Consider the following 144,179-nt stretch of genomic DNA (forward strand, 5'->3'; position numbering starts at 1 on the left):
AACAGCAGTCATCCCGGCCCGATCACCGCTACCGGTGACGCGGCGCTCCCGATACCCCGCGACGTACATGTACGTCGCCGCGCGCCAAGTGACACTTCGCGGCGCCGTACATGTACGTTGCTCGTCGTGAAGAGGTTAAGGACCCAGCGTTTTTCCGTTTTTGCATGTTCATTTTTCCTCATCACGTTCTAAAAATCAGAGCACTTTCAATTTTGCACATAAAATTCCATATTATGGTTTATTTTTTGCGCCACCAATTCTACTTTGCTATGATATCAGTAATTTTACAAAAAAATCCATGGCGAAACGGAAAAAAAATTTACTGTGTGACAAAATTGAAGAAAAAATTTCATTTTGTAACTTTAGGGGGCTTCTGTTTCTACGCAGTGCATTTTTCTGCATAAATGACACCTTATCTTTATTTTGTAGGTCCATACGGTTAAAATGATACCCTACTTATATAGGTTTGATTTTGTTGTACTTCTGAACAAAATCATAACTACATGCAGGAAAATGTATACTTTAAAAATTCTCATCTTCTGATCCCTATAACTTTTTTTTTCCGCGTACGGGCCGGTATGAGGACTCATTTTTCGCCATTGACCATGCGGTTTAATTAATGATATATTTTTATAGTTCGGACATTTACGCATGCGGCGATACCACATATGTTTATTTTTATTTACACTGTTTTTTTTTATGGGAAATGGGGGTGATTCAAACTTTTATTAGGGAAGGGGTTAAATTACCTTTATTAACTTTTCTTTTTTCACTTTTTTTTTGCATTGTTATAGCTCCCATAGGGGGCTATAACACTGCACACACTGATCTTTTACCCTGATCCCTGCAAAGCCATAGCTTTGCATGGATCAGCATAATAGGGGGTTGATTGCTCAAGCCTGTAGCTAAGGCTTGGAGCAATCAAACGCCGATCGGACGCGACGGAGCAAGGTAAGGGGGTCTGTTCTCGCGTTCTAGCTAATCGGGACATCGCGATTTTATCGCGATAGTCCCGATCAGCTCGACTGAGCTGCCGGGAAGATTTTACTTTCGTTTTAGACGCGGCAATCAACTTTGATTGCCACGTCTGAAGGGTTAATAGCACGTGGCACCACAATGATCTGTGCCGTGCGCTATTAGCCCAGGGTCCCGGCTATCATTAGCCGCCGGGACCGACCCGGTATGACGCGGGGTCATGGCGTGACCCCGTTTTAAATACCGGGAGCAGGGCGTACAGAGATCTCCCCCATGATCTATTTATACTCAGGACTGTAGATGTAGAGGATGCCCCCTTGTTATAGATAGAGGAAAGAAGGTTTCTACACCAGCACAGATATGGGTTCTTTACTGTAAGAGCAGTGATACTGTTGAATTATCTGCCTGAGGAGGTGGTCATGATTAACTTGGTAAAATAATTTAAAAGGGATCTGGATGCATTTTTGGAGAATAATAACATTACAGGTTATGGATTCTAGATCTATAAGGACAGAAGGTCGATCCAGGGATCTATTCTGCAATATTTGGAGTGGGGAAGGAATTTTTACCTCGAGTATAAGTTTTTTTTGCCTTTCTCTGGATCAACTTGTCACACACTACGCTCCGGCCGCAAGCACTGGCCGTGAGCGCATGTTCCCTGAATCCCCAACTGCCGGCGGGGCTGGGATTTGCATCATGGGACGCGCCCGAATTCGAATCCCAGCCCGTCACTCACCATACTCCGCTGCCACCTCCTCCTCTGTGTCTCAGCCCCAGCGTGCGCGTCCCCATCTCCTAGGGCGCGCGCGCGCCAGAGCTCTGAAATTTAAAGGCCTAGTAAGCCCACAATTAGTTGTTGCACCTGACACTACATTATAAAGTCCCTGTACCTCCTACACTTCCCTGCCAGATCTTAAGTGCCCCTAGCCTGAGAGTAAGCGACCCTTATAGCCTGTTAGCCTTACCCGTGTTTCCAGACCTTCTGCTGCGTTATTAGACTCCGCATCTTTGCCACCTGCCTTGACATTCTGCTACGTTTGACTACGCTACTGGCTTATCCTTTGGTACCTCACTTTGCCCAGCTACCTGTGGTCGAGCCATGTCGGGGGTAGCGACCTGGGTGTCGCCTGCCGCACCAAGCTCATCCGGCCTTGCGGCTGGCTCTGGTGAAGACCAGTGGCACTTTAGACTCCACTCCCCGATACGGTCCAAGTCATCAGCCACACAGGTTAGAGGATCCACATTCAGCTCCATTACAGCAAGATCGGCCATGGATTCCACTGGGGTCTCTCTGCCTGTCTGGATCTCGCTTCCATCGTGGCGCTTCAGTTATAGCAGTTGGCCAGGCAGGCACAGCAGTTGAGCCAGTTATCCGCTATGATGCAGCAGTTGCTAACTGCTCAGCAACAACCACCACAGCCACAGCCTCCTCCTGCTTCGGTGTCGCCTCCCGCTACTGCAGATGTCTCCGGATCAAAACTCTGCCTGTCTCTTCCCAGAAATAACAGGGGGATCCCAAGTCCTGTCGTGGTTTCATGACTCAGTGCTCCATGCACATTGAACTCATGGTGGATCAGTTCCCTACGGAATGAGCAAAGGTGGCCTTCATCCTCAGTCTTTTAACTGGAAGGGCTTTGGCCTGGGCAACTCCGCTTTGGGATCGCAGTGATGCTCTCACAACCAATCTCCAGGCTTTTCTCCCGGAATTTCGGGGTGTCTTCGAAGAACCAGCTCGAGCTTCCTCCGCTGAGATGGCATTGCTGAGTCTTTCTCAGGGTAACTCCTCTGTGGGCCAGTATGCCATTCGTTTCCGTACCCTGGCGTCGGAGTTATCATGGAATGAGGAAACTCTTTGCGCTACCTTCAAGAGAAGATTATCAAGTCAAATCAAGGATGTCCTCGCTGCCCGGGAATTGCCATCTAATCTGAATGAGCTTGTATAGTTGGCATCCTGGATTGATATCCGTTTCTCAGTGCGACGTGAGGAACTACGCCAAGAAAGGGAGTCTGCACGACCTCTGCGCTTTCCTCGTCAGGCACCTGTCTTCCAGAAACCCCCGCAACCTTCTCCCTTGCCTTCCGCAGTGGAGGCTATGCAGGTGGATCGGTCACGCCTGACCCTGTTAAAGGCTTTGTACATCTCTACGGTCAATGGTGAAAGACTGGACTGTACTGTGCTATATCGCACAGAACCGTTGTCTATGAAGGTCGGAGTTCTGCATAAGGAGAACTTGTCCTTCTATGTTCTCCCTCAATGTACTTCTCCTCTCTTGCTTGGCCTATCTTGGTTGCAACTCCATGCTCCGCAGCTGGATTGGAAGACTTGAGAAGTTCTTCGCTGGGGTCCGCATTGCAACAACCTCTGTATTCACATACGTATGCTTAAATTGGAACCATTATCTTGTCCACTGCCTGGTTTGCCTTTGTTTCTTCAGGACTATGCTGATGTCTTCAGTGAAAAGCAAGCCGAAGTCTTATCACCACATCGTCCCTACGATTGTCCCATTGACTTGCTACCTAGCACCACACCTCCCAGGGGCATAATCTACCCTTTGTTTGTTCCTGAAACTATGGCCATGTCTAATTATGTCCAGGAGAACCTTCAGAAGGGATTTATCAGGAAGTCCTCTTCCCCTGCCGGAGCCGGCTGCTTCTTCGTGGAAAAAAAGACGGGTCTTTGCGACCATGCATCGATTTCCAGGCGACAATTCGTAGTCACATGTTATTTGTTCCCAGAATGATGAAGCAGAGAATAGGTTGAATATTGCAATTTTCAAAAGCTACGCTTCATCCATTCCTGGAAAATAAATTTAGGAAACATCCGTGTGTTCAAAATGTCCTCTTTACCCTTATACCCATTCCTCATGGGGGGGTACTTTCTTTAATGGTGTCACATGTGGGTGTTTCATTTTTGTATTTTCCTCTGAATGTAACCATTGTAACACCCACGTTTCAGAAGACAGGAACAACGGTGGATGTGGATCCGCTAGACCTGTATGGCAGATGACTCGGACCGTACCAGGGAGCGGAGTCTAAGGTGCCGCTGGTTTTCACCAGAGCCCACCACAAAGCGGGATGGACTTGCTGCGGCAGGCGGCACCCAGGTCGCTACCCCTGGCATGGCTCGACCCCACACCGGCGGCTGAGGAGATGCAAGGCACAGGAGGGATAAGGCAGCTCGTAGACAGGATAGCAAGGCACAGGAGGGATAAGGCAGCTCGTAGTCAGGATAGCAGAAGGTCAGGGCAGGCGGCACAGTAGTGTAGTCAGGACGTAGCAGGAAGTCAGTAGGCAGGCGGCAGAAGGAGAAAGGTCAGTTCACAGAGCAAAAGATCAGATACACGGCAAGGCAACTCTCAGGTATGCTTTCTCTCAGGCTCAAGGCAACAAAGATCCGGCAGGGACCTGTGGAAGGAGGAATTTATCAATGAGCCACAGGTGTATTACACTAATGGGCACAATGGCTCTTTAAATCCCAGCCCCACCGGCAGCAGTAGGTAACAGGACCATGCGCTCACAGCCAGCATGTGCGGCTGGAGCGCATAACATAAAAACCGTCAGCTACTGATATGCCATATGCCTCAAATGCAAACAGACCTCTATGACTTCTGAGCCTTGTTGTGCACCCACCCAGCACATTACCCCATATGTGGATGTATTTCCATAGTCAGGAGAAAAAGCCCTCCAAAATTTGTAACCCAATTTCTCCCATTATCCCTTGTGAAAATGTAAAAAATTGGGTAAACCCAGCATTTTAGTGTAAAAGAGAATCAAATTTTTCAATTTATGGCCCACTATTCAAAAAAACAAACAAAAAAAAACTGTGGCATGTAAGTACTCACTGTACCCCTTTTTAATTTCTTTGAGGGGGGTAGTTTAAAAATTGTGGTCACTAGCCGGGTTCTTATTTTAATTTTTTTTTTTATTTCAGAACCTCAACCATTGCAGTGCTAATCACCACTAGGCCTCAAATCTCATCGGTGCTGTCTCACTCCTAAGCCCTGTTTTGCACCCGCATAGTGCTTTACCGCCATATATGGGGTATTTCCTTATTCTGGAGAAATTGGGCTACAAATTTTGTGGAGCTTTTTTTCTCTTACTACTTATGAAACTGAAAATGTTTTGGTTAATACCAGCATTTCAGTGTTTAAAATATTTTTTTTTTACTTTTATGGCCCACTTTTACGGCCCACTGTTCAAAAAACATGTGAAGTGTAAGTACTCTCAGGCGAAATTGCACTACAAATTTTGGGGGCCTTTTCCCCTATTACCCCATGTGAAAATGAAACATTTGGGGTAACACTATCAATATAGTGCGAAAAATCTAATGTTTAACTTTTACAGACCACTGTTCAAAAAACCTGTGAGGTGTAAGTACTCCCTGTAACCCTTGTTACGTTCCTGGAGGGGTGTAGTTTCCAAAATAGTGTCACATGTGGGGGGTTTCTGCCATTGTGGCTCAAGGGGAGGTTTGTAAATGCACATGGCCTTGACTTCAATTCCAGCAAAATTCTCTTTCCAAAAGTCAAATGGCACTTCTTCTGTTCTGAGACCTGTAGTGCGCCAGCAGAGCACTTAACATCCACATATGGGGCGTTTTCTTAATCGGGAGAAATTGGGCTTCAAATTTTGATGTCGATTTTCTCATATTACATCATGTGAAAAGAAAAAATTTTGAGTAACACCATCATTTTAGTGTTAAATTTTTTTTTTTCATTTTCTCGTCGAAGTTTAACGCAAACCCGTCAAACACCTGTGAGGTGTTAAAGCTTACTGTACCCCTTGTTATGTTCCTTGAGGGGTGTAGTTTCCCAAATAGTGTGCTATGTGGGTTTTTTGCTGTTCTGGCACCCTGGGGACTTGCTAAATGCAACATGCCCCCCAAAAACCATTTCAGCAAAATTGTCTTTCAAAAAGCCAAATTTAGCGCCTTCCCTTCTGAGCATTGTAGTGCGCCAGCAGAGTACTTAACATTTACATATGGGGTAATTCCATACTCAGAAGAAATGGGATTTTAATTTTTGGGGGGCATTTTCTCCTATTACCCCATGTGAAAAAGAAAAATTTGGGGTGACACCATAATTTTAGTGTTAAAAATCTAATTTTCCATTTTCACGTATAAGTTCAATGCAAAGTCGTCAAACATCTGTGAGGTGTTAAGGCTCACTGTACCCCTTGTTACGTTCCTTGAGGGGTGTAGTTTTCCAAATTCAGTGATCCCTCAACATACAATGGTTATTCGTTCTAAACGAACCACCGTTACTTGAATTTACCGTATGTTGAGGGATCTGTGCCATAATAATAGATAAAGTTATACTTACGTGTCCCCGCCACTCCCGACCGTCACCGCTGCCCTGGATCGTCGCTCTCCATCGCCGTCATCATGTCACCATGCACACCGCACCTACTGGATGATGGGACGGCGTGCGTGGCGGCGTGATGACGACGGAGAGCGACGGCCATGCAGCGGAGCATGAAGAGGATGATCCAGAGCGGCGGGGACAGATGAGTGACACTCACAGGGGCAAACGGGGGACATTAAACGGCTATCTGGCGGCAGCTGAAGCAGCCTACGCTGCTGGATAGCCGTTTATGTGATGGCCCCGGCATAAAAAAGCATTGTATATTGATGCTGCCTTCAACATGCGATGGCCTCTCAGAGGTCATCGTATGTTGAAATGATCGTATGTCGGGGCCATCGTAAGTTGGGGGGGGTCACTGTAGTGTGCCACCTTTTTTTTTTTTTTTTTGCTGTTCTGGCACCATGGAGGCTTCCTAAATGTAACATAGCCCCCAAAAACCATGACAGCAAAATTTGCTCTCCAAAATCCCACAGTTGCTCTTTCCCTCTTGTGCCATGTTGTGAGCCCGCAGAGTACTTTATGTCAACATATGAGGTATTTCCATACTCAAGAGAAATTGGGCTACAAGTTTTCGGGGGCTTTTTCTCCTTATACCACTTTTAAAAATTAAAACAATGGAGCTACAAGAACATGTTAGTGTACAAAATGCAGACTTTGTTTTTTCTCCTCCACTTTGCTGGTATTCTTGTGAAACACCTAAAGCAGGCATAGGCAACCTTCGGCACTGCAGATGTTTTGGACAACATCTCCCATGATGCTCTTACAACCAAAATACTACCAAAGCATCATGGGAGATGTAGTCCAAAACATCTGCAGTGCCAAAGGTTGCCTATGCCTGACCTAAAGGGTTAATAAACTTTCTGAATGTCATTTTGAATACCTTGAGGGGGTTTAGTTTCTATAATGGGGTCATTTATGGAGTATTTCTCACAGAATAAATCAGAACGACAGCTCACCTCCTCCTCCCTGCACCTGTGCGCAGGCCTGATCAGCAGCGTCCCTGACCAGATGTATGCACAGAGTAAAGAAAACGGTCCAGCACAGGTTTGCAGGTAAAAAACAGCTTCTTCTTTTATTGGGTCAGTTCCGACAAGACAAATAAGCCGACGCGTTTCGGACCTACACTCGGTCCTTAGTCATGGCATACATATTCAGTAAAAAGGAGATACATATATATAAAATGTTATGGTCACATGACCATTCATCAATTAGATGTAGGACAAACTGGAAAACATGGCATGGATCTCAGAAAGCATCTGTGTAATGCAGAAAACATGGACAAAAAACGGCAAACAAGGAAATCATAATTGCAAGAGATAGATACAATAAAACCAAAATCCTATAGTGGAGACCAAAGGTAATAATATTAATAGTAATAAACATCACTACTAGAGTTCATACTCTCCTATTACACATGCTGTCCTGATCTACACGGGCTTATGGCTCAAATATAGAAAAAATTATGAAACATTGTTCTGGTTTTCAAAGCCAAATATTTCAGCCCGTACGGGGACATGTTTTATTGTATCTATCTCTTGCAATTATGATTTCCTTGTTTGCCGTTTTTTGTCCATGTTTTCTGCATTACACAGATGCTTTCTGAGATCCATGCCATGTTTTCCAGTTTGTCCTACATCTAATTGATGAATGGTCATGTGACCATACCATTTTATATATATGTATCTCCTTTTTACTGAATATGTAAGCCATGACTAAGGACCGAGTGTAGGTCCGAAACGCGTCGGCTTATTTGTCTTGTCGGAACTGACCCAATAAAAGAAGAAGCTGTTTTTTACCTGCAAACCTGTGCTGGACCGTTTTCTTTACTCTGTGCATTTCTCACAGAAAGGCCCCTCAAATCCACTTCAAATTTCACTGGTCCCTGAAAAATTCAGATTTTGAAATTTTTGTGAAAATTTTTAAAAATGCTGCTTTAATTTGAAGCCCTCTAATGTCTTCAAAAAGTAAAAACATGTCAACTTTCTGATGCCATCATAAAGTAGACATATTGTACTTGTTAATCAATATATAATTTATTTGGAATGTCCATTTTCCTTACAAGCAGAGAGTGGGTTTACCACTATGTTAAACTAGAATATGTCATGAAAAAACATTCTCGGAATCAGAATAAAAGGTAAAAGCATCTCAGAGTTATTCATGCATAAAGTGACAGTGGTCAGAATTGCAAAAAATGGGCTAAGTCCATAAATGGGAACTGTCAGATACAAAAACTTTTGATATGTTGTAAAGCATGAAAAACCAATAGGTTTTGCAATTGATTTCATTAGAATATGTTCAGTATTTCATTCTGAAAAAGCCAGTCAAACAACTGCCTCCCCCTGCCTGCTTGGACACATACTAGTCCTGCTGTGTCCATGCGTCATCACCTATGTCATGGACACACTTCCTTGATTGACAGCTGTGAGCGCAGGGCTTATAGCTAGAGGAAAATTCCTCTTACTGTCAGCTTGTGTCCCGCTACTGTCAGTGAGGACAAGCTGGGAGTTGTAGTTTTGCTAATGCTAGGGGAGATGTGAGCAGACCGCATTCTGAGGGAGGGGGCGGAGACCTGCTCAGTGAGGCCACGCCCTATCCCTTTGAGAGGAATTCAGACTAGTGAGCTAAATTAAAAGTGTAATAAAAAAATAAATAAAGGCGCTAGACATAAAAATTAGATGTACATGGTCAGGTTTAGGTACTGAGTGATATATTAAAAAAAAAAAAAACATTTTGTTGAATCTGACAGATACGCTTTAAGGTGAAAATAGGCTGAGTCCCTAAGGCTAAGTTTCCACTTGTTTTTTTTTTTTTCTGGCAGTTTTTGGGAAACTGCCACTGCAATTTTTAAGCCAAAGTCAGAAGTGGATCCATAAGAGAGGAGAGTATAAGTCCTTCCTATATATGTCCTATTCCTTTTGAATCCACTTACTTCTGGCTTTGGCTCAAAAACTGCAGTGGCAGTTTCCCCAAAACTGCCGGAAAAAAAAACTACTGGAAACAGCCTAATGGGCTAAAGTGAAAATGGGCTGAGTCCTTAAGGGGTTAAAGTTAATTTTAGTTGTCTTTTTATATACATAGAAAAGAATGGTGTCAGAAGTGATATATATATATTTTTTAGCAGTACATGGCGGAGAAGCAGTGACAATGGCCTCAGCCAGGTGAGCACTCTCCTCACAGGTGGCCACGCCCCCTGTCTCACACACACACCGTACACTTCCGGGATGCTGGCAGGAGGTGAGGCACTTCCGGTTGTGAGCTCCGTGGCCGGATGACGTGGCTGAGCGGCCGCTGAGGAGGCGGCGGGTGTCTGTACAGGGGCAGTATCTGTAGCGGCGGAAGGAGAAGGCGGAAGGCTTTACCGAGGGAACCTCCGAGACATTGACCGCTGCGTGTCCCCAGCCGCCAGGACAAGATGAGATCGCTGAGGCTGCTGGTGCTCTGCTTGTCGGCGCTGTACGCCCGGGCGGATGAACACGAGCACACGGTGAGCGCCTCCGGTTCCTGGGTGTAAGATGGTGGGAGGGGTGGGGCCTGCAGTGCGTTGCGTTGCCCGGCGCTATGCGGGGGGACAGCCCCGGCTTCTTCCTTGAGGAGGCCTCAGCCCGTCTTGCTACAGCCGGGCCTGTGCGGCGTAATCACATAGTGCGGCTCTGCTGACGGAAACTGCGCCCAGCCTACCTGCTGTATCCACTACCCGCAATCTATTGTTACCTGGTGTCAGCCAGTGCTGGCCTGGTGTTCAATGTAATGACTGTCCAGCACAATGTCTGCCCCCACGATTTACCTAATGTGTCCATAGCTGCTATTGTAATGTGTCCTGTCTATGGGCTCTGCTGGGTGGTGTAGTGCTCCGGATCAGTATGTGATCTGGTTACTAAAAACATCCTGAGGTGGATCAACTGATCCATTATGGAAGATACATGTAAAGGCAATGTTGATGTAACAGGATCACATTGGTTGTCACTTGCAGGAGTTGATCACTGTGTCTACCTGGCCTTCATCCTGTAGAGCAGTGGACCCTAACCTGTGGCTCTGCAACTGTTGCAAAACTATAGTTTGCCTATCCGGCTATGCTGGGAGTTGTAGTCTTGCAATACCTGTAGGGCCATGGGTCAGAGAACACTACTGTATCTGTAGATCATGAGAATAGTGTTAGTAGTAATGTCATTTCTTATGTACAGTCAAATCTGCATAGCAGGAAAACTATACAGGGCTATTGTGCGGCAGGTGGGATACTCATTAATGAAGGACCCCCATATAGTGCAGGGGGGGGGGGTATACACTATACTAGATCAGGGCTGAAGCTAGGTTGTGTAAGATTAGAATCCTAGATCACAAATGACTTTTAGAAGCTTAATGGCTCATGTGGAATTTAGTACTGAAGTTTGACCATGGAGATGAGAACTACTAACATAATGCTGGTGTATTTTTGCCCCTGTATTATGGATGGGTGTACTGGCCCAAACCAGTGTCTAAAGACATAAATTGACTGCTTTATGGTTCTTGAGATCAGTTTGATGGCATGTGTGCGTTTTTAGATGACGGTCAGTATATCCGTATGTTTTGTCTTGTTTAAAATGCGTTGGAATTTTTATATGTAAAAGTAGTAAAGGAATCTGGGGCTAGATTTTGCTAAACCTGTTCTAAGGAAAAGTGGAGCAGTTGCCCCTAGCAACCAACCATATTGCTTCTTGCCATCAGAAAAATAAAAGAAGCAATTTGGTTGCTTTAGGCAACTGGTTAACTTTTCCTCTGCAAACAGATAAAAACAGATAAATCTCCTTATCTGTTTTTGCTGGGTCCAGTCCTTTTTCCTTTTCCCCAATGCAGTTGTTGCTTTGGGTTGTTGGATCCACAGTTGGGCTTGGATTTGTCTATAATTTGAGCACAAAAAAAATACATCTCTATTCTGCTGGTGTGAATCGGCTTACCAGCTATCTGCACTATAAACTTTTTAACAGTTCTGTTCTACGGTGATAAGGGTCTGCCATACACCTTTGTTGCTAGACTGCTTCAGTGCTGTGCCCATTTCATTGCCAGGTACAGCCGTGAATCGCAAAGTTTCCACTAAAACCAAAAAAAACAAAAAAACACCCAAATCAATGTGTTTGCCAATAACCAAAAAACATCATCACAATGTTGGTACCAATAGGCCCAACATAATGTGAATGATACATATATGGAAATGATCAATCTAAGGCTGGGTTCACCTCATGTTTTCTCCCATACGGGAGCACATACGGCAGGGGGGAGCTTAAACCTCGCGCTCCCGTATGCCTTTCTATGCGCTTCCGTATGTAATTCATTTCAATGAGCTGGCCGGAGTGAAACGTTCGGTCGGCTCATTTTTGCCCAGTATGCGCTTTTTCCCCCGACCTAAAACTGTGGTCAACCACTGTTTTAGGTCTGGTTACATACAGCGCAAAAATGAGCCGACCGAACGTTTCACTCCGGCCAGCTCATTGAAATGAATTACATACGGAAGCGCATAGAAAGGCATACAGGAGCGCAAGGTTTAAGCTCCCCCTGGCCGTATGCGCTCCCGTATGGGAGAAAATGTGATGTGAACCCAGCCTAAAACAGCAACTTGTGCATGTTCCAATTGCTCCAACCAATCTGGAGACTTACCAAGTCAATAGGTACAAGGTAGGTAGCTAGAGGGTAAGGATGGGGTACAGCCGTGCCGTCTTTACTGCAGGGTTTCCCAACCAGGGTGCCTCCAGCTGTTGCAAAACTGCAACCCCCAGCATGCCCGGACAGCCTTTGGCTATCCGGGCATGCTGGGAGTTGTAGTTTTGCAACAGCTGGAGGCACTCTGGTTGGGAAACCCTGCTTTACTGTCTTGGTGCAACACATTTGGGGGAACACTTTCCTAAGGATAAGCCATCAATGTAAAAGTCCCTTTAATTATTATTAACTTACATAGCTTGGTTGGTCATGTATAAGAAGGCCGGTAGCCAGCACACCTCTGTATCTATGTGTTTTTAGGATACAAAGAAAGAGAACGGTGCGCACCTCGTGCAGGTAAACCAAGGTATAATAGTGTATAAAAATAGATATGTGGGCCAGCAGGATGGTCCCTTACCTTGGGGTGTTATGCTTAGAGCATAGCACCTACAGTAGCTTTGGGATTTAGAGAAGGGTCGCAGCATCCAGGTTCCTCTGGGCTCTGAGTAGCGGAGTCCAGTACATCAATGGAAGGGCAGAGCGGATAATCCGATCACGGAAAAGTTTGAACATCTGAAGGAGCGCAGACCTCTAGTAGTTGAGTAAAAGGTTCTTTATTGTAAATTGCAACGCAACATAAAGACAGTGTTTCCAGCCCGTACCGGGCTCTTCTTCAGGCAGTAATGGCTGGAAACTCTGTCTTTATGTTGCGTTGCAATTTACAATCAAGAACCTTTTACTCAACTACTAGAGGTCTGCGCTCCTTCAGATGTTCAAACTTTTCCGTGATCGGATTGACCGCTCTGCCCTTCCATATGTGTTTTTAGTGATCTATTCAGCTTGACCAACTTTTCCAGAGTGAATCGGTGGTCTGTAACCTAGGCAATAAGCTGTCAACAAGGGGAAGAAATGAGCAGGAATATTAGTAGACACATTTTCTAAATGAATGTATTTTCAGAAGCGTATAGCCTGATGTGCTCTTCAAGTTTAGCTATTGTAGATAAGATCGGTATACCCCTTCACCTCCCTCATAGAACCCTCAGTAGGAGTTATATAACCCGCCAACAATGGGACGCTCTGAAAAATAATGTATACATTATCTAAGCATATCCTACAAGTCATAGAACCCGTTTTATGATCTGTTCAGTGGTGACACCTCCTCATCAACCTGTGTCCATGTTCCTGCCTCTCTTTACACACCTGAGCTGCTGGGTGGACACTTCCTGGAGTGCTGCAAGGATCTGCCACATGCACAAGTCTCGGTCATTACTAGTTTGTTGGCAAGATTGTAGGAAGCTTATATAGATCTCCAGGAACCTGTCCTTTCATTTGATGAAATTGGTAGCATTTCTTGTTAGGATATTGATCTGTATGTTTAAGGTTTTACCTATTTGTAACTGATGTGTATTGGTATGGCTTAGATGACTTTGCCACTTTCTAAGTTGTAGACAGTATACGTTTTGGCTGATATGTGCACACAGTTCTTTGCTAGAATCATTTTTACAATAAAAAAATGATGGTTTCTGTAAACAGTAATGGGAACTGTTGGGGTATGCTCACATACAGAGGATCTGCTGCATGTATTTCTGAGACTGTCCAAATTTTTGGTGTGTATTTGCACTGAAAACGTGACAATTTTGCCATGTACAAACTGGACCGCATAGGTCATAAATGTAATACATAGTTGTCCTGCAAAAATGAGTCACATATCTGCTGTGGTGACTTCGTATAGCATTAAAGGAGTACTCTGCTGGAATGTTTTCTCATTCCATTATGCCCGGGCTGCAGAAAGTAAAGTAACAAACTTTAACTCTCCTTCCGCCGCTCCCCCCGATGCGGCAATATTGCTTTTCTGTGTTCTGGGCCCTGTCTTCTTCCGCATTTTGGAGCCCGACGTGTCATACTGAGATTAGCTTATCGCCGGTCGCAGCCATTTCCAGCCCGGCTGAGCGCAGTGTCATGTAATGGGCCCTGGCAGCAGGGAGAAAGTTGCACCCATGCTTCTTACAATGGCACTGCTCAGTGCATCACCAGCTGAGGCAGAACACTTCAAACCCATGGGTCCTGATTGCTATCAGCAGCCATGACCTAGGGTTTACGCCGGGCGCCGCCGCCGATCTGACCGATGCCCATATATTAAAACCCTTTAGACGCCACGATCAAAGTTGATTGCAGCGTCTAAAGTGAAACTATCCCAGTAGCTCAGCGGAGCTGTTTGGGACTATCGCGACAGAATCGCGATGTCCAGATCAGCTTACTGGATGATGGGAGGGTCCTCAGCTGCCTCCTCTAATAAAATGGAGGCCTTTTTAAATAAAATAATCTGTCATGTGGTACCGCCGCATGCGTAAATGCCCCAAATATAAGGTTAGCTAAACCGCATGGTCGATGGCGTACACGTAAAAAAAAAAAAGCCCAATCAGAACAAAAATGGTACTGATAAAAACTACAGACCACGGCGCAAAAATGAGCCCTCCTATAGCCCTGTGTGCGGAAAAATAAGTTTTATATCCTTGTAACTGTATGAACCTACAGAATAAAGATAAGGTGCAATTTTTACCAAAAAGTGCACTGCGTAGAAACGGAAGCCCTAAAAAGTAAATCATTTCACCCATAAAATGTTTGTTTTGCCGCAGACTGTTATAAAATCATGTCATTACAAAGTACTATTGGTTACACAAAAATAAGCCCTTATATGGGTCTGTAGTGGCAAAATTTAACGTGTTAGAATTTTTAGGAGAGCAGTAAAAAATAAAAGTGCGAAAACAAGTTTTGAGTCCTCAAGGGGTTAAGTTAACTAAGTTTTTGCTAATATTTTCATTTAACAAATTGGCTTAATTCTCCTGATATTCCTGCTCCTTTCCTCCCCTTGTTGACAGCTCGTTGCCTAGGTTACAGACCACCACACTCCTAGAATAGTTGGTTGTGCTGATATTACGGTAGTTAGGCCGGCTTTACACTACGGAATGTACACAGCGCACTGAATCAGTCGGCTCTAGGACCACGCAGACATTGCCGTGCCCATAGATTGCAATGTCTGTGGATTGGAGATCACAGACCACCAGAACGTTGATTCAATGTTTTGGTAGAAAGTCTGCCTCAAACTCTGCAGTGTGCACTGTGCGGCAGAATACCATTGCCACCAATGGGACTCTGCTGCACCAGAATTTCTGAGCGGAATTTCAAAACGGAATTCAATTGGAAATATGTAGTGTGAAGCTGGCCTTAGATCTGGCTATCCTCCAGCCAGATCACCTGATGGTCCCCTTAGGATAGATTCACATATAACTAATCTGCTGTAGTTTGCCCACAGTGGACTTTGATACCACTGACTTAAATAATTCAGTGGAAAATCCGCAATCATGTAAAATTTGTGGGTTTGAAGTCAGTAGTATGAAAATCCGCTCTAGGCAATGTGCAGTGAGTTAGTTATGTGTGAACATACACGTAAACTGGATTAACAGGTAAATCTTGTTGACTTAAATGGTAAAAGGGAGAGAGAAAAAAACCAGATGGAATGTGTTAATGGGAAAGTCAGAAGACCTCAGTATTGTTGGTATGGCCAGAATATATTTTCTTTATGACCAAGCGCCTGCTGTAATGAAAATCTCTGAAACATTTCTTAGGCCTTGTTCACATCTCTGTAATGCTCCATCATAAGGCTGCTTTCACACTATCAAAATACCTCAGTTATAAACGCCTGTTATAAAAACCCTGGAAATTGGCCATTAGAAAATTCCATTATGGTCTATGGGATTTTTTTAATAGCCGTTTTAACCCGTTATCGCCTGATGCATGCACTATTTCTCCCGTTACTATCGCCCGTCACAAAATAATGGCCGTTATTAATAACGGGTTAAAACAGCTATTAGAAAAATACCAAGGACTATAATGGGATTTTCTAACGGCCAATTTTCAAGATTTTTATGACGGACGTTCATTATGGATGAATTTTTATAGTGTGAAAGGGGCCTAAGAGCAAAACAAAGAAAAAGATACCATGCCAGACAGCAAAGGCAATCTGTAATGGGGTCTGAAAATATGCAGCATGTTGACAGAACCTGACAGACCCCATTATAAGTCAATCCTGTGTACACCCGGTAGCGGCCTCAGCGCAGTGAAGTCCTGTACAGAGCGGAGAGGGAGGGCATGAATATTTATAAGCCGGGTGGTGATGTGGACAAGCAGCGGTGACGTCACAGTGCCAGATGGAGTCTTGTAACCCTGCCCGTGCCAGTTAGATCATTTGCATATCAAGAATAATAAAGATAACGGGCGAACGGCAGGGTCAGATCCGGGCATGGTAGGCATTGTATTGATCTGCGTCCCCCCGCATTACCAGCCAGGACCTGGTTAGTGTGGGGAGAGTTTAGTGACAGTTTTCCTTTTAAGCCACCAAACAAACTGCATCGGCTTGTAATGGGGTCTGTTATGGTGTTTGTTGTCCTGACAGTAAAAATAGAGCTGCTTACATGGCTATTGTATCCTTCAAATCTCATGGGACTGGTGATGAAGGCTCTGAACAGAGTCTCTGACAGCAGTATGAACAGAGCCCAAGGCAGCATTTTTGACCTGACAGGTCCATTTCTGTGAGCACCGGCAGTCTTCCTTCTGTGGAATGAAGTTAGCTTAATAATAAAACATTTCTACACTGAATAGCTTGTTCCAGCTGGAAATAGTTACGTATTTTCCCCCTGTATTTTCTTTTCTCGCATTTACAGTCCGCAGTCAAGCCTCTAAGCTTAGACTGGCATGGTCTAAATCGGTTTGGCTGTCTGGGTATGCTGGAAGTTGTAGTTTTGCATAGGGATCGACCGATATAGTTTTTTTTAGGGCCGATAATCGGTGGAGGTTAGGGCCGATAGCCGATAACTTATACCGATATTCCGATATAAGTTATCGGCTATTTATCCCCCCGCGACACCGCTGCAGATCATTGATTTAAAGCGGGCGCTTTAAATCAATGAACTGCAATGGCTTTTGCGGTGCCATAGACCGCTGCCGCCACCCGCTTCTCTCCCCCTGCCTGTCCGGGGGTCCTCCTGGGTCCTATCAACGCGATCGCCGCACCGCTCTGCGCCCCTTACCACGCCGCGTCGCACCCCCCACCGCACCACCCCGGCCCCATTGCCTCCCCCATCCCCGGTTTTATAATTACCTGGGCCCGGGGTCCACTCTACATATGGCTCCGGTGGCGTCCTCCTGAGCTGTCACTGTGCGCACTGACGGTGACGTCACGTCACTCGTCAATGCACATCGTAACGCAGGACGCAGCAGGAGCCAGAAGTAGCGTGGATCCCGGGAACAGGTAATTATAAAACTGGGGATGGGGCGGGGCATTATCGGCAAGGTAATTGCTGATACCGATAATGCCCAAAATCGTGATTGTCAGCAGATATCGGCCAAACTGATAATCGGTCGATCCCTAGTTTTGCAACAGCTGGAGTCACACTTTTTGGAAAACACTGGTCTGAATTGTGAAAAACCATAGTGGAATTAGTGCTATAGAGATATGTTGTACAGGGGCACATTCGTCATTTCAGAGTATAGATGTTTGCTTTCCCTGTGTCATTAATCAGGATTTATTGTTAAGGTGGTTGGGGAGCAAACTGCACGCTGCTTATAATAAAGGCTTGTCTTGGCATTTTAGCAATACAAAGATAAGAAAAATATTTGTACAAGGAGGGCATCTTTGGTTACCATATTTTTTTCAGACTCTAAGATGCACCTCACTGTAGGGCGCGCCCAGGTTAAGGCAACAGGAGTTAGAAAAAAAAGTCCTACAACCCAAAACTTATTTTGCGTAAGGAACTTTGATGGTCTTAGGGTAGACATTGAGGCCCATATAAAAACTGTCAAAACAGGCAACACTCTTGTACAAGTGATAATCTGTGTCCATAATGAGATTCCCCATAAGGCTTGGTTCACGGCTGAAAATGGGTGGAATGTTTGCCCAGAAAACAGGCGGACAGCATACGCTGCTGCACAGCTGGTCTCAATACATTTGCTGCAATGTAGTTTAAATAGAACATGTGAGGTCACTAAACAGGATACAGGGCACATGGCCTGTGTGCCCAGACCTAATGATGTATCTGCTGTGGCTGGATAGGTGGTTTGCTTAAAGGGAAGTCATCAAAGACCTATTTTGTAGAGTAAATATCACAAAAAAAAAATCTTAAAAAATGTAACGGAAAAACATGATTTAATTTTCCATTTTGCTATGTTATTAAAAATAAAAAAAAGGAAATCTTGCAGTTTTCAGTTTGGCCGTTAGGACTTATAAGCTGCAAATTCCTGATCTGTACAGATCACTTTCCAGCAATGTCCTACTTGTAATGTCATACTAGCAATGTCATACTACAGACAGGATGACATTGAAAGGGGACACCAGTAGATAAGACATGTATTCACAATAGGTGATATTCACTGCTCAGCCTCCCCCTTTCTGTAAAATTACATGTTAAAAGGTCACAGAGCTTGCCCAGTAATATTTCCCATTCATGCCAACGGGACAAACCCTGTGTATTGTTGCCTATCTTCATGAGGCTAAAAAAATAAATAAATCTAGGCTATACATTCCCTTTAACCCCTTAAGAACGCAGGACTGGTGCAGTGGTACTTAACGCACCAGGACGTACATTTACGTCCTGTACATAACCGCGGGCATCGGAGCGATGCCCATGTCATGCGCGGCTAATCCCGGCTGCTGATCGCTGCCAGGGACCCGCCGGCAATGGCCGACGCCCGCGATCTCGCGGGCGTCCGCCATTAACCCCTCAGATGCCGGGATCAATACAGATCCCGGCATCTGCGGCAGTACGCGATTTCATTGAATGATCTGATGGCCCGCAGCTTCTGCGGAGATCCCATCATTCAGAACGCCGCACGTAGGTCCCCTCACCTGCCTCTGTCCAGCTCCCGGCGTCTTCTGCTCTGGTCTGAGATCGAGCAGACCAGAGCAGAAGATGACCGATAACACTGATCTGTTCTATGTCCTATACATAGAACAGATCAGTATTAGCAATCATGGTATTGCTATGAGAAGTCCCCCTATGGGGACTATTCAAGTGTAAAAAAAATTTTTACATTTAAAGTAAAAAAAAAAGTTAAAAAGCCCCTCCCCTCCTATTTTACCCCCAAACATTTCTCCTCCTCTGTTTTGGTGATCAGCATGATTCCCAGAGGTTGGATGCCCACTGCAGCCCTCCCTGACAGCGTACAGTAAAATACAAGGACACTTGCGCAAGATTAATTTGTTTGCTAAAAAGTGCATCCTTGGCTTTATTCACCCTACTATTGGAAGCTCTTGAGCTATATTTATTATCCTTGCATTCATCCACATATATGTCTACAATGGGCAGACACATGAAACCTAAAACAAACATAAAAAGTAGTTTCCACTTAGGACATGACATCCGCTGGCATCGCATTATAAGTTTCAAACCTCTTACACCTAATTTGTTTTTTGGCATTAGTTTGTTTTGTAGGAATATTCAGGTATAACTGTGCAAACAAAGTTTTGCTATGGTTCTTTGCTATGGAACTGTCATGGCTTTGAAAACAGTGCAATGAGTTACTTCATGCTATTTGTTCTATTTGCAGTAGGGCTGCACAATATATCGCCATAGAATCACGTTTTTTGCAAATTGCGCTATAGCCCCCCAGGGCAATTTGCAATTAGCTGTGGAGGCGACCCGACACCATATCGCGCGCACACACACACACACACACACACACGCAGGGGCTGGCCCCCCCCCCGTAGGTCTGCCACAGATCCCCATTCTCCTCCATACAGTCTGGCCTAACAGCATTTGGCTGTCTGGGCATGCTGGGGGTTGTAGTTTTGCAACAGCTGGAGGCACCCTGTTTTGAAAACACTGTCCTAAGTAATAAGGGCACAGTGGAAACATAAGAAACCCTGATGCTCACGTAGCCCCAGTCCCCGTAGGTCTGCCGCAGATCCTGTTTTCTGTGTGATCTCAGGATCTTCTCTGTGCTCCCAGGTAACTGGTGTCAGGACCTTTCCCGCTCAGCTAAATGTTTGTTGCAGCGGTGTCACGTGTCAGGCCAGTGATTGGCTGAGCAGGAAGGTCCTGTAAGTCCATTAAGACACCAGACTGTATGGAGGAGAACGGGATCTGTGGCAGACCTACGGGAGGACCATGGCTAGGGAAGCATCAGATTTTTAGTTTTCCTCACCAATTGGCGCAACATTATTGGGGGATATGTGACATGGGGGAAGAGAACATGGGGGAAAAAAGGGGCATGGTAATGAAATGGCGGAGATGTGAAATTGGGGGATAAAAAATAAATGGGGGAGATTGGACAATGAAATTGGGAGATTTCACCATTTGTTATAGCACAATACCATATCAAATCACAATACAGTGGTCCCTCAACATATGATATTAATTGGTTCCAGGAGAACCATCATATGTCGAGTACATATGTCTATGTAAAAATGGTAATTTTTTTTTATCATGGAATCTATCATAATGAAGAAAAGTTAAAGTTAAAAAACGTGATTTCTACAGGTCCTTAAAAATTTTTTTTCAAGACTGCTCATTGCTTGTTTTAAACTGATTTTTAAGTATGCCATGTAATAGCGCTGACAGATTTTTATTTTTTTATAAATGTATGGTCAGACAGGGCCAGATACGCAATAATATCTAAAGCAGAAAATATGCACCGAAAAATATGTATTTTAAATCACTAGTTGCTGTAAAGCTTTTCCACAGTAAAATCCACAGCCTCAGGTTAGAAACATAGAATACATCAGCAGATCAGAACCATTTGGCCCATTTAGTCTTCCCGATATGCTGAATACCATGAATAGTCCCATCTTATAGAAAGGTTAGGTATATAGGGATTTTGCAGATTTTGATTTCCCTGTTGAAGGCAGTGGGGAAATCCATTGCTAACTCTACAGCATTTTAGGCTAGGTTAACAAATGGAGGCTCTGTTTGGAGATGGGCCAGTGCACATGAATGGAGCCTGACAAATCTTATTGCCATTACTGGAACACAACTGACAAAAAACACTATGTAGCTTATTTTGTATTGCGTTTTTTTTTTTTTTTTTTTTGTTATTTGAACAGGGCCTCTGAGGCCGGTGTGAGCCTGGCCTTAACAATCTCAATAAACATGCTCCAGATTCAAGATGTACACCACAGATTAGTTTACCCACGTACTGTACTGCTTCTACTGTAATGAGGATGATTCTCCAGAATTGTAGGATTTTGCATATGAAAATTGGGCTGGTTGCCAGTCTTTATTGATGCATGAAGTAAAGTTCTTAGAACAAGTCACTTCCTCCTTGTTGTATAGTGATGACGTGGGGGATTTGATACCTTTTTAGTAAAGGTGACAATAGCCAAGATATTTGCTTACTTTTAAGTTTCTTTCTATTGGCATATTAAATTACTGCTGCTCTGTTAAAAACATCTTATATAAATTGTCCCTGTAAATATAGGCTGTAGCACTAGACTCAAACCCAAATGAAGTGCTCTAAAAGCAAAACTCATCAGTGTCACCGCACTAACCTGTTACTACAAGCAGGTTGTGCGGGTGACACTCATGATAAACATACTTACCTCTCTGCGATCCCGTGGTCCTCTTCTCCCTGTATCTTCCTCCCTTCGATGGCAGTGGGGGTCCAGCCGAAAATCAGCAGCATTGACGTCAGAAAGCTCTGTCGGTGCCCCAAGCCTGCCTGCCAAACTGAAGGAATGGAGGAAGATACTGAGACAACCCGACGTTCTGAACATGGTCATCCCACGCCCCCTCAATTCATGTCTGTGTTATGGTCTGCAACTTATCTCATGGAAATGCAGAATGCATTAGTACTGCTAAAAACCTACTATAGGTTTGTTCACATGTAAATAGTTTGCTGTGGATTTTCTAGAGTGGAAAATTGCACTGACTGACCTACTGACTTCAGTGTGTCTACAGAAATTTCACTGTTCATCTTCAGCAGCAGATTATGTAGAGATTTGAAGATGTGTTCAGTCATTTAGTTTACATTGAACACTGCAGCATAAACCCTGCAGCTTAAAATCCTGCGCATCAAATATGCTGTATGTAAGAATACACCCTAAGGGTAGGGTCATATACAGTGCATAACAGGGTCATATACAATGCGTCGCCAACAGTCACAGAGTGATGGCAGAGCGAGAGCTCATAGCGGCAGATTTCCCGGCGGCAGTCACGAGTTAACACACAGAGCTACCCATCCGCAGCAGGGAGCTTGCTCTGCAGTTGCTCTGTGACTGCCGGCAGCGCATCCGCAGCGTCAAATACGCTGCGAAGCGCGGTTGTGACCCTACCCTTATGATATATTCACACGTACAGTATCCTGTGCATATTTGCTATGCACCGCTGCATACTGTACCACTGGCAGAGGTAACTAGTGATGACATGCGGCAGTTGTGGTTGGACCTTTTTGTCCCTGGAAAAAGTTGAAAATGGGCCTAAGGCTGGGTTCACACCACGTTATTGCAATACAGTTCCTGTATTAGGTTTTTGAATAAAAAAAAATAAATAAACGGATTCCTCAAAACCTGACTAAACTGTATCAAAACGTGTGTACAAATTTTAATCCGTATATGGTGTGAAAAATGATGTCTGGTTGCATCCGTTTTTTAACAAAAAAAAATATACGTTTTTAACTTTCACAAAATTATGAATAAAGTTTCACTTGTTTGATTGAAATTCCAAGAAAAAAAACAGTGCAAAGTCAAAAACCGTATGGAACCGTACGAACATACTGTTCTGTACGATTCCCATTGACTCTCATGTTAAAAAATAAATAAATAACTTATAAGTTTCAATACGGTTTTTCTGGCAAAACAGACACAACCTGATGCATCTTTTGGCATATGGTTTTCAATGGAGAGTCAATGCTTGCGGTTTTCAATACGCTTCCGTGCGGTTTTCAAATTGAAAACGTATACAGGAACTGTATCGCAAAAACGTGGTGTGAACCCAGCCTAATACTGTTTTGTTTACTCTAGGTAACAGCATGTGGTTAAAAGTAATAATTTCCTATTTGTGTATGGTATTAACTTTTTATCTTTTTTTCCCCACAGTATAATGACAAAGAGGAGGTGGTTTTATGGATGAACACAGTAGGACCATACCACAATAGGCAAGAGACATACAAATATTTCTCACTGCCATTCTGTGTTGGAAAAAAGAAAAGTATTAGTCACTATCACGAAACCTTAGGAGAAGCTCTTCAAGGAGTTGAATTAGAGTTTAGTGGCTTAGATATAACATTTAAAGGTGTGTATTTCAGTGTTTTTTTTTGTTTTTAACCTTACTGACTGTAACCATGCACACACTGGCCCTGATTTTTCAATCAGCCTGAAACCCTTATTGGCTGGTTTTTCCCACAGCAACAAATCACAACTCAACTTTTCACTTTACAAGATCTTAAGATATGAAAGTTGAGCTGTGATTGGTTGCTGTGGGGAAAAAAACGACAATTAGGATTTCAGGCTGATTGATAAATATGGGCCACTGTATTGAGTAAACACAGATGAATCCCCTCAGTGTATTCTATTGGAATCATGGAGTTGCTATGTCAGGTCGGCTATTTCTCCCAATCACCCCATACAAGTAAACGTTGGGTATTGTTTTCAGGGTAAGGCTAGGGTTCACATCACGTTTTCAGCCATATGGGAACGCCCGTATGCTGCCCATATGCCGCCTGTATGTAATTCATTTCAATGGTCGACCACGGTTTAAGGTCCGGTGGGAAAACCGCATAAGGGGCAAAAAATTAGCTGACCGTAGTCAGCGTTTCACTCCGGCCGGCGCTTTGAAATTAATTACCGTATTTATCGGCACTTTTAAAACTTAAATTTAAGGCAAAAAGTCTGCCTGCGTCTTATACGCCGATAAATCTTCTGGTTACTGATTTAAAGTGGCCGCAGCAGCGTCTGCTTGTTAAGTATTAACAGCACGGCCACGGCCACTTTAAATCAGTGACCAGCGGCGTTTCCTCCCTGCACTGTCACTTGTTTTCTCCCGCACGATCCACAGGTACTGGTGTGGTGGATAGTGCGGGAGACGCTGATTAAAATGAGCCCTACCTTGCCCGGATCTGCGCTACCTTTTAATCAGCATCTCCCGCGCTATCCACCAGTACCTGTGGATAGTGCGGGAGAAAACAAGTGAGTTTCACTTTTACTTCATTCCCCCTCCCTCATCATTCTCTCTTTCCTGCTTTTTATAGTTTTATTTTCCTTACCTGTCTGCGCTTTGGCAGGTCAGGTCAGGCGGAGGGTCTTGCGGGCAGTGAAGCAGATGAGTTACGTCCTCTCCCGGCATCACTCACGTCACTTTTCATTTCCTGTAGTCTCCGCCGAAAAGTGACATGCCGCACAGAGAAGCCGGGAGAGGCCGTAACTCATCTGCATCACTGACCCCGCAAGACAGCCGAAGCGCAGACAAGTAAGGAAAGGGGAAGAGTGGTCTTCAACCTGCGGACCTCCAGATGGTGCAAAACTACAACTCACAGCATGCCCGGACAGCAGTTGGCTGTAGTTTTGCAACATCTGGAGGTCCGCAGGTTGAAGACCACTGGATGCCATAGGAGGAACATGATGGGGGGATGATGATGGGGGGGGGGGATTGATGAGACAGGGGGAAATGATGGGGGGATGAGACAGGGGGAAATGATGGGGATGAGACAGGGGGAGAATGATGGGGGGGATGAGACAGGGGGAGAATGATGGGGGGATGAGACAGGGGGAGAATGATGGGGGGATGAGACAGGGGGAGAATGATGGGGGGATGAGACAGGGGGAGAATGATGGGGGGATGAGACAGGGGGAGAATGATGAGACTGGGTGGGGGGATGATGAGACAGGGGGAAATGATGGTGGGGGAGGCACTAAAGGCTTAATGTCTGTATGGCTAGTGGTGGTCTATGACGGGGGGGAAATGATGAGACATGGGGGGTGGCGATGAGAGGGGTAAATGTGGCACAGGGACTGATAAAAGGGAAGGAATGATGTGGCACTGGAGGGGACGGGACCAAACGGAGGTGCAGAAGAAAAGGAAGTTGGGGGGGATGATGTGGCATTTAGTCCAAGTCATTTATTTTACATTTTATCTTTTTTAGGCTGGGTCCACACTACGTTTTGTCCCATACGGGAGCGCATACGGCAGGGGGGAGCTAAAAGCTCGCGCTCCCGTATGTCACCGTATGCGCTCCCGTATGTCATTCACTTCAATGAGCCGACCGGAGTGAAACGTTCGGTCCGGTCGGCTCATTTTTGCGCCGTATGCGCTTTTACAACCGGACCTAAAACCGTGGTTGACCACAGTTTTAGGTCCGGTTGTAAAAGCGCATACGGCGCAAAAATGAGCCGACCGGACCGAACGTTTCACTCCGGTCGGCTCATTGAAGTGAATGGCATACGGGAGCGCATACGGTGACATACGGGAGCGCGAGCTTTTAGCTCCCCCCTGCCGTATGCGCTCCCGTATGGGACAAAACGTAGTGTGGACCCAGCCTTACTTAAATTTCCCTGTTAAAATGGGGGTGCGTGTTATACACCAGTGCGTGTTATACGCCGATAAATACGGTACATACGGGCGGCATACGGCAGGGATACGGGAGCGCCCAGTTTTAGCTCCCCACAGCCGTATGCGGTTCCGTAGGGCTGAAAACGTGATGTGAACCCAGCCTAAGGCTTATCCCTTCATGAACAATAGGTTTCTACAGTAAAAATCGAACACTCTTGACCCTTTTCTCCACTGAAATTGTCAGGGAGAGTCAGAAAACCTCCATACACATAAGTCGACCACTTGTGCCAAAAGTTGGTTGTTAGACTGATTTTAGTCTAAGGTGTATGTGCACCTTCAATCTATTGGATGAGGGTCTGAGAATAAATTTGATTAAACCTTGTAGCTATATAGGCATGATTCCTCCTGGGTATCTTCACCCAAAAGTAATGTTGTAGATTTGGGATACTTTGGGAAGTGGGATTGAGATTGGGAATTTTTACCCAAAAGCAATGTAGTAGGACGAGAAAGATGTTTCATACCATGCTTTCGTGTTCAGGCTCGGTCCTGGTAAAGTGGAGAAAAGCAGCTTTGTAAATCTGGACAAAGTAGTCCCTGGGGCAGTGCGGCATTCAGAAGCATTTACTGCACCCCGAGAACACAGATGCTGCATAATATGACGGGAAGTGGGCATGTCTAGCATTAATACCACTGGGCCTGTGCAAGATTTAGTGAACAAGGGATAAGAAGTTGGCCTTGCTCGCACTGTTAATGTCCCCTAAGAGAGACTGATTATGGACCTCAGTTGTTGTGATTACAGTGCACTGCCCCTGGGGATACTTGACCCTGATGTAAAATTTATTTAGCTGCGTTTCTCCACTTTACCATAATTAATGAAATTGATGGTATGAAAGCATGGTAGGAAATATCATCTTTGGGAGTAAAATGTGTTGGTGTTGGTTACGGGGGTCCAAACTGATGACTGGCTCCATTTTAATGGAACCTGTCACCAAATTAGACCCTATACAATGTGTGGCAACATGTCATATAGGGTAAAATAAGTTTTCTTACCATGTCCAGATGTCCCTCCTCACATCTGCGATGGTACAGAAAATTAGCTTTAAAATTGTCCCACACCGTATGCTAATGGCCCTTAGGCAGTTACCTTATGTTCTATTGACCACTGAGAAATTGGTTCCTTTCATCTGCTTAGGCCAGTGTTTCCCAACCAGGGTGCCTCCAGTTGTTGCAGAATTACAACTCCCAGCATGCCTGGACAGCCTTTGGCTGTCCAGGCATGCTGTGAGTTGTAGTTTTGCAACACCTGGAGGCACCCTGGTTGGGAAACACTGGCTTAGGCAGAAATATTGTGCGTGCGTGCGTGTGTGTGTTGTGTGCGTGCGTGCGTGCGTGCGTGCGCGCACACATCATCTTAAATAGTTGCAGTGTCCCAGGTTGTAATCACTCTTGACTTGCCTGCTGTTTTTACTTTTATTCAGATGATGTGATGCAGGCAACCTATTGTGAAATAGAACTGGACAAGGCAAAGAAGGATGCATTTGTTTATGCAATAAAGAACCATTACTGGTATCAGATGTACATAGATGATTTACCAATTTGGGGTAAGAATTTGGTCTCTGTGACATTGTGTTAATACTTTTACTGCATATTCTCCATTTTTATACAAATACTGAGATGTTTAGTGTCTCTGCACAATCCTTTTGTAATGTTGGCTGTTTACAGCATCTGGCAGAGGACAACAATCAGTGATACAGACACAGATGTTGACTGTTCTGTATATCTGGTAAGATGGGTCTGGACCACATCAAGTTCCTGCCGTACTAAAACTGTTACGGCCAGCATATAAAATATATGTTTAAAAAAAATTATTTAAAGAGATAAATAAATACTGTGCAAATATATAGTTATGATGTTATTTTAAATACATTTTGGTGCCAATAATTGCAGGAATTGTAGGTGAAGCTGATGAGAATGGAGATGATTACTATCTTTGGACATATAAAAAGCTTGAGATTGGATATAATGGAAACCGAATCGTGGATGTCAACCTCACTAGTGAAGCAAAAGTCAAGCTTGTCCCAAACACCAAGGTCCCAATGTCCTACTCAGTAAGTTAGCAGAATCCTGTGGATAATTTTATTGTTTTTGGGGGAAGGGGGCATCTCCCATTGTTGACTTTGCATATTTTGACCCTTTCAGGTAGTTTCATTTTTTCACTGGCTGGAATGGGCACGGCTTTATTTTAAGTTTACAGGACTCGGGCATCTGCGATGCTCAACTCTGGGGCCTTCTGATCCCCTGATGGCAGATGTCACAGAATAATCATGCATGTTTATTTTAAAGGGTGTTCCATTGCAATAAATTTATGAAAAAATATTGACTTTGGGCACACTAAAGGTATGTTCACATGGTGGAATTTCCATCGTAGTTTACTACAAATCGATTTAAATGGGATGCTGCAGTCCCATTCCACCGTGGAAATTCTGATTTCCATATTCTGTCAAAATATGTCTTATATTTTATGGAATTCTGTGGCAGAACCTCACAGAATGCAGATAAAATTCAAGCCTCACTGATTTCGATGGGATAAGGTAACAATTTGGGCTGAATTTCTGTGGAATTGTGGAAATTCCGCCATGTAAACATACCCTTAAAGGGTTACTCTGAACTGCCCCTTTACTTTGTCTGTACTGTTGCAGGCTTAATGCAGCTTCCAGGTTTGGCCCTGTGCTGTGTCCCACATAGTTCAGGCCAGTGGCCTACACACAGTCACATATACACACTATCACATAAATAATCAAAATGACATACACAAACACATACATACAGACATACACACTTTACTTTAATCACCTTACTAGTTTATATCTGGCTTACTCTGACTGTGGAGTACTATATGTTCACATGATCATGGTTCTGCTCTCACTGTGAGGATTAAACTCAGAACAAATGCTCAGATATATTCAGGGCTGTCCTAGAGAGGCCCCCACCTCTCCCAAGAGTCAAGAAACAGTCATTAGTAAAGTGGACAGCACTTTCCTGTTATGAGCAGAATCAGTCCAACCACTGCTTTAGAGCATAGCAGTGGCCTTCAACCTAGACAACACATTATCAACAAGCAAATGTGAAAAAAGCCCACATCTTTGAAAGAACTCAAGGAAGTCAATTAAAACTATTAGCAAAAATCTGTATTAGGACATGCACTACAAGATTAGAAAGAATCTTTAAGATAAGAATACACTTTTTAAGTAAAAACAAAGCATACTGTTTTGTTCTGTTCGGCCAGAGCTCTCGGTCAGACGGTTCCCCTCTCCACTGCTTCCTCCTTTCTATGATGTGTTGTCCCCACAGTGGTGACCTACCTCAGCCAGTGACTTCCCCTGCAGCAAATGCCCACTTGGCCAATGTGTCACAAGAAGGAGAAAGCAGCAGGGACGAGCAGCTTAATGACATTGAGACTGGTTAGTATAGTTTATTTCTAGTGCACACAGTCCATTAAAAAAATAAAGTATTACTCCAGAATACTCATTTCAATATGCCTAATCTGAATCTTCTTTCAAAAGCTTAGTTGCTGCTCAAGGTGTATTTCTCTTATGATTGTAATAAACATGTAAAGTTGGCCCCATGCACGTTTTTGGGAAGTTTGGAGGAACTGTCTTTCTGGGCAGCTATCGTCTGTGCATTGCCAGTATTAACACTATATGCATTTATATTGCAGGCTGTGTAAACAGCAGATCCCTTTATCATGACTAAGTATAGTATCTCTCTAAGTAAGCTTACACATATCTGATCCCACAGTGCTGCAGCCACTGTGTGGGGACCTGATCATTAACCCTCTAAAAGTCACATGGATCTTTCCCAAAAATGTGACATTTTATATTGTAATGATGTATTTTTGTGCATAACTCAGGTACCTTTAGCGCATTTTAATCCCTTGGTGATGTAACTAAATTTAGTCTTAAAGGGGTACTCCGCTGCTCAGCATTTGGAACATACTGTTCTAAACGTTGGAGCTGGCGACGGGAGCTCGTGACGTTATAGCCCCGCCCCCTCAATGCAAGTCTATGGGAGGGGGCGTTCCAACGGTAAGCAGCGGAGTACCCCTTTAAGGACAACTAAATTTGACTGGTTTGTGTTCCAGTTGAAATAATATTAGAGACTGAATTCTTCATTTGCAATTGCTAAATTTATACTCCATGTCTCTTGTAGGTTAAGTGGAAAAAGTCTGATGTCAAGTTTGAAGATCGATTTGACAAATACCTTGATCCTTCATTTTTCCAGCACAGAGTAGGTATCTTTTATATCTTCTATAAATCTGCTTTCCTTTCAAAATCATTCATAAACCTATCTGCTATAAATTTTATGTGCCTTTACTTAGAAAGGAAAATTATTGTCCACTATCTGCTAATTTTAATGTTGGGGTTTCCTTAACAAATTTTTGTCAGATTTACCTTGAATACAAACGTTTATTATACAAGTCATTTATTATGTCATAATGTCCTATTTTTTTCTATAGATACACTGGTTTTCAATCTTTAATTCTTTCATGATGGTCATTTTCTTGGTGGGATTGGTGTCCATGATTCTTATGAGAACCTTACGGAAAGATTATGCCCGATACAGCAAGGAAGAAGAAATGGATGACATGGTATGAATCAGTGCTAAAGATTGGCTTTACAAATTATGTAATGTTTATAGACTCTTATTATTCTGGTGATTGGTTGACTGGATGACCCAGTATTCCCTATGGTAATAGTTTCTGGTATGTCAGAAATATGAAGTTTGTGCACCAATAAATTAAGGGCATAGGAGTCATAGTGACCCAAAGAGCAGCTCTGTTTGTCACCTATCATGGTATTAATATTTTTGTGAGAAGAAATTGGTGTCTGGTTTGAGAAGACAAATTTTGCTTAATGAACTAATTTGTAGAAGATGAAAGAAAATATATAGATATATTTTATTATATATTTTTTTTTAGATATTTTTATATATAATAAATATATATATAAAAAAAATACATATATATTATTATTATATTATATTTAATTGCATCACTCACTAAGTATGACATTTTGGTGTTGTAAAGCTAAGGAAATGTTTATAGATTAAATCAGCCCCAGATCTATACTCTCTCTACATCTGGTGTAGTGTGCACAAGACCTATACTTTTATCTCAAGTTCAGGGTAAAATAACCTTTCATTGCTGCTGTGCTCTGAGGTTCAAATAGAATTTCTGTTTATTTCTCTTAAATACAGGATAGAGATCTTGGAGACGAGTATGGCTGGAAGCAGGTCCATGGAGATGTTTTTAGACCGTCAAGCCACCCTTTGATCTTTTCATCACTTATTGGATCAGGATGTCAGATTTTCGCAGTGTCTCTTATTGTAATAATTGTAGCCATGATTGAGGATTTGTATACAGAGTGAGTATGAACAGCATGCGTGACCTTCCTATTTATCCTTTTGATTACCAGTACTAACTCCAACTTAAAGGGGTACTCAGGCCCTAAGACATCTTATCCCCTATCCAAAGGATAGGTGATAAAATGTCTGATCGCCGGAGACCCCCGCAATCTCACATGCAGCACCCACCTGTCTCAGCTGCAGGCAGCACTGGAGGCTCAGTGTCTGAAGCCTCACGACCACGGGGCCGGAGTATCGTGACGTCACGACTCCGTCCCCGTGTGACATCACGCCCGGCCCCCTCAATGCAAGCCTATGGGAGAGGGCTTTAGACATAGAGCCTCCAGTGCTGCGTGCAGCTGAGACAGGTGGGTGCTGCTTTGCGGAGGGTCCCCGGCGATTTAAAAAAAAAGAAAAAGCAATCTGGTTGCTTTGGGCAACTGGTGAACTTTTCCTCTGCACAGGTCTTGATGATTCTCCTCCAGTGTTTGTAAAGTCTTTTTTTCTTGGGATGATTGGGTATCACTCATGCAGACAACAGGAATTCACAGGAAAGGGGAGAAACCCTTGTCACACCATGGGGTTCACGTCACATTTTTTCTGTACAACAGTTATAGGTCAGCAGTAAGATATTGATGTATATGACAGCATAGCCATAGGGTTCAAACATAGTCTACATGTGACTGGTATTATTTTACACCCATATATGTTTAATATAAAGGTCACAAAAGTATGTGTCCTGTGAGTAAAATTTATATCTGCTTAAAATAGACCATACATAATTACTAGTTGGCTGTGTTTGATCTATTAAACCCTATGGCTACACCCAGTATACATCTGGATACCTTTTTAACAATGTCCTGATGTATTCCTGCAGCATACAGCCGAAAAGTAATGTGAACAGCCTGTAACATCTAATGACTGGAAACTTTATTATTGATTTATTTTATTGAAGATAACAATTTAGCCCCGCTTTTTGCTTATGTCCTCTTAGCCTAGAGGGGAGGATAATGACACTGTCTTCACAACGGGCAGATTTGGCTCTGGTTTTTATCTGTTGATGCTCATGCTTTGTTGTCATGAGATTGGTAGCTTAGCACAGAGGGGGAGAGAGTGAAATCCAAAAAAATTAAAGACAAAAAGGAAGCTTGAGTACAGGAAATGAATAACAATACAGAAGACGTCCAGTGTTTAACCAATAAAAAGGATTATCCAGGAATAAGAAGCAGAGCTAATTTCTTCCAAAAAACAGCACCACATCTCTCCTCAGGTTGTGTGTGGTATTGCAACTCTGCTCTGTTCACTTTAATACATGAGCTTCAATACCACATACAACCTGTGGTGCTGTTTTGGAGGAAATTAACTGTTGTTCTAAACCTGGATAACCCCTTTTAAGAACCAGTCTATTTTGGACTGAGCAACTTATATTTTGTTTTTGTTTTTTTCGTATTTAAGAACCATACTTTTTTCATCCAGGAGGACTTAGTTTTCTCAGTTTTTTTTTTTTTGTTTTTTTTTCTGAATGTAATATGTCACCTTGATTTTTAACATGTTTATTCTTTTATCTCCTGTAGGAGAGGTTCAATGTTGAGCACAGCTATATTTGTCTATGCTGCAACATCTCCAGTCAATGGGTACTTTGGTGGAAGCCTATATGCCAGGCAAGGAGGTAATGCTATTGTAATTGATTTTGTATGTGGTCAAACGCTGCTGTATAATTAACTTTTTGTATTACACATAATATTTGAAGAAAATTTTTTTTGTATAAAACATATAATGGCTTTAAACCTAAAAAAACTTGATGTTACTGGAGCCAAGGCTGTATAGATCTATCTAGTCTTGCTCTGAGCTGTAAAGTGGATACATATGTATAAATTCTAGACAGAACTCTGTGAGCTAAATGGGCTGGATTTCAGACTAAGAAAACAGACTTGTGCAGCTACCGCTGATATATTTAGCTTGCAGAGACAAAAGGAAACATTTGTATCCACATCTTTGCTAAAAGCAGGACTAGGCATGTATGAGTTAACACTCTCTCCATGTAAACAAAAAAGTTCTTGTTCACTGACAGCTAACTAATATCAAAGGTCAATCTAAAATTGCAAGAAATTGAAACAAAGCATATTGAGAACTGCATATTAAGCATTTTTACTGAGAAATGTTTTTTTGCCGTAGATTAAATGCATGAAAACTTGCATGTAATTGGCAAGTTTTCAATTGGGAAATCTGCAGTCATGGGTATTTTCACAAGTACTGAGTGTGTGTGTATTAGGGATCGACGGATATCGTTTTTTTAGGGACGATACCGATAATCGGTGGAGGTTAGGGCTGATAGCCGATAACTTATACCGATATTCCGGTATAAGTTATCGGCTATTTATCCCCCCTCGACACCGCTGCAGGTCATTGATTTAAAGCGGGCGCTTTAAATCAATGCACTGCAGTGGCTTTTGCGGTGCCATAGGCTGCAGCCGCAACCACCCGCTTCTCTCCCCCTACCTGTCAGGGTGGTCCGGGCCATCCATCCTTCCTTCCTGTAGTGTCCGGCGGCATTCCGAGTGGATGGTGCACCGGTCCGGGCTGTCCTTCTTCTCCGGAGGTCATCTTCTCCACTCCGGGCAGGCTCCGGCCTAGTACGCTGCATAGACGCCGCTACTCGGTGACGCCCGTGCGCAGCGACGCACCTGGCGTAGCGGCGTCTATGCAGCGTACTAGGCCAGAGCCTGCCCGGAGTGGAGAAGATGACCCCCGGAGAAGGACAGCCCGTACCGGTGCACCCTCCACCCGGAATGGCGCCGGACACTACAGGAAGGAAGGATGGATGGCCCGGACCACCCCCATTACGGGTAAGTTTATAATTTTTTATTTTTTTTTATTGACTCGGAGGGTGGGGCCCGACCGGTATAGCGGTATGGGCAAAAATCCATACCGATATACCGCCCAGCACTACGGTGCGGTGCGGCGGGTCGGGGGGGGGGGGGGCGGTCGGGGGCGGGGCATTATCGGCTTATCGGCAAGGTAATTGCCGATATCGATAGTGCCCAAAATCGTGATTATCGGCCGATAATATCGGCCATACCGATAATCGGTCGATCCCTAGCGTGTATATATAGATATATACACACACGCACGCACATACGTATATATGCATGCTGTGGTTGCTTACTACAGATTTTATGGTGGTAAGTCAATGATCAAATCCATGACACAAAATCTGTAGCATTAAAGCACAAATGTCACACGTGAAAACTTGCAGATTATATACGTTTTATGAGATTACCTGAAGATTTTAGTGTCTGAAATCTGTAACTTGTATAGTACATGTGAATGTACCCTTAAGAATATTTTCATTGTCTTATTTGTTCAGGGAGTCATTTATTGGCTTTTATTTTTCCTTCAACTCCAAGAAAGGGACCTTTAACCCCTTAATTAAAGACCAAGCCCATTTTCACCTTAAGGACCAGAGCGTTTTTTTTTGCAAATCTGACCACTGTTGCTTTAAGCATTAAATGGGCACTCTCATTAAAACTAATTTTTGCTATTGAACTCCTTATAGTAAATAAAAAAGATTTCTAATATACTTTGTTTAAAAAAAAATAGTTTTATTTGTGCTTAAAAAAAGCTCAAGAGGACATTTCCCCCCCATCTTATACACAGACTTAGGACTGAGGTCCAAACACAGGAAGTGCAGCCTGGAGTGCTGAGGGGGGCGTGTCTAATAACCAGCATATGGCAGTTAAGTATGAGAGGAGCTATGATTGGATGAGGCTGGACACACACCCCTCAACACTCCAGGCTGCACTTTGTGTTTGGACCTCGGTCCTAAGTCTATGTATAAGATGGGGGGAAATGTGCTCTTGAGCTTTTTTAAGCACAAATAAAACATAGAAAACTTCATTTTTTTAAAACAAAGTATATTAGAAATATTTTTTATTTACCATAAGGAGTGCAATGGCAAAAATTTATTTTAATGAGTTACCCTTTAATAACTCTTGAATGCTTTTACTTATGAATTTGATTCAGAGAGAGTTTTTTTCGTGACATATTCTACTTTAACATAGTGGTAAATTTTCTTCGATACTTGCATCATTTCTTGGCGAAAAATGCAAAAATGTCATGAAGAATGTGAACATTTTGCATTTTTTTTTACTTTAAAGCTCTCTGCTTGTAAGGAAATTAGTCTTACCAAATAAATTATATATTGATTCACATATACAATATGTCTACTTTGTTTTACTTTTGGAAGATAACAGAGGGCTTCAAAGTTAAGCAGCAATTTTCAAATTTTTCACAAAATTTTAAAATTGGAATTTTTCACAGACCAGTTCAGTTTTGAAGTTAATTTGAAGGGCCTTCATATTAGAAATACCCCCTAAATGACCCCATTATAAAAACTGCACCCCTCAAAGTATTTAAAATGACATTCAGTAAGTGTGTTAACCCTTTAGGTGTTTCACAGGAATAGCTGCAAAAGTGAAGGAGAAAATTCAAAATCTGCATTTTTTACACTTTCATGTTCTTGTAGATTGGAGCGACAATGGGATTTTGGAGAGGGAGTTTTTCTGAAAGGGTTTTTTGGGGGCATGTCACATTTAGGAAGCCCCTATGTTGCCAGAACAGCAAAAAAAAAAACACCCAAGTGGCATACTATTTTGGAAACTACACCCCTCAAGGAACGTAACAAGGGGTACAGTGAGCCTTAACACCCCACAGGTTTTTGACGACTTTTCGTTAAATTTGGATGTGTAAATTTTTTTTTTTCACTAAAAATTTTACATTTTTACAAAATTTGTAACCCCATCTCTTCTGAGTATGGAAATACCCAATGTGTGGACGTCAAATGCATTGCGGGTGTACTACAGTGCTCAGAAGAGAAGGAGTCACATTTGGCTTTTGGAAAGCAAATTTTGCTGAAATGGTTTTTGGGGGACATGTTGCATTTATGAAGCCCCTATGGTGCTTCAAAGAAACGGCAAGAAAAAAAACACGTGGCATACTATTTTGGAAACTACACCCCTCAAGGAACGTAACAAGGGGTACAGTGAGCCTTAACACCCCACAGGAGTTTGACGACTTTTCGTTAAAGTTGAATCTGTAAATTAAATTATTTATTTTCACCAAAATGATAGTTTTCCCCCAAATTTTAAATTTTTACAAGGGCTAATAGGAGAAAATGCCCCCCAAAATTTGTAACCCCATCTCTTCTGAGTGTGGATGTCAAGTGCCATGCGGGCGAACTACAATGCTCAGAAGAGCAGGAGCCAAACTTGGCTTTTGGAAAGCAAATTTTGCTGAAATGGTTTTTGGGGGGGCATGTCGCATTTATGAAGCCCCATATGGTGCCAGAACAGCAAAAAACCCTCACATGCCATACTATTTTGGAAACTACACCCCTCAAGGAACGTAACAAGGGGTACAGTGAGCCTTAACACCCCACAGATGTTTGACTTTTTGTTAGTCGGATGCGTAAATGAAGAAATTTTTTTTTCACTAAAATGCTGTTTTTTCCCCCAAACTCACCATTTTTTAGAAGAGGTAATAGGAGAAAATACCCCCCAAAATTTGGAACCCCATTTCTAATGAGTATGGAAATACCCCATATGTGGATGTAAAGTGCTCTGCGGGCAAACTACAATGCTCAGAAGAGAAGGAGCGCCATTGGGCGTTTGGAGAGAGAATTTGTTTGGAATGGAGGTCAGGGGTCATGTGTATTTACAAAGCCCCCCGTGGTGCCAGAACAGTGGACCCCCCCCCCCCCACACACACACACATGTGACCCTGTTTCGGAAACTACACCCCTCACGGAATGTAGTAAGGGGTGCATTGAGCATTTATACCCCACCCCAAACCTCCAGCTGTTGCAAAACTACCACTACCAGTATGCCCTTTGGCTGTCCCTGCATGCTGGGGGTTGTAGTTATGCAACAGCTGGAGGCACACTGGTTGCAAAACACAGTTTGTTACTTAACTCAGTGCTTCGCAACCAGTTGCAAAACTACAACTCCCACCATGTATAGTCTATCAGTGCATGCTGGGAGTTGTAGTTTGCCACAGCTGGAACACAGCAGTGAAGATCACTTACCGCTGATCTTTACTGCTGCGTCCGACTGTCCCGCCGCTGTCTGTGTCCGCCGGTCCCACAGTGATCGCCGGTCTGCCCCGCAATCTTCCCCCACCATCTTCTGCCAACTTAGTCACACGCCAGAATCCTTCAATAACAATCTCAGGCAAAAGCCGCTATATAATCGGAAAGGGGCAAACAACAAACATTTGGCCTTAGTAATTATTATTATAATTTTTTTTATTTGTCAATTCAGCAAAGAAGCAATGGTTTTCTCAAACTTGCTGTGGGGGGCCCACCACCCTTACTATGTATTAATCTAAAAAAAATTGCTGCTAAACTTTAATCTCCATTTGTCAGATTTTTAGAACATAAGATATCAATTGTATTTTGTTCACTTAAAAATAATAAAAATGATGAAAGAAAATGCATATTAGTTGCCTTGTGATCATGAAGGCTCATGGCAAATCTTTTGTTGAAGAATTGCGATTTAGCTGAAACTATCAGATTTCACCATTACCATCACCAGTGACATTCATGTTACCTGAATGAGTGAATTGCTGCTTTCTTTCATGTAACAATAAGACCGATTGTTCATTCTTAGGACGGAGGTGGATAAAGCAAATGTTCATCGGAGCTTTCCTGATACCAGCCATGGTTTGTGGGACTGCATTCTTTATCAACTTTATTGCCATCTATTATCATGCTTCCAGAGCGATCCCATTTGGAACAATGGTAAGTTAGCAGTATCTTTGTTTAATGTGTGATTTAGGGTTTATGGAATCATTAGAACACATTTTCATCTCACCAAAACAAGTGATCAGTTACAGGGTTTCAAAAATATTCATTTGTCGGGTGAACGGTCCATCATATGAGTCGGCCCTTGTTGAGTTCTATTCTTGATAAATAGTGTAACACAGTTGTTTGTATTTTGCCTATGTATTTTCTAGACTAGATGTAAAACATATCGACTCGGATTTATCAATCTGCCTGAAACCAAAACAGTCTGATTTTGCCCATAACAACCAAACACTGCTCATTTTTTTTTATTTATAAGCAGAGCTAGTTAGAATATCAATGCTGAGTTGTGGTTGGTTGTCTGGGCTTCGGGCAGATTGATAAATCTGGGCCACAGTGTGTGTGTTTGTCACCTACTACTACTGTTGAAATAAAAGACCTGGATTGTCTGAGTACAGTTGGTGTGTGCCACTTTATTGTTATGGACTGTGCCACTTTCTTGTTATGGACTGTGCCACTTTCTTGTTATGGACTGTGCCACTTTCTTGTTATGGACTGTGCCACTTTCTTGTTATGGACTGTGCCACTTTCTTGTTATGGATTGGACTGTGCTAGTGTTTCAAAGATGGAGCATCCCATGCATATCACACATTACCATTACTCCAGCACTGAATTTACCTACTGAGATCTAAAGGCAGTGCCTGCTTATTGTATCTCTATGTGGTGATTTAACACTGTGTAAGTTGCGGAAATTATTGTACAAAATAAGCCTAACTTGTTGAGTGGAGCTATTAGAACACTCCCATGTATTTTTTTTATTTTTTATGTCATGTTTTTTAGCTGATAAGCTTGAGTACTAGTTTAAACAGAAGGCTGTGTGTTTAAAGTATACACTGTGTAGAACCACTTCCTGTAGCAATTAAAGGAACTAATTTCATTTTATCTGAGCTACACTATTTGACTTTTTTTTTTTTTTTTTTTACTTTCATTAAGCGTACCAACCACTAGATGGCGCCTCTGAGGTCAGCTTATGTTCAGTTTAACCACGAGGTGGCACTGTGTCCTTTATAATGCACATATTGCCACTTCAGGTCTACATGACTTGGAGATGAGAAATACTCTTTCTAATCACGAAGTAGATCGGTTGCTCTGAAGATAGAATGACAGATGTGTTGGGCAGAATAAGTGTTAGGAAAGCCATCGAAAATGTCTTCTGATTCTACTGAGGTTTAACTTTCTTGATAATGCAAGCAAAGATGGCTATTCATTGCCACAAAGCTGCTAAAGCTGACTTGATATTGGCTGAATATAAGCTTTACCAATGCGCTATTCCTTGCTAGTACAGTAATCTGATTCACGGTTCAGGAATGCTCCCAGCACAGCATTCCCCTGCATTAAAGGTTGCTGTTTGGCTTTGTGACTCTGCCTAATCCCACTCTTCTTCTAAATATACGAGCTCATGTTTGACCTGGAGCTCCATTCTTCATTTTGCATGTTAATCAGGGTCACCCCAGGATTTTTCTTTTCTAAGAAAAGCATAGCTTAAACCTTGCATCTTTCCTGTCTGGATGAAGTCCAAAGTAATTGTAAGCAGGCACTTTGCTTAGGAGTAAAGCTTGCTGTGACTTGTGAGCTGCAGTTCACTTTCCAGAAGTGTGGTGTATGAACTGTAGCATTATATTTACAGTTCCACATGCTTATTTTTTCATTCGAACGTTGCAGGATGTGGGCACTTGCTTCAGCAAGATTTTATGGAGGTCAGCAAGTATACCAGGAAGATTTTACCATTATAAACACTATCCACACAGGCCTCTTTAAAGGGGTACTCCACTGGAAACCATTTATTTTTTTTTTTTAAATAATCAACTGCTGCCAGAAAGCTAAACCGATTTGTAAATTACTTCTGATAAAAAAAATCTGTCCTTCCAGTACTTATCAGCTGCTGTATGATCCACAGAAAGTTATTTTCTTTTTGAATTTCCTGTCTGCCTGACCACAGTGCTCTCTAACACCTCTGTCCATTTTAGGAACTGTCCAGAGTAGGAGCACATCCCCATAGAAAAACATCCTGCTCTGGACAGTTCCTAAAATGGACAGAGGTGTCAGCAGAGAGCATTGTGGTCAGACAAAGGAAATTCAAAAAGAAGACAACTTCCTGTGGATCAACAGCAGCTGATAAGTACTGGAAGGATTGAGATTTTTTAATAGAAGTAATTTACAAATCTGTTTAACTTTCTGGCACCAATTTATTTAATAAAAAAAAGTTAGTACCCCTTTTAATAACACTGAACCATGTGGCAATTTAGATATTTTGTTGGAAGAAAAAAATGTAAGCAAACATTCCTGCTTTTAATGGAAAATGACAGCTAGAATGTAGAAGGAATTTGTTGTAAGATATTGCAACATATAGATAAGTGTATTGTTAACCAGTGAGTAAGTGATTTCATTGTGAGCATTTCCTTTCTTCACCTTCCCTTGTCAGATGTCTGTCTTGCTGATCCGTTTCCTAATGTGGTTTTATTATTCCTGTTGCATAGTCTTATTTTCCAGTTTTTCCTTTTTTTATTATAACAGACTTTTTGCTTGCTGAGAGAGCAGTATCATCTAGTGATTGATCTACAGGAAATGTACCAAACAACCAGTGGACTGAATGCTTGAAATCCAATGTTTGCAGTAAATGAGCGTTTACTAATTCCCATCATTCTGCTGTCTTAGGTTGCTGTGTGCTGCATTTGTTTCTTTGTGATTCTTCCATTGAACCTGGTGGGCACGATTCTGGGTCGGAATCTGGCAGGACAGCCAAACTTCCCCTGTCGTGTCAATGCAGTTCCCCGGCCTATTCCAGAGAAGAAATGGTAAGCTTTTTCCTAGCACAGTGTTTCCTAACCAGTGTGCCTCCAGTTGTTGCAAAACTACAACTCCCAGCATGCCCGGACAGCCAAAGGCTGTCCGGGCATGCCAGGAGTTGTAGTTTTGCAACAGCTGGGGGTACACTATTTGGGAAACACTGTGCTAGCAAGTTCACAACACAGCTCTTACTCTCACCATTGCATACGTAAGGTTCTTCTATGTTGCATTCTCTTTGTTGTTTTCTTATGTTAAAAGCAAACAAATTGGTTTGTTGTGTTCCTTATCAGATTTGTAAAACCTTCATTGTTTTTTTTTGTGTTGACAGGTTCATGGAGCCAGCTGTCATTGTATGCCTTGGTGGAATACTACCATTTGGATCAATTTTTATTGAAATGTAAGTGTTCTTTGAATATTTCAACAGCAATGTTTCATGTTTGTTATACATACTTAAAGGACAAGTCTCACAGTAAACAATTGTTCAGCTTTTAGTGCTGAAGGTAAAGTTATACAGGTTTGTAAATCACTTCCATTACCAATGCTGCTTAGAAACCAGCTTTATCTGCATTCTTCTGTCTGACAGGAAATTCAACTGTTCCAGGTTTTCATGACTTTCGACCCCCTATTCAGGCTGTTATCAGCAGCATCCAGGGGCCGTGACGTGACAATTACCCAGAAACCCCTGTGCTGCAGAGAGCTGCCTGAGCTCGGCCTTAGCCCCTCCCATCTGATGAATATTCACACTGTCCTCCCTCTATTCTGCAGTGATTGGCTGAGCAGCACTGCCTATATGTCGGCTGATTCAGATCATAGTTCTCTCCCCTCTCCTTGCTAATGTTTTTACACTGATAACGGAGGAGAGGGGGGAGGGGAGGGAGCTGCCAGCGTAGGGCTGTCACACTGAGAATGGAGGGGAGGGAGAGTAGAATTGTCACACTGAGCACTGGGGAGGGAGGAGTGCAGGGCAGAGGAGGGGGGAGGTGATTGTGCCACTGTAAAGCTGTTTCATTGAGAGGAGGAGGGGGAGGGAAGGATTTTACAGTGTAAAACTGCAGCTTCAACTCCAGGGTCCCTCTCTCTGAGCACTGAGATTACATTTTGTTTCCTCGTGGCCACCCTGCTGTATAGGGCTATGATTGGAGCTCAGTGTTATGTGGCCACCCTGCTGTCTGGGCTATGATTGGAGCTCAGTGTTATGTGGGAGTGACTAACATAAGTTAGGGGAGGTAACAAGTTCTCTGCTAAGGCAGCTGAGAGCAGGATATGTGAGAAGTGCATGCAGGGAAATGTAGTCTTTGAGATCACAGGGATAGCCACCATAACCAGGAAGTAACTGCAATTCATGAGCTGAATAGCTGGTGAATGGGGGGCGGAAAAAAAATCACAAACATGTCAGAGAGGTGGTAGGTGAATATACTATGGAATGGCTAGGTATTTTTTTTTTCTTTGCTGCATGGGATATCTTCTTTAACTTTACTTCTTCATGAATTTCTTCTTTGTTGCAATGCAAATGGCCACAATATATTTCACATTCTGCACAACATTTTTCACATTCTGGAGAAAAGCAAATATGCTGAAGATTTGTTGTGGGTTTTCACAATTAACTTCAAAAGGGAAGTCAAAACCTGCCACAAATCTGCAGCATTACAGTCCTGTGGGAACATACCCGAACGGTGGTTATTTGTTTCATCCACTGAATAACTGATAAATCCATCACGAATGAGTGCTAGTTCCTGCATTGGGACTGTGCATTGTTAGTATCTTGTTGGGTACTGACCAGTATATGTGACTAGTGATTGTGGTGGGAGCTTAGCTGTAAAACACAGTTAGCTGCTACTGCAGGGATTGGAGAAAAAAAAGTTATGGTTTATTGAGCTGTCAATTTTTATTTTGGGTTAAAAATGCAAATGGTTGCAGTTCCAACGCTGCTTTTACTAAATGCTGCAGGACCCCTCATGCTTACATATGTGATGGTTAGAGATGAGTGAACTTTTCAAAAATTCGATTCGGACGATTCGCAGAATTTTCCGGAAAAGTTTGTTTCGATCTGAATTTTTTTCGCGTCAAATCTATATTAAAAATGGCTATTTCTAGCCTACATACAGCCTCTATAGGGGTATAGAACACTTTGCTGTGTTCTAAAACGCATATGGAGTGTGCTGGGTTAGTGAAATAATACTGTTATTCAGAATAGTATGCAGATTACCGGCATCGCTTTTAGAATCACTGGCGCCCAGCAGCACAATGACAGAGCCTGGTGGTGGCATCAGTGTCAGGAGACCATATAGTAACTGAATGACAGCGTGGAGGTGTTGGCAGCATGAGGACACCATATAGTGGCTGAATGGCACAGTGTGGAGGTGTTGGCAGCATGAGGAGACCATATAGTGGATGAATGGCACAGCCCAGAGTTGCCCGCAGCATGAGTAGGCACTAGGCCTTCACAATCCCTAAGATTAAAAGATGAATTAAGAAATTTAAACCGAAGATTTTGGATAGCGGGTGCTACCTATGAGAAAATTTGAAATTACCAGACCCAGGCCCCACAGCGGCATCAGCAACCCATATATTGCTTGAATGACACAGCCTGGAGTTGGCTGATGCACGAGTACACACCAGGGCTTCGCAATCCATCCAAAAAAACACCACAATTTTAGAAATTTCTGAAAAAGATTTTGGATAGCGGGTGCTACCTATGAGAAAATTTGAAATTAATAGACCCAGGCCCAGCAGCGCCATAATTTTTTTTATTTTAAATTTATAACAACCTTTGCGTGTCCCGGACCCCAGCGTGTGGGTACGAAGGACCAAATCCAACAAGCCCCCACAGGGCTCATGTGGCCGTGAGATTTAGGCGAAACGTCTCCATTGCCCTGACCGGCCATTGTTTCCAAGACTTCTCGCCAAGGCAAACCATGTGAAGAACAGCGTGACACCGCCGTGACCTGCACACATGGAAGGGCCACTGAGACTTGTCCGGGCAGTGGAGGCTTAAGACACAGAGGAGGATGTGGAGGCAGAGTAGCACACTGTCGCAGGACCAACGGGCTGACAGAGTGTAGCAGGAAGCAGCATTGAGTACACACCAGGGCTTCAGAATCCCAAAGAAAAAACAACCATTTTTAAAATAATTTTAAGAATATTTAGGACAGTGGGTGCTACCTCTATGTTGCATGAATGACACACCCTGGAGTTGGCTGATGCATGAGTACACACTAGGGCTTCACAATCCCTCAAAAAAAAACACAACAATTGTAGAAATTTATGAAGAAAACTTATGGATAGCGGGTGCTACCTATGAGAAAATTTGAAATTCCCAGGCCCAGCAGCACCATCAGTAAACCATAGATTGCCGGAATGACACAGGCTGGAGTTGGCTGATGCATGAGTACGCACCAAAGCTTCACAATCCCATTAAAAAAAAGACAAACATTTTTGACGAAAAATTTTAACGAAAATTTAGGACAGCGAGTGCTCTCTATATATTACGCAGCCTAGAGTTGGCTGCAGCATGAGGAGACCATTGAAATGTGTGATTTTTTTTTTATTTGAAATTGAAATCAAAATTTGTGTCCCGGACCCAGCCGTGTGGGTACAAAGGACCTAATCTCACAAGCACCCACAGGGCTCATGTGGCCGTAAGATGTAGGCGCAACGTCTCCATAGCCCTGACCGGCCATTTTTGGTTTTTGTACCTTTGTTTAAGAACAAGCGCATATCCAAGAGTCCAGAAGACTCTATAATGCAGGACGGTGGACCACCAAAAGACATTCTTCTATCAAAGAATTTTTTATGAAATGAATAAAAAAAAAAATGAAAATAAATACAAATTTTTTAAAAAAATTTTACTTAAAAAAGCACACACAACAATCGTTCAATGGGGTAATGGTTATTATTGTGGAAAATTCAAGTTTATTACTGTGATAATTATCAGAAAATTTGAAAAAAAACACTACCCAAGAGTGTTTAATAACCCCATACATTGCACCATAAATGTTGAAATTTTAATTAAGCATGTATGTATGTATTTAAAAAATCCTAAAATTAAAGGCCCAAGCCCAGAAGCATCAGGAAGTCAAGTACTTCCTGAAAGACACAGGAGCAGTCAGAAGTAGGCATCAGCAGTACCCGAGAGGCTTTAATAACCCCTTACATTGCACGATCACTCGCAAGATCGAGCAATAAAAGGTGTGTTATGCCCTCAGATGTCCGGGGCTGCACGCACGCTACACTGAACGGACCAGTGTGTGTGTCTATCTTTCACCGACAGGTGCGGGTAGCCCGCTGAACCCCCTTCGCAATAGGGATCAGGGATTGCAATTATTTGCCAGGAAAGAAGAATCACAACTAAGCGCCGGTCATAAGCTCGAGTTCATGAAGTCCCTGCCCTTTGTACACACCGCATGTCTCTACTACCGATTGGATGGTTTAGTGAGGTCCTCGGATCGGCCCCCGGCGGGTTAGGAGAAGGCCCTAGCAGAGCGCCGAGAATTTAAAGATCATTGTTGAAATTAGCATTAAGCATGTATTATCTACTGCTAAACTTCCAAAAAGTTAAGGCCTAAGGCATCAGTGAGGCAATTATTTCATGAAATACACAGAATGAGTCATTCGCAGTACCAAAGAGGGTTTCATAACCATCCCCTTACATTTAAAAGTCAATGTTGAAATTTGCATTAAGCATGTATTTAGCTACAGCTAAACATCCAAATTTTGAAGGCCCAAGACCTGAGGGCAGGGTGGCAAGTAGTTCCTGAAAGACACAGAATGAGTATGGAGCAGGCATTCGCAGTACCCAAGAGGGTTTCATAACCCCTTACATTTAAAGATCAATGTTGACATTTGCATTAAGCATATATTTAGCTACTGCTAAACATCCAAAAATTAAAGGCCCAAGGCCAGAAGCATCAGTGAGGCAAGTAGTTCCTGAAAGACACAGGATGAGCCAGGAGCAGGCAATCGCAGTACCAAAGAGGGTTCCATAACCCTAATTGATAACTCAAGAGGGTTTCATAACCAACCTTAATTGGGAAATGTTGGTGTAGCAGCTTGGTCAATCTACTCTGAGGCATCTGGCATTGGTGGCTGGAAATCCTGGCTGATCCATCCCTGATTCATCTGGACAAACGTCAGTCTCTTCACATTTTTGGTGGACAGACGAGTTCGCCTTGGGGTGACTATGGCCCCGGCCGCACTAAACGCCCGCTCTGATGGCACACTACTGGCCGGGCAGGACAGCTTTTCCAGGGCAAACTCTGCTAGTTGTGGCCATAAATCAAGTTTGGCTGCCCAGAAGTCCAGGGGATCTTCAATGGTTGTTGGCATGGCCATGTCAAGGTATGCCACCACCTGCTGGTTCAGGTCCTGCTCCATGTCTACCTGCTGCTGATGAGTTGCTTTACTATGTGGGTGAAGAAAGCTACTCATCAGCGACTGTAGACTCAGGCTGCTGCTAATTGAGCTGGTACTGCTCCTCCCACCCCTCTCCTCCCCAGCAGCCATGGCAGTGGAAGGTGAACGCAGAGGGCCCCCCCCCCAGTCAGACCTGCGAGTGGATGGACCATGTGGCCGATAGGCATCAGCCAACTGACTACGTAGAATGTCTCTGTAGTAGGTCAGTTTTTCCTCCCTCTCAGTGGGTATAAAAAAGGCCCCCATTTTGGGACGGTAGCGAGGGTTTAATAAGGTGGAGATCCAGAAGTCATCCCGCTGACGAATTTTGACAATTTTGGGGTCACTACGCAAGCAACTGAGCATGCATCGTGACATTTGCGCCAGTGACTCGGAGGGACTACCTGCCTCCATCTCCACTGCATACTGCCACGGTGTGTCTGGGTCCTCTGTCTCAACTTCCTCATAACCCTCCAGCTCCTCTAGCTGCTTCGGCTCCTCCTCTCCTGTCCGATGACTAGAAACACCGGCCATCTCATCCAACCTAAACTGTGCTCCGCTCTGCCCCTCATCATCCTCCTCCTCCAGTTCAGCCCCCACAGGGCTCATGTAGCCTTGAGATGTAGGCGCAACGTCTCCATTGTCGTGACCAGCCATGGTTTCAATCATTTGTTGTAGGAAATGTAGGAATGGAATTACGTTGTTCATGGCGTAATCCAGGCGACTCACAAATAATGTGGCTTCCTCAAAGGGCCTCAGCAAACGGCAGGTGTCACATATGAGCTGCCACTGGTTCACATTGAAGTTACATAGGGGAGTACTCCTATCTGCTTGAATCATCAAGAAATCGGTGATGGCTTTTCTTTGTTCGTATAGTCTGTCCAACATATGGAGGGTGGAATTCCTACGTGTGGCAACGTCACAAATAAGACTATGTTGTGGGATACCGTTCTGACGCTGCAGCTCAAGGAAGGTGTGCTTGGTGGTGTACGAGTGGCTTAAGTGCATGCACAGTTTCCTTGCCATTTTCAGGATGTTTTGCAAATGGGGTGAAGACTTGAGGAAGTACTTGACAACCAGATTCAACACGTGTGCCATGCAGGGCGCATGTTTCACACTTCCTTGTCGCAGCGCGGACACAATGTTCTTCTTGTTGTCTGTCACCATGGTTCCCATTTCCAGATTTCGTGGAGTAAGCCATACTCGGATTTCTTTACGAATGAACTTTAGCAGTTCCTCCCCTGTGTGACTCTGTTTGCCAAGGCAAACCATGTGAAGAACAGCTTGACACCGCCGTGCCCTACACACATGGTACGATGAAGGGCCACCGAGATTTGGACGTGCAGTGGAGGCCGAAGACACAGTGGAGCATGAGGAGGCGGCGGCGTCGCACACTGTAACAGGACCAACTGCCTGGGAGCGAGAGCGTGGAGGAGGAAGCGGTGTGACCTGTCCACGTTGCTGTTGTGGCTGTGCAGGAACCACATTTACCCAGTGAGCCGTAAAAGACAAGTATTGTCCCTGCCCGTGGTTACAGCTCCACACGTAGGCACTGCCGTGCACTTTTGAACACACAGACAGGCTCAAGGACTGGCCCACCTTCTCTTGTACAAACTTATGCAGGGCTGGTACTGCCTTCTTCACAAAGAAATGACTGCTTGGGACTCTCCACCTCGGCTCGGCAAAAGCCATCAATTCTCTGAAAGGTGCAGAGTCCACCAGTTGGAAAGGGAGGGACTGCAACACCAGCAACTTGGACAGGAGCACATTCAACTTCTGCGCCGTTGGATGAGTGGGCGCATACTGTTGTCTCTTGGACATGGCTTCGCCGATGGATTGTTGGCGGAATGGCTGACTAAAAGCGGGAGAAGCAGGAGCGACAGAGGGTTTGACACACAGCTCCCTTCGGCTGAGGTGGTGGAGCCTTGGCTGGTTGAAGGAGGGAGCGGATGGCCACTGGGTGATGCAGCAGGCTGGACCACTACATCGGAGCCATGGTTCTCCCAGGCCGCTTTATGGTGGCGAAGCATGTGTTGACGCAGGGCCGTGGTGCCGAAATTGGGACCCTGGCCACGCTTCACCTTCTGCCGACAAATCATGCATGTGGCTACGTGAACCTCCTCCGGATGCCTTAGGAAAAACTTCCACACCGCCGAGTACCTGATTTTCCCAACCGCAGTCCGCACTAATTGACTGCTACTGGCGCCATCTGCAGGAACCCCTGTTCCACTACCTCCCGGAAAGGTAGGCTGCCACGAAGCAGTCGGTCTCCCCGGGCACATTTGGCTCCTGAATTTCCACTACTGCCACCACGCTGACTGCCAACCGTGCTACCGCCTTGCTTCCTCAAGGGCAACCTGCAACTCTCTCTTCTCCTGATGATGATGAAGCCCCTTCTGCACCCGGCTCCCAATTGCGATCGGCTTCATCATCAACAGTTGTGTGCACGTCACTGATGTCCTCCTCAGGGTTCCCCAACAGTGTCTGCTTCAGGACCCTGAACACTTGCAACACCGCCTCCCACGACACTCTCCGCATCACTACTTGGCCGCCTAGCGGAGCAAGCGGCGCATGTCTCCTCCCCTTCTTGGCTGTCCAGTAGCTGCTGACTGTCCTCTATTGGATCGTCCTCAGTAAATATTGGAGCTGAACCCACAGCATAAGATACTTCTTTAGGAGAGGGAACAGCATAGGACAAAGGCAATGGGAGGACACGCACTGCTCCCGGGCCATGCTAACTGAGGGTTGTGTCTAAGGAACCCACCGACTGTTGACTGGGGGTGTCAGATGTCACTTGTGGTGATGTGGATGAGCATGTTAACCAATCGACGACGGCAGATGGGTTGCTGGTGGAGACTCCACCGCTGGCTGATAATGGGAGCTCAGGCCTCTCGCTGCGACTCCTGCTGCCACTCGCCCCAAGTCTGCTGCCAACTCTGCCAGAAGTATATAGGCCTCTGTGCACATCCTGGTACTTCTCTGCCTGACATACTTAGTGCGTTTATGAGGGTATTACAATACGCTACACTACTCTTTAAACAGTATTTGTCTAGAACAGCAGCAGGTGATTACTTACGGCTGTCCTTGAACAGTATGTAGGCCCTTGACAGATTAACAGTTACTATTAGCAGAAAAAACTCTGTATTTTTGTAATACACCAGCCAGTGGTTACTATTGTTTGGACTTTGACGGTGTGGAGCACCTTGACAGCTTAACAGGTACTAAATGGTGCAATACTTGCATGTACCTATGCGGTATGCACTGATGAGGGCAGTTATATATGCGGAACTATACGCAGAAAAAAGTGTTTAAAAAAAAAAACAGTCGGTGAATAGTATTGTTTGGACTTGCACAGTATGTAGCCAGCCCCTTGACAGATTAACAGGTACAAAATGGTGCAAATGCACTACAGTCCACTGAACAATCACGTATTTCTGAACAGCAGCAGGATTCAACAGTGCAGCACCACAAAAAAAAAATCCAGGGATTAAACCCTAAATTGCACTCTGTCACACAATTCTGAGCAGCAGAAGTTTTGTGGAGCAAACAAAAATAAACTTGGGCTGAATAATGAGGAGATAAGATGCTTCAGAAAGTTCACGCAGCTTGGAGATCTGTATGAGACAGCTGACGGCTATCTGCCCTTCTCTGCTGCAATGCTCAATAACGTGAATAGGAGGTTTAGCAATCAATGATCCTTCTCAGTGTAACAGCATAGCACTCTGCACTCCTGTCTTTCCCTAATGCTGATGTGACTAGCAGTTGCAGTGTAACGCTGTGGTATGAGCTATTCACACACACGCAGTCCCGTCCTCTCCATCTGAGTGCATAGATTAAAGGGAGAGGCAAGATGGCCGCCGATTATATAGGGGCTGTGACATCACAGGGGTCAGAGAACACTGATAGGCTGCATCTCACATGTGATTCAGGGTCAGCCCACCTACCTTTATTCCCGCCGCTGTTTCCCGCCCTCCCATAATCCCCTGCCCCATGTACTCACATGTGGATCCGCCATGTTAGGTCCCCAATAGCCTGGAACGCAATAGTTTAATGAAGTGATTTGCGCGATAGAATCGCGGCGATATTCGTATTTGTTGCAAAACGAATTTTTCATGAAATTCGTAACTAATTCGGGTTCGTCAACTTCGATTCGCTCATCTTGTAATGGTCTCAGCATTCAGGCTCGCTGAAATCTCATTCATGGCAAAAAACACACACACACACACACAAAAAAAAAAGTTTAATAGTTTGGCAGTTTTTTGTAAATTTAATGTATAAAATTTGTATAATTTTCGTTTTGTTTTTATTTCTTTCAGGTATTTCATCTTTACCTCCTTCTGGGCATATAAGATCTATTATGTGTATGGTTTTATGATGTTGGTGCTGGTCATTCTTTGCATTGTGACGGTCTGTGTAACTATTGTATGTACATACTTCCTTCTAAATGCTGAGGACTATAGGTGGTAAGTTATTGAAATATCACTTAAGCACAAACCTATTTATATGGATGAAACCTATTTTTTATATATTATAGCAATCCTATAGAAAATCATGTTGTTAAAAATTGTTGCATCATGGCTCAGTGGATGTGTTCTGATCTCCACTTGTATACTTTATACTGTTATTTTCTAATGTGGCTACAGTATAAGTTTATGTTCCAAGAGACGGGTATTTATTAGATATTGTAACCCAAGTGCAAATAATTTAGTAGACAGGTTTATCCTTCCCAAGTACCCACAGTAGTCACTGCAGTTCTATGTGTCGTCCCCACCTCCTGCCATTACACACACTGCCCTCTTTTCCTCATGTACATGCCTCGGACTGGCTCTTTCCTCTTTGTGCTAGTAGTAGTCTACATGAGAGCAATCTATTTCCCCTTGATGCATTTAGTGCCCTGAATCTACATCAATCCTTTTTCTCACATTATGCTGTCATCTCTGTGTAATACCCTGTCCTGGATCACAATTTGATAACATGCTACGGCATTTTAAGAACAAAAGGTACATAATTTGTTTGTGAGCTTGTACTGTTTGTACATTGCTACTGCACAGGATCTGATCTGATTTTAACTATTTTCTTCTTTTATTTTCAGGCAATGGACAAGTTTTCTTTCTGCTGCCTCCACTGCAATTTATGTTTACATGTACTCCTTTTACTATTACTTTTTCAAAACAAAGTAAGTATTTTTGTGCAACTACTTTATCAGTTTTTATCACTTTATTGAAAACCTAAATATATTTTGTGATAGTCACTGCATAGGCATTAGAAAACACCCAAAAACCCCTAGAGAGGTCAGGGAATTCACTTAACAAAATGTACCAATACCATGGGCAAAAAGCCCAGGGCACCAAAAACCTTTTTATATCTCCTTTAAAACTTCGCTTTTATTAGGATCACTAAAAGTAGTTATAGTGCATGTGACCAAAACGCAAAGTGATTTAAAATCGCATCACGTTTTGGTCACACATACTATAACTTTTAGTGATCCTAATAAAAGCTAAGTTTTAAAGAGTACCTATCATCAAAAAACTTTTAATATATTGTTCATTAATGTCTCCCTATCAACTTTCTAATTGCATGTCATTACCTATGTTTGTTTATATATTTATTTTTCATTCTTAAGTATGACCACTAGGGGTCTCCCTACATGTCTGTTTCTCATAGATTTTGGACTCATGCCGCCCTGGCATGAGTCTGAAATCTCAGTGCAGCTGAGCTGACAAGCAAGCAAAGCAGAGGTCATCAGGCTCCAGCAGCAGCACGGCAGTTTTGTGCTCCGATCTTCCTCCTTTCTGTAAGACACATGCTTTAGTAAACTGAGAGGAGTAGACTCAGGAGCTGCTGGCTGTGCTGTGATCACGACCTCTATGCATGCATAGAGGGATCGCAGCATAGAGGAGGAAGGGCAGGCCACACCCCCTTCCTCCCTCCACAGAGACTGCAGAGTGAGCAGAGAAGAGGAAAAGTACAAATTTTTTTTTTTTTTTTTTTAAATATAAATACAGGGTTAGTGTCAGGTAGAGTCGGGGGGGGGGGTGGATTAAGAGACAGTTTAGTTCATGATAGGTACTCTTTAAGGGAGGTATATAAATGGGCTTTTTGCCCATGGTATTGGTATATTTTTCATAGGCATCATAGGCCACTATTTGGGGAAAAGGACTGTTTAAAAAAAAAAAAAAAAAAAAATCCTCATCTAAACTCTTACGTCCTGCTGGCTCTGTGGGCTAGCCCATTTCATTCACTTCTCTATTACAGGAATCAGCAGAGTCTTGGGATAGGTCTACATTTTCAATTTATCAATGACCTATTTTTTGCATCACATAATGCAGCTTTTTCTTGTGTGCCACCAGGATTATAGTAGCAGCTAACTGTCTAGTTAAGCAAAAAAAGATGATATAGGTATAAGTCCTGTAATCCAATCTAATGTGACTGTCCCAAAAATGACCAAATGCAAATTAAGCTTAAGATGGATGCCTTTTTTTTTATAGATTTTTTTTGTATTTACTTTAAATTTGGATATGGACAACAGTATTAACTAGAAATAAGTTAACCTTCATATAACATAGGGCCAGGGACTATTGATGATAATCAGAATATTGGGCACACTAGATGGGCAAAATGGTTCTTTCCTGCTGACACTTTCTATGTTTACCCTTTATCACACAAATATTTCTAAATTTCTGTTCTTAAATAACATGTATTCTTATTTAATTCCTCTAGAATGTATGGATTGTTTCAAACATCATTTTACTTTGGCTATATGGCAGTATTTAGCACTGCCTTGGGAATTATGTGCGGTGAGTACTTAGTAGGATGTCCATCAATGGCCTGGATAGTTTTACTTTTTTGAATGCTAATACAAATGCATTGGAGTCAGTGATTTTGACAGATGTTCTAGATGGCTAAGATACAATAAAAAAATATTGCGGATATGCGGCACAGTGTCATACTGATAGTTTTATTTGTCACCACTCTCAAACAGGAAAAATGGCTGGTGTCCATAGTAACCAATCAGAGCCCTGGTTTTATTACTAAAAATTCTATGGAAGAAAAGCTGTACTCTGGTAGCTTTGGCTAAAATGTTGCCTTATATTCTTGCTTACTTATATTCTTGCTTGTTTATTAGGACACTTATCAGCTTAGTTAAGGGCAGCATAACATATCAACAGACATTCTATGAACTGTAGAGTAGTTTAGAAGAAGTTGCACTCCAAGCGCTGCTAGAGGAGAGTCAATAATATTCATTAGGAAATACTGTCCCCAACCATAGATGATTGACAGATCTCTCGCTGCGCACCATAATATATAGATCTGTCAATTATCTGCAGGTAGGCGGGGCAGAGGTAGCTAATAAGTAACCATGACTCTTCTCTGGCAGAGCAGGTGGTATGCTGCAAGCCATCATGTGTAAGCTCTCCTGAACTGACAGTCTGAAAACAGCATCTCGGAGGGCAGCATAACTTTGATGACAGGTTCCCTTAAAGGGATACTCCTTTGGAAAACATCTTTTTTAAATCAACTGGTGCCAGAAAGTTAATCAGATTTGTAAATTACTTCTATTAAAAAATATTTGTCCTTCCAGTACTTAGCAGCTGAATGCTACAGAGGAAATTCTTTTCTTTTTTGTCTTGTCCACAGTGCTCTCTGCTGACACCTGATGCCCATCAGGAACTGTCCAGAGCAGGAGAAAATCTGCATGGCAAACCTATGCTACTCTGGACAGTTAGAGACACAGACAGAGTTGTCAGCAGAGAGCACTGTGGATAAGACAAAAAGGAAATTCAAAATGAAAAGAATTTCATCTAACATACAGCTGCTAATAAGTACTGGAAGGATTAAAGGGGTTATCCATCATAAGGGGATTTTAGTATGTACCTGGCAGACAGTAATGGACATGCTTAGGAAGGATCTGTGCTTATCTTGGGGCTAAATGACTATATTGTGAGATTACCATAACACTGTGGCTAGCTTTTTGTGAACTGGTATTTCCTGTTTCATTTTTCTTTTTTTTTTACTACAAATGCCATAATTCCATTTTCCTCCCTCCCACACATCAGCCACCCCACCCATTGAAATATTAATGAGCTGCATCCATACAAAGACCTGTAGTTTTCAATCAGGGTGCCTACTGTTGTTGCATTAGTTGCAGATTGAGCTCTCTCCCACCAAGCGATCCCTCCACCCATTGAAGCAGACAGGCTCCCTGTCATCAGCTGACTAGTGAGTCAGGTCTCGGCCGCATTGCAAGCTGGGAAAAATCTGAGACAACAGTCATTTTGTATGGGACAACAGTCATTTTGTATGCTGATAAAATTAAATATTGGTGTGAAAATCACAGAAGAATTGTGAGAAAATAGTCACACACAGGTACAGACACTATATTATGAACTACACTAACTTTACAGCCCCTGTAGCGTAGGCAAAGAAAAAAAAATTCCCGGAATACACAAAGATTTTTAAATAGAAGTAATTTACAAATATGTTTAACTTTCTGGCACCAGTTCATTTAAAAAAGTTTTCCACAAGAGTACCCCTTTAAATCCACATTCTGCAGAATATGAAACAAGTGAAAGCTATTACGGAGCTATTAAGGAAAAAAGAAAATGCACGACACTTAGATAATAATATGGTAAAAAATAATGTAACCGAGCAATGGACGATGAGTGGAAATCCCATCACATGTCATTAACCCTATAGATCAGTGTTTCCCAACCAGGGTGTCTACAGCTGTTGCAAAACTACAACACCCAGCATGCCCAGACAACCAAAGGCTGTCCGGGCATGCTGGGAGTTGTAGTTTTGCAACAGCTGGAGGCCACCCTGGTTGGAAAACACTGCTGTAGATGCAGAACATGGCATCTATAGGCAAAATGGAGGTGCTAATCAGTTTGGAGACTCAGCGGCTGAGTTCAAATGGCCAATGGATACCTCAAAAAATATATTTGGTATCGCAGCATGCAGAAATGTCTGAACTATAAAAATTTAGGCCCAGATTTATCAAACTGTGTGAGAGAAAAGTGATTTTTCCCACAGCAACCAATCACAGCTCAGCTAATGAGCTATGGTAAAGTGAAACCTGAGCGGTGATTGGTTGCTGTGGGAAAAATCACAACCATAATGTTTATAATCCTGCACAGTTAATGGTGTAAATGTTAAAAAAAACATACGGAAAAAATAAAAGGCGATTTAAAAGTTACATCAAAACAAAAATGGTTAAAAACTACAGATCGCAGCGGAAAAATTGAACCAGCTCCGAATACGGAAAAAGATAGGGGTCAGAATTGGACAATTTTTAACACCCTTGTCAAAAAAAATTATTGTCAAAAGTAGTAGTTATAGACAAGCATGTAACCTTGTATCACTTTAATTGTATTGACTCACAGAATAAAGATTACATGTCAGTTCTAATGTAAAGTGCATGAAGCAAAAATGAAAACCCTTTAAAGTTCCATATATAGATAGAAAGATAGAGTATAGATATATATATATATATATAGAGAGAGAAAATTATATTTATTTTCTTCACTGCACATTTTATAGTAAAATGAAGTGTCCTTGCAGAGTACAATTGGTCCTGCTAAAACAAGCCCTAATATGGACAAAAATGAAAATAGGATGTGTCCTCAAGGACATAATAGGAACGATGCTAAGCTGCTGTATTAAAGGGTTACTCTCCTCCCCAGGGTCCGGAACATTGAGTTCCTAACGCTCTGTGCGGGCGTCCGTGTGCAAGCCCGCCCCCTCGTGACATCACGGCCGGCCCCCTCAATGAAAGTGTATGGGAAGGGGGCACGACAGCCATCAAGTTCCCATAGATTTGCATTAAGGTGACGTCACAGGACGGGGCATGATGTTATGAGGGCGCGGTTGTGAACACTTAAGCCCGCACACAGCGTTAGGAACTCAATGTTCTGGACGCTGGGTAGCTGAGTAAGATTTTAATGTATGTGCACACTAAACTCGCTATTTGACTCCTGATTTACTTTTCTCTTCTAGGAGCCATTGGTTACATGGGAACAAGTGCCTTTGTTCGGAAAATTTACACTAATGTGAAAATTGACTGAGGGATCCAGCGGAAATGGGAACTGTGGATCAGATACTACTTTTTTTTTTCTGGGGCTGGGGGTGAAACATGCACATTAGTGCCAGAAGAGATTGGGTTTTAACACTGGGTACTGTGTTGGTCTCCGTTCTGTGGATGGCTTAAAATGGCATCTATTTCATTGATCCTAGTTTTCTTACAGACTGCTCTTTCCAACAAGTCACAGCAAATGCTTGGATTATATGCAGTAAGCAATTAAACCAGTACATGGCTAATCTTCCCAAAAAAAAAAAAAATAATCAACTAGCTCGTAAAAGATGAATAGACTAGCTCTCTTCAGTGAAGAGGACTCGTGGTTTATTTAATGCATTTGTTCCATTCAATAAATAAGAGGGAATCTTGGCGGCTTTAACTAGTGGATTAGTAGTCTTCTTGGTACCTTCTAAACTCTAATATCGCAGGAAACTTCCTTTTCTCTTCTTTCTTTTGCCACTTTAGAAATGTGTATTGAAATTTTACCTGTGGGTGTCTTAATGGTTTTCTGTGTCCAATGACATCTGCACCCTGGAAAATAAAGAAATCTGCATGTAATATAGGTTTCTCATGCACTTGGACCAATCTCCCACGTATTTATCTGACTGTACACAATGAAACTGCATTTTAAGAATCCATGCAAGAAGGACTGAAATCAAATGTTCTCCACCCTGCAGTTTACTGTAAATTGTAAAATCATTTAAAGGAATAGAATTTGTTTTTATGGCCATTTTGTGGTCTGCATAAGACATTTTAACTCCACTGTAGTAAGTCTTTTCCTTCCAATGTTGATTTCAGTTTGTCAGTTTGTTTAATGTCTTGAAAAATGTTTTCTATTTTTTTTTTTTTTTTTTGTTGGGGGCTCAATGAAGGCTTTACTTAAAATATGAAAGGGGAAATACATGTATATAACATTAAATAATGTAACTTAGGTTTAGATCCCAATTGTATTTGGATGTACAGGTTTATTACAGATTTTCTTTTTTTTTTTTTTTTTTTCTTTTCTGAAGATGATTTGATGTACAAAACTCTGTAGCGTCAGGTGGTATTTCACATCTTGCCTGCCATTGCATGAGACTTTTTTTTTTCTTTTTTTTTTTTCATGAAGTGTGTATGTCAGGTTTGTTTTATTTTTTAATTTTTTTGTTTTTCTGTTTTCTCTCTGAACATCTTACACAGGAAAGATTTGTAATTTAGAACATTTAATTTTTTGTTAATGATGTCTGGACACTTGTGTAACATCTGAAGCATTGTGGCTTTAGAGTGTTCAGAAAACTGAAATAAACTTTTCAGACAAAACCATTCTAAATATGGAATCTTTGTATTATTATTATTATTATTATTATTTTTTTGGATGTCATCTCAGCCTTGGAACAGCGGATTGTATTGCATTCACGCTCCCCACTCAATGACCATGTTTTACAGTACAGCACTTGATGTTCCAGAGAACAAAAGGTGGCGTTCTGGTAACATGTTAAATAGTTTGCACTGATTATTTCCAAACAATCACATTGCTAACACGTTAACTATATTTATTCCTCACTTACTGTATGATAGGAGCAGACTGGCAAATAAAATATTAAACTGGTGATTTACAACTGGACTTAATGTGGAAAATTTATAAAAAGACCATATTTTACATTTTTATTCTTAGATAATTATTAAAGGGGCAATTCTTGATCTCTAAAGGTAACTTAAAGGGGTTGAATATACATTTTACCATAATGAAAGCATGCAACTGTTTTATTTAGAGATGAGCGAAGTTACAGTGATTCGATACGTACTTCGCAGCTCGGCAGTTGATGACTTATCCTGCATAAATTAGTTCAGCTTTCAGGTGCTCCGGTGGGCTGGAAAAGGTGGATACAGTCCTAGGAGAGAGTCTACTAGGACTGTATCCACCTTTTCCAGCCCACGGAGAACCTAAAAGCTGCAGTCTTTAGCCTGCATAAATAAGTTCAAACGCCGAGCTGAGAGGTTCGTGATGAATCTAATAACTGTAACTTTGCTCATCTCTAGTTTTATTGTCTACTTTTTTGTAGTTCCTCACAACTTTTGTACAGATCATTATTGGCTGTTTAATTTGCAGAGGATGGTCTGGACACAACTTAAGCTGCCAGGTTTCTTTGGGTCCTTTTAAAGGAGATCTCTCGCCTACAAAAAAAATTTTCCAAAATGCCCGGGCTGCTGGAAAATAAAACAATAAAGAGGACTCTCCTGCCTGCACTCCCCTGGTGTCCTGGTATCTCATTCTGTTCCTCCGCCACAATCTTCTTTCTGATCTGGCCATAGTCGGCACGTCACGGCTAAGCGGCAGTGTAATGCATTGAGCCAGGGCATTGGTCACCTAGGCTCAGCCTATTGCTGACCAAGGCAGGACATAGCTTCAGCCGGTGATTTCCTGACTGGCAGTGTGACATGCTGACCATGGCTGGGACAGGAAGAAGAAGGTGGAGGAACGGAACAAGATATTAGGGGAGTGGAGGCAGGTCAGTCCTCAATTGTTTAATTTTCTTGCAGACCAGGCATTTTGGAATTGAGGCCAAAAGTTAAATCTTTGTTTCTTTAGACCAGAGTATCCTATGTCTCAGAGTGTAAGAGTACATAGATTGTTGAGTGCTGTAGTGATGGTTTTCTCCCATCTGCACACAGGATCTCAGCCAAGTGGGTGGGTTCTTGGTCATCTCTGATTGATTCTGTACAAATTTGAAACGTGTTACAACTGTTAAATATGTAATTATTGTCCATACCACTGGACATCCTATACCTATAATTAAATTCTACATCTGGGAATCTGGCGGACCAGATGGCTGCTGACCCCACTGGGACACCTTCTTGCTTGCCCTCCTACAAGGGGCTAGGAGGTTAGGCCAAGTGAGGAGGTGTGCCAGGCTGCGGCACTTCAGCAGCTCACCCCCTCTGCTTGACAATTGACTAAGAAATGTAAAGGCATTTTTTTTTTTAAATCTTTGCTAACCACCGTCCGCTCCAGATACAGTTTGCTTTTATACCCAAACAGCTATCCACTGATGTCTGCAGCTCCTAGCAGTTAATACAGCTGACAGCTTCCCTTTGAAGGATTTCTTCGAAAAACTATTGCACCTATACACAAGATTTTTGGTATTGCAGCACAATCCCATCCTCTCTAGTGCAGATGAGCTACAAATTCAGATACAGCCTATTTGGGGGGGGGGGGGAGCCGCCTTTTATTTATTTATTTATTTTTTAAGTCCTGCACAACCTCTTTCAACTGTGGTTTAAAGGGGTAGTCTAGGGTACTAAACTTTCGAGACACTTATAAGTGTCTAAAAAAATGATAGGTGTCTGATGACTGGCTGAGTGGGTCGTCGCTTGCGCCCATCCAGGGAGGTGGAGCCGAAGCGCACCTAGGATGTGTGAGTAGCAGGAGCCTTGTACAGGAAATTGTGGGGGTCCCAACAGTCGGCTCACCGCAATCAGACATTTATCTCCTATCCTATGGATGGGGATAAATTTCTAAAAAGTTCGGTGTTCTGGATAACCCCTTTATGCTCCAAGCTTTAGTATTCAGAACGCTATGGTGCCAGCCCAGAGATAGCGGGGGTCTCAGCGGCCAGACCCCCCCACGATCAAACATCTAATCCCCTATACTTTGGATAGGGGATAAGATGTCTAGCGGCAGGATACCCCTTTAAGTCACTTAAGTGCTCACGCCATACTGTTATCCACAGACATATTACATTGTGAGTACACATAGCTACCTATGTTAAGGTGGCTATAGCTCAGATCCCTAAACTCGCAGGCAGGCTAATATTTGCTGCTGAAAATGTCTGTATTACATTTATGTAATACAGCTTTAGGGTACGTTCACACATACAGGATCCTGTGCAGATTTGATGCGCAGGATTTGTAACTGCCGATTAGAAGCTGTGCTCAGTCATTTAGTTTACATTGAAATCTGTAGCAGGAAATTCTGTGCATCAAATCTGCGTATGTGTGAACGTACCCTTAGGGGGGTGGCACCTTACATTTCTGTTCAGAAAGCTGGCATGCCACGCCCCCTCCAATAAACAGGAATGCAAGGGGCTTGGCATGACGTTGCGAACACGGCCGCCTGAAGCCGGTGTTTTGAACATGAATTCAGAATGTCAGGGTGCCCGGACACTTAACCACCCCCTGCGATCAGACATCTTATCCCCTATCCTTAGGATAAGGGGATAAGATGTCTAGGAGTAGAGTATCCCTTTTTCTGCTGCAGCAGAGTCATGTTGATGTCAATGGAATTCTGCTGCACTGTGCACACAGCAGGTGTTTTTTTTTTTTGGCTATGGAAATCCTGATTCTGGCATCTGCAGAAATAGCCTACAGTCTATTATGTTTGCAGATTCCACTCGGAAATGCAATGCCATCTGAGAGAGCGCATTTCTGAGTGCTCCATGTGCCCGCCAGATCATTCAAATGACTGTGTGAACATGACCTTAGAGTGGATCCAAGTTTTGTGGCTCATTATTTCAAAAACATTAGGGATAGGGTACTGGTGAATGAGCCCTTTAAAAGATTTTTACGGTTGCATGATTTTTAAGCGCATGTTCTTCTACCTCAGTATTTTGGTGGCTGCCCCTGTGACATCTGGCTACCCGCTTGTCAATCTTCTTTCTACTTCTGAGACAGGGACTAACTACTGACTCTAGTGGTACCGCCTCAGTTAGTGATAAGCTGAGCAGGCTGTAACTGTCAAGGAAATCAGTCTCAGAAGTAGCAGGCGGGGAGACACGCGCAACCAAGGTAGCAGAGGATGCAAATTTTCATAGCTGCTTCCTTACTATGTATAGAAGAAAATCATTTATTCAGAATACTTAAGTTTCTGAAGTGCTTTTGACTTATCTTCAGTTTTCTCTTTTGTCTTTTTTTGCCAATTGTAAATCCCTCTGATCTCAAGAAAAGCCTTTTTTGTAAAAATAGCTTAATACAGAGCTCAGTACATCCAAGCCTAGAAAAGGATGGACGTTAGTCTTGAACTGATCTTGTGCGTATTACAATTGTGGAACTGTATATTTGCTACCATAAACTGGGTTGGCTTCCTCTATATTTCTGCATTTTCACAACTCTGTCTTGCACACAGCCTGTAATATGCCCCTATGAATAAAACCTTACACCTCCTGCTCAAGTCCTTATTACATAAACATAGTATATGGAGATTTTTTTTTCATATCAGGTTGATGCAGAACAACATGCAAATATTATGTAATGTAGCAAAGGGGGTTATCCAGCATTAGAAAAAAGCACCACATTTGTCTGGAGGTTGGGTATGGTTTTACAGCTTTGTTCAATTGAAGTGAATAGAGCCAAATTGTAATACCACGCACAACCTGAGGACCAGTGTGGTGCTGTTTTTGAAAGAAATTAGCTGAGTTTTTCTTTTGCTGGATAACCCCTTTAAGTGTCGTCTTGTATTTCTTCATGGGGAAAAAACTGCTTAGTTGCAGCACTAAAGAAATTGTGCAACAGAACGACTGCACTTGAATTCTTTTTTTAGATACCTTTTTATAATGATTTTTATATTTCGCTTCTGGGTGAACGTTCCTTGTGGTCAAAATTTGTTTAGAGTTATGTAATCGTTTTGAATTGTTAGATTTAAACTGCACTTAGAATGGAATTGGCACATTAATATTTACACAAGTGTAATGTTTTCAGTTTGTAGGAAACGGATACTGTTCTGCCAGAACATTTTAAGCAATTATAACTTTTTTCCTGATAAATCATTGAGCTACTTTGTTAAAAATCACAATTTAATAAAGGAAACTTATTATTGTATCAAGTTTGTTAAATTTTCACCACAAGGTATAGTGGTGCTACAACATGCTGTAAATGTGCATTTTACAACGTACAATTGCAACGTATTTGGTAAGGCTTCAGACCTTTTACTTTTTCACATTGTAAGTTGTGGTCTTGTGCTAAAAATAAAAAAAATAAACAGTTTCCACCAATATTCTGCACTCAATACCTCCTAATGGCAGTGATTACAGAATGTTACAAAGCTTTGGTAACGTTTTGTAAAAGAAAACCTAAAATATTGCATAGACATGAATTTTCAGACCAATAAATGGTACCTGTCATTTTAACACCTTAAGGACTCAGGGTTTTTAAGTTTTTGCACTTTCGTTTTTTCCTCCTTACCTTTTAAAAATCATAACCCTTTAAATTTTCCACCTAAAAATCAATATTATGGCTTATTTTTTGCGTCGCCAAGTCTACTTTGCAGTGCCATTAGTCATTTTACCCAAAAATACACGTCGAAACGGGAAAAAAAATCAGTGCGACAAAATCGAAGAAAAAACGCCATTTTGTAACTTTTGTGGGCTTCCGTTTCTACGCAGTGCATATTTCGGTAAAAATTACACCTTATCATTATTCTGTAGGTCCATACGGTTAAAATGATACCCTACTTATATAGGTTGGATATTGTTGTACTTTGGAAAAAAATCATAACTACATGCAGGAAAATGTATACGTTTAAAAATGTCATCTTCTGACCCCTATAACTTTTTTATTTTTCCACGTACAGGGCAGTATGAGGGCTAATTTTTTGCGCCGTGATCTGAAGTTTTTATCGGTATGATTTTTGTTTTGATCGGACTTTTTGATCACTTTTTATTCATTTTTTAATGGTTTAAAAAGTGACCAAAATACGCTTTAACGTGCAGTTTAATGATATATTTTTATAGTTCGGACATTTACGCACGCGGCGATACCACATTATGTTTATTTTTATTTATTTTTACTGTTTTATTTTTTTTATGGGAAAAGGGGGGTGATTCAAACTTTTATTAGGGAAGGGGTTAAATCACCTTTATTTACACTTTTTAAAAAAAAATTTTTTGCAGTGTTATAGGTCCCATAGGGCCTATATCACTGCACACACTGATCTTCTACACAGATCACAGGCGTGTATTAACACGCCTGTGATCAGTGTTATCGGCGCTTGACTGCTCCTGCCTGGATCTCGGGCACGGAGCAGTCATTCGCCGATCGGACACCGAGGAGGCAGGTAAGGGCCCTCCCGGTGTCCTGTCAGCTGTTCGGGATGCCGCGATTTCACTGCGGCAGTCCCGAACAGCCTGACTGAGTAGCCGGGTCACTTTCACTTTCACTTTAGAAGCGGCGGTCAGCTTTGACCGCCGCTTCCAAAGGGTTAATACCGCACATCGCCGCGATCGGCGATGTGTGGTATTAGCCGCGGGTCCTGGCCATTGATGAGCGCCGGGACCGACGCGACATGATGCGGGATTGCGGCGCGATCCCGCTTCATATCGCGGGAGGCGGCGCAGGACGTAAATATACGTCCTGCGTCGTTAAGGGGTTAAGGAAAAAAAGTTATAGGTTAGCCTATTTGAATTACCTTTTTTAATATACTTAATAAATGTGTTTAACCCCTTAGAGTTCAACCACCAAGGGTCCTCCTTTTGGTCGTGCTTGCAGATTGTCTCGTACAGCAGTGTGGCAGAGACAAAAGTCAGGAAATGCAGGTAGGACCTCAGCTCAGCACAGCGTATGTACTGAAGGCATCATGACTATACAGTCTGGTTCAGTCAGGGAGAAGGAGCTAAAATACTCAGCAATATTTCAGCTGCTTTTCCCTTTGAGCTGAGCTAGTCTGTAGAGGCCTTCAGTGCATAGTGCTGAATATTTCTGCTTTCTTTTCTCCCTTTCCTTCAGTGTATAGAGCTGAATATTTCCGCTTCCTTCCCTTTAGTGTAAAGAGGTTAAAAACTTCTGCTACATTTGGAAGCTGCTGGGCAGAGCGGAGCACACTAGAGTTCAGTGCTAAGAACTGAGGGAGGTGTATGTGGCTTTAGCCGATCACACACTGAACTGCTCTTGGCTGTATGTTCAGAGCAGAGTGAAGAAGGAAGTTCTCCCCAGTCGTGGAACGCCTCTTCCGAGTCGGTAGAGGTAGAAATCCCAAAAAAAAGAATAAATATAAAGGCAAGGGATGACTTATCATAGGGCGGGAGTGAACTGTGAGGATCATAAATTTTATAAAGCACATGACGTACTCTTTAACCCCTTAAGGACTCACCCCATTTGGACCTTAAGGACTAAGACAATTTTATTTCTACGTTTTAGTTTTTTCCTCCTCCCCTTCAAAAAATCATAACTCTTATATTTTCATCCACAGACTAGTATGAGGGCTTGTTTTTTGCGCGACCAGTTGTCCATTGTAATGCCATCACTCACTTTACCATAAAATGTATGGCGCAACCAAAAAAATACTATTTGTGTGGGGAAATTTTGCTAATTTTGGAAGGTTTTGTTTTCACGCCGTACAATTTATGGTAAAAATGGCATGTGTTCTTTATTCTCTGGGTCAACACGATTAAAATGATACCCATGATTATACACTTTTCTATTACTGTTGCGCTTAAAATAAATCGCAAACTTTTTAACCAAATTAGTACGTTTAAAATCCCCCTATTTTGAAGACCTATAACTTTTTTATTTTTCCATATAAGCGGTGGTATGAGGGCTAATTTTTTGCGCCGTGATCTGTACTTTTTATTAATACCATATTTGCTTATACAAAACTTTTATTACATTTTTTAAATAATTTTTTTGAGGAATAAAATGATCTAAAAAAAAAAAGCAGATATTTTGGACTTTAACACTGTGGTCGTGACATAAGAGAAATCCAAAAAGAATAACATTATGTCACGACCACAGTGCTCTCTGCTGACCTCTGCTGTCCATTTTAGGAACTGTACAGAGCAGCATATGTTTGCTATGGGGATTTTTTTCCTGCTCTGGACAGTTCCTAAAATGGATAGCAGAGGTCAGCAGAGAGCACCGTGGTTGTGACATAAGAGAAATCCAAAAATAAAAACATTTCCTCTGTAGTATACAGCCCCTAAAATTACTGGAAGGATTAAGATTTTTTAATAGAAGTCATTTACAAATCTGTTTAACTTTCTGGTACCACTTGATCTAAAAAAAAAAAAAGTTTTCCACGGGAGTACCCCTTTAAATATTTGATGTGCAGGATTTGAAGCTGGTGATTTTATGCAGCAGATTTCAATGTAAAACAAATGACTGAACACAGTTTTAAATATGTGAATAGACCCTTAGGGTCTATTCACACGTACACAGTATTCTGTGCAGATTTGATGCGCAGGATTTCAAGCTGTGTTCAGTCATTCAGTTTATGTTGAAATCTGCAGTAGAAAATCCGGTGCATCAAATCTGCGCATCAAATATTGTACGTATGAATAGACCATTAATCAGTAATTACCCTTTGGCTGTGATTATAGCTTTTAGTCTTCTTGAGTATGATGCTATACGGTTTCAACACCTGGATTTGGGGATTTTCTGCCATTCTTCTCTGCAGTTCCTCACAAGCTCTGTTTTGCAACAGCTGGAGGCACACTTTCATAGAAAAAAATGTGCCTCCAGCTGTTTCATAACTTTAACTCCCAGCATGCACGGACAGCCAAGGGGCATCTTTGGCTTTCTGTGCATGCTGGGAGTTATAGTTATGCAACAGCTAGAGGCACATTTTTCTCTGAAAGAGTGCCTTCAGCTGTTGAAGAACTACAACTCTCAGCATGCACGGACAGCCAAAGGGCATGCTGGGAGTTGTAGTAATGTGCTTCCAGCTGTTGCATAACTACAACTGCCAGCATGCCTTTCGTGCATGCTGAGAGTTGTAGTTTTGCAACTGCTGTAGGCACACTTGTTGCGAAACAGTTTGTTACCCAACTCAGTGTTTCGCAACCAGTATGCCTCCAGCAGTTGCAAACTACAACTCCCAGCATGCACTGAAAGACCGTACATGCTGGCAGTTGAAGTAGCACAACAGCTGGAGGCACACTTTTTGCGAAACACTGAGTTAAGTAACAAACTGTTTTGCAACCAGTGTGCCTCCAGCTGTTGCATAGCTACAACTCCCAACATGAACGGACAGCCAAAGGGCATGCTTAGAGCTGTAGTTTTGCAACAGCTCCTAGGACTGTATCCACCTTTTACAGCCCATGGGAGCACCTGAAAGCTGAACTAATTTATGCAGGAAAAGTCAACAACTGCCGAGCCGGGAAGTTCGTGACGAATCGAATTTATTGAAAGTTCGCTCATCTCTACTTGTGATCTTTTTCGGATCAGATGTTCATTTAAACTAAATAAAGCAGCGTTTATTAGGTACAAAGTTTTGAATCCTACATAAAAAAAAATGAAATATTACCCCGAGTACTACGGATACCTGTCTTACCGGCAGCCAGACTGCGCACCTCAGAAATACTTAGAGGAAGAAAAACGCAACTAGGAGGTCTCTGGCAAAAAGCTTAAGGCGCAACAGAAGGTAACTGCCAGATTTAGGGGTGACCCTGAGTTTGCTACCAAAGAAACTCAACTACAGAGCACAATTGAAAGGTTCTGTTATCATCTGAAAGAGCATAAACACATGCAATTTGTCAGACCTCCAAGATTTTAGGGATAATAAAGCGTATACTGTCCTTGAAAAAGGTAACGTCCTGAAAGTAACAGACTGAACTTTCTGTGAGAGAGAGCAAGCCAGGGGAGAAAGGGGTAGAGGTAGATCTCAAAGATATAGGGGGAGGGCCCGATCTAGGGCCACTGTCTGGCATCAACCACAAGCATGTGGAAATACTTCCACCATACCTGTTCCCTCCTTCGACCCACGGCAGGCCGGGGCAAGCAATAGCCACCTGTAATGTTCTTAATCTTTCAGACCAACCATTGACAAAGACTCATATCCAAGTCCTTGTTATAGGCCTCTCTTTGATACTAACTGTTGAATTTGACATGTTTATCTGGACTAAAGATGTCCACCTATTTACTAGGAAATTGAGCTGGTATAAATTTTTCATGAATATTGAACTTAAGAGATGCCAGGACTTAGGGGTCACAACAGAGGATTTGGCCACTATCAGGGACTTGACTGCCCTGCTAGAGAAGGGGACAGAAACAGAGGTGAAGGTCCCTGTACAGACTTTAGACCAAATAGTGACATCTCTTGCATTGAGATTTTTTGGGAATTAGTCACACATGACCTTGGTAAACTTACAGCACACAATCGTGTACTCAGAAATAATCTACCTCATCATGAGAGACAGGCTATCAGGGAACTCGAGAACAATAATGCACTTGTGATCAAACCTTCCGACAATGGGGGAAATATAGTGGCGAAGGGAAGAAATCAATATAGGCAAATATGTTATAAAATCCTGGATGACAGGGGATCGTATGTGATCCTGTCACAGGACCCCACCGCTAAGTACAGAGAGACGCTCATGACAATCCTGCAAGATGCTAGAGAGAATAGACTAATTAGTGATGAGGAATATGAATTCCTGTCCCCTGTGGCTCCCATTACCCCCACGTTCTATGCCATGCCCAAGATACATAAGGGGACAGTTCCTTTAAATGGACGCCTTACCGTTTCCGGCATAGCGAGCATTTCACAGAACGTTTGGGTATACGTGGACAAAGTCCTAAGGCACTTTGTCACATCTCTCCCTTCTTTTGTCTGAATTGGAAGAGATTGATGTAGAATAGAGTGTTACTACGAGGGGTTGATGTTGAGGCTTTGTATTCCTTTATACCACATGATAAAGGCCTCACAGCAGTAGCCTATTTCCTATCCACAAGCCCCAAATATATGAAGAAGCACTATGAATTTGTTCTGACACTCATGGAGTACATTCTTAAGCACAATTACTTTCTCTTTGACGGACGTTATTACCACCAACTGAAAGGGACTGCCATGGGCAGTCCCTGTGCGCCTATGTATGCTAGCATCTTTTTAGGTTGGGTGGGAAGCAACTATAAGGGCATGTTACATAGATGACGTGTTTATCTTGTGGACAGGCACTGCTTTTCAATTTAGAGAATTTATGGAATCAGTTAACTCCAATAACATTGGTCTCACCTTTCACCTTTACCCTTTGGTGAACAGTCTGCCTGAAGGCCTGGAAAAGACTTGCTAGATGCCACATGGCATGGACTCAGGCGTGAACAAACACCTAAGGATTACAGGTGGACTTTTGTTACGTTTTCCTTGGATTTGCATTGAAAGACTGTTTGCTGTGTGCCAAGTGTGAATAAAACACTGAACTTTGATTTGAAAAGTACTGTTTCCTTGCCTCTATACTGCAACCTCACCTATTTGCAAGAGCGAGTCATCACATTTGGTGGAGGATGCGTGCAACGCAGTGAGGTCAGCAATTGTGTTGCAGCACGCTTTTGCTAAGAGCCGAGCCTGTGATAACCCGTTGGAGTTGTTGCTGGGGCAGAGATCCTGTCGACAAGTGGATGTCCTTACTCCAAATAAATGTATTTACAAATTGTGGGGGGTCTTTTCTGCTATTAACCCTTGTAAAAATGTAAAATCTAGGTGAAAACATACTTTTTTAGTGAAATTTTCTTAGTTTTTTTTTTACATATGCAAAAGTCGTGAAACCCCTGAGGGTTATTAAGGCTCACTTTACCCCTTGATACGTTCCCCGCGGGGTCTAGTTTCCAAAATGGTATGCCATGTGTTTTTTTTTTTTGCTGTCCTGGCACCATAGGGGCTTCCTAAATGCAACATGTCCCCCCATTTCAGCAAAGTTTGCAAATGTGACTCCTCTTCATTGTAGTTTGCCCGTAGTACACTTCAGGTCAACTTATGGGATACCTCCATACTCAGAAGAGATGGGGTTAGAAATTTTGGGGGGTATTTTCTGCTATTAACCCTTGCAAAAATGTGAAATTTGGGGGGGAAACACAAATTTGAGTGAAAATTTTTTTTTTTTTTTTTTTACATATGCAAAAGTCGTGAAACCCCTGTGGGGTATTAAGGCTCACTTTATTCCTTGTTACGTTCCTCAAGGGGACTAGTTTCCAAAATGGTATGCCATGTGTTTTTTTTTTTGCTGTTCTGGCACCATAGGGGCTTCCTAAATGCGACATGCCCCCCAAGCAAAATTTGCTCTCAAAAAGCCAAATATTACTCCTTCTCTTCTGAGCATTGTAGTTCGCTCGTAGTGCACTTCAGGTCAACTTATGGGGTACCTCCATACTCAGAAGAGATGGGGTTAGAAATTTTGGGGGGTATTTTCTGCTATTAACCCTTGCAAAAATGTGAAATTTGGGGGGAAACACAAAATTTTGTGAAAAAAAATATATTTTTTTTTACATATGCAAAAGTCGTGAAACCCCTGTGGGGTATTAAGGCTCACTTTATTCCTTGTTACATTCCTCAAGGGGTCTAGTTTCCAAAATGGTATGCCACGTGTTTTTTTTTTTTTTGCTGTTCTGGCACCATAGGGGCTTCCTAAAAGCGACATGCCCCCCAAAAACCATTTCAGAAAAACGTATTCTCCAAAATCCCCTTGTCGCTCCTTCGCTTCTGAGCCCTCTACTGCGCCCGCCGAACAATTTACATAGACATATGAGATATGTGCTTACTCGAGAGAAATTGGGCTACAAATATAAGTATAAAGTTTCTCCTTTTACCCCTTCTAAAAATTTTAAAATTAGGTCTACAAGAACATGCGAGTGTAAAAAATGAAGATTGTGAATTTTCTTCTTCACTTTGCTGCTATTCCTTTAAAACACCTAAAGGGTTAAAATGCAGACTGAATGTCATTTTTAATATTTTGGGGGGTGCAGTTTTTATAATGGGGTCATTTATGGGGTATTTCTAATCTGAAGACCATTCAAATCCACTTCAAACCTGAACTGGTCCCTTAAAAATAGTGAGTTTGAAAATTTTGTGAAAAATTTGAAAATTGCTGCTGAACTTTGAAGCCCTCTGATGTCTTCCAAAAGTAAAAACTCATCAATTTTATGATGCAAACGTAAAGTAGACATATTGCAAATGTGAATAAAAAAAATTATTTGGAATATCCATTTTCCTTACAAGCAGAGAGCTTCAAAGTTAGAAAAATTCAAAATTTTCAAAATTTTCATAAAATTTGGGGATTTTTCACCAAGAAAGGATGCAAGTTACCACAAAATTTTACCACTATGTTAAAGTAGAATATGTCATGAAAAAACAATCTTGGAATCAGAATGATAACTAAAAGCATTCCAGAGTTATTAATGTTTAAAGTGACAGTGGTCAGATGTGCAAAAAATGGCCGGGTCCTAAGGTGTAAAATGGCTGGGTCCTTAAGGGTGGCAAAAAATCTTCTTTTTCTCCCCGGGTTCAAAGTGGAAGCAGTTTAGAACATTTTAAAGAAGCAGTAACAAGAGACGTGAAAGCTGTTCTCTACCGTACCTCGACACCAAATTTATCACAAAAAGAAAAGAAATGCTTTGCAGTGGCTAAAAATCGCCCAGATATTATAATAAAAAAAGCCAACAAATGCAACAATATCATAATTCTGTCAAAACAACAATACATGGAAGAGGCACACAGGCAACTATCGGATACAAAAACATATATCAAAGTTCTGGTTGACCCCACACAAAAAGTTCTATCCAATCTGAGAACCTTCTTAATACATCAAGTAGAGAGCAATATACTCTCTCAAAAACTGATGAAAAATGTATCCCCGACATCACAAGGAAACCCCAGTGGTATTACCTCCCAAAAGTCCATAAAAGCCTTGTACAGCCTCCAGGCTGCCCGATAATTTCGAGCAATGGATGGGTAACGGAGCATCTCTCTCAATACACTGACTGGCTGTCACGTCCTCTACTCACGGATATTCCGTCTTATTTAAAGGACACCGATGCCTTTATTAACCTGCTACAAGACATCAGATTGAAAGGCTCCTCCACCTAGGAATAATTGATGTGGAATCACTCTACACCATAATCCCGCAAGATCTAGGTGTAAAAGCCATAGATAACTTTTTATCTGCCGCAGATAAATCATCTGTATATTGTTACTATGTCATGGGTGCCCTCAATTTTGTCCTCTCCAATATTTATTTTCAGTTTGACAGCATCTGGCATAAACAGTGTACTGGCACTGTGATGGGCACCCCTGTGTCTTGCACCTTTGCAAATTTGTACCTAGCGGTTTTAGAAGCCAACTGCATCTACTCACCAAAAAATCGATTTTTGAACAACATAAAATTGTACCGAAGATATGTTGATGACATATTCGTTATTTGGGACGGAACAGAGAGTTCTTTCAAAGCATTTGTCGGATATTTAAACACTGAAAATAAAATGAACATGAACTTCACTTTTTGCAAAAAGGAAATAACCTTCTTAGATGTATGCGTTTTTATTGAAAATAATGAATTACATACCAAGGGATACAGAAAATCAAGCTCTCCTTTTATGTACTTACATCATAGGAGTTTCCTCCCAACGCACACTAAACACTAAAGAAGCTCTGCCATACAGCCAATTCTTACGCCTAAAGAAAATTAATAGCAACCAAACCCTCTTTGAAACTCAGGCTTCAGATTTACTATCTCATCTCCATGACAGTGGCTATCCAAAAAAACTGTATTCAAAAAGCAGTAACAAGAATTAACGAGAAACCCCGCCAATCTTTATTATAAAAAAAAACAACAACAGCATCACCTGTACTACAGAAATCAAAGAAAATTAAACACAGCAATATGTCTGCAAAAATAAAAAGAACAATTCTTAAACATTGGCACTTCATTGAGGAAGACCCTGATCTACAGGATGTGGCAAAAAACAAACCTTTGTTCACCTACAAAAAGAATAAAACAATAAAAGATTCCTTAATCAGAAGTACCTTCCAATCTTCTCCAATGTCCGAAAATTGACTAACCTCTGCCCAACCTTCTGGAAACCATAAATGTTGACAATGTTCCTTCTGTGCACATCTTGTTACAGGGAAGAATTACAGCATCATAGAAACTGAAATTCATGTTAAAGAGCTCATCACTTGCAGATCTGACTTTGTGATTTACGCCATAATATGCCCCTGCAAACTGTTTTACTTTGGGTCCACTATCCGCCCTCTCTTCACAAGATTCAGAGAACATCTAATACTTTCTCAACTTGGCACAGGAGTACCAAAATTATCAGAGCGCATACATAGTGTACATCAAGGAAATTCGCTCTGTCTGAAATTCTTTGGAGTAGAAAGGGTTAAAAAAAAACGACTCACGGCATCAATAAATAAAGAACACTAAGACAGAAAGAAGCTGTCTGGATTTCCAAACTACGAGCTACAGAGGGCCTTGTATTGAATATAAAAATTATCTAAACGTGTTTATTTAACTATCATTCCTTTTATATGTTGAATATCTCACATGCTCTTTTTTTCCCATTCGCATGTACCGTATTTTCAGGCGTATAAGAAGACTTTTAAACCCAGTAAAATGTTCTCAAAAGTCGGAGGTCGTCTCATACGCTGGGTGCTGCAGTTGGCCGGGACACCCGGGGTATGGATTATCCATACCCCGGGCGTCCCAGCCAAAATTAATTACCCCTGTCACATCCGGGACATCCCTGTGTCCGGAAATATCTTTTCGGGACACAAGGATGTCCCAGATACTATTCTGCAGCCCCGTGTTAACTTAACTAAAAACACTGGGACCACCAAGAGGTAGCGCACGCAGGGACATCACTGACGTCCTGTGCGTGCACCCATAGAAACGGCAGAGCGGAGCAGCGAGGACGCGCGGGTAATGGTAAGTTGCCAGCACGTCATCTTCGGTGCTCCGACCACCGCTCCTCCGGTCCCTGGACCTACTGCTATGGCCTATAGGCCATAGCAGTAGATCGTGACCCCGGACCGGAGGAGCGGTGGTCGGAGCACTGAGGTGATGCAGTACACAGGCATACAGCCTCCAGCCATACACTGTGTATGGCTGAAGGCTGTATGTCTGTGGGGGGGGGGGGGGGTGGCAAGTGCCTACCTAATGTGGGGGGAACTATACTGCCAACCTAATGTGGGGGAACTACAACCTAATGTGGGGGAACTATACTACCAACATAATGTGGGATGAACTTCAACCTAATGTAGGATAACTATACTGCTAACCTAATGTGTGGGAACTACAACCTAATATGGGGGAACCATGCTGCAAACCTAATGTGGGGGAACTATACTGCCAACCTAATGTGGGGGAATGATACTGCCAACCTAATGCAGGGGAACTATGCTGACAACCCAATGTGGGGGGGCAATGCTGCCAACCTAATGTGGGTGAACTATGCCGCCAACCTAATGTAGGGGGAACTATGCCGACAACCTAATGTGGGGGGATCAATGCTGCCAACCTAATGTGGGGGAACTATGCTAACAACCTAATGTAGGGGGAACTATGCTGCCTACCTAGTGTCTGGAAACAATGGTACGGTACTGTACATCGCAGTAGAGGGTTAGTCTTAGATGGCGAGTATATCCCAAACTCTATATTTTAACTGTAAAAGTTTGGGGTCATCTTACACACCCAGTCCTCTTATACGCCGTAAAATATGGTAGTCTCCTCCGATTTGTCCTTCCTTGTATATAACAGTGCAGACCCGCTCTCTAATCTCCTTCCTGGCACACTGTTATTCTTACATCCCCATTTAACAACTACACTAAGTTACCAGATCCTTTATGTTAAATTTCAACATTGCATCTTGTTACTTCTATTCCTCCCTAAATGGTGTTCTATTTTTGCACTTAGCCAGCACTGCCATTTATACACTACATTAGTTACCCTATTATACGTAATGATTGTGTTACTCTGGGCAATGGCATGACCTTCATGGTCTACATGTAAGACCTCACTTACACCTTTCCTGCATTTCCGTCGCACTCCTGATCCCGTCACAGCTTCCACATATATAAGTTGGAACTATGTCCCTTTTCAGTAGCGTGAACAAGCAGTGGATTTGCGAAACGGCCTGTCGCTACTTTTCAGCTCCACAGAGCTGATGTCTGTATTCCTTCCCTCTCCCTCCTGATGTCTCCTCCAGCACTTCAATAAAGATTAGTGTTGAGCGGCATAGGCCATATTCGAATTCGCGAATATTCGCAAATATATGGACGAATATTCGTCATATATTCGCGAATATTCGCATATTCGTTATATTCCCGTTTTATTTTCGCATATGCGAAAGTTCGCGTATGCGAAAATTAACACGTGAAAACTAGCATACTCGAAAATGCGCATATGCGAAAATTAGCATGCACTAATTTTCGCATATGCGAATTTTCGTGCGCCAGTCTCACACAGTAGTATTAGAGCCTTCTTTACACCACACAAGCTGGAAGCAGAGAGGGGTGATCACTGTGATGTGTACTGTGAAGAAAAAAAAAAATAAAAATGAAAATTCGTAATTACGAATATATAGCGCTATATTCGCGAAATTCGCGAATATGCGATATTCGCGAATAATATTCGAATTGCGAATATTCGCGAGCAACACTAATAAAGATGACCTGACACAGCATAAACTTGAAATATTGCGGTGAGTGCAGTGTTCATTTTTTCTTTTTCGCATCTTATATGACTTGCTTTATATTCACTGCACGCTATCACCCCCAATTACTGTTCATTACAGCCTCACTATACTGAATTTATCCCGGAGTCCACTAACTCTTTAGTGCCGAACTGCTCTGCTCTCTTCATTCATATAATGCAAACCTGTTCTTTCAGATACAATATATGTCAGGATGTATGTGTTTTTTCCCATTTGAGCCATTGATGGCAACTGTTTGGCCTCAGCAGCTTTGCCAGACATACAGAAACTACATTTTATTTTGAACCAAATCATAGAGAAGGCAATAAAAGTGTATGACGAATAATTACAACTAGGAGATGTGAGCTGTACATGTTAATGGAGTGGACTCAAGTAGTTAGAATATTTTACTGCTGGAGTAATAATGATACAGTTAAGACCATTACAACAGGAAACAGCATTGAACACAAGATAACAAATGTTTTATGGGACCATGGTTAGCTTTACCTTGTTAAATTCCAGTGCCAATAAAGTATCCACTTGAAGAATGTTAAAACTAGTCAATAAAACATGCTCCAAAATGTTTTACAGTAGGTACAGAAGCTAGTGCTTCCTTTTGCAGAGGTTGCTTTTTGTTATATTACTTATGTTATTACTGGAAGAACATTCCACTACCTAAATCGGGAACATTTTATATATCCAAAAAAAATGGAAACATAGAATGTATGAAACATTCATAGCTATCCAAACTGTAATATATATTCTGTTCAAAACAGCAGCAGTGATTTATTTTGGGGACGAAAAGGACTACAAATGCACTTTGGCATCTACAAAAAGTCTGTTCTTTATCCTTATCTTAATTTGTCTGGGAACCTTGTTTTTTTTACCATACAATGACCTTTTGGGTAATGTATGAACTGATAAATATTGCCATTTGCTACGCAAGAAAATTTACTGTACTTCTAATTAATACACATTTCTTGCCAACCCCTTTCCATATTCTCTATTAGCCAAAGCCAACAACAATCAGGGAGTCTTATTGTTAGTGGATATGGTCTGTCACTCTATTACATAAAAGGCTGCTCTGCAAATCGGTGTCCCATTATTTTTAATGGGAATCCAAGCCATAGTTATTATGTTGGCAGTTTGTTCTGCAGCAGATTGGAAGTCTACAATGGGAAAAAAGTGACATACCACTTTGTGACATGGAAACCACCTCAGTAACCCGACTTGAATTATTGAGAGATACTTGCATAACTTGTCAAAATCTGCTTCAAAAATCCAAGGGTTTGTCTTTCATTTTGAGAGAGATTTTTCAGAAGGGACAAAGTTCCAGTGACGTAATTATACAATACTCACTGGAGCTACCCCAGGTGGATGTAATATCCAGTCACAATGCCCTGACAGGTCACTGTGGCATAATGCTTCCCCCTCAACGTGTCCCTTCACACAACACACTAGAGCTGCGGCTGACTCTGGCCAGAGGCTACCGGGGCCTTGTCCACAGCCAGCTGGCTTTGGGTCTGTAGATTGCACTCTTGTTGCTGCTACTGGTATTTTCAAGCTGAAGAGTAATTGCTCCTGGGGGAGGGGGCATGCTGCTAAATTCAGGGTTCTTTCAGTCATCCCAGGGGCTTGGGACAGTCATCAGAACATACCTGGGCAGTTGTGTCACTGGAACTTTCTGACATATATGTTTAACAGAGGCTGGTGACAGGTGGCATGTCATTGCCTTTGCTAAATATAAAGCATGAAGTGAACATTAATATTAAGTAAGCCCCCTTTTGCTACTCTGATACATGACATATGGACTTACCAAGAACTCTGTAGGGGACTTGTGGTGTCTACCATTATGACATTAGTAGTATATCTTTTAAGTCCTGTAAATTGTAAGGTACAGCCTCCATGGATTATACATGTTTTTTCTCACATCCCTCAAAATCTCAATTGGATTGAGATCTTGGAATGCAGAGACCAGGTGAACATCTTGAACTCATTTTTGTCATGTTTTTCAAACTATTCCTAAACAGTTTCTTTCAGTGTAGCAGGGATGTTCTAAGTTTAAAAGGAGCCATTGCCTTAGGGGAAGAGCATTGCAACGAAAGGGTGTGCACGCTCTGCAACACTGTCAGTGTAATTTTTTTTAATCAGAGTAACATCCAAATATAGGCAGGACAATGCTGCCACATGTGCTGAAGATACCCTAAAGCTGTATCAAGGAGGGGGTGTGTTATCTGCCGTTTCATGCAGGGGTCAACACACCCGGTTCCTGGGGAGAGCTGGGGTGTCCTGCTGGAGATCTGGCTGGCTCCTTATGTGGTGACAGGTGTGTGGTGCAGGGCAGATGTTGTTACCCTAGGGGCCGATGGCCTTAACCCCTTGTATTCATGAAGCCAAGGTGTGGTTTAGCCTGTAACCACCCGAAGGTATACCTCTGGATCCTGAGCTATGCACGGGGGCAATAAAGACTCCGACGCCAAGTTACGGACAATGGTAGCTTTACTGAGGGTAGACAGTTGGTAAAGTCTATACAGTTCAGCCAGGGCCCAAGGAGGTGACCAGTGATGCAGAGACTTTAAGGGCTTGCTGGGACTTGTAGTGGGACTGGAAAATTTGGTGCAGGCCACGCTGACTTGACAGGTGACAGGGACTGACTTGACTTAACTCATAAAGCTGTGACTTTAGCTTACTTGACTTGAAAACATCAGACATACTCATTATAGACATGGATGGACTGGAAAATATACAAATATACAAGGCTACAGTCCTATCTAATCATTGACATTGGATTAGACTAAAGTAATAAAGGTGTACTGACTACACTGGACTATGTGTGGTACTTAACTTTTATTTATGAGTTAATCTTTGTACCTTGCTGGGAGTTGTGGGAGTTGTCCTTGGGTGGACCTTTGGGACCTATGCAACACCACTTCAGAAGAGTCTGGAACACTTGCATCTTCTGGAGCTCTCGGTACAGTTGGAACTATGACGGGGTCTTCCTCAGTGAATTCTAGAGTTGGTACAGGGTCCGGACTGGCAGGACTCGGAGTCACTGATTGTGTTGTTGGAGAAACTGGTGACTGAGTTGGCAATCTGGAAACTGGTGTATAAACTGGAGCCAACGGTGACAGGACTGAAGCTGGAGTAGAAATTAATGTTGGTGGAACAGACCCCAAGGCTGGTGAGACACAGAAGACCACAGGCTGACTTGGGGAAAACATAGGGAAGTCCATAGATTGATGAATCCCCTCGCCTGGGACGTACTCTCTTGCAGGTCTAACAGCTGGAGGAGATGGTTCGGGGAGCACTGGCAGATCTTCTTTTAGACACAGTTTGATTCGGTTGTGATGAACAACTTGTGGATCATACCCAGGCTTTTGTACTTCGTACACATCGGAGTCTGGATAGGGTATGGCCATCACTGTGTACAGTTCAGTCTCCCAGATAGAGTCTAATTTATGGGTTCTTGGAAACTTCCACAGCCACACTTTAACGCCCAATTGATGTGGTTTGGCAGAAGCATGACGGTTATAATCCTCCTGTTGTCTCTGCTGGGCCTCGCCCATCTTCTTGCTGACAATTTCTTTTGCCTCTTGGACTCTTCTCTGGTGGTCAGAGACCCACTCCAGGGTGGCTTGCGGAGAGTTGTTGAACGGGGCTTGGAGACCAAATGTTCGGTCTTTAGGAAGCTATCCATGGCGCCCCATCATCAAGTATAAAGGGGTGTACCCCATAGAACAGTGGACTGTGTTATTATAAATCTCCAATAGTTCAGGCAGCAGTCGGGGCCGCTCTTCTTGTCTTGACACAGAAGCTGCTCGCAACATGTGGATAAAGACTTGATTGATGCGTTCACAGAGCCCGTTCCCCTGGGGGTGGTAAGCAGTAGTCCGGAGTTTCTTGCATGCATGGAATTGACACAGTTCTTGGAAGAGTTGGGCCTCGAAGGCCGTTCCACTTTCCATTAGGACAGACTACGGACACCCAAGGGTTTGCACCCAATTGGAGTAGAACATCTGGGCTGCTGTCTTGGCTGTGAGGTATTTAACGGGTACAATGACAACCCATTTGGAGTAGTGAGCCACTATGGTGAAAGCATAAGTGTACCCGGACCGGGTAGGAGATAACTTGACATGGTCTAGCACGACCAACTGATTAGGCCTTTCACTCTGGATGGAATGGAGGGATGCTCTGGCGTCCTTGCGCACATTATTGGTGACGTTACAGACTGCACATTCACTGCACCATTTCTGAATATCGCTCCGCATTCCGATCCAGTAGAATCTGCTTCTGACAGTAGCTTCTGTCTTATGGACTCCAAAGTGTCCTGACTGATCATGGTATGCGTTGAGGACCATCTCCGCGTCTCTTCGGGGAACCAGAATCTGATGAAGTCGATCACCAGAGACCGGATCCAAAGAATTTCGGAACAACAGTTCCCTGTGCACAAACAGCCAGAGACGTTTTAGCTCATAATTACACTGGGTCCGGCTTAGACAGGTTGGTACCTTTTTCGCCAGCAGGTAGTCCAACAGATCCCCCATGACTCTCTTTTCATCTTGAAGAGTCTTCCAGGTGTATAGGTCTTCTTGAACCTTTTTGGACCTGGGTTTGCCGTCCCTGAGGGCGGTCACAAAATTTTCATTCACGAACCATTGATAAAATGGGGGCATCTCCACATCTTCCCACATGTCTTCAACATGGGGTTCTTCGCCAGTACATCGGCAGTACATCGGCATTGACATTCGACTTGCCGCTTCTGTACTTGATGGTGAAACTATAATTGGCTAATCTTGAAGTCCAATGTTGTTTGATGGCACCCGACTTGGGGGTGTTCAGGTGGGCCAATGGGTTATTATCTGTGTAGACAGTAAATGGCATGGCAGCCAAGTAGTCTTTGAGCTTTTCAGTCACAGCCCATACCGAAGCAAGAAGTTCCAATTTGAATGAGCAGTAGTTTGCATTGTTCTTTTTGGCTCATCACAGGTTACGACTGGCATAGGCAACTACCCGCTCCTATCCTTCCTGGACTTGGGACAGGACAGCTCTCAGTCCTTCGAAACTGGCATCGGTATATAACCGGAACGGCTGACTGTAGTCTGGATATGTCAGGATGGGCGGATCAGTTAGCAGAGGTTTAAGAGCTCGGAACGCTGTCTCTTCCTCTTCGGCCCATTCGACAGGTAGTCTTCCATTTGAGTTCTCCTTCGCTATACCCCGTAAGAGAGCGGTGAGCGGTTCTGGAATCTGGGCAAAGTGGGGAATGAAGCGATGGTAGTAGATGGCAAATATCAGGAAGTTCCTGACATCTTTCACCGTGCGCAGGGTAGGCCAGTTCTTGACAACTTTCACTTTTTCAGGATTGGGCTGGACTCCCTCGGTGCTGACAACATGATCCAGGTAGTGTAGCTGAGGTTTAAGCAAGTGACACTTTGACGGCTTGATCTTCAGCCCATGCTTCATCAGGAAGACGTCTGACAGATGACTGAGGTGCTCCTAGTACCATTGTCCAGGTACAATAGGACACTTGGAAAGATGTCTGAGCCATCTGAATTTTAAATCAAATGCTAGAACGTAGCAGGGGCATAACACAGCCGTAACGGCATAGTTTTAAACTCGAACAGTCCCATGGGTTGTCTTCTCCCGGTCTTCCATGGGCACTTGACAATATCAGCTGATTAAGTCCAGGGTGGAGAAATAAGTAGCAGACCTGAGGGCTGTGAGTGACTACTCGATCCTTGGCAGAGGATAAGCGTCCTTATGTGTGACATTGTTCAGTTTCCTGTAGTCGACACAAAAGCGGATGGTTCCGTCTTTTTTCTTGACCAGGACAAGTGGTGCCGCCCAGGGACTCTGACTTTCTTGGATGACGTCTGCCTCTTTCATATCGGCTAGCATCTTCTTGACAGTCTGATACATGCTTGGCGTGACCGGGCGGTATCTTTCCTTGATAGGTGGGCTGTCGCCTGTGAGGATTTGGTGTGGGATCATGGACGGATGTCCGAAATCTGTGGGGTGTTTGCTAAAACCTTCATGGTACCTTTTGGCGACATTGATGACTCCCTTGATCCAACTTAGAGTTGTGCCCACCAGGGCTCGGGAGGACACGTACTGGATCCTTCAGCCACTTGGACTGCATGCTGTCCGTTAAGATGTCCTTTGACTCCATGAGATACAACTGGGCTACTGGGGGCTACACAGTAGAAACATCAGACAAGTTGACTAACCGGACTGGGACTCTCCCGTTGGTAACAGTGACAAGGCTTCTTGCAGCTCGGACAAGAGGGTGGTCTTCTAGTTGCAGAGGCTCCAAAAGGGCTTGATAGTCTCTATTCTTGACTCCGGGACATGCACGACACGAGATGATTGTCTCCGTGTTGGGTTGCAAGGTCACCGACCTGATGTCTTGTACTCTAACTCTACAGATTTCACCTTGCTTGTTGGCAAACTTCCTCTCTGCTTGTAGAACCTTCAAGTGGTGCTGTGCAGCCGCTGGCCTAAAGGGGACATATGGGGAAGAGAGGCATCTACTATTTCAACAAAGCAGTTTTTCATAATGTTCATCCCCAATATAAACTCTGCAGCTCCCTTATCTGTCACATTAGTTACAATCACTTCCCTGCCTGCTAAGTACATGCTCTCCCAACTGAATGGTTGGATCTCAGTATCCATGTCTGGGGACTGGTTGCCCATTACCCTCAACTACTCTGAAGTTAACATCCTCCGGTTCACACAATAAACTAGCATCCCGATGTTGATAGAAAACATCTTTAGGTATAGTAGACACTTGTGACCCTGTATCTACCAACACCTCTAATGGTACACCTTCTACAATAATTTTTACATAGGGGCAGGAGGCGACATAAAGTGAGAGTCCTGACTTAGATCATTCTGGAATTGGACCTGATGACTGTTTTCCTGAGGGCTGGTCTGCGACCTCAGGGCAAATCCGTTTAAATCCCAACACTGTGTTTTCCAATGTCTGGGTTTATTACAATGGGTACAAAAGGATCTTTGAGTCCCTGGGGGTCTACTAGGTGGAGGATTGAAGGGGTTGAAATTTCGGGGAGCAGGAACAAGGGTAGGTTTTCTATGCAGGGGTGGTTCACGGTCAGGTGGAGCGGACAGGGTGGCAAGCTCCTTCATAGTCTTAGTCAACAGTTCAATGTCTTGCCTTACACTCTGTAAATCCGTTACGGTGGTGAGTGGCAAAGCAGGTGACACTGGGGCGGGGGCTGGTGATGGTGGTAGTATAGGTCTAGTTACCGCCCCTAGTGGTTCTTGAACAGGTGGACAAGCTCCCTCTCTAACTCAGTCCCGGACTCAATCATTTGGATTGCCAGTCTCTTGAAAGCGGGGAATGACATGTTGGGGTTTTGGACTGCTAACATTCTCAGCTGGGCTTTGTCCCACTTATTATGAGCCCCATCAACAAATATGTCTAGTGACACTTTATTGCCCTGCTCGGGAGTTATACCGTCTAGTTTTTGGACAGTCTCTAGGGCATTTTGTAGAGCTATGACATATTCTCTCAAGGTCTCACCTGGCTTCTGTCACCTTTTATACAGAGGTACGGAGACGTACCTCTGGGGGAGAATGTGACTCAAATACCTGGTACAGTCCTTCAAAGATCTGCTTTACAGTTGCCTTCTCGCAGGCTGGCCAGTTGCGGACTTCCTCTAACGCTGGTCCTTGTAGTTGTCCTGTGAGCAACTGCATCTGTTGATTAGGAGAGAAAGAGAATAAGACAAATAAACTCTGGATCCTTTCCTTAAAATCCCTCAGGGTTAATGGGTCTTCACTGTAGGTAGGGAGGACAGCGTTCCCCATGAATACGGATGCAGACACTAGTACAGCAGGGTTTTTAATGAGGACTGCAGGCAAAACTGGCAACATTCCGGCGGCTGGGGAGATGGAGGGGCACTGTTGCCCGGTTGATCTGGAGGGCTGGGTTCTGACATCTGGTTGGATTTTGATTGCGCTGTTGCTTTAAGAAAATTGCTGAAGTGCTGCAGTGGCTTTGACTTGTCTAGTGGGGTACTGTAATGGATGCTCCTCCTCTATTTTTCAGGCACCCGGTAGTAATTTGTCTTGCGACCAGACTTCCGGAGGGTTAATTCTGAACGCTACCGGCACTGGAAACTTGCTGCTGACAATCACTAGTGTTGGCAGAGGCTGCGCTGCAGCAGATGCTTGATAGAAGACAGTGGAGCTGGGAGCAGCCATTGGAACCTCCTATATTGCTGTGTCCAGGGAACTTCCTGTTTTGGTCCGGTCGGCAAAATCTTCCCCTGTGCAACATAGGGCGGCTCTTTGGTTCCTCCTCGCTGTGCTGAAGAGGTGTCATGGCTGGAGACTGAAAGGGCAGATCTGCAACCGCTCGTGGGAAACACCGGACCAAATTAACCCTTTCAGGTACCGACTCTTTATACTCCACAGTGGTAAATAACAGTCTTTTCTTCACCTCCCCCTCTATTTCACAAGCGCCACGAGTAAAACACTTTTCATAGACAAAGTCCCGTACACTTTCTGGCGCAAACTTTATGCGCATGCAATTTTCTTGTAGACAATATTGGACACAGTTCAGACTAGGGGGGAGGACATTTGGCATAAGGCACACACCCATATCCTGTTCGTGACACCAAAAATTGTGGTAGCGGGGCGTGATGAGGGAAGATGTTGTTACCCTAGGGGCAGATGGCATTAACCCCTTCTATTCGTGACGCCAGGGCGTGGTTTAGCCTATAACCACCCAAAGGTATACCACTGGATCCTGGGCTAGGCACGGGGGCAATAAAAACTCCAAAGCCAAATTACGAACAACGGTAGCTTTACTGAGGGTAGACAGTTAGTAAAGTCTATACAGTTCAGCCAGGGCCCAAGGAGGTGGCCAGTGACACAGAGACTTTAAGGGCTTGCTGGGACTTGTGGTAGGACTGGACAATTGAATGCAGACCACGCTGACTTGACAGATGACAGGGACTGACTTGACTCATAAAGCTGTGACTTTAGCTTACTTGACATGATGGTGACTGCAGGACTTGACTTTGAGGCCTCCAACACTCTGGACACACACACTAAGCATGAATGCACTGGAACTCAGCTTAGCAGAAGAGCAGAGCTCAAAGAGGGAGAAGCTAGCTCCACCCAGGGATTATATTGGGGAGACTAGAAGGGAGCCCATAGTTCACTCTTGGGATCACCTGGTCACTGGTATCTCCTGGGTAACAATCACATGACATATCACATATAACTCTTAAAGCAACATTACATTTTATAACACTTTACATGGTAAAACATATTTGCAATGGGGAAACAAGTGCAGTGGGCCTTGGGGACACTGAAGGAAACAGCCTGACAGGACAGCAGGAGCACGGGGTAACACCTCCCATACTGGGTCACCACACTTACATGACTGTGCGCTCAGCCTATCAACGGCCGAGGCGGGACATTGCTGTGGCTGGCAATACGCTGACAGCGCTGTGGCGTTTTGAGCCTAAGAGGCCCGAAGCCAGCAGCACCGGGCACAGGATGAGTTAAAACATTTTCGCTGCATATCTCCGTTAAAAGGAATGAGAAAGGGAGGATTTTTACTTCTCCTTACTACTGGATCCACTTCTGAATTTGGCTCAAAAACTGCAGTGGCAGATATCCAAAAGAAATTGCCCGAAAGAACCTGTGTGGAAACTTAGTCTAAATCTCTGAATTTATTTTGGAGCCCAGTGTCATTATTTATCATGGGGTCTAACGTGTACATATATATCTGGGGGCACATGTGGCAGCACTGTACATCTGACTACTTAAATCGTGAGTCAATCATGATTATTTTGCCTTTCACTGCAACGTGATGAACAATAGTGGCATTTATTACAATCTCCTGCACAGCACCCTGGCACGCTCTCGGAGAGCCGGATATAAAGTGTTCGGGTATCTCTGCTCTCCCACAGAGATACAGGAAGGGGGAGTGTCAGCTGCTGCTTTGTGCTGTGTTCCTGGGGACTGCCAGGGTGCCATGCTGGAGATGGTGAGGGGCCCCAGCCTTCGGACCCCCACCTGATTAGACACTTATCCCCTATGCTTTGGATAGGGGATAAATTGTCCTGCATGATAGTTCTCCTTTAATACTCTGTATAGACCTAACCTCAAAATTTTTGTTTATCCAGATCAGACCCTACTTTTAATCACTGCCCTGCCTATGTAATCGTCTTTTTTTTTTCCTGGAAGAATTTACTTACTGCTGTATGACAGTATTGCTTGGCTGAGTTGTCATTTTATGGGCTAAAACAAAATATGTCTGTGATAAAAAGACCTGTATAGGCTGCCAACCTGTATAGGCTGCCAACTTAAAAAAAAAAACCTGCAGGTTATGTGACAGTTTTTCATTCTGCTTATTGGGCCAAGGCAAACAGTACATTCAAGCAGGTTCCATCTCATCAAATATGATGGAGTCTGCAATGAAGGCTCCAAATAGAGATGTGAGCACAGCCTAAGGCTATATTCACACGGCAGAATATCCGCATGCTGAATTCCGCATGGATTCCACATGCGGATTCCGCATCAAACAAATCAAAATAGACTTCAATGGGATTCTGCGCTCCCATTCACACTTCAGAATTTTAGCATATGGATTCCTCATTAATTCCGCACGGAATCTGCACGAAAACCGCACAAACTAGAAACCAGCCAAATGAAAGCGAATGGGTGCGGAAAATCTGCAACGTGAATAGACTCTAAGAGTGTTAACATGGCTTGGATTTGCTGTGGCACTTTTTGTTTTTAGAAGTTGCAACGATTTACAGTTAAAACACAAATTGGCCAACAGATTTGCATGTAGATTATATCCATTGCACTGCAGTAGAGTAAATCCAAGTACTTTCTGGCCCTCATTTACAAAGACTGGAGTGTCGGTTAGGTTTTTTTTTTCAGTGTACTCATCTTTTTTTTCCTTCTGATTTACTAATCTGTCGCATGTGTTGTTTTTTTTTGTGTCGCACGATATTAAATTCTGTCACACGGGAATAAAAAGTGTCGTACTGGAAAAATAAAAATTAAACCAAATAAATAAAGTAAAGTTACTCTGCACAAGGATGTAACTTTACATTCATGATTGTTAATGGGTTAACAACCAAAAAGTTTTTAAAAATATATATATTAAAAAAATATATATATAAATTAAAAAAATCTATTATATAATTTAATCATAAAAGCATTGAGGGGTTAAAAATGCTTTTAAAGTATAAAACAAGTAATTTAACCATGAACCACAATGGTCAGCTGTCCCTCCCTCGAAAACACTAAATTTTTCCATTTTCACTCGACCCCTGGGCTGTCGGTTTTTCAGAGTTGAGAAATCACAATTTCACAATTACTCCGAGTGATTTTTCCATTTTGTCGGGTTAACGCCAATTTTTGAGTAAACCATGCCCATTTTGTAGGTTAAATTAAACTCTCCAAGTGTTTTTGAAAATGTAGGTTGTGCGCCTAAATTTTGGGCGCAGATTTGGTCGCACGTGGGATGCAACCAATTTTTGGGCGCAATAACCGAGAAAAAACGTTGGTTCTCCTTTAGTAAATGAGGGCCTCTGTGCGCAATCCACGGAAATAACACAAATTCGGTTCAATAAAAAATTCTCCATGCGTTCATTATTCCAGACTTTTTGATGGAATGAAGGCAGCCAGCAACCACCACTTTGCTCCCAAGCCCTTTCCACACCACTTTATTATTGCTACTTAAATGTTTTGTGCAGTACACAAAAACATATACACTTAAAGCGTACATGTCATAGTGCCAAAAAAGTGATACGTTACTCAGTACCTAATCCTGATCATGTACATATAATATAATTTTCATGTGTCTAGGACCTGTATATCCCTAACAAATAGCATCAATATCTTGTCTTGTGGAGGGGGCGTGTCCGTCTGTCTCCCTCACTGTGGATGACTCATCTGCTCTGAGTCTGGGAGCATCCTGGCAGTCTGCAAATCACTGCACAGTAATTTTTATGCATACATTTTCTATCTGTTCCTAATAAAGCTGGATGCTAATCAACATAGCTGTCACTATGTGTGTCATTCAGCTTTCACAGACTCCTGAATGTCTGATCAGCTTCTTTGTCATTCAGGAGTCAGAGAAAGCTTTGGCTGTTCAAGCATGCTGGGAGTTGTAGTTTTGCAACAGCTGGAGCTGCAGTGTTTGTAAAGCACTGTGTTAGAGCAGTGTGCCCTATAGCTGTTGCAAAAGTACAACTCCCACCATGCCCACTACCTATGTCTGTAGTTTTGCAAGAGCTGGAGGCACACAGCTGGAGAATACACAGCTCTAACACAGAGTTTTACAAATATTGTATCCCCAGCTGTTGCAAAACTACAACTCGTATCATAGGAGTTGTAGTTTAGGAACAGCTGAAGGCTGTAGTGGTGCAGTGGCGATCTCCTGTACTGGATACCAACACACTTTACAGCCGGTATTCAATATGCTGCAAACTACAGAGTAGTTTGTCTGCTTAAAGATAGATGACCCCTAGTGGCGGCTATTTTCATTTTTTATTTTTAGTAAAATAGAATTTTTTTAAAATAAATGTATATTTAAAAAGTCATCTTATCAGTAGTACTAGAAAATATAAAAAGTTTTTCATAATGAAACCCCTTATGGACCCCATTTTGGCCTTAAGGATTTTAGCATTTTCGTTTTTTCCTCCTCGCCTTCTAAAAATCATAATTCTTTTATATTTTCATTCAAAGATGGGCTTGTTTTTTGTGCGACCAGTTGTCCTTTGTAATAACATCAATCATTTTACCATAAAATGTATGGTGTAACAAAAAAAAACACTATTTGTGTGGGGAAATTGTAAAGAAAACCGCAATCTTGCTAATTTTGGAAGGTTTTGTTTCACGCTGTACAATTTATGATAAAAATTACATATTTTCTTTATTCTGTGAATCAATATGATTAAAATGATACCCTTGATTACATACTTTTCTATTATTGTACCACTTAAAAAAAATCTCAAACTTTTTAACCAAATTAGTACATTTAAAATCTCTCTATTTTGCTGACCTATAATTTTTTCATTATTCCGTATAAGTGGCGGTATGGGGTTCTTTTGTGCTCCATGATCTGTACTTTTTATTGATGCCACATTTGTGTATATAAAAGTTTTAATACATTTTTTATAAATTTTCTTTGGAATATGTGACAAAAAAGCAGCAATTTTGGACTTTTTTTTTTTTTAAAACATTTACACTGTTCACCATATGGGATCATTAACATTATATTTTGAAAGTTCGGACATTTACGCACGCGGCGACACCAAATATGTCTATACATTTTTTTATTTACACTTTTTAGGGGTAAAACTGGAAAAAGGCACAATTGAAATTTTTATTGGGTGTGGGGATTTTTCTAATTTTTTTTTTTACACTTTTTATGTCCCCATAGGGGACTATTTATAGCAATAACTTGATTGGCAATCTTCTGCTCTGCTCTGCTCGATCTTAGTCCAGAGCAGAAGCCATTATGGATGATCGGATCCCTGCAGCAGCGCCGCGGGGGATCCGATCATCCATTTTTCTGGATGCCGTGATCTTCTGTATTTATAACAACATCTGAGCGGATAATGGCGGACATAAGTACGATTGATCATGTCCACTATTACCGGCGGGTCCCTGGCCGCTGCAGCAGCCGGGACCTGCCGTGCATGATGCAAGCATCACCCCCGGTGCTCGTGGTCATGTACATGATGTAAATGTATGTCGTGGTGCGTTAAGGGGTTAATGTATTTGCTTTTTTACTGGATGACATAAGATCTTACTGAATTGGTAATATGGCAAATTGTACAGCCTAGCACTTTAAGAAAGGTTAAAGGGGAACTTTGGTGGAAATTTTTTTTTTTTTTTCAAATAAACTGGTGCCAGAAAGTTAAACAGATTTGTAAATTACTTCTATTAAAAATCTTAACCCTTCCAGTATTTATACTCCAGATATACTACAGAGAAATTTGTGAAGTCCTTTTCAGTCTGACCACAGTGCTCTCTGCTGACACCTCTGTCCGTGTCAGGAATTGTCTAGAGTAGGAAATGTTTTCTATGGGGATTTGCTTTTAATCTGGACAGTTGCTGACATGGACAGAGGTGTCAACAGAGAGCACTGTGGTCAGACAGAAAAGAACTACACAATTTTCTCTGCAGTGTACAGCAGCTAATAAGTACTAGAAGTCTTTAGATTTTGAAATAGAATTAATTAAAAAATCTGTTTTAACTTTCTGGCACCAGTTGATTTGAAAACATTTGTTTTCCACTTGTTTCACCAGAGTTCCCCTTTAATGCTGGAAACACCTGTCTGCAGGTTGTAGGAATGAAAACAAAGACCCTCATTTTTAATTCTTTTTATTAATGGCCTTTGGATGGGATTGTAAGTATAAAGCCAATTTTTGCTGATGATACAAAACTTGGGATATTTAAACTCAGCTCGATTGTAAAGTATTACAGAAAGACTTAGGAAAGCTGGCAGCACAGCCAAGAACATGGCAGATAAATCTTAATGTAAAGCAGCTAGGCAATATAGTATGGTATTACAGCACTTACTTTAAATGGAATGAAACAGAGGATAACAGAACAAGAGAAATGCCTGGGTATTTTGGTTACAAGTAAGCTAAGATGCAGTATTCTATGACCAGCAGTAGCTGCAAAAAGGAAACAAGAATTTACCATGTATACAAAGAGAGATAAAAACCCTAGTGTTAATATTACCCATTTATAAATCCCTTGTAACATCACATATCACATAAGGGTTCAGTTTTGGGATCCACATAATAAAAATAACCATATGGGAGTGCTGAAATAGATTCAAAAGTGGCCACCTAGATAAATTATTTTTATTTATAAATTTTTAATTAGATTGTTCTTATTGCTTTTAAACATTTTTTTTTTTTTTTTTTGAAAAAACAAAGCCATACAACTAAAGAGAGGACACCTAAAGGAAGACAGACCCACCCCATATTCAATAAGTGCACCCCTAGTTGTCCACATCATGGACAGGCACAATCAGGTCGTAGGCCAAGCGTAAGCAGCAGAAATTGAGTTTTTTAAAATCTTTGAAGAAGGACAACTTTGACAAATGGTTGGCTTCAGAAAGTGATAGAAATGTAGTATGTGACAAGGCAGTAGACCACTCCTCATCAGACATAGGTGTCAAATCAGCCTTCCATTTGCTGCAAAGTAACAAGGGAAATATCTCATGAGAGGAATGCAGAAAGTCTTTATAGTGCCAAAATATAATTCCAACAGAATCTGAAGAGGAAACAACGCACTACAATATGGCATTAGAGTGAATTTCATGCGTCCTTGACCTACCAGGCACATGTCTAAGTTGCAGGTGCCAAAAAATGTGGCAACTAATGTTCTGCCTGGAAACCCTCAAGCGATTTGAATACACCATCTACACACAGTTGTTCCAATCTAAATATCCCTTTCTGTTCTCAAAACCTGGAATCGTGAAAAGATAGAAAATCAGCCAAACTGATGTTATGCCACAATGGTGTAAATTAAGTTTAACCAGTCATTTCTAGCATAGCTTTGGCTTTGCCCTAAATCCTACACCGTAAGTTAGTAGTGGGGGAAGTATCTGGAGGTCCTGGGAGTCTGCCAATTTCGAGAATATGGAGAGGTACATGACAACCATGTTTAGCCATAGACAACTGACCCGTGGGACCCAAGGTGAGGATGTCTGCCTAGTCCCTCACTTGGTGAAGATGGGAGGCAAAAAAGTACAACCAGTGGTTAGGCAATGTCAATTCTCCTGAGGACTCACCCCGTTAAAAAGTCTCCGCTTATAGATGCTGGTTCCTTTGAAAGTACAACATCGCAATCCACACCAGAGATTTGTGCAAGATATACCTCAATTGAGGCATAGAACCTCGCATGAAGCAGATTCTTACCTGGCTTAGGAAGGAGCACCAGTATCACCTTAAGCATGGAGCAAGAACGGAAGTCCTTCAATACCACTGACTCAAGCACCCTCTAGAGCTGTGGCAACATGACACCTTGAAAACTTTTATATATCTTACAAAGAAGTCCTTCTATACCAGGGAATTTTTTTTATTTGCGGAGTCATTCAGAGCCACCTCCAATTCCTCCAGAGTGAAAGGCAAGTCCAGCTCGTCTCCCTGATCTGGAGTCAAAGCAGGCAGGGGAACACCATCCACAAAACTGATCAGCTCCACAACAGAACAAAAGCATCACCTGCAAAATGCCACTATCACTAGTTATCTCCTGTACTGCAGTCTTGAAGTTGAGCCTTAGCATTGGATGCAAGCAATTTGCTAGGACCCTCCCCACTCTTAAATTATCGCTACTGGACAGCAATTCCTGCAGGTAGTGGCTCAGTTTGCATTAAGAGAGGGCACACTATCACTAAAGTGAATGGACAAAGCAATAGAGTCTAGTATAGTGCAGAGGGAGATCTTTACCAGCCAGAGAATGACATTCCTGTCATGATAATGCAGCCGTTTTACAAGCATAGGTCTTGGTGGACCCCCAGGAAGCAGTGGTCTAGTAAAGACCCCATGGGCCTGTTTCACAGCTTAGTCAGAGTAGATGCAGCAAACAGTTCTTTCAACCAGCTCCTCAAATACTCTGTTTTACAGCCCTCAACACATTCAGGCTCTGGCCTTAAAACCACTTAAAGGGGTACTCCGCCCCTAGACATCTTATCCCCTATCCAAAGGATAGGGGATAAGATGTCAAATCGCCAGGGTCCCGCTGTTGGGGACCCCCGGGATCTCGGCTGCGGCACCCCGCTATCATTACTGCACAGAGCAGACCCGCTCCGTGCGTAATGACGGGCAATACAGGGGCCGGAGCATCGTTACGTCACGGCTCCACCCCCTCGGGACGTAACGGCCCGCTCCTCAATACAAGTCTATGGGAGGGGGCATGGTGGCCATCACGCCCCTCCCTTAGACTTGCACCTTCAAACATTCAGTCCTCCTCATGGATTGTTATTCTCTCCCAACAACACATGAATAGGTTTGCATATGAGGGGGCACATGCCACCCCCATTGCCACACCCTTAATTTGTAGGTAGAATCTGTCCCAGAACACAATATAATTGTGCTCCAGGACAAACTCCAATAGTTCCAAAACCAAATTTACCATCATACGATCGAGATTGCTATTCTCCAGAAAAAAATCTGCAGGCCACTAGGCCATGTTCGTTTTGAATTGAAGTATACAAGGATTCTACATCACCGGTTACTAGGATCATCTCCTTCTCCAATCTCATCCCTTACATAGCAACCAATATGTCAGTAGAAACGTATGATGGCAAAGTCTCTTTGCATCATATCGGGTCGGTCCCGGTGGCCATCAACGGCCGGGACCCGTGACTAATACAGGACATCACCGATCGCGGTGATGCCCTGTATTAACCCTTCAGACGCAGCAATCAAAGTTGACTGCCGCATCTGAAGTGATACTGAAAGTATCTCGGCAGCTCAGTCGGGCTGTTCGGGACCACCGCAATGAAATTGCAGAGTCCCGAACAGCTTACAGGACACTGGGAGGATCCCTACCTGCCTCCTCGGTGTCCGATCGACGAATGGCTGCTCCGTGCATGAGATCCAGGCAGTTGCAGTCAAGCGCCGATAACACTGATCAGTACATATCAGTGTAAAAGATCAGTGTGTGCAGTGTTATAGCCCCCTATGGGGGCTATAACACTGCAAAAGAAAAAGTAAAAAAAATTTTTATATATGTGATTAAACCCCTTCCCTTTGAATCACCCCCCTTTTCCAATAAAAAAAACCAGTGTAAATAAAAATAAACATATGTGGTATCGCCGTGTGCGTAAATGTCCAAACTATGAAAAATATATTATAAATTAAACCGCACGATTAATGGCGTACACGTAAAAAAAATTCCAAAGTCCAAAATACCGTATTTGCTGCTATTATGGCGGGGGACGCCGGTGCTTATGGGGTACATGTATTTTATGGGATAGGGGTTGTCTGTCTTGTATGTAATGTGATTATGTTGTTAGTTAATTTCTATCAATAAAGCAATTTTTGGATTAAGAAGTGAGGACTTTTTTCAGGTGAGAAATGTAGGTTGGATATGATGTATAATTGATTTGAGAAGGGTTGATCTTGATGGATATGTGTATTTTCTTTTCAACCTACGTACTTATGTAACTATGGGTGTACATTAACAGGGAAAAGACCTCCAAACTTCAGCTCAGCTATAGGCTTCGGCAACACATAGCTGAATAAAATCAAAAGAATAGCTGTGCTCCTCTTGAAAACTCAAGTCAACTATTCATACGCATAAGCAGTTGCCATGGTAATCACTATGTAATAATGGCAGCCATAGTTAAACTAAAGAATGCCTCCTTTGGTTGGAACAGCAAGTGTCCTTGGCTCCAGGCTCTTTGTCTGTGGGCTTATGTTCACACCAATGTGCTAAGTGGTGTGAGTGTCCTCATAAACACTGCAATGAAATGCTTTAGAAAACTTATTATATCTTGTTGAGTTTGGTCTAGTCATGGGAAATATACAATTTCATAGGTGTGTAAGGGTTCTTGATCTATACTAGATACATGTAAGAAATGACACAGTGTCTTGGTAAATCCAAAATAAAATGATCTTAGCAAATTTAGTACTACTGTATATAATCTATAAACTTCTTTTCACAAGTATCTGTGCTCACATACATACTAAATACAGTAATGGCAAAGTTGCACAGGACAAAGATTCTGCAGATTTTACCTGTAAATTTGTGATTTTACAAATCTTATCCACATGCTGCAGAAATTGCTTGCACAGAAATTACATGGTGCTGACTCAGTTTCTTGTTTTTATGGTGAATTTCAAAACAAATTAAAATCTTTTTAGAATTAAATAACTCTTTCCTATTTACCGTTTAAAAAAACAAAATAATAAATGCAATTTCTAAATTTCACATATTCTATGAAAAAGTCTGAACTGATAAAAGTCATATTATCCATGTGGCAAAAAAAATGGAATAAAAAGTGATTTAAAAAGTTGTATGCACCCTAATTTTTGTACCAATAAAAGCTACAGCTCACCTTGCAGAAAACAAGCACACACAAATCCATCAATGCAGAATACAATTAGGCTATGTTCACATGGAGGAAAAACAGAAAACATGGATGGACATTTCACAAATAGCAGTCGCCGGCAGAAAATGCCATCGCTAGGACTTCACCGAAATACGCCATTTCCAAAGTTGACAATGCATTTTCAAGCAGATCCCGCCAAAAGATTCGACATGCCAACTCTGGGAAGCTCAGATTCAGGATTTCTGCAGAAATCATGCTGTGTGCATGGTGCAGCAGAATACGGATTCTTAACATGTAATATATACCAGCCAATGAAACACAATAGACAAGGGTTGGAATTGCATTTTTTTCCCATTTGGTTCCAAAATAGTTTTTTTTTAAGTTTTTCAATACATTAAATAGTATATTAAATTGTGCCATAAAATAAGCCCATACAGTGGTGCAAAAAAGTATTTAGTCAGCCACCAATGGTGCAAGTTCTCCCCCTTAGACATGTGCAGAACCAAAAATTTCTTTTTTTTTCGTTTTTTAAAATTTTTTGGTTCTGTGAATATTTGGAATTCATTCGCCATATTCGGTTTTCGGATGCATCAGCGAAATTTTTTTTCGTTTTCAGATGCATTTGTTTAAAAAAACGGATGCATTCTTTAAAAACAATGAATGCATTCGTTAATTCTGATTTCTTGGTTCTGCACATGTCTAGTGATCCCTCAACATACGATGGTAATTCGTATGTTGAGGGATTCGTGCAATGTAAAAAAGTAAAGTCCTACTCACCTGTCCCTGCTGCTCCCGATGGTGTCCCCGGGCCTCCGCTGGGCTCACCTAGTCCTCTTCGGTACTCCGCTGGGCTCTGCTGGGCTCTCCTGGTCTTCTCCGGTCCTTCGTTGTCTGTCGCAAGGCCTTACTGGGCCTCCGTAGCGACGTCATCCTATTGGATGACGGGACGGCGTGCGCGACGGCGTCATGACGACGTCAGAGGGAGACCCGTATGAAGGCCCCGGACCAGCCCAGGACCCACCGGAGGAAGGCCCGGAGCAGCGCGGAAAGGTGAGTGAACCTGCCCGGGCAACTTCAACTGCTATCCGGCAGCAGCTTAAGCATTATGCAGTTGATGCATGGCCCCGACATTCGGTATACTGATAACAAATGCATTAGTTGTTCGTTAACATTCATATTCGTTATGCGTTAGTTAACGAATGCATTTGTTAACTGTATATTTGTATTCGTATGCCTTTTCGGGATTTTGTAATTTTTTTTTCGTGCATTCTTTTCGTAATGAACATCCGAAAATGGGAAAATTCGTTTTGTTCCATGTTCGTTACAAAAAGAATTGCACTTGTCTACTCCCCCTTAAAAAGATGAGAGAGGCCTGTAATTTTCATTATAGGTATACCTCAACTATGAGAGACATAATGAGAAAAAGAAATCCATAAAATCATATTGTCTGATTTTTTAAAGAATTTATTTGCCAATTATGGTGGAAAATAAGTATTTGGTCAATAACAAAAGTTAATCTCAATACTTTGTTGTACAGCCTTTGTTGGCAATGACAGAGGTCAAACATTTTCTGGTATTTCTGGTATTTTGGCCCATTCCTCCATGCAGATCTCCTCTAGAGCAGTGATGTTTTGGGGCTGTCGCTGGGCAACACGGACTTTCAACTCCGTCCAAAGGTTTTCTATGGGGTTGAGATCTGGAAACTGGCTAGGCCACAGGACCTTGAAATGCTTCTTACGAAGCCACTTCTTTGTTGCCCGGACGGTGTGTACGGGATCATTGTCCTGCTGAAAGACCCAGCCATGTTTCATCTTCAATGCCTTTGCTGATGGAAGGAATTTTTCACTCAAAATCTTACAATACATGGGCCCCATTCATTCTTTCCTTTACACGGATCAGACGTCCTGATCCCTTTGCTGAAAAACAGCCCCAAAGCATGATGTTTCCACCCCCATGCTTCACAGTTTCTTTGGATGCAACTCAACTGCATTTTTTCACCTCCAAACACAACCAGTTGAGTTTTTACCAAAAAGTTCTTCTTTGGTTTCATCTGACCATATGAAATCCTCCCAATACTCTTCTGGATCATCCAAATGCTCTCTAGCAAACTTCAGATTTGCCCTGACATGTAATGGCTTAAGCAGGGAGACACATCTGGCACTGCATGATTTGAGTCCCTGGCGGAGTAGTGTGTTACTGATGGTAGCCTTTGTTACTTTGGTCCCAGCTCTCTGCAAGTCATTCACTAGGTCCCCCTATGTGGTTCTGGGATTTTTGCTCACAGTTCTTGTGATCATTTTGACACCATGGGTGAGATCTTAAGTGGAGCTTCAGATCGAGGGATATTATCAGTGGTCTTGTATGTCTTCCATTTTCTAATAATTGCTCCCACAGTTGATTTCTTCACACCAAGCTGCTTGCCTATTGTCGATTCAGTCTTCCCAGCCTGGTGCAGGTCTACAATTGTGTTTCTGGTGTCCTTCGACAGATTTTTGGTCTTGGCCATGGTGGAGTTTGGAGTGTGACTGTTTGAGGTTGTGGACAGGTGTCTTTTATACTGATAACAAGTTCAAACAGGTGCCATTAATACAGGTAAAGAGTGGAGGACAGAGGAGACTCTTAAAGAAGAAGTTACAGGTGTGTGAGAGCCAGAAATCTTGCTTGTTTGTAGTGATTTTATGGATTTTTTTTCTCATTATGTCTCTCATAGTTGAGGTATACCTATGATGAAAATTACAAGCCTCTCTAATCTTTTTAAGTGGGAGAACTTGGTGGCTGACTAAAAACTTTTTTGCCCCACTGTATATGGATATAGAGACAGATATTGTTCTTGACAGGTAGGAATTAATATAAATGTCGCTGTGGCAGAAAGCGGTTACAAAGACTTGTGTCATAAAATGTGATTCATAGAGATTCTTCATGGATTCACAGGAGAAATACCAAGAACATCACAGCAGTTCTGAGTAAGATGCTCCAGAATTGTTATTTCAGGTAAGCACAAACATCTACAATATCAGACATATTAGCATAGTCAAAGCTCCTCTATAAATCCAGTGACTCACAGGTGATATCTCCTCTTATTCATCATTCTTCATGATGACTTCTGTCTCATTTCTGCAGAATTTGCTACCAATGCATTTGGCTCCTTGCTTTTGCAGCACATCCTTACACAACACTAAGACCAAATTCCCCACATATGTAGGATTTATTGAAATCTCTTTGTAGGCAATAGTGGATAGTACAGGAAGCATCAGAAAAGTTAATATACATTGTGATGACTCGCTCTTGCATTTGTGCATTTGCAGTATAGAGGCAAGGAAACAGTACTTTCCACATCAAAGTTCAGTGTTTTATTCACACTTGGCACACAGCAAACAGTCTTTAAATGCAGAACCAAAGAAAATGAAACAAAAGTCCACCTGTAATGCTTAGGTGTTTGTTCACACCTGAGTCCATGCAATGCGGCATCAAGCAAGTCTTTTCCAGGCCTCCAGGTAGACTGTTCACCAGCTTCCAACCTTGGAGCAAACACAGGGAAGAACTCCACATACAGCTCTCTCTGGCAGTGTGAGCTGCAACTAGCAAATCTCCCTCAGCTGGGGAAACAGGTTGCCTTTAGGACCAAAAAAAGGAGGCCTGAATTGTGGGGAATGACCCCCACCCTGCACTTGGTCATTCCCAGTAAGAGCTGTCCCGGATTGGCCTTCCAGCCATACTACGGCCACAGTGTCAGACTCCATCGCAGCACAGACACTGAATAAATACCGGCTCTTACTTCACCAAAGCAAGGAGCCTTGGTGACCCATAACACCCATCCGCCATGATGCCTTTCACCTTCTCACAACATGTATTTATGTAAACACCTGCAATATACTTTTGACTTGATCTGGTGTTGTTGGCCAACTGTTTTAGGAGTACAACATGTTGCAAATTGTAAACGGGGAGCACACTTGCAGCAAATTGAGCCTTTCTTTCAACCTGAAGACTGCTGGACATGAGGAGGACATGCAAAAAAATTTCTGGTCACTAGATTTGTTTGACTTGTGTAACTTTTTACAGCACATACTGTATACTTCAATAAATTATCTTTGTCAATGTTTATAAATAAGAACTCATTAGGGCATAATTAATAAAGGAGTAGTCCAGTTTAGAAAACTTTATCCCCTATCCAAAGAATAAAAGTGTCTGATCGTGGGGGGTCAGAGAGCCCCGCAATCTGCTGCCCGGCGCCCCAGCTTTCACCATGCACAAAGCTGCATCGACCACTGCACAAAACAGTGGCTGACACGCCCCCTCTATGCATCTTTATGGGAGAGCCAGAGATACATGAGTACAGTAGGTTATCACGGGGGATCCAAGTAGTTGGAAAATGTATAGGAATAGTGGTCATCTGCCACTTTTTCCATTCTAAAAATTGGTGGTGCACACGTTCAATCTGGAACAGTTTAGTGGTTCTATCATATTCCCCTATTGAAAACGAACTCCAGGTTTTTGATTGCTCATAAAATATACACTCACCACAATTATTTCTATAGTGCCAACTGTTTTATTCTAGCTCAGCTGCATCCATGTGTTGAATTGCCATAGCTTGGTCATGTGACCATCAGAAAATCACATGGGTTTATGTGTCTAAGGAAGTGGTCTGTCCTGGATCAGCTGACTCCCTGTGAACTACAGGATGACATCATCACCCATCAGATCCCTTCTTTTAGCTATTACAACCTATCATACCCTCCCCACCCAGCTCTATCTGTATGCTTTTGCTGCTATCTATATGGGATTGGGATATATATAGTACATCCAAATACCTACTCTGAAGACTTTTTATCTTAACAAAACACCTTTATTGTGACAGTAGGTTGAAGTACTTTCTCCTAATGGCAATTGTTCTCTTAAAAACACAATATAAGGGTAGGGTCACATGTAAGGGATCTGCAGCATATTTTACTCCGCCGTTGATCCAACCCTATAGTGTGCCTCCTGCTGTGCCTGTCTGCTCGTAGCGGCAATCCGCTGCCACGAGCAGACACACATAGACCTGCCAGTCGCCGCATGTACGTGCAATGTACTTACAGTCATCGCGGCTGCTTCCCTTGCTCCCTGAGCTAGGCCAAGAGCACCAGTGATGACTGTGAGTACACTGCGCGTGTATGCGGTGACTGGCAGGTCCATGTGTGTCTGCTCGTAGCAGACAGGTATATCAGGAGGCACACTATAGGATCAGGTCATTAGTCATTAGTACAAAATGAAATCAGGTTTTGTGGTTAAAAACTTTTGGATGAATCATTCCCATTATATGGTGGTCATTCTGTTTAAATTAGTTCTTTTAATGAGCGACTGTGTGATTGGCTGTAGTCTTGTCTGCCCCATTGGTGGCCCTTTGTCCAGGACACATTAAGGACAGAAATAATGTGCTATTATGATTATTATTATTTGTGGAGAACATAACATGGGAGCAAAATTATTCTTTGGTGGTTTGTGATATAGAATCACTATAGGCCTATATTCCTCATCATTTGGGAATACAGGTGTTTTTTAAATTCTATTCACCCGTATTAAACATATAGAGATTATTTATATGATTTTTAATTTACTCTTGTTGAAATATTTATTTTCTTACACTTTATTTACAGCCAACAGGATTAAGCATGGATGTCAAATTTTCACCAGCATTTGCAAACATTTTTGTATCATAGTGGAAACCAGTTGATTTTTCTAGTAGTAATCTGTTTCATTTTAGTTTGGCATGTTACCTCTGCTAAAATGATGACATCAATATCATCTGGGTGTCATACCAGGCTTCATTTATTACATCAATTTATTCCAATGGTCTGTGGTTTACTCATAGTCACCATGGAAGGTGTATTCCCCTTGTAGATTTGATGGTTATGGCAGATGTGGAAAGTAAAAAAATAAGGACAGAAACATATTGTACATTAAGTGCAAGAAATGCTTTTTGGAGGCCAAATTGTTCTATCCTGCCTATATGCAATAAATATATGAACAGATGCAACATGTAAAGATAGGGAATTTTTTATGGGATATCAGAAATATAAATGGCCAGTAATGAACCAGGAAATACATGTAGCTGCTATAAATAGCAGTGACTATGAATTTGTATTTTGGAGATGTAAGTCCCTATAGAGGGATCTCTTTGATCTACATGTTGCCAGTGCCAGAGTTAATCAGGAATCATTACCTTTCTGTCTTGTACACAGGTAATTTATCCTTTTCTACTATGGCTGGAGAGTTAAAGGTGTACTCTGCCCCTTGACATCTTATCCCCTATACAAAGGATAGCGGATAAGATGTCTGATCGCGGGGGGTTGTTACGCCCCCTCCCATAGACATGAATAGGGGGGAGGGGTATGGCGTCATGACGATTGCCACCTGAAGCTAGCACTCTAAACATTCAGACATCTTATCCCTTTATCCTTTGGGGGTACTCCTATTGATAGGGGATAAGATGTGTAGAAGCGGAGTACTCCTTTAAAGGTAAAAACAAAAGGAAAAATATGCGTGGTGGATGGGGGGACACATTTTGATCAAAAAGTGTGCTAAGAGCCTCCATTTTTTGACCAAGAGTGCTGTTGCAACTTTCTTTTTTGTACTCCTTTAAAGGTGTCAGTCTTTGGTAAGTGCTTTGTTATTATAAGAAGCAGGTGGTATTGTCAAGGTAAAGTAAGGTGTTAAAATGTTAAGACAAACAGTGAAAATATACTACAGCCTACAATTGTCAAGTTACCATATTTAGTACACTGCTCAAAAAAATAAAGGGAACACTAAGATAACACATCCTAGATCTGAATGAATGAACTAGTCGTATGAAATACTTTCATCTTTACATGTTAATTGAATGTGCTGACAACAAAATCACACAAAAATTATCAATGGAAATTAAATTAATGAACCTATGGAGGTCTGGATATGGAGTCACACTCAAAATCAAAATGGCAAACCACAGTACAGGCTGATCCAACTTTGATGTAATGTCCTTAGTCAAAATGAGACTCAGTAGTGTGTGTGGCCTCCATGTGCCTGGATGACCTCCCTACAATGCCTGGGCATGCTCCTGATGAGGTGGTGGATGGTCTTCTGAGGGATGTCCTCCCAGACCGGGACTAAAGCATCCGCCAACTCCTGTACAGTCTGTGGTGCAACGTGGCGTTAGTGGATGGAGCGAGTCATCATGTCCCAGATGTGCTCAATCGGATTCAGGTCTGGGGAATGGGTGGACCAGTCCATTGCATCAATGCCTTCCTCTTGCAGGAACTCCTGACACACTCCAGCCACATGAGGTCTAGGATTGTCTTGCATTAGGAGGAACCCAGGGCAAACCGCACCAGCATATGGTCTCACAAGGGGTCTGAGTATCTCATCTGGGTACCTAATGACAGTCAGGCTACCTCTGTCAAGCACATGGAGGGCTGTGCGGCCCCACAAAGAAATGCCACCCCACACCATTACTGACCCACTGCCAAACCGGTCATGCTGGAGTAGGTTGCAGGCAGCAGAACGTTCTACACGGCGTCTCCAGACTCTGTCACGTCTGTCACATATGCTCAGTGTGAACCTGCTTTCATCTGTGAAGAGCACAGGGCAAATTTGCCAATCTTGTTGTTCTCTGGCAAATGCCAAACATCCTGCACGGTGTTGGGCTGTAAGCACAACCCCCACCTGTGGATGTCGGGCCCTCATACCACCCTCATGGAGTCTGTTTCTGACTGTTTGAGTGGACAAATGCACATTTGTGGCCTGCTTGAGGTCATTTTGCAGGACTCTGGCATTGCTCCTCCTGCTCCTCCTTGCACAAAGGCAGAGGTACCGGTCCTGCTGCTGGGTTGTTGCCCTCCTATGGCCTCCCCTCACGTCTCCTGATGTACTGGCCTATCTTCTGGTAGTGCCTCCATGCTCTGGACATCCTGGATGAGCTGCACTACCTGAGCCACTTGTGTGGGTTGTAGACTCTGTCTCATGCTACCACCAGAGTGAAAGCACCGCCAGCATTTAAAAGTGACCAAAACATCAGCCAGGTAGCATTGGAACTGAGAAATGGTCTGTGGTCACCACCTGCAGAACCGCTCCTTTATTGGGGGTGTCTTGCTAATTGCCTATAATTTCCACCTGTTGTCCTATTTGTACAACAGCATGTGAAATTGATTGTCAATCAGTGTTGCTTCCTGAGTGGACAGTGTGATTTCACAGAAGTGTGATTGATTTGGAGTTACATTGTGTTGTTTCTTGTGTGTTCCCCTTATTTTTTTGAGCAGTGTATAAACAAAAAAAAAATCTAAAAAATATTATTGCTTTATATACACAACAGCGTTACTGCCAAGTAATCCCACTGTACATTTGGTTCAGATAAGAGTTAACCTTGCCATACTGAGAGATTATGCACAAAGTGAAACCGTGTGCATGCAATTCCTCAAAATCTGACTGAATATGTACTGTAAAATAATAAGTAGTAAGCACTTAAAGGGATAGCTCCGGCACTAAGACATCTTATCCCCTATACAAAGGGTATGTGATAAGATGTCTGATTGCGGGTGTCCAGCAGCTGGGGACCCCCGTAATCTCTCATGCAGACACCCACGATGTTCGCTCTGTGTCTGAAAGGTCACGGCTACGGGGCCGGAGTTTTGTGACATCACAACTCCGCCCCCTTGTGACATCACACCCCCCTCCCTCAATGCAAGCTTATGGAAGGGGGCGTGATGGCCGCCATGCCCCCTCCCATAGACTTGCATTGTGGGGGTGGAGGTGTGACGTCACAAGGGGGTGGAGGTGTGACGTCACAAGGGGGTGGAGGTGTGACGTTACGAAACTTGGGCCCCGTAGTCGTGACCCTTCAGACATGGAGCGAACATTGCTCTGTGCAGCTGCCAGCGGCGGGACCCCAGGATCAGACATCTTATCCCCTAGTCTTTGGGAAGGGCGGCACGCAGCCGGACGTCCCTCTCCCTGCTTGTTCTTGTTCTTGTCATCGATCAGGGTCTGAACAGTCAAACCCCGAGTGTAGAAAACTGTTGAAATGTCCCTAGGACATGGCAAAAATGTTTGTAATTCACAGGTACGCTTTAAATGACATGGTATTATATGTGGGGCATTCACTTTCAGTTAAAATCCTTACCCTAATGACCTTTAGAAACATCTGCAAAAAAAACCTCATTTAATAAGAGTCAATGGTATAATTTAGTAATCATGTTTTTATATCTTTATATACCTCACCCACATGTGTACAAATAGGCCCTGGGAGGATTGAATGGCTTTCTACTTTACATAATAATATAGAAATGATAACCTTTTAGGTTCCATAATTACTTCATTAAATATAGCTATGAGTAAGATAATGAACAGTTAGCCAAAAGTTGGTGCATAAAATACGTGTTATTTTGTAAGGACACTAGAGATGAGCGAATCGAATCTGACGAACCTGAATTCGTTTAGAATTTCAGGAAAAATTTGATTCTGATCGAATACGAACTTCGCCGCGATTTGATCGCACGAATCGATTTATTAAACTCCATTTTCCTGCGTTCTAGGCTGTTTTAGACCTAAGATGGCGGCTCCACATGTCAGTACATGGGGCAAGGCACCATGGTAGGGCGGGAAGCTGGCGCGGGAATCAAGGTAGGCGGGCTGACCCTGAATCACATGTCAGATCAGTGTTCACTGACCCCTGTGATGTCACAGCCCTATATAATCGGCGGCCATCTTCCCTCTGGTCATATCTTCTCCACACGAGATAGGGAAAGGAAGTGACTGCACGTCTGTGTGCTGATCGCATACAACAGCGTTATACAGCATATATGCAGCGGTGACATCAGCATTAGGGAAATACACGGCACAGTGTTGCTGCAGTTCTGAACAAGAACGATTCTAGCAAAACCTCGAATTCTCCTTACTCAATATAGCAGGTATAGAGGTGCTGCATAGCAGTCACCTACGTCATAGATCTCACAGCTGTTTTACCTGTATGGAGCATCTAATCTCCTCTTTTTTCAGCCCAATTGAGTTTTTTCTCTTGCTCCACAAATCTGATTCTCACAATTGTGTGACAGAGTGCAATTTAGGGTTTAATCCCTGTAAAAAAAAAAAAATTCTGTGGTGCTGCCCCGTTGGGTCCTGCTGCTGTTCAGAAATAAGTCATATTAGTGTGGACTTTAGCGCCTTTTTACCATTTTTCGCCTGTTACTCTGTCTCTGTGCTAAATTCAGTGTTATACCACACGTTATACAGGCAGGGAAGTGCCAGGGCGTGCACAGAGAAGGGGCAGAGGCCTACATACGTCAGGCAGAGTTGGCAGCAGACTTGGGGCGAGTGGCAGCAGAAGTCTCAGCAATAGGCCTGAGCTCCCGTTAACACCCAGCGGTCGTGTCGTCGACCCATCTCTCCTCGTCAATTGGTTTGCACACTCATCCCCATCATCACAAGTAACATCTGACAACCCCAGTCAAGAGTCGGTGGGTTCCTCAGACACAACCCTCAGTTGGCATGGCCCGGGAGCAGTCCCCGTAATTCCATTGCTTTTGTACTATGCTGTTCCCTCTCCCAAAGAAGTATCTCATGCTTTGGGTTTAGCTCCACTATTTAGTGAGGACGATGTAATAGAGGACAGTCAGCAGCTAATGGGCAGCCAAGAATGTGAGGAGACATGCGTCGCTTGCTCCGCAAGGCGGCCAAGTAGTGATGCGGAGAGTGACGTGGGAGGCGGTGTTTCAATTGTTCAGGGTCCTGAAGCAGACACTGTTGTGGAACATGAGGAGGACATCAGTGACATGCTCACATCTTTTGATGATGATGAAGCCGATAGCAATTGGGAGCCGGGTGCAGAAGCCGGGGCTTTATCATCATCAGGAGAAGAAATTTGCTCTTTGTCTATGAGGCAGCAAGGTGGTAGCACGGTTGGCAATCAGCGTGGTGGTGGCAGTAGTGGAAATTCAAGAGCCAAACGTGCCAGGGGGAGACCACCTGCTTTGCGGCAAGCTACCATTCTGGGAGGCAGTGGAACAGGGGTTCCTGGAGACGGCACCAATAGCGGTCAAATAGTGCGGACTGCGGGTGGGAAAATGAGCTACTCTGCGGTGTGGTTGTTCTTCATAAAGATTCCGGAGGACCTTAGCGTAGTCACATGCAAAATCTGTAGGCAGAAAGTGAAGGGTGGTCAGGGTTCCAATCTCGGCACCATGTCCCTGCGTCAACACATGATTCGCCACCATAAAGCGGCCTGGGATAACCATGGCTCCGATGTAGTGGTCCAGCCTGCGGCATCACTCAGTGGCCATCCGCTCCCTCCGTCATCCAGCCAAGGCTCCACCACCTCAGCCGAAGGGAGCATTGTGTCAAACCCTCCTTCTGGCGCTCCTGCTTCTTCAGCTTTTTGTCAGCCATTCCGCCAACAATCAATCGGCGAAGCCATGTCCAAGAGACAACAGTATGCGCCCACTCATCCAACGGCGCAGAAGTTGAATGTGCTCCTGTCCAAGTTGCTGGTGTTGCAGTCCCTCCCTTTCCAACTGGTGGACTCTGCAGCTTTCAGGGAATTGAGGGCTTGTGCCGAGCCGAGGTGGAGAGTCCCAAGTCGTCATTTCTTTGCGAAGAAAGCAGTACCAGCCCTGCATAAGTTTGTACAAGAGAAGGTGGGCCAGTCCTTGAGCCTGTCGGTGTGTTCAAAAGTGCACGGCAGCGCCGACGTGTGAAGCTGTAACTACGGGCAGGGACAATACATGTCTTTTATGGCCCACTGGGTAAATGTTGTTCCTGCACAGCCACAACAGCAACTTGGACAGGTCACACCGCTTCCTCCTCCACGCTCTCGCTCCCAGGCAGTTGGTCCTTTTACAGTGTGCGCCTCCTCCTCCTCTTCCTCCTCCCCCATGTCCTCGGCCTCCACTGCACGTCCAAATCTTGGTGGCCCTTCATCGTACCACGTGTGTAGGGCATAGCGCTGTCAAGCCGTCCTTCACATGGTTTGCCTTGGCGAACAGAGTCACACAGGGAAGGAACTGCTAAAGTTCATTAGGGAAGAAATCCGAGTATGGCTTACTCCACGAACTCTGGAAATGGGAACCATGATGACCGACAATGGGAAGAACATCGTGGCCGCGCTCCGACAAGGAAGTGTGAACCATTCGCTCTGCATGGCACACGTGTTGAATCTGGTTGTCAAGAAGATCATCAAGTCTTCACCCCATTTGCAAGACGTCCTGACAATGGCAAGGAAACTGTGCATGCACTTCAGCCACTCGTACACCGCCAAGCACACTTTGCTTGAGCTGCAGCGTCAGAATGGTATCCCACAACATTGTCTCATTTGTGACGTTGCCACACGTTGGAATTCCACCCTCCATATGTTGGACAGACTATGCGAACAAAGAAAAGCCATCAGCGATTTTTTGATGATCCAAGCAGATAGGAGTACTCCCCTGTGTAACTTCAATGTGAACGAGTGGCAGCTCATACGTGACACCTGCCGTTTGCTGAGGCCCTTTGAGGAAGCCACATTTTTTGTTATTTGCTCGAATTACGCCATGAACGAGGTAATTCCACTCCTACATTTACTCCAAAAAATGATTGAAAACATGGCTGGTCACGGCAATGGAGACGTTGCGCCTACATCAGAAGGCTACATGAGTCCTGTGGGGGATGAACTGGAGGAGGATAATGAGGGGCAGAGCGGAGCACAGTTTAGGGTGGATGAGATTGACGGTGTTTATGGTCATTGGACCGGAGAGGAGGAGCAGGAGCAGCCAGAGGAGCTGGAGGGTTATTATGAGGGAGGCGAGACAGAGGACCCAGACACACCGTGGCAGTATGCAGTGGAGATGGAGGCAGGTAGTCCCAGTGAGTCACTGTCACAAATGGCACGATGCATGCTGAGTTGCTTTCGTAGTGACCCCCGAATTGTCAAAATTCGTCAGCGCGATGACTTCTGGATCTCCACCTCATTAGACCCTCGCTATCGGCCCAGAGTGGGGGCCTTTTTTACACCCACTGAGAGGGAGGACAAACTGACCTACTTCAGGGAGCTTCTATCGGCCACATGGTCCGTCCACTCGCAGGTCTGACACGGGGGGCCCTCTGCGCTCACCTTCCACTGCCACGGCTGCTGGGGAGGGGAGGGGTGGCAGGAGCAGTACCGGCTCAATCAGCAGCAGCCTGAATCTACAGTTGCTGATGAGTAGCTTCCTTCAGCTGCATAGTGAAGCTACTCATCAGCAGCAGGTGGACATGGAGCAGGACCTGAACCAGCAGGTGGTGGCATACCTCGACATTACCCTGCCAACAACCGTTGAAGATCCGCTGGACTTCTGGGCAGCCAAACTCAATTAATGGCCGCAACTAGCGGAGTTTGCCCTGGAAAAGCTGTCCTGCCCGGCCAGTAGTGTGCTATCAGAGCGGGTGTTTAGTGCGGCCGGGGCCATAGTCACCCTAAGGCAAACTCGTCTGTCCAATAAAAATGTGGAGAGACTGACGTTTTTGAAGATAAATCAGGGATGGATCAGCCAGGATTTCAAGCCACAAATGACAGATGGGTCTGAGTAGATTGACCATGCTCCTACAACAAAATTTTCTCTATTATGGTTGGTTATGATACACTCTGGGGCAGACCTGGGCAATGTACGGCCCGCTTGCCACATACGGCCCTTTGATTGACTCTGACCGGCCCGCGCTCATTGGGGGACAACTATGCTACTAATCTGGGGGACAACTATGCTCCTAATCTGGGGGACAACTATGCTGCCTAATCTGGGGGACAACTATGCTCCTTATCTGGGGGACAACTATGCTCCTAATCTGGGGGACATCTATGCTGCCTAATCTGGGGGACATCTATGCTGCTTAATCTGGGGGACATCTATGCTGCCTAATCTGGGGGACAACTATGCTCCTTATCTGGGGGACAACTATGCTCCTAATCTGGGGGACATCTATGATGCCTAATCTGGGTGACATCTATGCTGCCTAATCTGGGGGACAACTAAACTCCTAATCTGGGGGACATCTCTGCTGCCTAATCTGGAGGACATCTATGCTGCCTAATCTGGGGGACATCTATGCTGCCTAATCTGGGGGACAACTATGCTCCTAATCTGGGGGACATGTATACTGCCTAATCTGGGTGACATCTATGCTGCCTAATCTGGGGGACAACTAAACTCCTAATCTGGGGGACATCTATGCTGCCTAATCTGGGGGACAACTATGCTCCTTATCTGGGGGACAACTATGCTCCTTATCTGGGGGACAACTATGCTCCTAATCTGGGGGACATCTATGCTGCCTAATCTGGGGGACAACTATGCTCCTAATCTGGGGGTCATCTATGCTGCCTACTCTGGGGGACAAGTATGCTCCTAATCTGGGGGACAACTATGCTCCTTATCTTGGGGACAACTATGCTCCTAATCTGGGGGACATCTATGCTGCCTAATCTGGGGGACAACTATGCTCCTAATCTGGGGGACATCTATGCTGCCTACTCTGGGGGACAAGTATGCTCCTAATCTGAGGGACATCTATGCTGCCTAATCTGGGTGACATCTATGCTGCCTAATCTGGGGGACAACTATGCTCCTAATATGGGGAAAACTGATGCTTCTGGCCTTGGGCCTATAATTTTTTGAAGTTTAGCAGTAGCTAAAAACATGCTTAATGCAAATGTCAACATTGATCTTTAAATGTAAGGGGTTATGAAACCCTCTTGGGTACCCGGAATGACTGCTCCAGACTCGTTCTGTGTCTTTCAGGGTCAATTTACCTCCCTGGTGCCTCAGGCCTTGGGCCTATAATTTTTTGAAGTTTAGCATTAGCTAAATACATGCTTAATGCAAATGTCAACATTGATCTTTAAATGTAAGGGGTTATGAAACCCTCTTGGGTACTGCAAATGACTGCTCCAGAATCATTTTGAGTCTTTCAGTAACTACTTGCCTCCCTGGTGCCTATAATTTTTTGAAGTTTAGCAGCAGCTAAATACATGCTTAATGCAAATGTCAACATTGATCTTTAAATGTAAGGGGTTATGAAACCCTCTTGGGTACTGCGAATGACTGCTTATGACTCATTCTGTGTCTTTCAGGGTCTACTTGCCTCCCTGATGCCTCAGGCCTTGGGCCTTCATTTTTTTTTATCAGTCGCTAAATACATGCCTATTGCAAATTTTAAGAATGATTGTTAAATTCTCGGTGCTCTGCCAGGGCCTTCTCCTACCCCTCCGGTGCCGATCCGAGGATCTCACTAAACTGTCCAATCGGTAGTAGCGATGGGCGGTGTGAACGGTGTGACCCGCACTTACTGGGAATTAATCGTTGATGGCAAATAATTGCAATCCAAGATCCCTATCACTAATTGGTTTCAGTGAGTTACACGCTGCCCTTGAAAGATAGAGACACGCCAATGCGTTCAGTGGAGCGCTAGTGCGGCCAGGACATCTGAGGGCGTAACACTGCTTCAGCATCATTTTTGGTGAAAATTATGTTTTTCTGGGTATTTTATCAAAACCTTTTTTTTTTTTTTTATAAAATTTATGTTAAAAATAAATGTAACAATAAAAAAATCAAAGTACATTCAATAATACACAGAGTCATTACATATTAAAAAGACCAGGTTACAATATGATAACATAGATCCCGCTGTTACGAGGTAGTAAAGTCCAATTTATTACAGGTCGGCTTTGGGAGTATACAGGGAAGACCTGCATTATAGAGTCCTGACAAATTTTCGATATGCGCTTGTTACACAAGGGTACAAATTCTTTTTTTAACAATTTTGATAAAATTGTTGTTTTCTGAGGGTGATTGTGAAGCCCTGGTGTGTAATCGTGCATCAACCTACTCCAGGCTATGTCTTTTAGACAATCTATGGGTTACTGATGCAGCAGAGGTGGGGCCTGGGTCTAGGAATTTCAATTTAAAAAAAAAAAATCAAAAATTGTGTGGCTCATTATTTTTGAGAAGAAAGTCTTTGGGTGGTCCACCGTCCTGCTTTATAGAGTCTTTTGAAATGTTGGATATGCGCTTGTGCTTACACAAAGGTATAAATAAAAATAAAAAAATTATACAATTTTGTTGATTTTGGGGTGGATAATGAAGCCCTGTGTGTACTGGTGCATCAGCCAACTCCAGGCTATGTCGTTCAGGCAATAAATGGGTTACTGATGCCGCTATGGTGAGGCCTGGGTCTGTGAATTTCAATTTTTTTGTATAGCGGGTGCTACCTATGAGAAATCTTTGTCAAAAACTTCTCATATTGTGTTGTTTTTTTTTGGGGGGGGGGGATTGTGAAGGCCTGGTGTGTAGTGTACTAGTGCATCAGCCAACTCCACGCTGTGCCATTCAGCCACTAAATGGTCTCCTCTTGCTGCCAACACCTCCACGCTGTGCCATTCAGCCACTATATGGTGTCCTCATGCTGCCAACACCTCCACGCTGTGCCATTCAGCCACTATATGGTGTCCTCATGCTGCCAACACCTCCACGCTGTGCCATTCAGCCACTATATGGTGTCCTCATGCTGCCCACACCTCCACCCTGTGCCATTCAGCCACTATATGGTGTCCTCATGCTGCCAACACCTCCACGCTGTGCCATTCAGCCACTATATGGTGTCCTCATGCTGCCAACACCTCCACGCTGTGCCATTCAGCCACTATATGGTGTCCTCATGCTGCCAACACCTCCACGCTGTGCCATTCAGCCACTATATGGTGTCCTCATGCTGCCAACACCTCCACACTGTGCCATTCCCCCACTATATGGTGTCCTCATGCTGCCAACACCTCCACGCTATGTCATTCAGTCACTATATGGTCTCCTGACACTGATGCCACCACCAGGCTCTGTCATTGTGCTGCTGTGCAGCAGTGATTCTAAGAGCGATGCCGGTAATCTGCATGCTATTCTGAATAACAGTATTATTTCACTACCCCAGCACACTCCATATGCGTTTTAGGACACAGCAAAGTGTTCTATACCCCTATAGAGGCTGTATGTAGGCTAGAAATAGCCTTTTTTAATATAGATTCGCCGCGAACAAATTCGGATCGAAACAAACTTTTCGGGAAAATTTGGCGAATCGGCCGAATCGAATTTTTGAAGAGTTCGCTCATATCTAAAGGACACCTATGGGTATGGTGAGTCATTCTTGCTTATATTTAGTAGCAGGGCACACCCCATCTGAAACTATGTACAGCTTATAGTTCTTGAGGGCAAACAAATAATATGTTATGTAGGAATGTGCATGGTATGATCTGTGTATGTGTCCTCTACTACAAATGCAACCACAGTTTGTGTTCCAAGTGACAGCATATCTTAGTGATGTGACATCATTTGATACAGGGGCAACACACTAGAACGACACTTATGATAAAACACATAGCTTATTTTTGGTATACTAAATTCCTTTTTTTGTTGCACCTAAGACTACATTTTCCAGATTGTTTTTTATTATGCTAGAAACATATTACAGAGTAGTTGTCATATCCCACAAAAATGTTATATGTTACTCAGCACCTAATTATGATCATGTACATATTATTTTAATGTGCCTAGCACTTATATTTCTCTCACAAATACCTTCTATCTGTTGTTCACTTGGTTTTTCATCCTGTGCTTTGGAGGAGGCGTATCCTCATGCTGCAAGACTAATCTTCCTCCCTCAGTGCTGCGTCTCTTAATTCAATCACTGCAGGCTGCTCTGTAACCACTTTTCCTCTGCAGTCTAATAGGACAGGAGAGGGTACAGAGGAGTGCTAGTCCCACTCTCACTTACTGGACTCTGCCTGTGCTTCAGCTTGGACAAAGATGATGCTGCAGCCAAACAGTATTATTTTCCAGTTGTTATAGGGACCCCTAGTGGTGGTATTTTATAAGCCATGATTTCTATAAAAATAAAATACAATTTTCCTTTGTAGTACAGTATATCAGAAAGGTTAATGTTTTGCCAAGATATAAAACAAATAAAAAGTTTTTGAATCTGACAGTATCTATTTAACCTCTTAAGGATGCAGGGCGTACCTGTACGCCCTGCGCCCGGTCCCAGTCTATGACGTGGGGTCACACCGTGACCCAGCGTCATAGCGTGTTGGTCCTGGTGGCTAATGATCATTGTGCTGTGCACTATTAACCCTTAGACACGGTGCTCAAAGTTGATCGCCGTGTCTAAAGTAACAAAAATACACTCCTGGCAGCTCAGTCGGGTTGATAAGGACCATCGCTCGCTGTGAAATCGTGATGTCCCGATCAGCTAGAACACGAGCGGAGGGTCCATTACCTGCCTCTGGCGCGTCCGATAGATGATTGATTGCTCCAAGCCTGAAATCCAGGCTTGAGTAATCAACCGCCTAGAACACTGATCATTGCCATGTTAATGCTGGCAGTGATCTGTGTAGAAGATCAGTGTGTGCAGTGTTATAGCCACTAGAGGGGGCTATAACACTGCAAAAAAAAGTGTGAAAAAAAGTTAATAAAGATCATTTAAACCCTTCCCTAGTAAAAGCAAGAATCACCCCCCCCCCCTTATCCTATTAAAAAAAAACTGTGTAGAGAAAAAGAAAAATAAACATATGTGGTATTGCCGCAAGCAGAAATGTCTGAACTATAAAAACATATCATTAATTAAACTGCATGATCAATGGCGCACGCGCAAAAAAATTCCAAGGTCCAAAATAGCTTATTTTTGGTCACTTTTTATAGCATGAAAAAATGAATAAAAAGTGATCAAAAAGTCAGATCAATACAAAAATTGTACCGCTAAAAACTTCAGATGACGGTGCAAAAAATGAGTCCTCATACCGGCCTGTATGCAGAAAAATAAAAAGTTATAGGGGTCAGAAGATGACAATTTTAAATGTATTCCTTTTCGTGCATGTAGTTATGATTTTTTCCAGAAGTATGACTAAATCAAACCTATATAAGTAGGGTATCATTTTAATCATATGGACCTGCAGAATAAATCCTACCATACAAATGATGAGCGCAGTAATAAGGAGCCAATAAGGAAATCTTCATATTCTAAATGCTTGCAAGGTGTACAAATTCCAAATGTAGCATATAATCAATGTCCAGCTCTGAAAGGAAAGCTACTTGCACAGGCCTGCAGAAAAGAAGCCAATAAAAATTCTTGCAAAATACAGCACCTCTTCATATTTTTTTTTGCCATCCAAGACAACTATTTTTTTTATGACTTCCCAATAACTTCAATTTATTTTGAGCAAGAAAACAGGTAACTCATGACAGTGAGGATAACTGAAGACACAATTGTGAATTGCATAACTGCATTTACATTTCATTTTTCAGTAATTTTGGAGGAGGACGAGGACATGAACATAGTCCAACATTGTTTTTTCTTTTCTTTTATATAACTCTAAAGGGAACCCGTCAGCTCCCTGTTAGTCTAAAAACTGCCCCATCACATAATAGTGATAGCACACAGTGCTATCTATTTCTAAAAGATTTCTGTGCACTGAAGTAAAATCAACTTTAATTGTCAGTCCCTATTCTGCTGCCCCTGGCCTCCTCCTGCCCACTCAGGCTTGACTAACACCCCAAGTGCCGCGAACTTCACTCAAAGCCTGGCACTGAGGGTGTCAATCATGCCTGAGTGGATGGGAGGAGGGAGTAGGCTGCAGCTCTGATTCCATTACTACTTTTAAGGCGCCAGGACTGACGATTAAAGAGGATTTTACTAAAAGTATTCCATTGCAGGAAACATATAGATACAGCATCAGAACGCCTAGCACTACCACAATCAGGTAATGGTGGTAGCTTATAAGCCTCAGGGAGCACATTCCCTTTAATATACATTATTTTAAGACTGCTTTCAAGTCCCAATGGTGGTCTCTTGTCAGGTTCAGTAGAACTATGTGAAAGCTACGTAAACGTAAACCTTTTTCACAGGGCGATTATCAGCTGAGCAGGTCAATTATTGCCCAGTAGAAAAAACCCAGTGATCAGTCCATAAACAAGTATTAGTCATTTTGGTGACTGATCTCTGGGATTGGGATTGATCTCTGGGATTGGGCAATTGTTGATTGCCTGCACATCTACCTGTGTAAACAGGGCCCTTATTGTGTACTCAAGAATAATGTAAATGAAGGGCCACATAAACAATTCAGTAATCATTTGCGTGGCCCTGACCACACAATCATTGTGTAAAAGGCTTATTAAATGAGTGCCGATTGAGTATGGGTCAGCCAATGTAAAAGGACCCTTAGGACTTTACATAGCAATAGTAGGGCTTAGGTTTATACAAAGCCATAATAGCTTTCATAAAGATCCATAAACCCTCGGCTCTACTTTTGTATGCCTAACATAGGCACGCAAAGTTTTTTTTTTTGGGTCAGATTATCTATAAATGCTATCAAAAACAATATTATGACATATTCATGTGAAATTCGTTGAACTCGATATGTAAGCATTAGTTCTAAGGTAAAATATGAAGTCCAAAAAATGTGTATAGCAATGTACAGAGTCTCTAAGGCTTCATGCTCAGAAGCTATGAAGGCTTATTGCATTGCTATTAAAGGGGTACTCCGCCCCTGGACATCTTATCCCCTATCCAAAGAATAGGGGATAAGATGTCTGATCGTGCTGGGACCCCCGCGATCTCTTAGCAGCACCCGGCATTCATTTAGAATGTTGGGCACGGGCTGCAGGGTCGTGGCGTCACGCCACGCCCCCACAATTCAAGTCTATGGGAGGGGTGCCACACCCCCTCCCATAGACTTCAATTGAGGGGGCATGGTGTGACATCACAAGGGGCGTGGCTGTGATGTCATGACCCCACCACCCGCACCAAGCATTTTGAGCAAAATGTTCCTAATGCTGGGGCAGCGGAGTACCCCTTTAAGGTTTTGTTCACAAGGCTTTGCCATTTGCATAAACACTGTGCACTATATTTTTTTTAAAGGCTAAACATTTTTTAGCTATATGTTAGCTAAAAAATTAATAACCATGAAAAGCTAGTAAACAATTGAGTGAAATAAATCAAAGGATATGGATTGATATGGCAATCTGTTTATATACAATTATTAGCATTGGTTACATTTTTTTCAGTTTTGACTTTTGGAACCTATCCCCTGTGGTACTCATAGACTAGATAGTTCTCTTAGAGGAAAAAAAAAATTATAACTGAATCCAATTTAAGCAATGTCAGTTGTCTAGAGTAGGTGATATATAAAATAGGTCCAAATAGATTTTTCTTGCTATTTATTTGATTTTTTTTCTTACAACATATTTAGGAGACAACTAACCTGAAATACAGAGAATTAAAATGATCTAGAAAGTAAAGGAAAGAGGGGCTATCACCTTATTTGAACCAAGTCTTGGCTGTGAAATTTGCAGCTATTGAGGTTTTTTCACTGTTCAAACAAATAGTCCTTTGTACTTTATGGTCCATTACTTGAGCCCGACTGGAGGAAACAAAATGAAATGCATGTCCTGGATTGCAGCCAGGGTTAGGGTGGGGTACACTGCTTTGCCTATGGAAAGGGGATTATCATCATACCTTTTCAGTCGGTAACTACTTAATTCAAAGGCCACTAAGTATAAAATGATTAACCATAACATTAAAACCACCTGCCTAACAGTGTGCAGGTTCCCAGTGTACTGCAAAAGCAGCCCTGAACCGATGAGGCATGGACTTTACAAGACTTCTAAAGGTTTTCTGTGATATCTGGAATCAAGAAATTAGTAGCAGACCCTTAAAGTATATGTATCATGAACAAAAACGTATCCCCTATCTGAAGGATAGGTATATCCCCCCACAGTTGACAGGTAGGTACATCTTACAGCAGTTAGTTCCCTAATTAGGTAGACCTTCCCATAGGCATACATCCTTAGGTAGGTAAATTAGGTAGGTAAATAGGTAGACCTTCCCACAGGCATACATCCTTAGGTAGGTAAATTAGGTAGGTAAATTAGGTAGACCTTCCTATAGGCATACATCCTTAGGTAGGTAAATCCCCCCCCCCCTCCTTCCAAGTAGGTAAATATGTTGGTAAGTAGCTATAGCTAACTAGTTAGGTAGTAGCAAATAGGCAGCAGCAACTCCATAAACCCATGTCACAGAATTATTTATGCATTATAGATTTCATGAGTAATTTTAAAATCTACATTCAAACCATTAGGTTTAATCGTATTCAATTCGTAAATCCACCAACGAATTGAATACGATTAAATCTAATGGTTTGAATGTAGATTTTAAAATTACTCATGAAATCTATAATGCATAAATAATTCTGTGACATGGGTTTCTGTATATGTTTGATTTTTTTATTATTATTTTTTCTTATTATTTGTAACACCTTTATTTTCTCTTTTTTTATCATTACAGATGGATACGCGGATGGGAAGATCGCTCACCTATTCAATAACACTGTTTCCTGCAGTTCTATCTATTGCATGTCATTTAAAATTCTAGTTGCTTGTACTTTAATAGATTGTATGGTGCCTCATATATATTAGCTATACTTCTCCAAGTTGTACTGCATGGCACCGTATGCATTCGGGTGTGATTACCTATGGCAACACCCCGGACCTGCTTGGAGTGGCTTTAGTGTGTGCGTCATTCATTTGCCGCACCACCGAATAGCCCTGTGCAGATTGCAAGTACGTAGGAGATTGCTGTATGGCTACAAGTTGCAGTTGCCCTTCTGCTAGATGGCGCCCGAGCTTCTGTTTTGCACAACACGCATGCGCAAGATATTGTATGCGTGTAACTTAGCAACTAGTTCACATGACTTCACATAGTGATGTCATTTCCGGTCTCGGCCGCCCCGTACCGGAAACGCCGAACTCCGGCGTCCGCATGGAATACAGTGAACATAGAGACAATGGTGAGTGTATCTATCCCCCCGCCCATCTGAATACATATGAATGATGTCACAATTGCACTTGTTGTATAATTAATAGGAATGTACGTTTTTATAGGCATAAACTAAATGTTTGAATATATATGTACACATGATATATATGTATATTCCTTACTCTATAGCACTTGGCACTTTTCTGCACATAATATTTAAGCTGATGTTTTATAATAATGTTTTTGCACTTAATTATTTAATGATTGTATTGGTCCTGCGTGACCATAAAAACTCACTGGCTATGTCATTTGTTGCTTGAAAATGGTTTGGTGAGCAAACCGAAACGTCGCCTCACGTTGTGTGAATAAAATTCACTTTTTTGCACTTTATGGAGTTGCTGCTGCCTATTTGCTACTATTCTATGGATCCCTGAACCTGGGCTCTACGCTGACGGCACCCGTGCACTTTATACTGGGGATGTGCTGCTCTCCTTTTGCTTTTGTAACTAGTTAGGTAGGTAGCCAGGAAGTTAGGTAGGCAGGTAAGTAGTTGAGTAGGTAGCCAGGTAGGTAGCTAGCTTTGAAGGTAAGTAGATATGTAGCTAGCTAGGTAGGTAAGTAGGTAGTTAGCCTAGTTAGATGGCTAAGTAGGGAGCTATATAGCTATGTAGCCACCTAAGTAGGTATGTGGCTATTTTTTACTCTGTTTACTTTTCAGTAAAACGAACATGTTATTTTTGTTTTATAGGCAAGTACGATGACAGGGATGCCCAATGTATATACTTTTTTAATGTTTCACTACTATAAAAAATGCTCTAAATCACTGTATTCTGACCTCTATAACTTTTTTGTCTAAAGAGCTGTAGATTGGCAATTTTTTTTGCACTTCAGTGCCATTTCAGTATCAATAGATCTTTTTAATTGCCCTTTATTATTTTTTTTCTAAGATGTGATGCAACCAAAAATGATTAATTTCTGCATTTTCCTGCTGCTATGTACCCTAGGATAATCATCTGTGCCTTGTTGTCTCATCACTGCACCTATCCTGGGATCTAATGAGTGGTCCCTTTGCAGACCAATGTATCGTTACTGAAGTTTTGCTATACTGCAGATATTGATCCCCTGATGAACCCCGATATTGCTTACATTCATATAAGGGGGAAACAAGTTTGGAAATATAGAACAAATCTTGTTTGAAAATGTGTTTCACGTGCAGAAATTTGTAAATTATACTCAGACTATATTGTGTGGGTAGAATCTCATACTTATTTTTGCCATATTTGCTCGGCCTCACAACCCACCTTTATCATTAACATGTTAATGTCTTAAGTATTGTTTTTTTGCTTTGCACATCCTTGGTGCTTGAGGATGACCTATTTTAAAGTATATATATTTTAAATGTTATGTCTTAACCCTTTAACGATGCAGGACATAAATGTACGTCCTGGTGAGCTGGTACTTAACGCGCCAGGACGTACATTTACATCCTAAGCATAACCGTGAGCATCGGAGCGATGCCCGGATCATGCACGGCAGGTCCCGGCTGTTGATCGCAGCCAGGGACACACCGGTAATGAAAGGAAAAGTTATTGACTCGAGTATAAGCCTAGGGTGGGAAATACATCATCCCCCCCTGTCATCATCCAGACCCCCGTCATTAACATCCTCATCATCATCACCGCCTGTCATCATCCAGACCCTCATCATCATCACCTGTCATCATCCCACACACCCTCCTTCATCATCCCCACCCCCCTTCATCATCCCCTTGTCATCATCCCCACCCCCTTCATCATCCCCTTGTAATCATCCCACCCCCCCCTTCATCATCCCCTTGTCATCATCCCACACACCCCCCTTCATCATCCTCTTGTCATCATCCCACACCCCCCCCTTCATCATCCTCTTGTCATCATCCGCCCGCAGTGGTCTTCAACCTGCGGACCTCCAGAGGTTTCAAAACTACAACTCCCAGCAAGCCCGGGCAGCCATCGGCTGTCCGGGCTTGCTGGGAGTTGTAGTTTTGAAACCTCCGGAGGTCCGCAGGTTGAAGACCACTGCGGCCTTCGACATCATCCAGCCCCCTCTCACCCCCTTTAGTTCTGTACAGTACTCACCTCCGCTCGGCGCTGGTCCGGTGCTGCAGGACTGTCCGGTGGGGAGGTCGTCCGGTGGGATAGTGATTCCGGGCTGCTATCTTCACTGGGGCCGCCTCTTCTCCGCGCTTCCGGCCCGGAATAGAGGCGTTGCCTTGACAATGACGCAGAAGTACGTTGGCAATGAACGTACCTCTGCGTCGTTGTCAAGGCAACGTGACTATTCTGGGGCCGGGCCCGAAGCGCTTAGAAGAGGCCTCCCCGGTGAAGATAGCAGCCCAGAACCACTATCCCACCGGACGACCTCCTCACCGGACAGTCCTGCAGCACCGGACCAGCGCCGAGCGGAGGTGAGTACTGTACAGAACTAAAGGGGGTGAGAGGGGGCTGGATGATGTCGAAGGCCGCAGTGGTCTTCAACCTGCGGACCTCCGGAGGTTTCAAAACTACAACTCCCAGCAAGCCCGGACAGCCGATGGCTGCCCGGGCTTGCTGGGAGTTGTAGTTTTGAAACCTCTGGAGGTCCGCAGGTTGAAGACCACTGCGGGTGGAGAGTTCACTCGAGTATAAGCCGAGGGGGGTGTTTTCAGCACGAAAAATCGTGCTGAAAAACTCGGCTTATACTCGAGTATATATGGTAAGCAAATATGGTATCAATAAAAAGTACAGATCAGGGCGCAAAAAATGAGCCCTCATGCCGCCACTTATATGGAAAAATGAAAAAGTTATAGGTCTTCAAAATAGGGGGATTTTAAACGTACTAATTTGGTTTAAAAGTTTGCGATTTTTTTTAAGCGCAACAGTAATGGAAAAGTATGTTATCATGGGAATCATTTTAGTTGTATTGACCCAAAGAATAAAGAACACATGTCATTTTTGCTGTAAATTGTACGGCGTGAAAATGAAACCTTCCAAAATTAGCAAAATTGCGGTTTTCTTTTTAACCCCTTAACGACGCCGGACGTATATTTACGTCCTGCGCCGGCTCCCGCGATATGAAGCGGGATCGCGCCGCGATCCCGCATCATATCGCGTCGGTCCTGGCGCTCATCAACGGCCAGGACCCGCGGCTAATACCACACATCGCCGATCGCGGCGATGTGTGGTATTAACCCTTTAGAAGCGGCGGTCAAAGCTGACCGCCGCTTCTAAAGCGAAACTGAAAGTGACCCGGCTGCTCAGTCAGGCTGTTCGGGACCGCCGCGATTTCACCATCCCGAACAGCTGACCGGACACCGGGAGGGCCCTTACCTGCCTCCTCAGTGTCCGATCGGCGAATGACTGCTCCGTGCCTGAGATCCAGGCAGGAGCAGTCAAGCGCCGATAACACTGATCACAGGCGTGTTAATACACGCCTGTGATCTGTGTAGAAGATCAGTGTGTGCAGTGTTATAGGTCCCTGTGGGACCTATAACACTGCAAAAAAAATAAAAAATAAAGTGTTAATAAAGGTCATTTAACCCCTTCCCTAATAAAAGTTTGAATCACCCCCCTTTTCCCATAAAAAAAATAAAACAGTGTAAAAAAAAAATAAATAAACATATGTGGTATCGCCGCGTGCGTAAATGTTCGAACTATGAAAATATATCATTAATTAAACCGCACGGTCAATGGCGGGCGCACAAAAAAATTCCAAAGTCCCAAAAAGCGTATTTTGGTCACTTTTTATAACATTAAAAAAATGAATAAAAAGTGATCAAAAAGTCCGATCAAAACAAAAATCATACCGATAAAAACTTCAGATCACGGCGCAAAAAATGAGTCCTCATACCGCCCTGTACATGGAAAAATAAAAAAGTTATAGGGGTCAGAAGATGACATTTTTAAACATATAAATTTTCCTGCATGTAGTTATGATTTTTTCCAGAAGTGCGACAAAATCAAACCTATATAAGTAGGGTATCATTTTAACCGTATGGACCTACAGAATAATGATAAGGTGTAATGTTTACCGAAATATGCACTGCGTAGAAACGGAAGCCCCCAAAAGTTACAAAATGGCGTTTTTTCTTCGATTTTATCGCACAATGATTTTTTTTTCCGTTTCGCCGTGCATTTTTGGGTAAAATGACTAATGTAACTGCAAAGTAAAATTGGCGACGCAAAAAATAAGCCATAATATGGATTTTTAGGTGGAAAATTGAAAGGGTTATGATTTTTAAAAGGTAAGGAGGAAAAAACGAAAGTGCAAAAACTGAAAAACCCTGAGTCCTTAAGGGGTTAATTTCCCCACACAAATAGTATTTTTTTGGTTCTGCCATACATTTTATGGTAAAATGAGTGATGGCATTACAACGGACAACTGGTTGCGCAAAAAACAAGCCCTCATACTAGTCTGTGGATGAAAATATAAAAGCTTTATGATTTTTTGAAGGCGAGGAGGAAAAAACGAAAACTTAAAAATAAAATTGTCTTAGTCCTTAAAGGGGTACTCTTCTCCTAGACATCTTATCCACTATCCAAAGGATAGGTAATTAGATGTCAGATCACCGGGGTCCTGCTGCTAAGGACCCCCGGGATCGCTGCTGCGGCACCCTGCTATCATTACTGCCCAGAGCGAGTTCGCTCTGCGCGTAATGACGGGCAATACAGGGGCTGGAGCATCATGACGTCACGGCTCCACCCCTCGTGATGTCACAGCCCGCCCCCTCAATACAAGTCTATGGGAGGGGGCATGGCCCCTTGCCATAGACTTGCATTTAGGGAGCGGGCCGTGATGTCACGAGGGGTGGAGCCATGATGTCACGCTGCTCCTTCCCCTGTATCCCCCCTCATTACGCACAGAGTGAACTTGCTCTGTGCAGTAATGATAGCGGGGTGCCGCAGCGGCGATCACGGGGTTCCCCAGCAGCAGGACCCTGGCGATCTGACATCTTATCCCCTATCCTTTGTATAGGGAATAAGATGTCTAGGGGTGGAGTACCCCTTTAAGGCCCAAATTGGCTGAGTCCTTAAGAGGTTAATAGAGCCATAATACTCATACTTTTTAAATGCAATTTCTTAAGTTTAGCCTTTTTTTAAGAGAAATGGTACAAGAGGGGTGATTTAAAATTATACTGGTTTGGGTCCAATTCTTCTCCTGTGATAGAGTTTGGACTAGGGACTTCTCCTGAAACCATTGGCTAGGAGAATTAAAGGGTTGAAAAGAGTTATCCAGGTTTAGAAAAACAGAATTAATTTCTTCAAAAAACAGCTCAGGTTGAGTGCAATATTAAAGTGAATGGAGACAAGCTATAATAGCAAACACAACCTAAGGACAGATGTGATGCAATTTCTGAAACAATTTAGCTGTTTTTCTGAGATAACCCCTGTAAGTATTTGCATGTGTTGTATCAGATGAGTGATTCATTGGTCATGGGGTATGCTACCCAAGATTCAATGCAGAAGTTTCCTGAAAGGCTGCAGGAGTCCATAGTCCAACCTCCTCTCCCCAAAGAGCTAACCTAAAAATAACAGTTCATTTTGAGTCTGACTATGAAGAAGTTTGGAGGATTTTACACAAAAGGTTGTCTCCAGTTCGTGCTGAGGGCATTATGCTTAAAGATCCAGCTTAAAAAATAATCAGTATCTACTATACTAGTATATACTATAGTATAGTAGATACTCTACTATTTACAAGAGGAGAAAGCTGAACAAGTACCCTTCTGCATACACTTTTTTCTTTGCTGATCAACAATCAGCGTTAGTGCTTTGTGGCTAAAAATGTCACAGAAGTTTTTATCACCTTGCCCTGCACATAGGGTATTATTCTGCAAATCTGTGAGTGAAGTGCAAGTATGTGTACCACAGTAAGCCGACATGTGTAGGTCCCTCATAGTAGAGGGCATCTAATTGGATGGTTCCCGTTTCCTATCTACAACTATATCTACTTTAGTATACCACTTGCACATGCAGAGAGCACACCTGAGACTTTCCAGACAGTTTATCTGTTAATAAAGCAACTCTGAGATGGATAGTGACCAACTCTTCACTCATCTTCTTAAAAACATGATGTAAAAGGTGTGAGACAGTGACAATAATGGTCGTCAGGAATAGCTATATATGTATAGTACCAAAGGTACTTGTCGTTTTGGGTACTGTAGCTCTGCTGGTTGGCAACCATCAGTGTACCAAGTGTCCGGGTTACCAGTGTCGGGCGAAATTTTTTATGCCATGCGTCTGCTGTATTTCCTGGTATTCCTGCTCTTGTGTGTATCTTGCTGCAGTTCCCACTCTGTCCACTAGGGGCCATGCACGAGCACGGGCTGAGCTTTACTCCCTAATGAGACCTCCTCCAATCCCAGCATATATATATTAGTCTGCCACATCTGCTGTTCCAGGCCTCTGCAAGGTTAAATTTTGGATTATATGCTGCACTGCTAAGGTTTCTGTAGCCTGTCTGCCTGACCAGAAGTCTTTCTGTTGATCCTGTGTTCCTGATCCCTGCCTGTATACTGGACTTTGCATTTGCCTATTCCCTTGGACTCTAACTTGTCTATTCTGTGTATGAACTTGGAGGGTCCAGCACAATTCCTGTCTGCTTGCAGCTTGTTTCAGCCAGCCTGCACCTGTAGCTATCTAGGCTAGCTGCTCTCCAACCTTCTGCTATAAACAGCTGGTCTGGATTTTTATGGGATAAAAAAAAGGCAGATTCGGAAGTGGGGCTACCCTCTTTCTGGGCCATTCAAGGTTTACAGACTAGCCCAGATCAACACAGATGCTGAAGACAGCTCATCACTGGGATTTAAAACTAGGTGAGCATCAGTCTACAAGTAAAGGAACCTGCACCATTGTTTTGTTTAAATCTGAAGGTTTTCAGCTTCAACAGGGGACAATGTAACCTGTGTGAGTAACACATTTGTTGATTGTTGTGTTGAATGATTAGTAGTAGGCCACCTATATAGACAGGGAAGTTTTAAATGTATAGTTAGTGCTGGACAAGCAGGATTTATTTTATGTTTATGTCTGAGTATGAAGGCTGTATTTATTTTGTTACTAAAAAATCAAGACAGGAGATGTCCTTTTTAAACATAACCTCTGTGTCCTGTCCCTGTCTCTGACTGCTATTTTGCTGCTATGTGATTGGTTCTACAGAGCTAATCTTCCACACTGGCTTTGCATAGAACATTTAGTAAATTTTAAAGGGGTACTCTCTGGAAAAAAAAATGTTTAAATCATTTGGTGGCACAAAGTTAAACAGATTAGAAAATTACTTATTTTTTAAAATCTGAATCCTTCCAGTACTTATCAGCTGCTGTATGCTCCACATGAAGTTTTACTTCTTTCTGGAGTTCTTTTCAGTCTGGCCAGAGTGCTCTTTGCTTACACCTCTCTCAATATCAGGAACTGTCCAGAGCAGGAGAGGTTTGCTATGGGGATTTGCTTGTACTCTGGACAGTTCCTGACATGGACAGAGGTGTCAGTAGAGAGCACTGTGATCAGACTGAAAATTAATTCCAGAAAAAAATACAACTTCCTCTGAAGCATACAGCAGCTGATAAGTACTGAAAGAATTAAAATTTTTAAATAGAAGTCATTTACAAATCTGTTTAAAGGAGTACTCTGAAGTAAACTTATCTTATCCCATTGTAAAGCCAGCAATAAGTTATATAACAACCTCAATTACCTCCGTTGTCTTACTTCCACGCATCCCCGACTTTTCCGGAATCCGGAAGTACAGGCTGTCTGTCACAATTATGAATTTTGTTCCCGGGCCGCAGCCATCTTGGTAACGAAACGTCACCTTGTTCAGGATCCTCCCCGCTCTATGCCGGCCCCCCTAGCCACGACTCGATCACTCCCACCATTTACATATTCATGCAATTGCACAGCCGTCATTCGCTGGGCTGCGCAAACACCTCACAATGCCCTTAGCCTATCAGCGCGAGCCGTACGCGCCTGCGCACTAATCCTTTCCCAGGACCGGATATGCGATCTCTTTAGGCCAATGATATCGTTGATTTTACGCTGTTGTAACTACCAGGGATATTCTCAAAAATACTTAGTAAGTTTTACATAGCGGGCAAGCTCCTGCACACTGCGCATCCCGGGATCGGTCATCTGTAGTCCAATGATATCCCTGATAGTTACGCTGGTGTAACTACCAGGGATATTCTAGTAGCAAGTTAGTTATCTTCATATTGTAGCCAGGGAATGGAGGGGGAGGGAGACACAGATGATTGGGGTGGGGTTAGGGGCATGGGCGGCATTACTATTGACATTATTAGGTAGGGGAGAGCAGGAGGGAGGAGAGGGGTTGCGGAGAAGGGAGGCACGGAGGGACAGGAACTTGCAGCAAAGCAGCATGGGGGATGACGATTTTTACGTCATCCTCCACACCACCATAAATCAGATTAAATCAGATTACTCCTTTAACTTTCTGGCACCAGGCAATTTAAAAAAAATTGTTTTCCACCGGAGTTCACCTTTAAGTTGTTTCCATGGTACACAAGTATCCTACGCTCCTCACCACAGTGACTGCGTATTTGACAAAAGAGTACCTAGGCTTACAGTGGATCATCAAGTAAGCCAGACAACCCTGCCACATGATATCGCAAAGAGACTACCACCCTAATGAGACTACTACTCCTAGCTAGCCAGTCTTGGTACATTTGACATCCTCCTCTGTGTGCTAAATGAATATAACCACTATACTTCTGTGCTTCATCTGACAATCATCTGTCACTTTATGCGTCTAGGACCTATATTTCTCTTAAAAATACTCTTTTTCTCTTGCTCACTTGTTTTGTCATCTTCTCTTGTGGAGGGGCGTGACTCTTTCTTGCCCTCACTCTGCTCTAGTCACTAAGTATCGTAAGCGAGCTTTGGCTGTGTTGCCTTCATCTGTTGTAAAACTACAGCCAAAGGATGTCCTGGCATGCTGGGAGTTTTAGTTTTGCAACAGTTGGAGGCAACACTGCTTTAACGCAATGTTTCACAAACACTGCACCTCCAGCTGTTGCAAAACTACAACTCCCAGCATGCTCAGACAGCAAAAGGTTGTGTGGACATGCTGGGAGTTCTAGTTTGCACACGTACATTCTAGCCCCATCTCTCGCCAGGGGACTCCTCCGCACCGCACTACATGCTCCCGGGTGAAGCCTCTGTCCCCAGGAGAAGTCCGGATTAGCGTAACTAATCTGCCCGAACAGGAGGGTGTCGCGGAGGCAGAGGAAAGACAGCCCGGTATCCGCTGTGGAGGGTGGGAGGGCTCTCCTCTCTGCATGTCGGCATCTCTGTCTTTCTATGCAGGCTGTCCCGCGCCAACTGTGTGTGAGTGTACCCCCCGCGCTCACTCACAGGCAGGACGTGCCCGTGCATACACAGCAGCCAGTGCAGTTGTGATGTCCTATACTGAATACCGGCGTGCTTTACGGCCAGTATCTAGTAAAATATAGGTTCGTCTGTCTGCAGAATGATAGACAATCCCTTTTGGCGGTAATTTTAAAATGAAATTTTTAGGTAAAATTGACAGGTTTTTATTGAACATTATATTTAAAAAAGTCATTTTATCACTAGGTCTTTTTTTATGATGACAATGCCTCTTTAAGTAATATTGTTCTGTTTGCATTACTTTGGTCTGTTATTGTCTTCTCTTAAAATGGAGCCACTCTGAAGACAGATTACGGTACATCATGCAGCTACATTCTTCCAACTAGACAGTTTTAAAAAACATAGAACAAGCAAAAAATAATTCAAATAATTATTCCGGTGACATTTTTTTTTTCATATGAACTGGATCCAGAAAGAACAGATTTGTAAATTAAGGTGGAGCCAGCACTGATAAAAAGTATCCTTTAATATAATCCAGGTTAAAATCCTAAGGCAGGCAAACAATGAAACACAAGGACAATAGTGCAAGACTGCATAACTGGAAGTCCTCAAACGCAGACGCGTTTCAGGCCACAAGGCCTTTAGTCATGGCATACATGTGAACACTTTAGCGGTGGAATAATATAATTACTAAAAGCTCTATTCAACTCATTGAATTAATAGTAGAATTTGAAGAAACATTATTACAGGATGTAACTACTGAAATCAAAACTACGCAAGACAACCTCAGACCATTCATCTCTACTCAAGAATTTATGGACTTTGATAAAAAGCTTAAAGAAAAAAATCACTAAATTGGAGGACATTATCAAACAAACAAAAATATCGAAATTTCAGCGTGATACTCACGACTTTTGTACGAAAACAGAGTACATTTGGGGCCAATGGGAAAATATCTTTTCCAATCCTAAATCCATTCTGAAAAAAGGTCATAAAAAATATTACAAAAAAAGAAAAAATAATAATCATGTCAGCTTTACATCTACTGACCAAAGCTCCTCGGATAATACTTACTGATATGTCAGAATTTTCAGATACGGGTGCTGAATCAGAATCTAATTTGAACACCACACAAAGAAATGACCGTAAAATATGGTCAAAAAACGAATCCAGAGGGCGGGGAGAAAACATAAAAACCAGAACATCAGAAGGCACCAAAACCAAGAAGAAAACATAAATGAAAATTGCCAAGTGGTTAACATCTCATCATATATTATTTCTGATTATGAATTGAAATTATTGTCCAAAGGTTTGGGATTCTCACCTACCATACAATTCGACTTCTACAAAACCATTCTCGATGTAAATAAATTTGTACGTCTTCTTACTGTAAAAAAAACATTTCCTATCGGATAACAGTACGGTAGAACAGCCTGTTTGTTCAGATCAAATGGAACAGAATTCACATGGTGCGACTGCACCAGATCTGATTTTGAAATCCCTGGAAGAACAGATGGCTTTTCGTGATTTGCACGTACTTGAGTCCGACAGTAGAGTTGATTCCATCAATAAGTCTTGCCAGTTTATAACGTCTAACCCAGACTTTTATCCCGTCCATTCACGGCCACCGGTCTTAGACCGTTTTCAAGATTTGGTTATGAAGGACTTAGTGGCCCTTAAAAGTGAAGACACATCTCACATCAAGGGTAATTTGACCAAAGGTGAAAGAAGGGCTTTGTCTAATCTCCAAAAAAATACAGATCTTACAATAAGATCGGTTGATAAAGGCGGTTCAGTCATTTGTATGGACACTGGGTTATACGTAAAATTATGTGAAGATCTACTGTCGGATACTAATACATACCTACCGCTTTCAGCCGATCCTACTGCTGTGTTTCAGAAATCTTTGTCGGAATTGCAAGGGAGTACTATTCTTAGCCAAAAAGAAATTGACTATATGTTTGTAGAGCAACCAATTATCCCCATTTTGCATGCTTTACCCAAGCTTCATAAGGACCGATTCCCGCCGCCGATGCGACACATCGTTGTGGGAATCGGTTCCCTTAACGAACGTTTATGTCAGTGGCTTGATTCAGTCTTACAACCCATAGTTCCTAAATGTCCTAGCTACATTAAAGACACAAAGCACCTCCTGACAATTCTGGATTCATTTGAATGGTGTGAACAGTACTCATGGCTCACATGCGATATTGAATCTCTTTATTCATGTATTCCCCACCATTTAGCGATCACAGCACTCACATATATTTTAGATAATTTTTCCAATTATGATTTTGAACTGAAACAATTTATTTTGGATGTGACTGCTTATATTTTAAAACACAATTATTTTTTGTTTAATGGTGTTTTTTATTTACAAAAAACTGGGTGCAAAATCTTCAACGGCCCTCACCAATTTATTTGTGTTTTGGTGGGAGAATTTTTTCATTTTTTCTGATCACAACCCATATCGAGACAATATCGCTTGGTTTGGTAGATACGTCGATGACGTTATTGTGATATGGAAAAACAATGAGAATTTGGTTAAGGAATTTATGTCTTATCTTAATGATAACCATTGCAATTTATTGTTTACTTATACCTGGTCGAAAACTTGCACTCCCTTCCTCGATGTGCATTTGGTTGCTAAAGGCAACATTGTCGAGGTCCGTCCATTCCGTAAAGCCATTTCTGGGAATATATGGAGATATATAAAAATAGAATTTATATAGAACCAGTCCTCAAGGTACAATTGAAAGGATAGAGATAAAGATATAAGAGAGTAGGTCCAGTAAATATTGATAAATGGTGCTTATTATAATAGTAGATACAAAGATTGTTAATAATATATGTATGATAAAGGACGGCCTAAAAACCTTAGCAGGGCCCCTGCATGGGGTATAGGGGTCCAAAAATGAGTAAAAGATAGATAAAAAATGATAAAAAATAGATAAAATCAAGGGAATATGTTGTATATCGGGGCAATAAATAGTCTCTAATGTAGATGGTATAGATGATATTTTCACCAGAAATAGTTCATTCAATCAATTATGTATGCATACAGTTCATAGGTGGTACGGTGGAAGATAGCGCTTATTAATAGAAATGTCACAGTTCAGTTATAATATTCAGCGCTGAGGTTATATTGTTGCGTGGAAGTACAATGTAACAATGTACTGAGGTATGCCTGGTCGGCTCCTTGTAACAAGGTTCGGTGCACAGCACCACTCACCGGCTCCTGGAGGGGACAGAACAGGCTGGCGTGGCTGGGCAGTCAGCACAAGAAGATACCTGTCTGGCGGCTGGCTAGTTGGGTCCTGGGCTGGCACAGCTGGCGTCCGGCCTTTTGGGGTAAATGTCCAGGATTCTGGTTTGCCGCTGGTCGCTCCGGAGTTGGTTGCGGGAGTGATGGGCTGTGTTGGCGTCCACGTGTCTGAACAGGGCGCTAACTGCGCGCGTGATTCAGTGGTCACTGAACCAAGAGCATCCAGCAGTTGCAAATGCCGGTATGACCATACAGTTCGGAATGCCGATATACAGCAGGTTATGGAAGGCTATACGCGTTTCAAGGCCACGGGCCTTTTCTTCAGTAGCAGTAAGAATGTACTCATTTTTGGACCCCTATACCCCATGCAAGGGCCCTGCTGAGGTTTTTAGGCCGTCCTTTTTCATACATATATTATTAACAATCTTTGTATCTACTATCATAATAAACACCATTTATCAATATTTACTGGACCTACTCTCATCTATATCTTTATCTCTATCCTTTCTATTGTACCTATATAGACTGGTTCTATATAAATTCTATTTTTATATATCTCCATATATTCTACTATAGGCCTTTTGGGTAAAGGTAACACCTTTAACCTCAGGTACAATCTACCCCCTAGTGAGCTACACAACTTCCACACATTTCTGGGAATACTTTGCTTAGAGCCGATATTTGCAATTAGTTCCTCTTTCTTATTTGTTTGTTTTTAATGCACATTGGGCAATAAAGTTGTCGGTTCTAGGTGTTCAGTTCCGGTGTTCCCTCCCTTTGTGGGAAGAGAGCACCTGGACTGTCTCAGTATAAAAGTATGTGCTAAAGTGTTCACATGTTGTCACGACGTGGTCCCGCTGCCTCCCCGGAGTGCTATAAGCAGCGCTCCGGTCGGCACCGCTGACTGCGAGCGCTGCTCCCGTGTCACCGGAGGGGACGCGATCTGAGGCACGGGACGTGCCCGCTCTCGGATTGCGCCCCATGTCTCTCACCTGCCCCGTCCTCCTGCTCAGTCCCGGCGCGTGCGGCCCCGCTCTCTAGGGCGTGCGTGCGCCGGGTCTCTCAGATTTAAAGGGCCAGTGCACCATTAATTGGTGCCTGGCCCAATTAGTTCCAAGCACTCCCAACACTATAAAAACCCACTTCCCCTTCCTGTCCCCACCGGATCTTGTTGCCTTGTGCCAGTGAAAGCGTTCCCGTGTGTCCTTTGCCTGTGTATCCAGACCCTTGCCGTTGCCCTTGACTACAAACCGTTGCTGCCTGCCCTGACCTTCTGCTACGTCTGACCTTGCCTTTTGTCTAGTCCTTCTGTACCGCGCCTGACTCAGCAGTCAGTGAGGTTGAGTTGCTATCGGGTGGAACGACCTGGGGGTTACCTGCCGCTGCAAGTCCATCCCGCTTTGCGGCGGGCTCTGGTGAAAACCAGTAACCCCTTAGATTCCGTTCCCCTGGTACGGGCCACGCCATCACCTCACTGACATAGAGGATCCACTACCTGTGTCTAACCTGCATACCACTCCGGATCCTGACAGTAGGACAGTAGATGCGGCCATGGATCCCGCTGAGGTCCCGCTGCCCAGTGTCGCTGACCTAACCTCCGTGGTCGCCCAGCAATCACAGCAGATAGCGCTACAAGGACAACAGCTGACTCAGTTGACAGCTATGCTGCAACAGCTTCTGCCGCAACAACAGCAACCATCTCCTCCGCCAGCTCCTGCATCTCCTCCGCAGCGAGTGGCCGCTCCCAGATTCTGCCTGTCTCTACCAGACAAGTTTGATGGGGACTCTAAACTGTGCCATGGATTCCTGTCCCAGTGTTCCCTACACCTGGAGATGATGTCAGACCAATTTCCTACAGAACGGTCTAAGGTGGCGTTCGTGGTCAGCCTGCTGTCTGGAAAGGCCTTGTCCTGCACCACACCGCTTTGGGACCGCAACGATCCTGCCACTGCTACCATCCAGTCCTTCTTCTCGAAGATGTTCTGGCCGCACGAGAGATTCCTGCAACCCTGTCTGAACTCATCCATTTGGCCACCCGCATCGACATGCGTTTCACTGAAAGACACCAGGAGCTTCGTCAGGATAGGGATCTTGTTCACACCAGGCGGTTTCCTCCCCTGGCACCTCTCTTCCAGCATCCTTTGCAATCTGTTCCTGTGCCTTCCGCCGGGGAGGCTATGCAAGTGGATCGGTCTCACCTGACCCAACAAGAGAGGATTTGCCGTAGGAACGAAAACCTGTGCCTGTACTGTGCAAGCACCGAACATTTCCTAAAAGACTGTCCTGTTCGTCCTCCGCGTCAGGGAAACGCTCGCACCTAGTTAACGTAGGAGAGGCGTTGCTAGGTGTGAATTCTTCCTCTCCACGACTGACTATACCTGTGCGGATTGCCATACCCGCTAATACTAATACTTCCTTCTCCGCTGTGGCCTTCTTGGACTCAGATTCAGCAGGAAGTTTCATTGAAGCCTCCTTAATCAACAGATTCAATATTCCAGTTACTCGTCTTGTCAAACCTCTCCTCATTTCTTCCGTCAATGGAGAAAGACTGGTCTGCACCATGCGTTACCGCACTCAACCGCTACTTATGAGTGTTGGGGTTCACCTTCATGAACATATTGAATTCTTTGTGCTACCCAACTGCACTTTCTTCTGGGCTTGCCCTGGCTCCAACGTCATTTGTCTAGCCTCAACTGGGTCACCGGGGACATTAAGAGTTGGGGAACTTCTTGCCACAAGCCATGTCTCCACCCAGTTTCCTCCTGCCAGGTCTCCATGGCTACTCCATTGCCAGGTCTTCCTAAGACCTATCAGGGCTTTTCGGACGTCTTTTGTAAAAAGCAAGCAGAGGTCTTACCTCCACATAGAGCCTATGACTGCCCTATCGACCTGCTCCCTGGTACCACACCGCCCCATGGTAGAATTTACCCACTTTCTGCCCCGGAAACACAAGCTATGTCTGAGTACATACAGGAAAACCTCAAAAGAGGTTTTATCCGGAAATCTTCGTCTCCAGCTGGAGCTGGATTTTTCTTCGTTGCAAAAAAAGATGGATCTCTACGCCCCTGTATTGACTACCGCGGTCTCAATAAAATTACTGTAAAAAGTCGCTATCCTCTGCCTCTCATCTCCGAGCTCTTCGACCGACTGTGTGGAGCTAAGATTTTCACCAAACTTGATCTAAGGGGCTGTTACGCCAAGCGCTCTGGGTCCCTGCTTCTCCCCGGAGCGCTCGCGGCGTTCACCTCCATGCAGCGCTCCGGTCAGAGCCGCTGACCGGGAGCGCTGCATTAGTGTCACCGGCGGGGATGCGACCCGCGGCTCGCATCCCAATCCCCTCACCTGTCCCGTCCTCCGTCTGCTCAGTCCCGGCGTGCGAGGCCCCGCTCCCTAGGGCGCGCGCGCGCCGGCTCTCTGAGATTTAAAGGGCCAGTGCGCCATTGATTGGCGTCTGGCCCAATCAGTACATACACCTGTGTCCTCCTTATAAAAACCCACTTCCCCTTCCTGGTATCGCCGGATCTTGTTGCCTCAGTGCCAGTGAAAACGTTTTGTGTATGTTCCAAGCCAGTGTTCCAGACCCTCTGCTGTTGCCCCTGACTACGATCCTTGCTGCCTGCCCTGACCTTCTGCTACGTCCGACCTTGCTCTTGCCTTGTCCCTTGTACCCCGCCTGTCTCAGCCGTCAGCTGGGGTTGAGTCGCTATCGGGTGGAACGACCTGGGGATTACCTGCCGCTGCAATTCCATTCCACTTTGCGGCGGGCTCTGGTGAGAACCAGTAACCCCTTAGACTCCGTTCCCCTGGTACGGGCCACGCCATCACCCCACTGACACAGAGGATCCACCACCAGTGTCCTCGCTGCATACCTATCCGGACCCTGACAGTAGATCCGGCCATGGATCCCGCTGAGGTCCCGCTGCCTGTTGTCGCTGACCTTACCACGGTGGTCGCCCAGCAATCTCAACAGATCGCGCAACAAGGACAGCAGCTGACCCAACTAACCGTCATGCTGCAACAACTTCTGCCACAGCTTCAGCAATCATCTCCTCCGCCAGCTCCTGCACCTCCTCCGCAGCGAGTGGCCGCTCCTAGTCTCCGCCTGTCTCTACCGGACAAGTTTGATGGGGATTCTAAACAGTGCCGTGGTTTCCTGTCTCAATGTTCCCTACACTTGGAGATGATGTTGGACCAATTTCCCACAGAACGGTCTAAGGTGGCTTTCGTGGTTAGTCTCCTGTCTGGAAAGGCCTTGTCATGGGCCACACCGCTCTGGGACCGCAATGATCCTGCCACAGCCACTGTCCAGTCCTTCTTCGCTGAAGTTCGTAGTGTCTTCGAGGAGCCAGCCCGGGCCTCCTCTGCGGAGACTGCTTTGCTGAACCTAGTCAAAGGGAGTTCTTCCGTAGGCGAATACGCCATCCAGTTTCGTACCCTCGCCTCAGAATTATCCTGGAACAATGAGGCCCTCTGCGTGACCTTCAAGAAAGGCTTATCCAGCAACATCAAGGATGTACTGGCCGCACAAACTGCTAACCTGTCTGAACTTATCCATTTGGCCACCCGCATTGACATGCGTTTCTCTGAAAGACGCCAGGAGCTTCGACAGGAAAAGGATCTTGTTCGCACCAGGCGATTTCTCTCCCCGGCTCCTCTCGTCTCTAGTCCACTGCAATCTGTTCCTGTGCCTTCTGCGGAGGAGGCTATGCAAGTGGATCGGTCCCGCCTGACCCTACAAGAGAGGACTCGCCGCCGTAACGGGAATCTATGCCTGTACTGTGCTAGTACCGAACACTTTCTAAAAGACTGTCCTATTCGCCCTCCGCATCAGGAGAGACGCACTCCGTTATCTCACAAAGGAGAGACAACTCTAGGTGTGAATTCTGCTTTTCCACGTCTCACTGTGCCTGTGCGGATTTCTCCTTCTGCTAACTCCTCCTTCTCAGCTGTGGCCTTCTTGGACTCCGGTTCTGCAGGAAATTTTATTTTGGCCTCTTTTGTTAATAGGTTCAACATCCCAGTGACGAGTCTCGTCAAGCCGCTCTACATTTCTTCAGTCAATGGAGAAAAATTGGACTGCACTGTGCGTTACCGCACAGAACCCCTGCTTATGTGCATTGGACTGCATCACGAAAAAATGTAATTTCTTGTCCTACCCAACTGCACCTCTGAAATCCTCCTCGGTCTGCCATGGCTCCAACGTCATTCTCCTACCCTTGACTGGAACACCGGGGAGATCAAGAGTTGGGGTTCATCTTGTCTCAAACATTGCCTCACATCTGCTACCACTTGTCAAACCCCTGTGGCTCCACCGATACCAGGTCTTCCCAAGGCCTACCATTACTTTGCTGATGTTTTCCGCAAAAAACAAGCAAAGATCTTACCACCTCATAGGCCTTATGACTGCCCCATTGACCTCCTTCTTGGTACTACTCCACCCCGGGGCAGGATCTACCCTCTGTCCGCCCCAGAGACTCAAGCCATGTCCAACTTTATCCAGGAGAACCTAAAGAGAGGATTCATTCGAAAGTCCTCATCCCCTGCTGGAGCGGGGTTCTTCTTTGTTTCTAAAAAAGACGGTTCCTTACGGCCATGCATTGACTACCGCGGTTTAAATAAAATCACCATCAAAAACCGCTATCCCCTGCCTTTGATCTCTGAACTCTTTGACCGTCTTCGTGGTGCCAATATTTTTACTAAATTGGACTTAAGAGGCGCATATAATCTTATTCGCATCAGGAAAGGGGATGAGTGGAAAACCGCATTCAATACCAGAGACGGACATTTCGAATATCTAGTTATGCCCTTTGGGCTCTGCAACGCCCCTGCAGTCTTCCAGGACTTCGTTAATGAGATATTTCGGGACTTGTTATATACCTGTGTTGTGGTTTACCTGGACGACATCTTGATTTTCTCCTCTAGTCTGGAGGAACACCGTCATCATGTCCGCCTAGTGCTCCAGAGACTCCGCGAAAATCACCTGTATGCCAAAATGGAAAAATGTCTCTTTGAATGCAAATCTCTTCCTTTCCTAGGTTACCTAGTCTCTGGCCAAGGGCTTCAAATGGACCCAGACAAACTGTCAGCGGTTTTAGATTGGCCACGCCCTTCTGGACTCCGTGCTATCCAATGCTTTCTGGGATTTGCCAACTACTACCGACAGTTTATTCCCCATTTTTCCACCATTGTGGCCCCTATTGTGGCCCTGACCAGGAAGAATGCCAACCCTATGTCATGGCCTCCTCAAGCGGATGAGGCCTTCAATCGCCTCAAAACTGCCTTCGCTTCTGCTCCAGTGCTGTCCAGACCTGATCCATCGAAACCTTTCTTGCTGGAAGTGGACGCCTCCTCAGTCAGAGCCGGAGCCTTACTTCTCCAAAAATTACTTGTGGTTTCTTTTCTAAAACTTTCTCTCCGGCAGAAAAAAATTACTCCATTGGAGATCGTGAACTATTAGCCATCAAGTTAGCACTCGAAGAATGGAGACATCTATTGGAGGGTTCCAAACACCCCATTGTCATTTACACTGACCACAAGAATCTCTCGTACCTCCAGTCTGCCCAGCGTCTGAATCCACGCCAGGCTAGATGGTCGTTGTTTTTTGCCCGCTTTAACTTCGAGATTCACTTTCGTCCTGCAGACAAAAACGTCAGGACTGACGCCCTTTCACGTTCCTCTGATGCCACCGAATCTGAAGTCCCTCTGCAGCATATCGTACCTCCTGAGTGCCTGGTCTCCTCTGCTCCAGCTTCTATTGGACAAACTCCTCCTGGAAAGACCTTTGTCCCTCCACGCCAGAGCCTCAAGATCCTCAAATGGGGACATTCCTCTCACCTTGCTGGCCATGCTGGCATCAAGAAGTCCATCCAGCTTATTTCTCGTTTGTATTGGTGGCCTACGCTGGAGGGTGACGTCACTGATTTCATTCGGGCCTGTACAGTTTGCGCCCGGGATAAAACCCCTCGCCAGAAGCCTGCTGGACTCCTCCTTCCTTTACCCATTCCCGAATAGCCATGGTCCCAAATTGCCATGGATTTTATTACGGATCTGCCTGTATCCCATGGCAACACCGTCATCTGGGTGGTCGTTGATCGTTTCTCCAAAATGGCACACTTCATTCCGCTTCCAGGTCTTCCTTCTGCGCCACAATTGGCAAAGCAATTTTTTCTGCATATTTTTCGCCTTCACGGGCTACCCGCGCATATCGTCTTGGATAGAGGCGTTCAATTTGTGTTGAAATTTTGGAGAGCTCTCTGTAATCAATTAAAGATCAAATTAAATTTCTCGTCCTCCTATCACCCCCAATCCAATGAACAAGTGGAAAGAGTGAATCAGATTCTTGGTGACTACTTGCGAAATTTTGTTTCCTCCCGCCAAGATGATTGGGTCGACATTCTGTCCTGGGCTGAATTCTCGTACAATTTCAAAAATTCTGAGTCTTCCGCCAAATCTCTGTTTTTTGTGGTGTACGGCTGTCACCCACTGCCCCCCTCCCCATTCCCACTTCTTCTGGAGTTCCTGCCGTGGATGAAGTAACCTGGGACTTCTCCGCTATCTGGAAGGAGACTCAAAAGTCGCTCTTACTGGCCTCTTCTCGGATGAAGAAACATGCAGATAAAAAGAGAAGAACTCCTCCTGTCTTTGTCCCGGGTGACAAAGTGTGGCTCTCTGCCAAATACATACGGTTTCGTGTCCCTAGCTACAAGTTGGGTCCTCGTTACCTCGGGCCTTTTAAAATCAAGAATCAAATCAATTCTGTCTCTTACAAGCTTCATCTTCTCTTTTCTCTTCGCATTCCTAACTCTTTCCATGTGTCTCTACTCAAACCTCTTGTACTTAACCACTTTTCTCCCAAGGTCACTGTTCTTGCTCCTATTTCTGATGTCTTCTCCGTTAAGGAAATCCTCGCCTCCAGGATCGTCCGAGGTAAAAAAAAAATTTGGGTAGATTGGGAGAATTGTGGCCCTGAGGAGAGATCATGGGAACCCAAGGCCAATATTCTAGACAAAGATCTCATCCACAGATTCCTCGGTTCTAAAAAGAGGGGGAGACCCAAGGGGGGAGGTACTGTCACGCCGAGCGCTCCGGGTCCCGCTGCCTCCCGGGAGCGCTCGCGGCGTGCCTCTACATGCAGCGCTCCGGTCAGCACCGCTGACTGCGAGCGCTGCTCCCGTGTCACCGGAGGGGACGCGATCCGAGGCATGGGACGTGCCCGCACTTGGATCGCGCCCCATGTCTCTCACCTGCCCCATCTTCCTGCTCAGTCCCGGCGCACGCGGCCCTGCTCTCTAGGGCGCACGCGCGCTGGGTCTCTCAGATTTAAAGGGCCAGTGCACCATTAATTGGTGCCTGGCCCAATTAGTTCCAAGCACTCCCAACACTATAAAAACCCACTTCCCCTTCCTGTCCCTGCCGGATCTTGTTGCCTTGTGCCAGTGAAAGCGTTGCCGTGTGTCCTTTGCCTGTGTATCCAGACCCTAGCCGTTGCCCTTGACTACGAACCGTTGCTGCCTGCCCTGACCTTCTGCTACGTCTGACCTTGCCTTTTGCCTAGTCCTTCTGTACCGCGACTGACTCAGCAGTCAGTGAGGTTGAGTCGCTATCTAGTGGAACGACCTGGGGGTTACCTGCCGCTGCAAGTCCATCCCACTTTGCGGCGGGCTCTGGTGAAAACCAGTAACCCCTTAGATTCCGTTCTCCTGGTACGGCCCACGCCATCAACTCACTGACATAGAGGATCCACTACCTGTGTCTAACCCGCATACCACTCCGGATCCTGACACATGTATGCCATGACTAAAGGCCTTGTGGCCTGAAACTCGTCGGCATTTGAGGACTTCCAGTTATGCAGTCTTGAACTATTGTCCTTATGTTTCATTGTTTGCCTGCCATAGGATTTTAACCTGGATTATATTAAAGGATACTTTTTATCAGTGCTGGCTCCACCTTTCTTCTGAAACCTGCTTTGCTACAGAGGCTGACCGTGCACGTGTGGGATCAGGTGAGCTGAAACAAACCCTTCCTCTATTTAGATTTGTAAATTACTTCTATTAAAAAATCTTAGTTCTACCAGTACTTATCAGCTTCTGAAATTCAGTTGTTCTTTTGTCAGTGTTCTCTGCTAACACCTCTGTCTGTCTCAGGAACTTTCTAAATAAGAGCAAATCCCCATAGCAAACCTCTCCTGCTCTGGACAGTTCCTGAGACAGACAGAGGTGTCAGCAGAGATAACTATTGTCAAACAGAAAAGAACAACTCAACTTCAGCAGCTGAGAAGTACTGGTAAGATTAAGATTTTGGGGATTGGAGAGGCTCTTACTAATCTGTTAACCCACAGCCTGAGCTGCCCAAATGACACCTACACCCACGGTGTCTAGCAAAAATACAATAGATAAAGAAATTGTGGCTCAAAGGTCTGTGAAAATTTGATATAAAATTAATTTATTTGTAAAATGTATTTATTAGTGTACAATTGATAGAAAAAATTATATTACTAAATAGTAAATATTATAGTGGTCTGTGACCTACAGGGCCCTTGTAGGTCAGCTAGACTACAGATAGTGTAAGATAAAAATCAGTGTATATATATAATGGAATAAAACAATATAAAAACAATAATATAAACACAATGGTATAAATTAGTATAAAGTGTCCACAATAATACAAGTGACTTCAGAATTGTACTCCTGGTATAATAAATTGAAGTCCAAGTGAATATACACTTCTCTCATTTTTTCAATGAAGAAAGAAGCAGTGGATCACATCCTGTTCGGCGCTTCCTCAAGCCGGTGAATAGGCGGGAAATAACTTGTTTCGGAGCTCCTGTTCCCCCCGCCTCCACCTATGTACCTACCTGTCGTATCGGTGACGGAATAAAGTGTTGAAATCTGGGTGAGTGCGACCCACTGCTTCTTTCTTCATTGAACTTTCGCTTTGTCTATTTATGGAGTCACGCACCACTGCAATCAACCCTCTAGCTAGCCGTGCTGCTGCTGCCATGCATTAAGTGCTAGTTGCCCCTGTTACGCCGAGCGCTCCGGGTCCCTGCTCCTCCCCGGAGCGCTCGAGGCGTTCATCTCCATGCAGCGCCCCGGTCAGACCCGCTGACCGGGAGCGCTGCACTAGTGTCACCGGCGGGGATGCGATCCGCGTAGCGGGACGCACCCGCCCGCGGCTCGCATCCCAATCTCCTCACCTGCCCCGTCCTCCGTCTGCTCAGTCCCGGCGTGCGGGGCCCCGCTCCCTAGGGCGCGTGCGCGCCGGCTCTCTGAGATTTAAAGGGCCAGTGCGCCATTGATTGGCGCCTGGCCCAATCAGTACCTGCACCCGTGCCTTCCTTATTTAAACCCACTTCCCCTTCCTGTCATCGCCGGACCTTGTTGCCTAGTGCCAGTGAAAGCGTTTTGTGTGTTCCCAAGCCAGTGTTTCCAGACCCTTTGCTGTTGCCCCTGACTACGACCCTTGCTGCCTGCCCTGACCTTCTGCTACGTCCGACCTTGCTCTTGCCTTGTCCCTTGTACCGCGCCTGTCTCAGGACACCACCAGTGTCCTCGCTGCATACCTATCCGGATCCTGACAGCCCCTAGTCCTGTCAGTGCCGGATCCACAATCTCTTTGTGTGTATACTCTTATCTCATATCAAGTAATAAATATTAGTGCAGATTCTGACAAATACTGATATACTGTAATCCAAGTGTGGGTATAGATCAGCAAAGTACTTTATTTTTATATGCAGAGCGCAACAGCACAAGTTGCAATTGTATCCAACTTATAGTAGTTTGTATCAACTTTCAAGGTAAGTGTAAAGTGAGCTTTCATTCGTGCAAAAATCGATCCTGGCTCCTAGGCAGAGAGCCTGCTGCAGGAGACTCAGCTGTCTTACAGTGTTACAGCGATCAGTATAATAGACAGTCACGGATTGATGTGCAAATGTTTAAGATTCAATTTGTAACTTGATTAGATGTGTGCTGGTCTCGGTGCGTTCCCGGCTGTAGCACAGAAAGCCCACTCCTGGGGACTTGGCCGTCTCGGATTTGGCAGTGATGGTAGCAGGCTCCTTTTGTGTGGAGTTCAGCTGTTCTGTAGGTAACGGCCAAGCTGTGTCCTCGTGATAGGTGCTCTGTGCCTGTCCAATGAAGGAAACAGGAGTAGTGATGATGGTTGGTATTTTGTCTATGAGAGGTAAAATTGGGTATTGTGGCACTTGTAGTGGCAGTTAAGGCTGGACGCGTTTCAGGTCCTCCTTAAGACCTTTCTTCAGCAGCTAAAAGTGATAGTGGAATGATCATTTCTTAGGATATATATATAGTTCTTACTCCTCCCTTTTTTTTTGGTGGGGGGGGGGGGGGGGCGTCATATTCAGTTAGTTGGAAAAGGCCTAATCAATTCCACATTCTCCACACCCTTTTCCAACTAACTGAATGTGACGCCCCCCCACCAAAAAAAAGGGAGTAGTAAGAACTATATATATCCTAAGAAATCAATTATACATATAAATTAATTTTATATCAAATATTCACAGACCTTTGAGCCCTAATTTCTTTATCTATTGTAATTTACAAATCTGTTTTAACTTTCTGGAGCCAGTTGATATGAAAAAAAAAATAGTTTTTCACCGGAATACCCCTTTATGGACTGTGTTATTTATTTTTTTATTCAGAAATCTGTTTATTGTATTATAAAGTACAGCAAAAAAATTAGTGTGAAAGTTAAAACAGATTTGTAAATTACAATAGATAAAGAAATTAGGGCTCAAAGGTCTGTGAATATTTGATATAAAATTAATTTATATGTATAATGCTACATATTATGAAATTAAGGAAATGAACAATCTTGCATAACAAGTAAATGGGGAACAATCATATGAGGTGGGAATTCAGATCATAATGAAAGGGGAAATGGCTCCAAGGACGCACCACACCGCAAGACTCATCAGGGACCAGTAACACCAATAATCCCAACATATAAGGAAGTGCAGTTCTCGTCCCATATGATTAGCTATTAGTCTTTCCATGGAGCAAGAGTAGTCAACCCTTGCCTTCAAAGCAGAGATATCTGAAGTGTCCCGGGATTTCCAAAGAGCCGCTATTAAGGTACGAGCGGCGGTAAGAACATGGAAGACAATGGTGTGAGAATCCATAGGTAAGTCCTTCAGGTTGAGTGCAAGGAGAGCCATGCCTGGATCTGTCGTGAGAGGGCGAGGTAGAACTTTGGAGATAAGGTCAAAAACTGAGTCCCAAAAAGGTACAATTACATCACAAGTCCACCAAATGTGAAGGAACGAGCCTATGTGAACACCACATCTCCAACAGGTAGGGTTAACAGTACTGACAATATGGGATAAACGTTTGGGAGTATAATACCACCTATATAACATTTTATGGCAGACTCTAAATGGGTACTACACTTAGAGAGTTTTAACGGTAAAGAGTATATGTCTTTCCATTGGTCACCATTAATGGAAATATGCAGATCCCATTCCCAAGCAGATTGGAAAGAGAACATTTCAGGGGCTAGGGAAGATTGCAATGCTTTGTATGAGGTTGATACCCCACCCCTGGTACCTGAATGATGAAGAAAATATGCATTATAAGGTTTGGGGGCCGAATCAGACTGCCAATCATGGTAGGAAAAAAAGTGACGTAGCTGCAGGAATTTGAAAAAGTCTTGAGCTGGAATGTGGAATTTGGATCTAATGAACTCAAATGTGCCTAGAGAACCCTGTTCAGAAATGTCTCCCAGGCAGACGACACCACAGTCCATCCAGTTAGTAAAGGAAATGTGGGGAAGGAGAAGAGATAAGACAGAAAGCAGTGTGGACTGAAAAGAAACAAGGGAAAGCATATTAGAAGACAGAACAAAGAGCCACATATCTAGGGTAGCTGCTATCGTGGGGCTAAGAGTCAAGACTGTGGTTTTGGTGATTGCCACCGACCAGAGGAGATGATGTAGAGAAGTTACCCCCGCTATCTCCCTCTCCATAGATACCCAGCGGGCATCCGAATCACCTCTCCACCATTGCTGTTGGTAGACCAACTGCGCTGCTCTATAGTAGTTGATTAAATCAGGGCAACCCAAACCTCCCATATGTGTAGGTAGAAACAGCAGCCTAGCCAAGACTCTCGCCCTGGACCCCTGCCATATAAACCTCATTAACTGGGACTGGAGCCTTCTAATAGAAGAGAGGGGAAATTTGACAGGTAAGGTGTGAAAAAGATAGAGAATACAAGGCAGCAGAAACATTTTGACCACAGCGATGCGGCCGCACCAGGAAAGGGGGAAATGAGAATATGTTTTAATGTCTCGAGTTAGTTGAGCAGAAAGAGAAGATAGATTAGAAGAGACCAAAGTGGAAGGAGAGGGAGTAAGGAATATACCTAAATAAGTGATACCCGTGGAAGCCCACGTAAAGGATAGGGATAGAATAGACGATTGGTTCAGCTGTAGAGGAAGAACAGTCGGCTTAGAAATACTAAGTTTGTACAAGCTAGAGGCACTGAAGGTGTCAATCAAGTCCAGAACATAGGGTAAAGAGAGAAGAGGATGAGTCAATGCGATCAGGAGGTCGTCAGCGAAGAGGCTTATCTTGTGGACATCATTCTCCACTTTGACACCGATGATCATGGGGTGTCATCGTACCTGTTCAGCAAACGGTTCCATCAAAAGGGTAAACAAAACAGGAGAAAGGGGGCACCCCTGGCAGGTACCATTGGTGATAGTGAACAGGGAGGACAGAGCACAGAAGCCAAATTTAGCCAATACCGCCCTTAAATACCCCCAATGGACCCGGTCGAACGCCTTCTCCACATCCAATGAGAGGAGCAGAGAAGGCGTCAGCCGCCAAGATGTTCAGCACCCTCCGAGTGCCATCCGAGCCCTGTCGGCCCTTTACAAAGCCTACCTGGTCACCATGTACCAGTGATGGAAGGATATCAGCTATACGGACCACCCAAAACTTAGAGTATAATTTGAGGTCCGTATTAAGGAGCGAGATGGGGTGGAAATTAGCGGGTTCAGTAGGGGGCTTTCCCAGTTTGGGGAGCGTCACTATAGTAGCATCCAGCATTTCCAACGGGATCCTACCCGTAGAGGCAATACAATTAAAAACAGTGGTGAGGTGGGGGGCAATAAGGGGACCATGTAATTCATAACATTTATTTATTAACCCATCTGGGCCAGGAGATTTAGCCCCCTTCAACGTCCCGATCGCATTGAGCACCTCTGTAGGAGTAAAGGGGAGAGAGAGGATCGCCAGAGCAGAGTCAGAGAGGGAAGGCAGAGATACAGAGTCAAGAAAAGAAGAGATTGAAGCAGGCGTAGGAAGTGTGTTAGGTTCAGAATCAGAAAGATTACACAGATTTGTGTAATAGGCAGCAAAAGCGTCAAAGATTCCCTGAGGATCAAAAGCCTTCGCCCCATTAGGCAGCGTCAGATAGGCTATTCGGCTCTTCGCTTCCTGCACCCTAACCTGTTGGGCAAGCACCTTGCCTGGTTTGTTGGCACACCAATAGGAGGTAAGTTTAAGGCGTCGTAACGCCAAATCGAATTTATAGAGATCAAGCTTGTGTAAGTCAGCATTTAAGGCAGATATGCGTTTTGTAGAATCAGTTGAAGGGGATAGCTTATTCTGTCTGTGCAAGTCTGCGAGCTCCAACTGTATAGACAAGCATTTCTCCCTGGTCTGTCGTCTGTGGTGGGCTGATTGGCTCAAAAGGACCCCTTAATTGTTGCCTTAAACACGCACCATAACGTGGCGGCATTAGACACTGACCCAGTGTTCGTATCAAAAAAGGACTTGATTTCATCAGTTAAGCGGGGTTGGTATGTAGGGTGGGAAAGAACATAGGGGCTAGCACGCCACAATGAGGCACATGGGGATGAAAATGCTTCTTGCATAGTGATAGAAATTCCTGCTCCATTCCTGCTCCTGTCTCTGGCTCCTCTGACGTCTTCATGGTAAAAGAAATCCTCGCCTCCAAGGTTGTCAGAGGTAAAAAAAAAAAATTCTCATTGACTGGGAGACTTGTGGCCCCAAAGAGAGGTCTTGGGAGCCCGAGGACAATATCCTCGACAAGGAGCTCATCCATAGGTTCCTGGGCTCCAAAAAGAGGGGGAGACCTAAGGGGGGGGTACTGTTACGCCGAGCGCTCCGGAGGAGGAGCCGGAGCCTTGTCTCTGTGTACCGCGCCTGTCTCAGCCGTCAGTTGGGGTTGAGTCGCTATCGGGTGGAACGACCTGGGGGTTACCTGCCGCTGCAAGTCCATCC

At 43.5% G+C, this 144,179-nt stretch overlaps 1 protein-coding gene across 1 annotated transcript; it reads left to right on the forward strand.

Annotated features, from left to right (window-relative positions):
• Positions 1-9,550: 9,550 nt before the first annotated feature.
• Positions 9,551-56,321, forward strand: TM9SF3 (transmembrane 9 superfamily member 3). The gene is made up of 15 exons (XM_056530353.1): positions 9,551-9,822; positions 23,092-23,287; positions 27,019-27,141; positions 27,488-27,648; positions 29,750-29,827; positions 30,057-30,188; positions 30,797-30,963; positions 32,518-32,612; positions 37,609-37,739; positions 40,458-40,597; positions 40,918-40,986; positions 50,297-50,443; positions 51,073-51,156; positions 52,701-52,777; positions 55,977-56,321. The coding sequence occupies exons 1-15, from the start codon at positions 9,751-9,753 to the stop codon at positions 56,042-56,044; spliced, it is 1,740 nt and encodes a 579-aa protein (XP_056386328.1). The 5' UTR covers positions 9,551-9,750; the 3' UTR covers positions 56,045-56,321.
• Positions 56,322-144,179: the final 87,858 nt, after the last annotated feature.

This window comes from Hyla sarda, chromosome 7 (assembly GCF_029499605.1).
Source record: "Hyla sarda isolate aHylSar1 chromosome 7, aHylSar1.hap1, whole genome shotgun sequence".
Taxonomy (NCBI): domain Eukaryota; kingdom Metazoa; phylum Chordata; class Amphibia; order Anura; family Hylidae; genus Hyla; species Hyla sarda.

Excerpts from the sequence above, each read along its gene's own strand:
- TM9SF3 (XM_056530353.1), top strand. The coding sequence starts at position 9,751 with ATGAGATCGCTGAGGCTGCTGGTGCTCTGCTTGTCGGCGCTGTACGCC. Across the intron at positions 9,823-23,091 it reads CGGATGAACACGAGCACACG|TATAATGACAAAGAGGAGGT; the intron begins GTGAGCGCCTCC and ends TTTTCCCCACAG. Across the intron at positions 30,189-30,796 it reads AAGAAGAAATGGATGACATG|GATAGAGATCTTGGAGACGA; the intron begins GTATGAATCAGT and ends TCTTAAATACAG.